Source organism: Budorcas taxicolor, chromosome 6 (assembly GCF_023091745.1).
Source record: "Budorcas taxicolor isolate Tak-1 chromosome 6, Takin1.1, whole genome shotgun sequence".
Lineage (NCBI taxonomy): Eukaryota > Metazoa > Chordata > Mammalia > Artiodactyla > Bovidae > Budorcas > Budorcas taxicolor.
In genome coordinates, this window is record NC_068915.1 from 17,607,055 (window position 1) to 17,733,559 (window position 126,505).

At 43.0% G+C, this 126,505-nt stretch overlaps 3 protein-coding genes across 3 annotated transcripts; all 3 read right to left on the bottom strand.

Annotated features, from left to right (window-relative positions):
• Positions 1–2,498: 2,498 nt before the first annotated feature.
• Positions 2,499–46,523, bottom strand: HADH (hydroxyacyl-CoA dehydrogenase). The gene is made up of 8 exons (XM_052641705.1): positions 46,296–46,523; positions 24,989–25,117; positions 22,642–22,799; positions 17,695–17,821; positions 14,453–14,542; positions 9,752–9,824; positions 4,250–4,366; positions 2,499–3,294 (listed from the first exon to the last, which is right to left on the bottom strand). The coding sequence occupies exons 1-8, from the start codon at positions 46,425–46,427 to the stop codon at positions 3,176–3,178; spliced, it is 945 nt and encodes a 314-aa protein (XP_052497665.1). The 5' UTR covers positions 46,428–46,523; the 3' UTR covers positions 2,499–3,175.
• A 10,735-nt stretch (positions 46,524–57,258) lies between these two features.
• LOC128049700 (cytochrome P450 2U1) lies at positions 57,259–77,059 on the bottom strand. Its single transcript, XM_052642005.1, has 5 exons — positions 76,570–77,059; positions 64,350–64,985; positions 62,462–62,623; positions 60,465–60,632; positions 57,259–59,728 (listed from the first exon to the last, which is right to left on the bottom strand). Exons 1-5 carry the CDS (start codon positions 77,057–77,059, stop codon positions 59,553–59,555), a joined length of 1,632 nt encoding a protein of 543 aa, XP_052497965.1. The 3' UTR covers positions 57,259–59,552.
• Positions 77,060–91,714: 14,655 nt separating this feature from the next.
• Positions 91,715–112,449, bottom strand: SGMS2 (sphingomyelin synthase 2). The gene is made up of 5 exons (XM_052642171.1): positions 111,891–112,449; positions 108,250–108,367; positions 99,154–99,307; positions 93,771–93,937; positions 91,715–92,009 (listed from the first exon to the last, which is right to left on the bottom strand). The coding sequence occupies exons 1-5, from the start codon at positions 112,343–112,345 to the stop codon at positions 91,806–91,808; spliced, it is 1,098 nt and encodes a 365-aa protein (XP_052498131.1). The 5' UTR covers positions 112,346–112,449; the 3' UTR covers positions 91,715–91,805.
• Positions 112,450–126,505: the final 14,056 nt, after the last annotated feature.

Consider the following 126,505-nt stretch of genomic DNA (forward strand, 5'->3'; position numbering starts at 1 on the left):
TCCTGTCTTCTAAACCTCATCAGGTTTTCCCTTCCGGCACGTGCTCGCTCGCCTGAGAACAGGCTATGTGTTTCAGGCAGGCCCGAGACCTGGCCACCCAGCCCCACCGCAGCCCTGTCCATGTAAGGCCTGCTCTTCGCTCTGCCTTGCTTACCAGTGGCCTTCGCGTTGCTCCTGTTTGCATACCACCCCTGCCCTGATTTCCATCTCTGTTAGGAGCCTTTTTTCCAGGGTCTTAAATCATCCGCAGTCTATCAAACACAAAACATCTAATACCTAGGAGACAGCCGCCTCACCTGCTCGCTAGATGCTTCCTGCGAGTTTCTTTCCAGGTCAGTCGGAAAAGGTCCGCAGGCCACCCACTGCTTTGGGAAGCACTTCCAGAGCAGCTGCGGAAGTGCCACCATGGCTTCACTTCCACGGCTCTCTTTTACTAGACCCGTGGGACTGTTCCCAATCGTCAGCCCACTCCCCCAATGGTAAAAGTTCAGGCTCTCTGTAAGCCTGTAGGTTTGAGGTGAACTGTGGCTTCCTTTCAAATAGGGCGCAGAGGAGGGAGGTGGTCGCAATCCATCTTTTAAGCCTGGCGGAGAGCTCAACACCTAACATCCATCATCTAATTTCATCTCAGCCACCTCGTGGGACAGGACCCATCATTCTGCCCATTCTGCCAGCTCTCTCCAGAAGACAAGTAACCCCCCCAAGGTTAGGCTGCATAGGTAGAAGAGTGGAGCTTAGCACTAGATCCCCAAGTCTGTTTAATTCCAAAGTCCTTGGTGTTAATCATTTATACCAATTAATTCTGCAACAGCCATAGTTGGTCATTTTAAATAAAACATTAAATAGAATTAGATTTGTCTGTCTTTCAGGAGTTAAAATTTGTTCTGCCATAGAAATAAAAACTGTGATTATGAAATATTAAGAACAATTTACACAACCAAATGGGTTGAAAATGCAGCAATGCTTCCATTGTCCAAAGCATTTTTGATTAATATTTATGTACCATCAATGCCTGTTTACAGGAAAATTGGTTCCACAAAATTACAGCCACACCTTGTATTTTGGTAAGACTTAATTGGTTACTTAGATTGAAATGTTAAAGGGATTAAAATCAAAGTGGGTCAAGACAAAAGCTTGTTTCAAAGTGTGAAAAGTGTAATTTGCAAACTATGGAAGTGTAACTAGTGTATGTTGTTTAGGTGGTGACTATACAGTATCTGGTCCTGATCTGAGAGCAGAGGACCTGACTGACCACAAAGACCCTTCTCCCCTCGCAGCCCTTGGCAGGCAGTAGCTGTGCTCACCTGAGAAAGCAGACACTGGAGCACGGGGCTGAGAAAGCCACTCTCCACTCGGGTGTGTAAGAAGATGTTCAAAATTCTTTCCCAGACCCAGACATGACACATGCAAGAGGATTTTCGTAATAACAAAATATTCAGAGGCTAAGAGCACACGGAGAAACCTCAGCCAGGGAAAGGTGGCTGCAACCCTCCACCCTCACTCCAGGCAGGCTGACGGCCACATCACTGAGTTTGCTCTTTCCTGGAATCCAGTGGTCAAGAGTGAGCCCTGCCATTTCCAGGATGAGGGCCCACATCCTGTGGGCAGTCCAGTCAGAGAATGAGAAGGAAAGGAAGCCCCTCCTAAGCCTGGGGCTCCTGTCAAAGGTCAGGAGCCAGCCTGAGTGTGCAGGGGGCTGTCAGACCACAGGGTAACCTTAAGTAATGGAAATGGTGATGGTGTCACAGGTGCTTCCTTTTTTTCGTTAGGAAATATAAGAATAACCTACAAGTTTCCTAAACCAGGTTCTGTGTGTGGTAGAAATGTATGCATATGGTTATTTTTCCATTATGCTCTAGTTAGATTCAAGTAAAAAAATTTAATAAGCTCCCCTTTATCCATCATGAAATGGGTGGAGGACAATCTTAACCATGAGCACCGTGACCATGAATTCCAAACAAGGATGCCCATTTAGGCACAGTACTGAAAGAAGTCTGGATTTGAAATTTTCAAATTTTCTATGTTATATTTTATCGAAACCTAGTTCTAATCCTGACTCTGTCACAAAACTTCTGGTCACCTTGAGCACATCTCATCAGCTCTCTGTTAAAGAGGCCACTGGACCTCAGGGTTTCTGATGTCTTTCCAGCCTCAAAATTCTATCTTGGAAGACACTTTCTCAAGCCAATGATTAAAAGAAGCTTATGTTACACTGTTTCTTTTTGTTGGCAAAGAAGAAACAGATGTTCCCTGAAAACTGGTTTTTGTGCCTTTATTACTGCTTTCCTGGTAAGAAATCTGGAGTGACAGCTACAGGCAGGCTGTACATAAACACCTTCTCCGGCCACTCCTCCCTCACCATTACCACTCAAAAAAGTGACTACAGGCCAAAGACAGCACAGCTTCCACCTAAATTACCAGCCTTTACTTTTATAACCATTTAAACAAATTATGATTTTAAATTATACATTGTTTATTTCAATTCAAATTTTCACAGATTAAAAAAAACTGCATTTTATTAGAGTCAATTTGCAGCAATGATTTCTCATGGGAAAAAAAAAGAGAGACAGACAATAATCATTCAGATTTCAGATGTGAACAAAACATCTTCCTGCACTTGGAGATCTTCCCACTAATCCAGCAGCAACATCTCAATGATGAGTTGAATCAAGACATGATACCTGACATCATGCCCAAAGGAGGGTAAGGCTTGAGGCTGCAGGCAGTAGATAACCCAGTAAACGCAAGAGGCAGGTGCTGCCTCGCAGCCCTCCACAGACACAACAGTGTGTCAGTGGCTGCAGACTTTCCCGTGTGGTAACAATGGACACAGGATGCTCTCGTTACAAGTAAACGAATTCAGGTTCTGGTAACTGTCCATGAAAACAACAGGTTCAAAAGAAATGTCTGCTCCAAGGCACCAGGGTGTAAAGCTTTTTAGAAGATACGCAGAAATGAACAGACTAAAAAAGGGAAAGGGAATTAGTTTCTCAATGGAGAAATCTGCTATTACTCTAACTCTTGTAAATGATTACTTCAGATAGATTACAATCAAAACGTACATCGAACAGATTGTGCTGTGGCAGGAACATCTGACCAAAGACCATTCCCGCGGGCACTTGGGGAGCTGCTGGTATGTGCTTATGGGGCCTCGTCCTCCAGCCAGAGAAGCTGCTCACTTGTATTTGTAAAATCCTTCTCCAGACTTCTTGCCAAACTTTTTCTCTGCTACCAGCTTATCCAGGGATGGGCAGGGCTGAAACAGGGGGTTCTTTGAGTCCATTTCATGCCAACCTATTGAGAGAAGGAGAAAGAGCTTAGGATGAAGTGCTGGGTTTATCTTACATCTTGGCATTCCCAGGGTGAGCATGTTGGCCGGAGTTGCATGAGTGAGGCCCATGGGCCTCTCCCACGTCAGAGCAGGAACCCTTCTCCCCACGCTCTGCCTCCAGACTCGCAGAGGCAGAGGGAAGGCTGAACATGAGCCTCAAAGTAGGGCTGCACCACTGGGCCATGTCTCGCTTGAGGCCCAGCTCTCCCATGGCCCTTCTGTTCATCCAGTCCCTTCATGGAAATAGCTGATGCCAAAGGTGATCTGGTTAATCTGTTAATCTGGTGCCTGGACACCAGTGACACAGTGAAACGACTTCAGGCATGTTAAAAATCTGAAGTTGCTGCTACTGGTATTTTATATCCTCATAAAGTTCTTGCTTCCACTAGAACCTCCCCTTGCTCCTTCCTATAGGTATTCTTCGTACAGCTTGGTACTATGAGCTACATTCAACTTTAGTAGCCACTACAGTAAAATGAATACACATTTTAAAATGGTTCTGCATCTTGAATGCAGTGGTTACACAGATCAGCATACCTGACAGAATGACTGTGTACCAACGCCAATTTCCTGGCTCTGCTATTGTACTGCGGCTGCTATATGACATGCAACCCTGAGAGGAGACTAGGTAAAGGGGTGCACAGGCCCTGTCTGTGCTGTATTTCACTGAATGCGGGACTTGCTATGAATTTATAATTCTTTCAAAACAAAAGATGTTTTAAAAAGTTGCCTTATGAGACTAAGCAGCTACATTTTCCCTTCAGTCATGTTACTTGAATCTTTCAGCTGGCGGGACAGGACTTTGGAAGGTCTACCAAGGCTTCTTATCTATTTACATAGGCATTTAATTTAATTCACTGCTGAAAGAGACTACCTCAACTCAACTCAAGACAGACAACAGAGAATTCCAATTCTTACCATCCAGGATGAACTTCGTAGTATCCAGCCCAACATAATCGAGAAGCTCAAACGGACCCATGGGGTACCCGGCACCCAGCTTCATAGCCGTGTCGATGTCCTCCTTGGATGCTTCACCTAAGCAGCAGAGGGCAGCACTGAGCCACCACCACCCTTCCCATGGCCACCCTGTCAGTGCTTAGTCCCTGAATTACTAGTGTTCTACGTATCACGCACATTCAAGACAGTTCTGGAGTCAGGATTTCCGGCTTGGGTAAGATTTTTCTAAGAGGTCACAAGATTTTCAAAGCTACTACATGAAGCTACTCTGTGAGGTAAATTCTCAAGCACTACCATTCTGTTCGTGGAGAGAGAAGGCCCCAGAGGCTGGGAAACATTAGTTACTTTCTAATGGACTGGGATTCTCCTTCTCTGGAATAACTTACTAAAAATCCTTTGAAGCTACAGCATGTTTGTGATTGATAAAGGGACTTATTTTTAAAAAAGGAAACAATGAAGCTATATGTTTTTCTATGTACTGTATGTATGATTTTCTTTTTTACCTTTCTTGGTTTTGTAAATAATGAGTCATTCCTTTGAAATCCCATGCATATAAACTCTTCAGTCAAGATTATGTTTAAAAAAAAGCCCAAACCTGATTTAGAACTGCCACTCAAGTTTGAAAGTGTGTTGAGGAAACTAAGACAAGAACCAAAGTGCTTTTTCCGTGGAATATTATCCTTCACATAATGTCTGTGGACCAGAGGTCTTTGTAGAGAGCAACCTGTCCCCTTTCTCCAAAATCAGGAACACAACTAGCCTGTAACAAGTGTCTATGTAGAATTTTGTTCCAAAGCATAAAGAAATGGTCAGTTAAAACAAAGCTAAATTTAAAAAGTGATTAAAAAACTTAGAGAGGACGTCACAACCTAAATATTTCAGATATTTTAGGCATGAGGAACAAGAACTACTTAAACATGCATAAAGGTTCTATTTTTAAAAGCATATGAAGTACTAAAATAATGCCAAAGGATTTCAAGGTGGTTCAAGATGATTAAAATACCAACCAATTATTTCTCCTGGGTGACTTTATTGGTACTCCTCTGATTAGTCAACCAGAGGTTCCTGAGAATGATTTGAGTTTCAGGTCAGAAGAGAGCAGAAATGATCACACAGACATTAGCCTTATCAGGCAGCCTCACTCTTTCATTCAACTTCTGTTTAATATCTGTTATGTATCAGGCACCAGAGACCTGGAGTGAAACAAGACAAGCACTGCAGTGTTCATAATCTAATGGGAGGATTCAGATGTGCAAACCAAAACTTTCATCTAACAAGTGCTGAAGATTCAGGAAGATTCACATGGCTATGTGGGCAAAGATGGAGAGGTTTACTCACAATGCTATGACTTCACCAAAACCACCACCCAGGCAGGGTCCTGATGGTCCTGAAGAGAATCCCCAGGGAAGAGCGGGCAGGGAAGGGCATTCCAGGCAGCAAGAACAGCAGGTGCAAAGCAGGAATGAGAAAGCACATGGCAGCTGATAAGAGTCTGCTGAGAGGATTTCATTAGGCTCCCAGGCTTCTGCGGTGCAGAGGCCAAGTGCTGAAGCAAGCCTAGCATGCTCCTGAGGCTTGCTCCTGCTGCTCCTTGCACTGGGATCCTGTCAACATCTGCAGACCTCTGCTCAGGTGTCAGAGCATCAGACTCCCCTCCTCTCTGCACACAACCTAAGAACTATCAGGACTCCAGGCCAGGACTCCTGCCACCCCCTAGACTGCATATTTACCTTTCTCAAGGATTACTGGTCATAACCTGACATGTTATCTATTGGTTCACTCGCTATAGGCTGTCTCCCCTTATTAGAATATCAGCTTCCCGTGGGTAGAAATCTCACAGCATAATGGTTCCAACTTACCTTAAAGCCATTTAATCAAATCAATATTCAGGAGAGACAATAAACCCTAGAGTCAAGACTGTTATCCTAGATTCAGAGACTCACTTGACTATTTCTAAAAAATAATATGAAGACATAGCACATCATGGGAAAAAAGTCTGAACAGTTTTACAAAGTCAGCACAATTCTAAAAACTCTGTTCTGAGTAAGAGAGTAAAAGGCGGGGGGCGGGGGAAGAGAGAGAAATATATAATAGAGACTAGAATGCCAAGTGGGAGTTAAACATGGTATCATGCTATAGATCATGGATTCCTAATCTTTGGTCAAGCACTTAAAACCTGATACCTTCTCCAAAGAAAATGTGCATACACACGAAATTCTGCATCAACCTTAGAGGGTTGAAAGCCGCCCGCCCCCCCCCCCCCCCCCCCCATCCCCTAAATCTCAACAACAAAGAAGAGCATCCTCAGTGAACTCCAGCTCTTCTACAGGCCTGGGAACTGCAGACCTGCCAGGAATAAGCTTCTTCTGCTGACTCATCAGCACCACCTACCAACCATTCTTGGCAAAACAACAAACCATGGTCACGGGCAACAGGATCAGAATCAGCGCAGCCACCATTCCTTTATCCATCAACAGCTACCTAAAGCCTGGCTTACACACACACTTTGGAAGTATGAAGATGAGGACCCAAACACTGAAAACGGAGCACAGCAGGAGAAGAAAGATGTGTGCCACGCAGCAGGCACGTGCCCTGAAGCAGAAGCAAAGCACAGAGTTAGGACAACGACAAAGATTACATCCAGCTCGGAGCGAGCACTGGGGACGGCCCAGTGGGGCCTTGAGAGAAGGTGGGAGTAAGGTGTGAGGCGAGACAAGACAGCAGAGGGTGAGGAGAAAGGCGGCTCCCTGGCAAGGACACTTATCCGGTAGGCTCCGACGGAACCACTGAACGTGTCCCGAGCACGGCAGGGACACTCTGAGCAGGATGTCACACGGTGACTGGGGAACAGGCTCGTGACACTCCCAGGCGTCACCCAAGAAAAGCTAACCATGCAGCGCAGCACGCTGCCAGAGCTGACTCTGACCTGTCAGTGGCGTCCGATAGCAGGTGCTGTCTGCTGCAGCCACCAGCCTGCTCAGGTCTACAGAGAGGGCCCTGGCCCCAGGGACGAGATTATTGTGGGAATGCCGACAGCACCAGGCGTGAAGACAGAGGCTGCAAGGCACTGGGGAGGAAGGCCTGACCCGGAAGCAAGGAGGCTCACGGCCGGTGAGCATGGGGAGGGGCAGCGGCGTGCCCGAGACCCCACGGACGGTTGGCAGAGGCACTGCTAAGGGCCTGTGGACTCTGAAAGCTGTTCAGCTGTCCAGGAGGCCCGAGTGGACAGTGATGGAGCGGATTCTCTGCTCTAACACCCCACACATCCTTCCGATGACCCCCTACCGCTCAAAGCAGCACTCCACCCCCCTGTCTCAGAGGCATGCTCACCTCAGGTATATCAAGTATTTGTTATGTGCCCCAAAGTCACAATGAAACCCTACTGCCTAAATACAGTGGTGTAACGAGGTGGGACCTTGTAGGGATTGGAAGAGTCACGGGGCTGGAGCTCGCAGAGCTCCTCCCAGAGTCACAGGAGAGCTGGCTTCCTCGCTCCGCTCTCTGCCATGTGAGGACACGAGAAGTCAGTGGTCTGCAGCCAGAGGAGGGCTCTCACCAGACACTTGATCGTGCTGGCATCCTAGACTTGGACTACTGTCTCCAGAAACGTGAGAAATAAACTGTGGTCATTTATATGCCAGCCAGTCTATATCGCTGTTTTTTTTAAGAGCACATAAGCTGACCAAAATAATGTCATACAGAGAAGTTCTCCACCATGAGTTTGGAAAGGGGTGGGCTAAGCTGCCTTCATGGTCCAACTCTGCTGCCGTGCAGAAACGGAATGCACTGTCCCCTCACCCTTCTGGACAACACAATATTGAGAGCAGTTTAGAAAAGACACAAGGTAAGTGTGAATCCCTTGTTGCCTGAGGAGCCACACTAAAGGCAGGCTGACTGGCAGAGGGAGATGAGATGACAGGTGGGGAGTCAAGTGACAAATGAACAGACATGGCAGGTGAAGGAGGATAATCCAAAACACTTTCAGATTTCAAAGTAGAATGGAGGTAGCTCAGTCGGTCACTCCAAGCAGGGGAATGCAGATGGGATGGCAGGCGGGCATGTGAGCACGCTTGCCGCTGGCAGAACCCTGAGGTGGCAGAAGGGACACAGTAAGAAGCCTGAGGCTGAGGAGTCCAGACCCCAGTGTGGCTTTCCAGGAAATAGCACCCACCCACTCATAATACTCAGCACCTTCAGGACACTGAAGCAGCACCAAGGGCAAAGTAAGAGCACTTCCCCTGTGGGGTCAGATCCCCTGCCCAATTTCATCTCCCAGGTGGCTAGTGATGCTGAAGGTCAAAGGCACTCCATCTGTACAGAAAAGGACCACTGCTGATGGGAGGAAAGCGGAAGACAAAAAAGTGACTTTCAACTTACAGCCAGACATGCAGTTCAGGTGAAAATATATCAAAACTGACAGTATGTGTCAGTGAGAAGAACACCATTAAGAGGTGGATCACCCATATGCTATATTCTAAAACATTACATTACCAAGAAAACCCCTGTCTTTCAAAGTAGGGCAAAACGCTTCATGCTGTCTTTGAGGTGTAATTAGATGTATTTGTTGATAGAGAAACACAGAAGTGTTGGTTTGATCTAGAAGCAAGAGCGAGGCAAATGCCTCCATAGAACACAGAGAAAAGTTTTAATATTTAAAGCAGATTTTGAGGAAGCAAATATGCTTTCATCTCTCTGGAAGAGCTGGTATAAATGTTTTGTTTCAAAAATGACATTCTCAGGAGCAAGCATTTGTGAATGAAGTAACTGAAAACAATTACAGTTGCTTTTCATTCAGTCCTATTAAGGCCTATTTGCCTTTGAAGCAGAGATGAAACAATTACCTTTCCATAAATGCCTTAGGGAAGGTAGGCAGGAAGATACATGACATTTTCTAACCTTGGATCATGTCCCAAGTCTATTTCTACAACAGGGAAAATCATTCTTTGCCAATCTACCAGTATTGAAGAAAAACCATTTTAGACCATTCTTAAGGTTAAAAAAAAAAATGCATCATAACATCATTCAGTAAGGACGGACACCACTGTCAGAAACATTCCTTGTCACATTACTATCTTGTTACTAATTTCCCATCTCCTGTCACAATTTTACAACCTTAGGGAATTTTAAAGGTTCCCTAGCCCAGTGATTTTTATATTGCTGTCATCGTTTTAAGCAATAAACCTCTTAGCCAGAGACCCAGGATATAAACCCACGTTGGCCTATGACTGCTCTGGCTGAGACTGTAGCTGGAGGTGGCTGAGTGGGAAGTCCCCAAAGTCACCCCAGAAGCCTCCAAGGGAATCGAGGGGGTCCTGGGAACACAGTGACAAAGGCACCGGGCTCAGGGTGAGGCTGATTCACAGGAGTCCGCCAACAGAAGCTCCTCCCCTGCTCCACAGGGCCCAGCCCTTCCCACAGGAGCCCTACAGGCCTGCTGCTCCTGGCCCGGGCGGGGACAGCTACCTCGCTCACACAGCCTGACTGCTTCCATGAGGTACGGCACCAGAAGACGGTTCACGATAAACCCAGGCGTGTCCTGTCAGAGCAGAGAGAAAAACAGACAACAAGTGAATTTCTGTGAACTTTATCTTTACGTAAAGTCACCAGCTCACTCCTTCTCACCCTGGATTATCACACACATTTATCAAGCTATACATTTTCAGTGTTTCAAAGCGCCAAGACAGCCTCGCTTCTATGCCACATGACAATTTAACCAACTATTACAGTAACCAGAAGCCCCTACTGCACGGGTCCTGAGAGGAGTAAAGGCAGAGCCAGGGGTTCACTAGAAAGAGCACAGCTGTGGGAGTGGGCAGATCTGGGCTCAGGTTCGAACACTCTTTGACCTTGCATCATTCTGAAACTCAGTTTCATCATCTGTGAAATGGGAGCAGTAATTTCTACCTCACTAGTTGTGAAGATAAATGAAAGCACATACAATGCTGCGCATAGAGCATTATTATGCTCCCCTCAAACAGCAGACCCTTTACTCCTCTCCTCTCCTGCATTTCTTAATGAGTCTAGAAAAATCACACTCCCTCCTGAACGCACCTCAGGAACGCAACTTCCCAGCTGTTGAGGATTTCCTCAGGCTCTTTCCTATGTGCACTCCGGCGCTGGGCACAGGACTCTGGAGCTGGGGACAGGGCCCGGGACAAACTAGCAGGTCCCAACAGACCGAGGGCCTCTCCCAGCTCACCGACCGAGACTCCTCCCCGGAAGACCCCTTTCTTGTTTCCCTCCTCACTCCAACACTTATCCGTCTCTCCTGGAGGGATGGCGGGAATGCGGATTCTGTCTGCTGAGCTCTCCTGGGAGCCTGTGGGGCAGGCTCGCTTGGCAACTTTTCGGTGGTTTTTAATGGGAAGTTGATTTCCACTAGGTAAACAGAGTCCCCCTCTTTTAACAGAAGGCTGTGACCCTCCCTCAGGAAAAAACCCTCACCCTGGCCCTGGCTGTGAGTCCCGTTTCAAGCACACACTGGGCACTCCATAAACATCTGAACAGAGGTGCCCAGGCTCCTGTGTCACTCTACTCACCTGCCTGCATACTGCAGCCACAGGGCCGTTCCTCCTTTCACGCTGGACCACCTGAGACCACCCCTAACCTACCTCCCAGGACACAGAGATGCACAAAAGAGCTATCTGCCTAACCAAGACTATATTCATATATTATGCTGATTTATTAATAATAACCAGGGCAAACCTGTTTTTTAACTTCAAAAAGTTTACTGCAGAAATTCAGGACAAGGTAGGGTACCTGACTACAGGAGGCCACACCATACACAAGGTTAGAAATCAGAAAGTAGCCTGGGAAAAATATTTTCTCCAATATATGGAGTGTTCATATTCTGTTACAAGGCTGCTCTGGTGGCTCAGTGATAGAGAATCTGCCTGCCAATGCAGGAGACATGGGTTCAGTCCCTGGGTTGGAAGATCCCCTGGAGAAGGAAACAGCAGCCCACTCCAGTATTCCTGCCTAGGAAACCCCATGGACAGAGAAACCTTGTAGGCTACAGTCCACGGGGTTGCAAAATAGTCAGACACAGCTTAGTGCCTAAACAACAAAAAATCGAAGAAACATTCAGTAAAACAAAATAGCACGTTATCAGTAAGGTTACTGGCAAGGGGCTTTTTCCCCATTATGATATTCAATGCTGTTGAAGATACAGAGATACTCTCATAACACTGGAATGTAAAGAGACGCGGCCTTATGATAAAGCAATTTAACTTCACGTACTCATACACCTTACATTTTTCATATACCTTTACTTATTTGTTAAACACACTTTATTTACTGTACTTATTGTAGAGCAGGAATTGTTTGTCCTAAGAACTTTACAAATAGTCATTCACTTATCCCTCACAGTAACCCTGTGAGGTAAGTTCTATTGTTGCCTCTGTGTGAGGGAGAGGATACCGAGGCACAGGGAGGTGACGAGACACGCCCAAGGTTACACGTCCAGTAAGGGCCAAAGCCAGGATGTGAGCCCAGGCAGGCTGCTTTGCCTGTGAAGTCTTCCTATGAAGAAAGATACAGTTTAGGCACACTGATGGCATTCTTCTCTGTTGAGTGTTACTAAGCTACAATCCTGGAGGCCAAATCCACGTCTATGTGTGAATCAAGTTTCAGCGGAGCAGACGCACATCGCTCCTTGCAGGTATGGCCCATGCTGCTTTCCTGTTACAGAGCCCAGCAGTCGCAGCAGAGTTTGCACACCCTAGAACACTACTATCTGGCCCCTGACAGGAAAGTCTGCTGACGTTTGTTCTATGTGATTTCCTCTAGTATCTGGATGCCACACCAAGGGCCTGAATAACTGACCCTGAGAGCGAGTCAGGGTCTAAAAGTCTCCCTGAATGCCCAAGGTAGCACCTAAAAGAAGAGTCCTGCAATGACGTAGCAAGACCAATTTCATGAGACCACAGTTCCCAGACCTGCCCCTGCCATGGCTATCCCGACGGAAACATGGATCATCGCTCTCATGAATTAATGACTTTGCTGCTAAAGACCACCCCTGGCTCGTTCCTGTGCTCTCACTTCACATCTAGCTTTTCATCTTCTGCACACTCATGTCTTTTCTCACACAATGGCTACTTTTTGCCACAAACAAAGCAAAAACTGGTAACAAAGTACAACCATACCCTCTGGTTATTAATGTGATATATATTTTTTTAATCCAGAAGATTTAAAACCATAAAACTAAGCCAACAAAAAATGAGTGTTAAAAAATGAGATTCCCTAATATAACACTGCTAAGTCACATCAGTCGTGTCCGACTCTGTGTGACCCCATAGACGGCAGCCCACCAGGCTCCCATCCCTGGGATTCTCCAGGCGAGAACACTGGAGTGGGTTGCCATTTCTTTCTCCAATGCATGAAAGTGAAGAGTGAAAGTGAAGTCGCTCAGTCGTGTCTGACTCTTCATGACCCCATGGACTGCAGCCCACCAGGCTCCTCCACCCATGGGATTTTCCAGGCAAGAGTACTGGAGTGGGTTGCCATTGCCTTCTCCTAATATAACACTACAGTCCTGGAATTCAGGGGACTGGCCTATTTAAGTCTGCTCTCTTTGGCTACTGGGGTCCATGTTGACAGATGACTTATTCAGATGATTCATAAACAACTGGAGTTTTCATGGATTAATTCAATACTGTGAGTTCAAACTTGAGACTATTTTGGAAAGTAAAAGTATGCTATGAGAAGAACCACAATGATATTTAAAAGATTACAGTCAACTAGCTATTCCACACCTGGGTATATACCTGAAAAAACCAAAAACACTAATTCAAAAAGATATGTGCGCCCCACTGTTCATTGCCAAGAAATGAAAACAACCCAAGTGCCCATCAACAGACAACTGGCTTAAGGAGACATGGCATATATACAATGGAATACTACTCAGCCATAGAAAAAAGAATGAAATCCTGCCATCTGCAGCAACAGGGATGGACCTGGAGACTATTGTGCTAAGTAAAATAAGTCAGACAGAGAAAGACAACTCCTGTACATCACTTACATGTGGAATCTAAAAAATACAACAAACTAACGAACAGAACAAAAGAGCAGACTCACAGACATAGAGACCAAATTAGCTGAACTGCAAGGAGATCCAACCAGCCCATCCTAAAGGAGATCAGCCCTGGGTGTTCACTGGAAGGAATGATGCTGAAGCTGAAACTCCACTACTTTGGCCACCTCATGCGAAGAGCTGACTCATTGGAAAAGACTCTGATGCTGGGAGGGATTGGGGGCAGGAGGAGAAGGGGACGACAGAGGATGAGATGGCTGGATGGCATCACTGACTCAATGGACATGAGTCTGGGTGAACTCTGGGAGTTGGTGATGGACAGGGAGGCCTGGCGTGCTGCGATTCATGGGGTCGCAAAGAGTCTGAACTGAACTGATGGGGTGGGGGTGGGGTATGGACAATATAGGGGTGAGAGTGGGAGATACAAACTGACAGATGTTAAGACAGGTCAAGGATGTATTATTTTACAACATGGGGAATACAGCCAATATTTTGTAATAATTGTAAATGCAAAGTAACCTTTAAAAATTACATAAAAAAATAAAAACTTTAAAAGTGTAAAAAAATTAAATTATGGTCAAAAAGATAAATGACATATTTACAAATAACTGGGCTTTCCGGTGGCTCAGTCAATAAAGAATCCGCCTGCAATGCAGGAGACCGCCTGAAAAGTAGGAGACACAACCCCCTCCAGTATTCTTGCCTGGGAAGTCCCATGGACGGAGGAGCCTGGCAGACCACAGCTCATGGAATCACAAGGGTCGGACACGACAGTGACTAAACCACCAACCACCACAGAAATCTGTAAGGGCACCTTGGGACACAGTCGTCCTTACAGAAACACTACCAAGTCATGCAGAAGTGCCACTCCTAAACTTGGGGGAAACTAAACAAGAACCACAGCAAATGCAGAGACTGAAGGTAATCGGAGCAAAGCAGGTGAGAGCACCAGGGATAATCTTACGTACAGTCACCAGGACTCCTTGCTAGATGCAGCTTGCCCTTTACAGCCTGCAGGGCGACCTGCCGGAAGAGCTCTCCTCTCCCACATCAGCCTACAGCAGAAGAATCCCTCCTGGCGTAAGTCAGAGTCCCAGAAAAATCACCCCTTCCCCGGGCCACCCATACACTACCTTGCAAGCAACAGGATGCTTCCCCAGGGCTCTGCTGAAGTCTACCAGAGATTCAAACGTCTTCTGGCTGGTCATTGGTGTTTTAATGACCTGGAAATGCAAAGCAGAGAAGAATTATAACCATAAAATCAGCAAACAATTTCAATAGAACAGTTCAAGGAAACATTGAGAAAAAACGGCCACACAGGTGACAAAAATTTTAGTTTCATAAAAGAAGGATCTCAAGCCAGAAACAAAATATCCACTTCAAGACACTGGACTATCACAGAACACACAAAATCAAGGCTAAAAAAACTGATATAAATGTGTGCACATGTGTGTAGGAAGTTTTACAGACTTTGTCACTGAGACTTGGGTTCAAACCCCAATCACACCACTTACCAGCTCTGTGACTCTGGGAATGTTTCTAGAAATTGAAATAACATTGAAATCACTCTACCTACCCTCAAGGAGCTGAGGTGAGGATGGAATTAGATTAGGAAGTAAAGCATTAAAGGCAGCTCCGAGGAAATGCTCAGTAAATGCTGGCTCTTTTTAGGGTTTTACTCGCCACTGGTAATGAGTTCCGGGAAGTAACTGGAAGTCTACTAGAGTACAATGCTTGCCTTTAACACACTCTGCATGAAGACGTACCTTCTCTTAGTCCAAAGATGAACAGAAGGAGCCCCAGGAAAACTGAGTGATGCGCCCAGGCCACCAAGCTCCTGTGGACTCTGAGGGGGCCCTGTAACCCCCTATTACTCCACCCTCTCCCACACAGATGCCCCAAAGGCCAACAGCTTCCTCTGCCTCAGAACAGGCTCATCCCAGAGGGAGGCCTTCATACCCAGCAAACGCACGCCTATGGCTGGGGCGTGCCACCTGCCCGAACCCCGGGAAGGCCTAGGCCACCCCCCGACCCTCTCTGTGAGGTGCACGGCAAGAGCACGCCTGCTGCCCCGCTCACAGTGGGCTGCAGGGCTCGACAGGGGTCGGCACCGGGCACACCTGGCAGTCAGCTCACAGGAAAGAGCTCGCCTGTCAGGAATTAGATTTCAGCAAATGAAGAGACCAGATGAATTTATATAAGTTAAATATATAATTTAAATGCCAGTTAAAGGATTTCAATGAGAGTCAAAGCCAACAGGCTTGGCTTCTACAGCAGACCCTTTATGTAAGCTCAGGTGAGTCAAATCAACCCCTGGTGCCTCACCTTTCACATAGGAAATAGGGATGACGATATCTGACACATCCTCTCTCTTCTAAGAGGGCTGTGTGGGGTAATGAGATAGTGTCTGTGCAGGATGGAAAGCGCTATATAAATGAAGGGACTCATCAGCATTATCATTCATGCTTTAATGTGGTCACAGCTTGGGATGTGCTGGTATGCTATGGCACGAAGGGAAGCTAATGAGGGAAAACAGACAAAAGGCGCCATTAAGAGGGGGTTGAGGATGGCATGATACTGCTCTGCAGGCACCACAAATCAAACAGCAACCTGAGGATTATTCAAGAGGAAGCGGAAACATCACCTCCATCAGGACCAAATAGACTGGGCTGTGACAAGGGCTGCGAGTCAGGGAGTTTTAAAAATAATTTGGTGACTTAAAGGAGTCAACAGTGAAGAGTTTTGTTTTGTTTTTAACAGGACGAATGCATATTTATTCACTCATCCAACAGACAACGTGCTGCAGATATTCTGTTCTGACACAGGGTCTGAACAATTACACATATACACATCTGAATGTGCCCAGTCCCAGGTAAAGGAAAGGAGCCACTCAGCTTACAGTCCATTTTGGTGTTTACCACCAGGGACATACACTCGAATGCTCAAGTTAAAGAATGAAAGGTGCATAAAGAAGAGCAATTTTAGAAAACATTTTCTAGAAAATGTTAACATTTGTCAAACATTAACTGTTAATAATCAATGTACCCTATTTCCAAAGACACATATGGACATTATCAGGTAAATGCAGTTGAAAACAGTGTTAGAGTTGGAATATGTCCTTATCTTCAAAACATGTACGTACATGATATAGTGACGGAAAACGTGGAAAATTGCATTTCACTCCCTCGCTCTTTCCTGCACTAGGAAAAACGCCTTCTTCTATTCCCTGTGCCCCTTTAGTCCCTCAGCTTCTTCAAACACAGCCTTAGAGACTGGCAGTAAATTAGAAGAAGCCAAGAAGCAGTGATAGCGGAAGAGAGAACTCCTATCCTAGGATGGTTCAGAGTAGGCCCTGGAAGAAAACTGTCAGGAAATTTAGTCATCCTTAAACTAGATGCCAATGCTTACAGAGGGGAGGGGCTGAGCATCAGGAGGTGGCAGAAACAAGGGGACGCCGGAGGGAAGGGGGCCTGGAGAAGGCAGCAGTGGAAGACCACATCTCCACTCTCCCCCAGGGAGCCCTGGCTAGTCTCCGGAGGTCTGCCTGGATCCTCAGCCCCCACACTTCACACGGCAGTAACTCTTCAACCTCAGTACAAATGCTATTTAACAGAAGCTGCTCCTCAGACCCTGTAATTAGCCCCCCTATAAAAGGCAAGTTGCCGCATTTCAGTGCAAATTATCTACTGTGACTCCACCTCCCTTGTACCTGAGTCTCGAGTAAGCAAGCGGTGGCAGCAGCCCAACAGCCCTCCCTGGCCACCTCCCTCCACCTTCCGGGGCTGAGGTCAGGAGGTTCAAGGCTATGAGGAGCCACTTTATAGCTCTGGTCACAACACAGAGGAGCTGTGCCTCCTGTGGGACAGTACAAAGGCCCTGTCACTGGAGCTGACACCAGTGTGACCCACCAACAGTGGACAGTGTAATACAGCAGCTCCGGGAGGACACCAGGCTTCTAATAAAATTCCCCATCCAGCCTGGACAAGACATCATGAATGTGTGTGGTTCTCCCCTCCGTGGGCTCATCAAGCCAGTGGTCTTCAGTACCACCTTCCCAATCTGATGTTTCTCTCTGCACTGCTCATCAGCTTACAAACAGTAAGTGATATTCCACACAGGTAACAGCCCTCCTGTACACCACTGGTCGAAAGAGAGGTCTGCAGAGAAATAAAGCCCAGGGGCCTTCCTAGATATTAGGTACTGTTTCTTCCTTTGGCTCTGAAAGGAGACTGGCTAGAGAAACCCAAGCACAAGCACAACCAACCTCCCACTAAAATCCGTGGAGTGCAACCCCCGGGGGCAGGGCAGGTGCCACTCAGAAGCAGGGCTGAGAGCAGGCAGAGCAAGCCCGCGTGCACAAGCAGACCCCACTGACCTCCACAAGCTTCATCAAAGGCACTGGGTTGAAGAAATGGAGCCCAGCGAATCGGTCTTGTCTGGTGGTGGAATTGGCTAGGCTTGTGATCTGCAAAGAGGAAGTGTTGCTGGCAAAGATTGTGTGTCTGTGGAGAGAAAGACATTGGAGTGTTGGAATGAGTCCCATCTTTGGAAACAGTCAGGGAAAAGACACAACTTCATTAACATTAGGCTGAAATCAAGTGACCTGCTTCATTTAAATTCTGAAATTTTAAATTAAAAAGTTACTTGCTCCAAAAGTCTGCTTAGTCTTTGCTAATCCTTCCTCAATTTTAGGCAACAAAATTTCTCCTGGCTACTTGCATTATTTAGTTTACATGGCACGTGAAGAACATAAGGGGGCAATAACGTCAGTCACAAGATGAAACTGCACGTGAGCAAACACTGAGGAAAGACAGGATGCATCACAGACACTCAAAATAAACAAAAACCTGTGAAGAAACACCTGACTCCTCTGTGAGAAACATCTGACATGAACGAAAACCATCTCCCCTCAAATGAAAAGCTTTACTTTCCCACTGATTGGGAATTAAAATGAAAACAGAAGGAAGCCAACATGGTCCAAAAGAAGTTTTAAGGTCACACTGGTAGGTTTGGGGAAGGAAGGATACATGTGGACACATGATAAACACAGTTCAACGCATTCTCATTGTAGTGAAAGTGTCAGTCACTTGGTCGTGTCCAACTCTTTGCAACCCTGTAGAATGCAGCCCACCAGGCTCCTCTGTCCATGGGATTCTCCAGGCAAGAATACTGGAGTGGGTTTCCACTCCAACCATTTCCTTCTCCAGGGGATCTTCCCGACCCAGGGATCAAACCCAGGTCTCCTGAATTACAGGAAGAGTTTTTACCATCTGAGCCACCAGGGAAGCCCTATTCTTATTATAAAATCTCCTTAAAAAGCAGTACCATCTTCTTTTGTGTATATAAGATATTGTTAATTTTAAAAACTCCATACTGATTTCAACAAAATTTAATTTTTAAAGACCTCAGTAAAGTGGGGTGCCAAAGGCATGACAGGCAAATCTTTAGAGATGGGCACGACTTATCAGCTTTCTTACAGCACCACCTTGTGGGTAAATATACACGAAATGGCCCAACTCTACTAATAACAACCACCACAAGGGCTTGGCCACAGCACAGGAAGGGCAGTGGTCCCTTACGAAGATTAGGGTGTTCCTGCTTGCCCAAAAGGCAGTACTGTAATCTGTCTGAAATCAGGAGCGAGTGGGAGGGGAGAAGAAGGGAAGGGAGAAGAAACCAGTAATCTGGGAAGAGCAGAGAAGAGTGAGGTGAAAGCAGCTGGTGTGCTGGTGGTGTACACTGGTACAGCCATGCGATGGAATACTACTCAGCCACTAAAAAAGGAGAAAATCATGCCATCTGCAGCTACGTGGATGGACCTAGAGATTATCACACTGAGTGAAGTCAGTCAAAGACAACCATCACGTGGCATCACTTCCATGTGGAACCTAAGCTAGACGCAAATGAACTAATCTATGAAACTAACAGAATCATGGACAGAGAGCGCAGACCAGTGGTTGTCAAGGGGCAGGGGTTTGGGAGAGGGACAGAATGGGAGCTTGGGGTTAGAGATGTGAGATTCTATACAGAGGATGGATAAACAGCACGGTGCCACGGTACAGCACAGAGCACTATACTTAGTACCCTAGGATAAACCATACTGGAAGAGAATGCATGTGTAACTGAGTCACTGAGCTGTACAGCAGAAATCAAACACTGTAAATGAACTACGCTGCTGCTTCTTAGTTGCTTCAGTCATGCCAACTGTGCAACCCTATGGAATGCCAGGCTCCTATGCCCATGGGGATGCTCCTGGCAAGAATACTAGAGTGTGTTGCCATGCCCTCTTCCAGGGGATCTTCCCAACCCAGGGATCAAACCCGGGTCTTCTGCAATGCAGGCAGATTCTTTACCACTGAGCTGGTACACTTCAATTTTAAAACACTGGCCAATTTCATGAGTAGGATTCCACTGTATGTATGTATCACATCTTCCTTATCCTTTCCTCTGTCAATGGATATTCAGGTTGCTTCCATGTCTTGGCTATTGTAAATAGTGCTGCAATGAACACTGAGGTGCATGTATCTTTTGAATTATGGTTTGCTCCAGATATATGCCCAGGAGTGGAATTGCTGGATCATATGGTAGCTCTATTTTTAGTTATTTAAGGAACCTCCAAACTGTTCTAGAATTCTCCTGCCAATGTAGGAGAAACAGGAGATGGGGGTTCGATTCCTGGGTTGAGATGATCCCCTGGAGGAGGAAATGGCAACACACTCCAGCATGCTTGCTGGGAGAATCCCATGGACAGAGGAGCCTGGTGGCTACAGCCCATGGGGCTGCAAAAAGTCAGACACGACTGAAGGGACAGAGCATGTGTACTGTTCTCCATAGTGGCTATACCTGTTTACATTCCTAGAACAGCGCAAGAGGGTTCCCTCTTCTCCACATTCTCTCCAGCACTGACTGTGCAGATTTTTTGACGATGGCCATTCTGACTAGTGATACCTCACTGTAGTTTTAATTTGCATTTCTCTAATAATTAGTGATGCTGAGCAGCTTTTCATGCGCCTTTTGGCCATGTGTATCTTTTTCTGAGAAACGTCTGTTTAGATCTTTTGCCTATTTTCTCACTGGGTTGAATGGTTTTTTGATATTGGGCTTCATGAGTTGTCGTCCCTCGTAGCTCAGTCGGTAAAGAATCTTCCTGCAGTATAGGAGACCTGGGTTCGATCCCTGGGTCGGGAAGATCCCCTGGAGAAGGAAATGGCAACCCACTCCAGTATCCTTGCCTGGAAAATCTCCTGGACAGAACAGGAGCCTGGTGGGCTGCAGTCCATGGGGTCGCAAAGAGTCGGGCATGACTGAGCGACTAACACTTACTTACTTCATGAGCTGTCTGTATACTTTGGATGGCCAACATTTCACAGGGCTTCCCTGGTGGCTCAGATGGTAAAGAACCTGCCTGCAATGCAGGAGATCTGAGTTTGATCCCGGGATCAGGAAAATCCCCTAGAGAAGGAAATGGCAACCCACTCCAGTATCCTTGCCTGGAAAATCTCCTGGACACAGCAGGAGCCTGGTGGGCTGCAGTCCATGGGGTCACAAAGTGTTGGACACGATAACATCTTATGGAAGTACTTTTTCCTCATTCTGAGGGTTGTCTTTTCATTTTGTTTATGCTTTCCTTTGCAATGCAAAACATTTTACATTTAATTAGGTCCTGTTTGTTTATTTTTGTTTTTATTTTCATTACTCTAGGAGGTGGGTCAAAAAAGATCTTGCTGTGATTTATAGATCAACAGAATAGGACAGAAAGCCCAGAGAAAAACCTATGCACCAACGGTCACTTAATTTATGACCGAGGAGGCAAAAATATACAGTGGAGAAAAGACAGTCTCTTCAATAAGTGGTGCTGGGGAAACTGGATAGCTACATGTAAAAGAATAAAATTAGAACGCTGTATGCAAAAATAAACTAAAAATGGATTAAAGACCTAAATGTAAGGCCAGATACAATAAAACTCTTAGAGGAAAACAGGGGCATAACACTCTCCTACATAAACAGCACTTCACTTTTAAAGCACAGAACAGTGGCCTTTCTCAACAACTTCCAAGTTGGCCAATTTAAAGGCCAGGCAAAGGGGCTTCTCCTTAAAAAAAAAAAAAAAAAAAAAAAAAAAAAAAACCTTTTTAGCCAACATTCCTAACCAAGACAGTCTGGTTTCTGTCACATGGTGTGACAGCCCCTAAGAGAAGTGAAGTTGCTCAGTCATGTGTGACTCTTTGTGATCCCATGGACTGTAGTCCTACCAGGCTCCTCCATCTGAGGAATTTTCCAGGCAAGGGACTGGAGCGGGTTGCCGTTTCCTTCTCCAGGGGATCTTCCCAACCCAGGGATCGAACCCAGGTCTCCTGCATTACAGGTAGACGCTTTACCCTCTGAGCCACCAGGGAAGCCTGTAAAATACGTGAGCATGCTGATCAGCTGAATGACGCACAGGGGACAGAAAGACAGGCCTCTCCTCTTTGTCAGGGTCACCAGACCACACTGCCCTAAGGGCTGTCAGGCCAGCAAGTATCTCTCTTTAGCCACTGCTCGCTGGTGGCTGCCTAAGAATTCCTGTTGTCACATAATCTTAATCTTTGAGTCCCAATCAAGACGGGTGATGCCTCTCCAAGCAAACCACAAGATGAGCATGAATGAACACGTCAGGGGTCAACATCGCCAGGAGCCACAGGCAGAACTAGCGCTGCACACGTGCGTGGCTCGCTGATGCCACACAGACAGTCCTGAGCCAGGGGCCCTGCGTCTGACCTGCACGAGGCTAGCTCTCCTCGCCCACCCTTTGCCAGGAAGCTGGGTAACAACTCTGTGCTCCTTAAAGGACCCCAATTGTTTTGACTTAACTCACAGAAGGCTCAAAGCAGGACGACCCTGGAAAACCATGGGAACAGAAGGCATTCCCTTCAATTACATTATCTGTTGGTTTCATCCAAAAGAGGGGACACACCAAATTGCTCTGAGGTTGCTTAGCAGACGTCTAGGGACGTGACCGAGTGCCTCCACCCTCTGGCCTGGGAGGGGCCATGACGCAGACGCTGCAAGAGACCAAGACCTGCCCCTGGACGGACCCTTCAATTCACGTAGGAAAAACTCTACCCTCCTCTGGGGACAAGGACCAGATTCAGGGCAGCCCACACCTCAGGAAGCAAACTGGGGGTGGAGGATGGAGAACAAAGGAAACAGTGTTGGCTCTTCTGGAAACAGCTATAGAGTAATAAAAGAAGTCTTAGTGTCAGGAGACTCCTTCCCAGGAGGAAAGCCCAAGCGCCAGGAAGGGAGCCCCCAGCACCAACGAGGTCTCCCAGAGATCACGTACTCGGCGGCAAACTTGTCCAGCCTCTTGAACAGCTCGTTCTTCACCTGCAGATTCTCTACGATGGCCTCCACCACCAAGTCTGTGCTGTGCACCACGGACGCTGCATCCGTGCTGGTGGATATGCTGCTCAGGGTCTTCGCCACAAACTCATCAGCACCCTAATGCCGCGGGGGAAGGAGAAGAGAATGGTCACTGGGCTCGCTGGAAAATGCTTGATGCGCTGCAGAGCGGGGAGCAGGAGGGCGAGGACAGGACAGGACACCCCAAGCAACCTGAACGTGCTCTGGAATCCTGAGAAATAAACTCTCTACGTCTCTTCTTAGGGTAGATGGCATCTCAATGTGCTTCTGGACCCTAGGGCAAGAATCAGCCTGTAAACAATCCCAAGTGCTGGTCAGCACACTGTGGTGTGTCAGGCATAACCCTTAGCCGGCTCTGCTCAGGTTACTGCTTGTTCACAGCATTGGTATTGGCCTGTTCTATCTGCTCCATGTCAACAAACAGCTGTGTACTGTTCCACGACAGCACAGGCTTGAAGCCTGTGATCTGTCTTCCAGAAAAGGGTAAAAGTGGCTCTCAGCCCCACCCACGAGTCTGAGAGGTGGTGCTGACTATTCCCCTCCAGCAGGAGGCAGGGAAGAGCTGCCAGACTCAGCAGTTGTTTATCAACTAATAATCACCCATCATGTGCAGGCAACTGGTGGTTCAAGAGCACATGCCAGACACAGCCTCTGCCCTAGAAGAGCGTACAGTCCTGTCTTTTCCTCATTTGTACCTGCAGGTTTCCACAAACAGATCTCAATCAGGGCAAAGACAGGTGGTCCCCTTATTAGCTGCCATTTTACTTCAAGATATAATTTGCCCATGAGGATTCAAAGCAGTCCAGCAAAGGCATCCAAAATCATCAAGGAATAAACAATTCTCAGAGCTGTTCAAATGGTATGTGGCAGCCTGGGTGGCAGGGGAGTTTAGGGGAAAGTAGATACATGTATATGTGTGGTGGAGTCCCTTTGCTGGCCACCACAAACTATCACAACATTGTTAATCGGCTATATTCCAATATAAGATAAAAAGTTTAAAAAAACTATCAGAGCTGATGAATAGAAACGTCATGCAAGATGATAGCTGATTTTAAATTTCTTTTGGCTGCATTTTAACACATGAAAACAGGTAAAACTTAGTTTTATTTAAGCCTAAGATATCTAAGCTACTATCATTCCAACATGTAGTCAATATAGAGATGTCTTGTGTTCTTTCTCTACTCAGTCTTTGAAATCTGATGTCTGTTTTACAATGCACCTCAGTTTGGACTAGCCACAGTTAAAGTGCTCAGCAGCCACTCGTAGCCAGTGGCGACTGTCCTTATCAGCGGAGAGCTAGATGAATACAGTTTATGTCAACTCAGCAAGCGGAAGCTGACCCTTCAAGCATGTCCCTGGCAGAGGTGGGAAACGCCAGGAGACCAGACTCCTGAGGAGTGACCGGTCAGGAGCGAAGCATCTTGAGAACAGATGCCACCTTTTTACCCTCAAGGTGGGGCCCAGAGCCTCGGCCCAAAGAGGGACAACTGGCAGAAGTGTGCACAGTAAACAAGTAAGAATGCAGGTTATTTGGATCCAACCACTCTGTCCTTGCTTCCCCTCGGCCTTCTTCAATCCCACCTGACCAGACTCTTGTCATAACATGCTCCTCTCTATCGCGACCAGTGAGGAGAGTTTAACCTGCTGTGATACATACTGCTCAGATTTCTTTAGGGAGAACATAAAATGATCTCCTCTCCTGCTCCTCTGATTTTTAAAAGGTGACTAGATTTTAAGAAGATGCAAACCCAAATCACAATGAGATACCACTTCATACCTCCTATGATGGCTGTTACAAAAATAACACTAATAATTGTAGGCCAGGATGTGGAGAAATTGGAACCTCTGTACGTTACTTGTAGGCATGTAAAATGGTCCAGCCATTGAGGAAGACAGTTGGGTGGCTCCCCGGCAAAGCTAAACCTAGGATTGCTATATGCCCCAGTGACTGCACTGCTAGGTATATACGTGAAAGAAGTGAAAAGAGGGACTTGAACAGACAGCACACTCACGGTCACTACAGCACCATTCACAATAGTGAAAAGGCGAAAAGAACCAATAGTACGGCTATTTACTTCTCCTGCTCTGTTATCAGTCCCCGTGGACTATTCAGTGATTATGTTATTATACTGGCCTAAAGTTAGGCCTGTTTTATTGGCCTCAAGTTTCAATTCAAACATTTAAAAAGCAAGCAAAGGCCAGAACCCCCTCACAAATGTGAAGTGGTCAGAGAACCGGTCTTGAAGATAATGATGACAAGAAATCACCTTGGGGTTTTCTGCAAACTTCTTCTTGGCCACTTTCCGAAGACTTTCCTCAATTCCCTTTCTAGATTTTGCCAGGATGTCCTCTGTTTGGTCCACCAACACTACTGTGTGGCCAGTTGCTGCAGCAACCTAGAAAAAAACAAATTAAAAAAAAAGGCAAGAAAACATAAAATTTAAAAAAAATTAGTAGATAGGAATTCTCTGTGGTCCAGTGGTTAGGACTCGGCACTCTCACAGCTAGGGCCTGGGTTCAGTTCCTAGTTGGGGAACGAAGATCCTGCAAGCTGCTCAGCGCAGCCAAAACGAACAAATAAAACCCAAGAGAGTTTCATATTCTACATGAACTCTAGCACTATTCTACTCAAAATACCACATAAACATGATAATAAGTCAACAGTAATTAAACACACACACTTCTTCTCAGGCACTGCTTTAAATCCTTAACATAGATGACAACAATTCTCAAAACAACCTTACAAGAAGATCCAGAGATGGGCCCACAGTCACACAACAGGTGTCTGGAAACGGGCATGTGGAGAGGGCTCGTGCTCCACGCACCTAAACTGTCGGCACAATGTGGCGCACACTCACACCTGCTTTCCTTCCCAGTGTCTGAAATCCTGGCACTGGCCAGGCAGAGGGTACCTGTGTGGCCAGCCCCAATAAAAATTCTTGGCTCTGCGTCTCTAAGGAGCACCCCTGGTAGACATCTCACAGGACCTGTCGTAACTTGCTGCTGGAGGAATTAAGTGTGTCCTGTGCGGCATCAGCAGGAGAGGACTCAAGAAGCTGGCCCCTGGTTTCCTCCAGACCGTGGCCCATGTGACTTTCCCCTTTGCTGATTCTGTTCCGTGCCCTTTTGCTGTAATAAATTATAGCCATGATGATGACTATATGCCGGTCCTGGGCTTCCCTGGTGGCTCAGATGTTAAGGAATCTGTCTGCAATGTGGGAGACCCTGTGTTAGGAAGATTCCCTGGAGAAGAAAATGGCAACCCACTCTAGCATTCTGGAGAATTCCATGGACAGAGGAGCCTGGGAGGCGACAGTCCATGGGGTCACAAACAGGCAGACAGGACTGAGCAACTAACACTGAGAGAGGTGAGATGAGAAAGTCACGAAATCTGGAGCAGGGGGGCGAATTTGGTGGGGAACCCTAACACAGAAAATAAGAAAACAGATCTCAGATTTCAGATGCATCTAATGATGAAACTGAACTGCTCAGAGAGAGGCACCCCTGAGGAGCAACAGCTGAAGGGAGGTATGATGACTACCGGTGGGGTACTTTGTCCAAAAGGGGGCAAGCAGAGGTGCTGGCTCGGGGACCTTCCATTTTTGTCTCAGCTCCTCCGTGTGGCAGTCCCTCTGGAATAACACAACTGATTTTCACCTTCCTCTTAACCTCTGACCTAGCTCATCCTTTGAACAGGACAAACGGGATTCCTCAGATTCCTCCCTGCCCAGTCCCAGTAGCTCTCCCTCACTTCCACTTCTAGCATCACTCAGCCTTTTTTTGCCCTCAGGGCTTGGGGAGGAAAATTCAAGCACCTTTGGAATCAGAGAAAAAGCTGAAGGCAACAGAAACAAAGAAAGACAGCAGAGGTACTTCGCTGGTGGTTCAGCGGCTAGGACTCTGTGCTTCCACTGCAGGAGGCATATGTTCGTACCCAGGTTCAGGAACTAAGATCTCAGAAGCTGCAGCGAGTGGCCAAAGAAATAAAAAGAGAAAGTTAAAGCAGTGTCCTTTTGTTTTGAAACTTTAAAATCCTACTGAGAAAACACGGGAGGAAAAAAAACACTCAACAATACAAAGCTCCGTATGTCAGATGTCAAAGAAAATAAAAGCCGCACGGTGAAGAACTCCATCAGGAATCAGGTCTCAGAAGGCTGGGTACACCTTCTGTACCCAGAAGGAGGAGTACACCTGGAAGATGCCATTCTCCCAAAGAGTAAGGCATTAGCCTTAAAGAGGTGGAGGGGAGCCAGTGAGGGAGGGGGGATCGCGCCATCTCCCTAGAAAGCCACGTGCAGAGTTACTGTAATCGTGTGTGACTGTGACAGTCACAGGGCATCTTTGGTTATGTTGCAGATAAGCTATAACGCCATCCCCTTAAGATTACCTTTTTAAAAAACTGCAAACAGAACTAATCCAAGAGATGAAGCAACCCTCAAAACTTCAAGTGAACCAAGACAGACTTACAAGAACACTAAAATTCAACTGGGAAAATACGTGGCCAAGAAGTATTTTCAGCCTAAATGAGGACTTATCCAAAGTCCTCTGATAAACAAGCCCAGCTCCCCCACCCCCACTCCCGCCCATAAGGAGACACTGGGCAATTCAGTCATTGCTTTTCTTCATCCCGCGTCTGCATGGGCACCCTGCAGATGGTACAGTATGCAGACACCAACCAAAACCAGCTACTAAATCAAAGCCCTCTAGGCAATGTTCTAGAAGAACAAACAAACTGCACATGTCAAATGATCCATGTCAAAGCTACTGTGTGTACAAAATGTCTGTTTACTTTCCCATATCAACCAGAATATACAGGAGTGCAAGGAGGGGCCAAGTCTCACAAAGGTAGCAGACAGACCTTCCCAGTGTGTCACTGATCACATCCTCACTCTGCAAAACGTCCCTCAGCCCCACAGCGCCTCACTGGTCTTTACAGAGGCTGCTCTTGTAGGAACTTAGCTTAACTGTTTTCCCTAACTCACTTGCCTCAAACATTTTCTACAATTTTGGGATCTTCAAAATGCCTAGACTAGTATTTCTGGTCTAGTGAGAAAGCAATAATTGTATACTCTAAATGGTTATCTCTTTAAATACTTTCTACTTCAGCTTTCCTTATCTTGGTTTACTCATAAAGCTTCAATAAAATACAAAGGAAATTTTATGGTATTGCTATTCCATAGGCAGAAAAAGATATTCTAGTTTAAACTCAAAGTAGACATGGCTAGTGGGGAATTTCCTGGCAGTCCAGCAGTTAGGATTTTGGGCAGATTTCACGGCCATGGCCTTTGTTCAAACCCTAGTCAGGGAACAGAGATCTCACAGGCTGCATGACATGGCCAAACAAACTACAACAACAACAACAACACCCTACCCAAAGGGGACACAATGAAGACTGAATGGAGAAAATATAGGTGAAAAGATACACTTAAATTCTTGAAATATTATCAATTTTATGATGAAGTTCTTGGTTGCATAGCAATAACCTACCATTTCAGCACAACTTCAAGTAATTTCAATGAAAGCAGTATTTTCATTCTACCCACCTGTAGACAGCAACTCAATCCAACCTAAAGAACTTCCCTTAGAATCATTTGTTTGCAGACATACCCGAGAGCCACAAGGTTGGCAGCATCTTGAGGGTAACTTCCTGTCCTATTCATCTTCACAAACCCAGTGCCTGGTCCATGGTGGTGAGAGGGTAACAGGCAGGAAGACCAAGGGTCTCCAAACAGAGGAAACAGGCTGTAAGTGTCAGACATTTTTTTTCCTCTCTTAAGCGGTAGGAGGAAACAAACAAGTGTTAGATTTTTTTCCCCTTCTCTACACAAATTTAAAAAGAGGTTTCTTTTAAAATTCTGTGTTGTCATGACAACACATGGTTCCACCTGCACTTAACTTTTCTCAAGCCTTGAGCTAACCAAAGCGTTTTTCCTATGGAAATATTTGTCTTCAGCTACATTAATGAACTATGTATCTATATTGCCTAACGGCCCCAGACAACTCACCTTGTGCCAGTGTTATGCCAAAATGCATGTTGTGGGTGAGGGGCTTGGTGCCAGTCTCTGAGTTGTGAGACGTTTCCTTTCTCCAATTAGCAGACTGCTGCTGCTGCTGCTGCTGCTGCTGCTAAGTCGCTTTAGTCTCAGTTGTGTCCGACTCCTAGCGACCCCATGGACTGCAGCCTACCAGGCTCCCCCGTCCGTGGGATTCTCCAGGCAAGAGTACTGGAGTGGGTTGCCATTGCCTTCTCTAGCAGACTGCTAGTAGCTATATAACATCCGGCTAAAGACTGGCAGGGGGGCACTTTTTCTGCCCCCTTCTGGTGTCTATGTCAGAAGCTTTCTCTATCTCTTTTATACTTTAATAAACTTTATTACACAGAAGCTCTGAGCAATCAAGCCTCGTCACTGGCCCCAGATAGAATTCTTCTCCTCCAGAGGCCAAGAATCCCAGCGTCTTTCATGGCTCAACAACAACCTTTCAGTGGGCACTCAATGCATATTTGCTGAAAAGTAAATGAACAAACCAACCACAGGTAGCCCACTGCCTGGTATGTATCAGATACCTGACAACATTTCCACGGGATGAGTCCAATGTTCTGATTTTATTCATCTCCTCCAAGTGGGGCTGGTGTTCCTCCCTACTGTTGTGGGCTATCAAGACAGAGTGAGGATGCAGGCAGCCTGTCGCTTGTCCCCATGCAATCCATGTCAGACCTGAAAGGTGCATGACTGCCTCCCAGACTGGCTCAATAAGCAGATGCAACCTTAAGCATGGCCAGTAGTTAGATCTTCGCTCATAGCTTCGGCTACATGCTGGTATGAAGGCTAAAGCCAGAAAAAACATAACAAGAAGTGCTGTGTTTTTCTTGGAAGCCAAGTAATTGTACTGGGATACACAAACAATCTGGACAGGGGAAAGTCTTCAAATAGTTTGGGTGAAAAAAATGCAGATGATTACAGAACGCTTTACACCAAATGACCAAGGGCCACACAAAAACTTTGGCTTCTCTGAGGTGAGCACTCTTGCCCCACCACCCCAACACCTGAGCTCCCCTGGGGTAGCAGCATGCTGGGCACAGCTCTGCATTCATTCCCGTCACTACTGCTGCCTCCTCCCGACTCAACCACCATGCAGGGCCTGTTCCAGGCCCCGGGATAAGGTGATGAACAAAACAAATCCCCTGCTCTCAGAGAGCTTTCACTCCTCATAAATTATCCTATTTGGTCTTTATAATTATCCTATTTGGTCTTTATCCTATTTGGTCTTTATAATTATCCTATTTAGCCTTTGGGGGAGGCACTGTAACAGTAAGCGAACAAAGCCTGGACGTGAGGGGCTTTGAAGCTAGGCCTGCCTGTATCCCGAGCTCACATGCTGGCTGTTGACCCTGCACGGCATGGCTGGGTCCGAGGGGAGCAGTCTGAAACAGCTCTGAACTGGGCTAGAGTCAGACTCTGGAGCCTACCAACTGTGAGACAGAAAAATTCCTTAACTCTCAAAGGCTGTCTCCTCATGTAAAATTGGAGCAGAAGAGTTGTTGAGAGGATCAAAAGAGTTAATACATGTTGAGAGGATTAAAACAGTTAACACAGTAGAACTGTTGAGAGGATTAAGAGTTAAAGAACATGTGATATGCTAGGCACCCAGAACAGTGCCCAGGATATCACAACAGCTTAACGATTTTATTCTAGGCAGGCCCATTCTTCCTTCTGTAAGGGTCCAAGGCTTAATAACAGATCCAGGTACTGCCTCTAAAGGAAAATATTTTACTTTGCCTTTGAAATTATATCTTTTGATCTCACGACTTGACCCCTTTCTGGTTTTCATTTTCAGGTTTTCCTTTCTGTGTCCCTAATAGGTTAGGAACCCTCTTCATTTAAAAAGAACGTTTAAAAAGCAGGGGGAACACCCACAAACTTCCTTAGCCACCTGAAGCTGACCTTTGCTTCACTACAGAAGTCCTTTAATCGCGGGGGGACACAGCTGTCTACGGAGCACCAGCTCTGCTGAATGCAGGAACACATCGAATGTCTTGCAAGTGTTAAAGCCAATGCCTGTTCTTTGGCCTCATCTACTTTTCCACAGCCCTACACACTGCCAGCTAAGCCTTCCTTTTTGAAGTTCTCCGATTTGTTATCTCTGTTCCTTTTAGCCATATTAATTCTCTCAATCTTCTCAAAGTTATCTTTCAAGGTTCTGCCTTCAGTATTCTTCTCCTGTGTCTTTACATCTTTTCTTTCTGGAACCTTAACCATTCTCATAACTCCAGCTAGGCATGACACCAGCACATTCTGTCCTAAGCTAGTCTATGCCACGTGCGTTATGCTAGGTCGCTTCAGTCGTGTCCGACTCTGTGACCCCATGGACCGCAGCCCGCAAGGCTCCACTATCCATGGGATTCTCCAGGCAAGCATACTGAAGTGGGCTACCAGGCCCTCCTCCAGGGGATCTTCCCGACCCAGGGATAGAACCTGTGTCTCTTATGTCTCCTACATTGGCAGGAGGGTTCGTCACCACTGAGCCACCTGGGAATACCAGTCAATACCTTGTGACCCTAAAACCAGTTCTCCTGACCTCCATTAATGTTACCACTATCCTGAGGGTCACAAGAGTTGCTGGACAACACTTTTTTCTTAACCTCCGCCCTAATTACATCCAAAGAAGTTCTATTCATCATTTAAGGCCCATTTCAAAAGCTACCCTCCCCAAACGAATGTCCTTTTTCTTGTTTTAAACCTTAGAGGTAGACTTTCACTGCTGTTACTAGGCTGCTTGACACCAGTCAATGGTGCCATGCGGTCTCTGCTCTTGGATCTGACTCCCTTAGTGGTGACACTGATCTGGCCCTTAAGTCCCCTGCCACTCATCACCTGCACGTGGTCTTGTCCGGTAACTCACTGCTCAATACCGGGTGCCGAGAGCAGGGTGGCCAAAGCCTGGGCCTTCCCCCAGCCCCGTCACACTACTCCTTGGGCTGCTTCCCGGCTCCACAACCCCGCCCTGAGGTTCCCTCCCTCAAAAAGCACCCCCGCCTCACTGAGGCCAGCCCATAATCGAACAGAGAGGCCCTCTCTCCCTCCATGAACGCTCTCTCAACCTCTGGCACAGGTAGTCGCTCCTTTGTGCTCTACTGATGAACAGATACAGCAGGTCCTTCCTGCAGGACCCTAAATATAGGGAAAAAAACCAGTGTTCTGGGTGAGAGTCACAGCTACCAATGATCACTCAGTTATGTTAACAGCAGCCCAAACCCTAGGACATGAATATAAGAGAGAAATAAGAAACAAGTGGTTGTAAGCGATTTCAAGTTGTAAAAATCTCACGAATTTTAGAACAAAGGTCATAAACCAAGGACGATGTAGGAGAAATTCCAGATGTGAAAGATAAATCAGACATGGAAAAGTTAACTAACACCAGCTTTGGATGATGAACTCAAAATATTGAAGGACAGCTAGAGACCTTTGCAAAAGACCTGCCACATCGTCCACTTCTTCAGAATCCGAAGTAGCTGTTACCACAAAGCCCAACACAGGGTATTTCTGTCATACTCCGAACTTCAGTCCAACCAAAATTTCCAGTAAACGCAAATTTCATATACATACATGTAGTGCAGTTACATACATACGCCTTTTTTTAAATGCATACTTTTTAATGTCCCTTTTTCCTTACCTAAGAAGATATCCTATGTATCTGTAACATCATATTTTAAGTGTCTAAAGGCCGTATCTTAAGGTAAAGTATTTAACCCACTGAAACTTTCACCTGTCTCAGGTGACATCCCAGATACGGCAAGCAGGCCATCTGTGCCTTCATGACAGTTAGCTGCTCACACTTGCGCCTCCTGTGGACGGTGAGCAATCCCAGAGCAACAACCACACCTTACCTCTCACCCACCTCAATGTCTAGCACAAAGGTACACTTAATCTTCATGAAAAGAATGCGTGAACAATAGATCTAGTTTTTAAAAGCTTCAATTTGTGAACTATCTTAGGAATAAGTTCTCAAGAAATCATGACTGGTTTTGCTACTAGAAACTCGTTATAATATCTCTATTATTTTGGTGGGCAGATCAACCAATTTCTGGCACTGGTGGTGGAGATGCCAGGCAAAAGGGTAACTAGAGGGCAACTGCCGTGTAATATGACCACCTCTGTACTTTCAAAACTGGATTTATGCTTAATTTCCTCCAGCATGTCAATGTGTCCTGTACCATTTATCAAATGGGCTGTGCGCAAAGAGACACACAGACCCTGTGTGTGTCCATCTGTGAGGGACATGTGTGAGCCAGGGCAGGGATGTGGCAGACACACAACACAGGTTTCCCTCCAATGTAGCTTCCTTCTCTGTCACAGCAGGGAGAGGGTGAGAGGCACCTTAGTTTCTCAACTACTGCAAGGTCAGAGAGAGGGAAAATTACTTACTGTTCAGCTTTATTAGCTACAGATAATCGAGACCATCGATTACTAGAGCAGGAAAATCAGTGCAACTGCTTTCAGGCTTTTTAGCCCTGAAATTTTTCCTCCTAAGAAAGTATACAGAAGAGTAATACATACAGTACAGGTCAGGGGAGAGGGGTTTGGGAACCACCAAGGAACCGCTCTGAGCTCCTAACCCTAAAGTCCATCAGAGTGTAGTGTTAGAAACCTCTGGTCTGTAAAGTAATTAGCTTCCAACTAAAATTTAAAAAAAAAAAAAAAGCACCTCTGATCTATTCAGAGATGGCTATTATTTAAAAAAAAGAAACAAAAACAAAAAAACATAAAATAAGTGTTAGCGAAGATATGGAGAAACTGGAACTCCTGCACACTGCTGATGCAGTCCCTGTGGAATATGCTATTAGAGTTCCTCAAAACACTAAAAATAACTACCATATTATCCAGGAATTCCACTTCTGGATACATATCCAAAAGAACTCCAACACAGACCTAGAAGCAACACTCTAACACAGCTGCAGACCATGTTCATGGCAGCATCCCCAACAGCCAAAAGGTGGGAGCAGCCCAAGTGTCCACTGATGGATGAACGGGCAGACAAAATGTGCCACAGATATGCCATGGAATACGACTCCACGAAAAATATCCCGATGTAACATTATCCCTCAGAGAGGAAAGAAGTTCTGACACAAGCTACAACACAGTGAACCTTTAAGGTTTTTAGATGAAATAAAGCAGTCACAAAGGGACAAACACTGAGTGATTTCTCTCATACGAAGAATCTAGAACAGTCTGATTCATAGAGACTGAAAGTAGAAGGATGGCTGCCAGGGGCTGGGGGAGGGAGAGATGGGAAATTATCACGTAACGGGCATGTACTTAAATGCCACTGAACTGTACATTTTTATGTGCATATTTTCAGTTTTATTAGATAAATGCCAAAGCATTTCCCAAATAGTTACACTAATCTATTGACACATTCCCACCAACAGGAAATATGAACTTCCTGTTGCTCCATATCCTTACCAACACTTTATCAGATTTTTCAAATTTTTCCAAGCTGATGTGTGTGTATAGTATTTATTTGTAGTTTTATTTTATTTTAATTGTAGGCTAATTACTTTACAAAATTGTAGTGTTTTTTGCCATACACTGACATGACTCAGGCATGGGTGTACATGTGTCCCCCATCCTGAAACCCTCTCCCACCTCCCTCCCCAACCCATCCCTCTGGGTCAGCCCAGTGCACCAGCCCTGAGCACCCTGTTTCATGCCTTGAACCTGGACTGGCGATCCATTTCACATATGATACTATACATGCTTAAATGGTATTCTCTCAGATCATCCCATCCTCGCCTTCTCCCACAGAGTCCAATAGACTGTTCTATACATCTGTGTCTTTTTTGCTGTCTCGCATACAGGGTTATCGTTACCATCTTTCTAAATTCCATATATATATATATGTGTGTGTGTGTGTGTGTGTTAGTATACTGTATTGGTGTTTTTCTTTCTGGCTTACTTCACTCTGTATAATCGGCTCCAGTTTCATCCACCTCATTGGAACTGATTCAAATGTATTCTTTTTAATGGCTGAGTAATACTCCATTGTGTATCTGTACCACAGCTTTCTTATCCATTCATCTGTTGATGGGCATCTAGGTTGCTTCCATGTCCTGGCTATTATAAACAGTGCTGTGATGAACATTGGGATACACGTGTCTCTTTCAATTCTGGTTTCCTCAGTGTGTATGCCCAGCAGTGGGATTGTGGGTTATATGGCAGTTTGATTTCCAGATTTTTAAGGAATCTCCACACTGTTCTCCATAGTGGCTGTACTAGTTTGCATTCCCACCAACAGTGTATCCACAGCCTTTCCAGCATTGATTGCCTGTAGATTTTTGGATAGCAGCCATTCTGACTGGCGTGAGATGGTACCTCATTGTGGTTTTGATTTGCATTTCTCTGATAATGAGTGATGTTGAGCATCTTTTCACATGTTTGTTAGCCATCTGTATGTCTTCTTTGGAGAAAGGTCTGTTTAGTGAAGTGTACATTTTTAAAGTAAGTTTTACTTTATGTATTTTTTTGTTTTTACCACATACAACATACAAAAACCTTTAATCCAACACACCTTCATTTTACTGAGAAAAGCAGCAGCAACTAAAACAAAAATATTATTCACCTAAGATCACATATGTATCCAAAACATAATTCTGTAAAAGGTACTTTTGTCTAGAATACTAACTAAGCTTTTCAATGGCTCCTGGTGGTCACAAAATAAAAGCTCCTACACACGGCACACAAGGCCCTCCAGGAAAGGGACCCATCTCCTCTCCAGACACACTGCTCACTGTTGCCAGAGACCGCCGCAAGGCGTGTAGGTGCCTACAGCTGCTATCACCGCTCACCTCCAGGCCTCTGTACTGCCCAAGCCTTCTCCCCAACTTCCCTCATTAACTAAGCCCAAGTATCACTTCCAGATACTAAGCACTGCCACCCCCAAGATCCTCTGAGTCCCAAGCAAGGAGTCCCCCACGTTCCGGTAACACCCCTGCATTCCCCTACCACTGCACCCACCACAGTGTCATGATCGGCCATTTCACTGCCGTCTCCCCTACTCCTGCGCTTACTGCTTAGTCCCTCAGCTGAGTCTGACCTTTGTGACCCCATGGACTGCAGCCTGCCAGGCACCTGTGTCCATGGGGATTCTCTAGGCAGGAATACTGGAGTCGGCTGTCATTTCCTCCTCCAGGGGATCTTCCCAACCCAGGAATCGAACCCAGGTCTCCCACATTGAGGGCAGATTCTTTACTGTCTTGAGCCACCAGGGAAGCCCAAGAATCCTGGAGTGGATAGCCTATCCCTTCTCCAGGGAATCTTCCCAACACAGGAATCAAACCAAGGTCTCCTACATTGCAGGTGGATTCCTTTCCAGCTGAGCTACCAGGGAAGCTCCTCCTCCTGGATTCTGACTAAATGAGACCCACACCAAGACACTCTAGAACTAAAATGTCAAAAGTTAGAGACAAAGATTAACATTGTAAAATATTAAAAGCATCAGGAGAAAACCAACTTGCTACACATAAGGGAATCCCCAATAAGACCAACAGCAGAAACACTGTAGGCAAGAAGGGAGGGGCGCAATGTATTCAAAGTACTGGAAACAAAAACAAAAGTAGAAACTTCCAACCAAGAACATTCTCCCTGGCAAAGCTCAGAGTGAAGGAGTTCATCACTGCTGCTGCTGCTAAGTCACTTCAGTCGTGTCCGACTCTGTGTGACCCCAGAGATGGCAGTCCACCAGGCTCCCCCATCCCTGGGATCCTCCAGGCAAGAACACAGGAGTGGGTTGCCATTTCCTTCTCCAATGCATGAAAGTGAAAAGTCAAAGTGAAGTTGCTCAGTCATGTCTGACTCTTAGCAACCCCATGGACTGCAGCCTACCAGGCTCCCCCGTCCATGGGATTTTCCAGGCAAGAGTACTGGAGTGGGGTGCCATTGCCTTCTCCGAGTTCATCGCTACTAAATCTGTATTATAAGAAACGTTAATGGGACTTTAAGCTGAAAAGAAAGGGCACTAATTAGTAACAAGAACACATATGAAAGAATAAATCTCACTATGAAGGTAAACATATATAACAAAGGTAGTAAATTAATCATTTATAAAGCTAGTATGAATGTTAAAAGACAAAAAAGCAGTTAAAAAAAAAACATGATTACTATAATTAGTTAAGGGGTTGTTGTTGTTGTTCAGTCGCCCAATCGTATCCAACTCTGTGTGACCCCACGGACTGCAGCACGCCAGGCCTCTCTGTCCCTCGCCATCTCCCAGAGTTTGCCTGAGTTCATGTCCATTGCATCAGTGATGCCATCCAGCCATCTCATCCTCTGATGCCCTCTGCTCCTTCTGCCCTCAATTTTTCCCAGCACCAGGGACTTTTCCAATGAGTCAGCTGTTCACATCAGATGACCAAAATACTGGAGCTTCAGCTTCAGCTTCAGCATTAGTCCTTCCAACAAGTATTCAGGGTTGACTTCCCTTAAGGTTGACTGGCTTGATCTCCTTGCAGTCCAAGGGACTCTTAGGAGTCTTCTCCAGCACCACAGTTCAAAGGCATCAGTTCTTTAGTATTCTGCCTTCTTTACGGTCCAGCTCTCACAACCCTACGTGACCACTGGGAAGACCATAGCCTTGACTCTACGGACCTTTGTCGGCAGAGTAATGTGTCTGCTTTTCAACACACTGTCCAGGTTTGTCATCACTTTCCTGCCAAGAAGCGGCTGTTTTCTGATTTCATGGCTGCGGTCACCATCCGCAGTGATTTTAGAGCACAAGAAGAGGAAATTTGTCACTACCTCCACCTTTTCCCCTTCTATTTGCCATGAGGCAATGAGGTTGGATGTCATGATCTTAGCTTTTTTAATATTTAGCTTTAAGCTGGCTCTTTCACTCTCCTCCTTCACCCTCATCAACAGGCTCTTGAGTTCCTCTTCGCTTTCAGCCATTAGAGTGGGATCATCTGCATATCTGAGGCTGTTGATGTTTCTCAAGTCTATCATGATTCCAGTTTGTAACTCATCCAGTTCAGCATTTCTCATGATGTGCTCAGCATATAGGTTAAACAAACAGGTTCACAGCAGACAGCCCTGTCGTACTCCTTTCTCAATCTTGAACCAATACAGCCTTCTAACTGTTGCTTCTTGACCTGTGTACAGATTTCTCAGGAGACAGATAAGATGGGCTGGTATTCGCATGTCTTTAAGAGCTTTCTACAGTTTATTATGATCCACACAGTCAAAGGCTTCAGCACAGTTGATGAAACAGAGGTAGATGTTTTTCTGGAATTCCCTAGCTTTCTCTATGATCTCGCAAATGTTGGCAATTTGACCTCAGGTTCCTCTTCCTTTTCTAAACCCAGCATGGACATGTGGAAGTTCTTGGTTCACATAATGCTGAAGCCTAGCATGCAAGATTTTAAGCATGACCTTACTAGCATGAGAAATGAGTGCAACTGTCCAATGGTTAGCACATTCTTCAGTACTACCCTTCTTGGGAATTGGGATAAGAAAAGGTCCAGTCTTGTGGCCACTGCTAGGTCTTACAGATTTGCTGACATATTGAATGCAACACCTTGATGGCATCATTCTTTAGGGTTTTGAACAGTTCTACTGGAATAGAATAGTTAAGGGATACACAAGATTAAAAAAGTGTGAAATGTGACATCAAACACATAAACCAAGGAGGGTTATTAATGCTGAGCATCAGAATAGGGTCAAACTTAAGTTGTTATTAAATCAAATACAGACTGTTACACGTACAAGTTACTATATGTTAGCCTTATGGTAACCACAAAGAAAATTAAAATCAATGCAGGAAATTGAAGATATCTGAAATACATATAAGAATTCATAAACATTTCCTACAGATCAATTAGGGGAAAATGTACAACACAATAGTAAAATAGGAATGAAATCTAATAAGACATTATATAAGAATACATATGGCCAATAAACATATGAAAAGGGGTTCACCTCATTAGTAAACAGGAAATTCTAATAAAAACACAATGAAATATCACTAAACCCACTAGAATGACTCAAGGAACAAGAACATAATCCTGTAGAGCAAGGAGGACCTTCAAACCCTGAGGGCAGAACTCTAAACTGATATAACCACTTTGGAAAACTGTTCAGCATTATCTGTGGAAGTTGAATATATTCATATTTTGTAATCCAGCAATTTCACCCAAGAGAAACAAGCACATATGTGTGTCAAAAGTCAGGACCATGACTGTGGATAGCAACAGTGCTGTGAGGGTTGATTCCAGCAGGTCTAGAATTAGCCTGAGTAGTTCTGCTAAAGTTCTAGCATCACAATGATCCCTGGTCAAGGCATGAAACCTACTGCTTTACAGTGCTGCTTTGTAACATTAAGAAGTCTGGAGGTGGTTTGTATCAGCTTATCAATACTGTTGATAAGAGTGATATTGATGATTCACACCTGGTTTTTAAAATTACATTACTGAAGGTTCTTACTTAGAAAAGAATTTCACATGTCTTGGATGCAAGGAAACCAATCACACTCATTTTTCTCAAATTAATCAATGAATTATTCCCAACTTTCCAAGGAGATGGCAGTGGAAGAGTAGATCACAAAAATAAGCAATCTTTTTTCATTTCCCATAGATATATTTTCAATAAATAAGGAGGACTTTCCCTGGCACTTTAACTTGAGTACCAATAATCTGAATCAACCCATTGAAGACCCACTGAGGACTCTAGTTTTATACGATAGTGACTACAAGACCTTGAGGACAAGAAGTCTGCAAGGGGAAAAAAAATATATTTGAAGGCTGTGTCCTCAACTCCATGACTTCTCTAGCTTTGGTGGAAAGCAGGCTTAGCCAGAGAGAAATATTTTTGGACAAGGATGCTTCAGAGCTATAAAAATAGGCCCAGTAAATAGCACACTTGTCAAAAGGCCGAAGTACTCCAGTCACAGGGCCAAGGAAACATGCCAAGCAGAAGTGTGCTGGATTTCTATATTTTTGCAAACATACCACTAGATTTGAAGCCCCTTCTCTGAATTATTACTTGAGTTACCAATTTGTGAGAACTGCAGCAACTGGTCCAGTGAGGGGTTCCATGTGCCTTTACACTACAGGAGGGCTACATTTCAACATTACATTCTCTCTGAAAACCACCGAGTTTTATGTACCCTTTGCCACAACCAAATTCTGACTTCTCAATATCCAGAGGAAGTGTCCACCCAGAATAAGTACACTGAGTCACTGCTCCCCTGAGGCTGCTGCACCTCTGCATAAAGACCTGCCCTTGGGTTCTCAGGACATGATCCAGGGAGAAAAAAGTCATAAATCAGTTGCCTCTCCCAGAGCTGGCAAGTCTGGGTTCATGATTATCTCTGGTTATGCAATGCCTTAAACTCTGCCATCAATACCAGTTATGTTCACTTACTTCAACAATCAGAAAAAGGCATTCTGTTGAAGCGTTCCACCCCCACCACAGCTGGTTTATACTTAAAACTGTTAAGTTCATTGGTTGGCCTCTTTAACTTATATTTTTATACTTAAAAAACTATTTCTAAAAAGCCAAAGGAATGTGCCTCCGTTTTTAAGTGAGTCTGTTAAATACACAAGTTTTTAAAAATTCAATAAGCATCTGGGTTTGGTGATGGAGAGAAAGAATAACTTCTCTTCCTGGACTCTCCACTCCCATCTCCCACAAATTCTGGAAAGGAGATGGGATAGATGGACATATCCATGGCATCAACTAGCTCTCAATTATATTAAGAATCTCTGAAGGACATTGCCAGAATGCATACTTTCTGAGTAGAGAAGAGAGTGCAAATCCTAACTATTCTCTAGGAAGATTAATATGGCAATGGTTATTAGGAGGGTTTTTTCCTCTATTAGATTCTGCGGAAATTAACCAATTAAGATCCTTCCTCAACAATTCAGGTGTCAATCCTTGTTCTAGGAATTAGAAAGGAAAGAACAGGGGCAGGAGCACTCCTCAGAGCCTTCTGCAGAATGGTGGACATTCTGACAGCAACCCCATCTTCAGAGGCGGCCATAAGGTCAATAGTGGCAATCACAGAGGGAGGAAGCTCTCTGGGAAAGCTGGAGAGAACAAAGAAGTCATGCCAGGGGAGTCTGAGTCTATTATGGGCAGAAAGATGGTAGCAGAGGATGGAGGTGATCAGCTAAATCTGGAGCTGAAGAAAGGACAAGATGCTAACTGTTGACTCCAGACACACACAGACCCCCTTGCCCATGGAGGCCACACTTCTCCCCAAAGACAGCAGAGGCCAAAAGGTACATGTAGAACTGTGGTCATCTCAGCCACAGGAATCTCCAGCCAGCAGAACCATCAGCGAAAGACCTGAGTTCCAGCCTCAGCTCTGCCGCTGACCCTTGAGCCCAGGTGACAGCTCTGCTGGGATGATTATTATAATGGTCACAAGAAATGACAGAGACATTAAAGTACTTAAAACAGAAAAAAAGTGCACAAAACACACACACACACACACACACACACACACACACACATCTGTAGTGTTTTTTAAGTGCCAAGCTCAGATTTAAATGCTCTGTGAGTATGAACTTACTGTAATAACCAAATACGAGTAGAGAAAGCACTAAGGCTATCTCTCAACAACCCACACAATTAGCTTAAAATCTTTAGAATTGTTTGAACTTTCCCAAACTGACTATCAGATCTTAAAGCATTGCTAAAAGAATCTAAAATAAGAGAATCCTCACCAGATTAGAGCTGATGGGTCTACACCAAATAAAAGCAGCTAACAATTATTAAACAGCTTCCACTGAACACACTAGTACAGTTCTAAGCACTTAACTCATTTCCTCCCTTAGAACACTAAGACAAGTAACACTATTTGTTGATAAGGGAAGAAGCGGAGAGAGGTTAAGAGACTCGCTCGAGATTCCCACGGCCAGGAGAAGGGCTGGAACCCAACTCCAGCAGGCACCTTTCAGCCTGCTCACTTTCAATCACACTCAGCAGAAGCCATCCCACATTCAGCATAACCTGGAAGAAGATTCAGCACAGCGACCAGCAGCATTACCTGCCTGTGGTTCCAGGAGAGCTAGGCAGTGAGGTATGTGCCTAAGGCAGAACTCGGGAGAGGAAATGAAGTTAGAAACTCAAGAAAGGGGCAGATAATTGTGAGGTGCATCCAGGACACGGCAGAGAAAACCCAAAACCTGACTGAGGTACCATTTCTGCTTCACATGTCCAAATATATTCCACGGCATTCATTTTTCTGCCTGTCAGCCCTACCTCTGCTAGAGTATCCCCAGCCACACCCCAAGTCCAAAGACTAACATGCCAACAGAAGCTGATTTTACTGTCCCCAGTACATCATGGAGATCAGCCAAATTAAGCCCAATTAAGAACCCTGCGACAACACAGGAAGTGAGGGAAGAACTTCACGACAAACACAGCCCATGCGCCTGAGGACAAAGTCAACACCTGGGAATAAAACTACTCCCTCCATAAAGAAGTCTGAGTCCCAAAGGAGAGCTTACCACTTAATGATGGTTCCAAGCTCCTGAGATCTTAAAACTTCTTCTAGGCCCCTGCACTGCTTTCAAGCAAATTTCAACAGAGGCAAACTCACTGAGGCAACAGGGGAAAAGTAAAGCTAAATAACACAAAGCAATTCTGATCCTTCTTCTCTTCAGCATCAGAAAATTCAGAGTTGGGGGGTGCAGGAGAAAGAGATGGGTGAACCAATGCAGAGCCGACAGAGGAGACTTCAACCCACTTGAGTCCTCAGTAATACGTCAGGGAAACATCTATCTGTAGTTTAGAATACGGCTCCCACAACCCCATCCTGTTTTAACAGCCTAAGGAGTTCTCCCCAGAAAAAATATGCACTTTTACTCTTTAAGAGGGAGCAAAAAAAAAAGTCTTTGGGTGCGAACCCAGCTCCAACCCCCTTCAAGATGCCAATTCTCACTTCCTCAAAGTATGGCATACTAAAAGGAAGGTAAATCAGAAAGCCAAGAAGTCCACTCCTGAAATGTCATTCCCAGAAATCCCACTGGCTGCCCACCAGTAACTAAATGAAAGCCATAAACTCTCTGAGCTCCTTATAAGAAAAAAAGGCAATTCAGGAAGCAAAGCTTAAACTCATTCTACAAACTGAAGAAATGCACAGCTAATAACTTTCTTCCTTTTTTCCCTTCTTTACAAAGCAAAAAACAACCCATCCCCTACTCAAGGGTCAATACTGGTGGAAGTTTCTCTGCTGGCCTAAATATCCAGCTGAAGATAAATTGGCAATCAGACCCAAGTAAGAATAACGTGTGAACACACAAAACAAGTTAACCTTACTTAAATATTAACCATGAGTCAGTTGTGTGTGCTTTTTTTAAATTTAAAACAAGCAAAAAAAAAAAAATGACAGGCAAAGAACTCTTGGACAAAACAAATATACATATGGTCTGTGCTCTGATCAACTACATATTATTAAACACAGAACTCACTTGTCTTAAATTGCTTAATTGCTTGAGAAATGTGTCAGGCTCCCACAAAAATCCAGGGTTTTTTTTTTCATCCTACTCAACATGAACTGGAACACATGCCAAAAATGACAAAATTTTAAAGTATTAAAAATGTAAATAGAACTACACCTTAATTAAAATTTAAACTACTTCAGAAAGAGTTCTGGAGAATGAAGCTAAATGCAAATTAACGGCGTAATTTAGGTGTTACTTTGTGCTTATGCTTTTAAAGCTTTCCTGAAGAGGATAAAAAATGCCTTCCCTCTTTTCAGAGGTCCCTGAACAAACTGCATTGCCAACTGGCATTCACCTTGAAGATCAAGCAAGAAGGGACAGAATCACAACCAACACTCTCCATCTTAACGTCACAGTCCTACCACAGCAGCAAGATCAGAGATGGGAATGGTGTGAGAGGACAATGACAAAAGAACAAGGGCAACACCATAAAGGTAATAACCCCCAAGACAGCTAACATTCGAGTTCCTACTAAATGCCACCATGCTAAGTGCTTGATGTGTGCTAATCCACTTGATCCCTCCACTCTCCTAGGAGGCTGGTCCTACCTCAGAGGTTAGTAAAATAAGGCACAGAAGCACGTTTCCCATATCAGTACAGCCAGCGTGAGGCAGGCCAGCACAGGCCATCCCAGCTCCCCACAGTGAACTGAATACAATCTACAGTCAAGATGTAGCAACTAATAAGTCTACGGCACTAAATAAGCAAAAGAGATTTACCCAGTACCAAAAGCTGTAGGTCAAGGAGCATAAAGAATGAGGCAACACTGCCTCAAACAGCATGATCTAGGGTCAAGTGCAAAAACAGATCAAAGCCAACCAACTGGCAGAAAGTGGCACAGAGATATTCTTCAGGAAAGGATGATTCCCCTCTACAGGACTAAAACTGCCACCCACAGTGGCTGAGGCTCTTTTAAACCTTGTTATGTAAGGACAGAATTACTTAAATCTTTGGTCTTTATCAACTTCTTGAATGACAGTTCCATTATATTTCCATTCTGAGGGGTAAACAGCTTTTTTTTAAACACCTTAGGTTTCAAAAGGCACACCTCAGTCCAACTATGCAAGGATGTGATCCACAAGTCTGAACTGCATCAGTGTCAAGCTCCTTTCTCAGATGAAAGCTCCAACATCATACTTATAATCTTAGGTTCTACCTGTGTGCATTTTTGTACAACATAAGACTCTTTTTTGGCCAATAATGGATACAATATTCCAAGAACTGAGCAACTTGAATGTGTACAAAAGCTGAAATGTGCACAAAAACTTTCAACTTAGCTTCTAATCCTCTTCCACTGATGTCTTGAAGGGACCATCAACTATAGTTTCTAACCCATTTCCTGTATTGTTACTGGGAGCTTAAGGCTCTAATCGGAGAAAGTGATGGCACCCCACTCCAGTACTCTTGCCTGGAAAATCCCATGGATGGAAGAGCCTGGTAGGCTGCAGTCCATGGGGTCTTGAAGAGTCAGACACGACTGAGTGACTTCCCTTTCACTTTTCACTTTCATGCATTGGAGAAGGAAATGGCAACCCACCCCAGTGTTCTTGCCTGGAGAATCCCAGGGACGGCGGAGAGTGGCGGGCTGCCGTCTATGGGGTCACACAGAGTCGGACACGACTGACGCGACTTAGCAGCAGCAGCAAGGCTCTAATATTTTGCCACTAAGATGCTGTTTACAGGTTTTTAAGCAAACAGTATTTTATACCTGCCCACGATAAATCTCTCTTTCACGGAACAGGGAGATTTGGGTGGAGCAGGGATATACAAATGCACTCAACCTAAACTTTCTTTTGAGTATCATGTAGTATATAAAGTGTGGAACTTTCAAGGTTAAAGAAACTTACTCCTCCCACCTCACATTTAATAAAGATTCCAGAACCCAGCACCAGGCATGTACACAATAAATGCCTGAGGGTGATCTGAGAAGAAATAGGAGCGTCTCAGGGTAAAACATTAATGAAATACAGATTTCAGGAGAAACTGCTATCAAATTAATATGTTGCAAAAAACCTGCAGTGTAGGAAAGTTTAAGGTATATAGTAATAATAATAAAAAATTTTTCTGAAAAGGAAGCACAGAAAACAGATGCTGTGGCTAGAAAGAGACACTAAAAAAAAAAATTAAACTCTATTATAATCATAGCCACTTGAGCACTCCTTCAAGAAAAATTAGCTAAATGCCTCCCCGCCCACAATACAAGTAGGAAAGGGCTGAAATGCTGAGAATATTATCAGCTAAGCTATGAAAATCACGGCTACCTGATCCGATCTGGAAAATAACCGTTAAATATCAATAAGTAAAAATACAAGTATCACAGCTTGTGCGCGCGCGCGCCTGCTCAGTCGTGTCCGACTCTTTGTGACCCCATGGACTGCAGCCCGCCAGGGTCCTCCGTCCATGGGATTCTCCAGGCAAGAATCCTGGAGTGGGCTGCAACTTCCTCCTCCAGGGGATCTTCCCAACCCAGGACCTAGGTAATAACTGCACACCTGACCCTGAATCACAGCTCAGCTGGAACCGGGCAGAGTCCTGCAGATGCAGTGAGATTAGAGGCTTCTTCAGAGCCCTCACTCGCCCCCTCCCCCAGTCTCCCCAGCGCCAGAGGGCACTGGGTCAAAGACATCTCGTGCAGCTGTTAGTGAAGTCTCAGGGCCTCACAAGCTCCGATTAGGTAACTTTACAAAATGCTACAAAAGTGCTGACTACTATTTTTTTCAGCAAGCAAAGGACACACTCGGCGGGGAGAAAGAAGACCATTTAGGAGCAGAAAACTGCCCTGACTAACGACTGCAGAATAACTGATAAAACTAAAACTGATCGCAGTCCGGGTCTCCGGAAGCAAACCCCGAAACTGAGGCTCGGCCCAAACACACTAGACCTTTGGAGGAGTGAAGACCCACAGGCCCAGAAATTTCAAACTACACGGGGGAGGGTCGGGATGAAGACTCTCCGAGTCTCCCGTGGGCGCTGGCCTCGGGCCGGACCCTCCACTCCGTGTCACGGCGTGCAAGCGCCTTCCTGTCAGGACGGGCCGAGAAACGACCGGGCAGAGGTGCCCGCGGACGGCCCACCTGGGCAATGCCGGCGCCCATCAGCCCACCGCCGATGACCGTCACGTGCTTGACGAGGATTTTCTTCGCCGAGGCCGCGGCGGTGGAGGAGGAGGACATGGAGCGCACGAACTGCCTGGTTACGAAAGCCATGGTGCAGACGGCGAACGCAGCGACAGGCACAAGACCTGGCGGAGAAGCAACCTGCACGGAGCCCAAGAAACAGCAGCGACCCGACGTCAGGGGGCGGTGGCCCAGGCGCCCAGGAGCCCGCGCGCCCTGGGCGTCGCCGTGACGTCATCGACGGCGGGGCGTAGCCTCGTGGCCCGCTTTCCCCATTGGCCGAGGCCCCAGGGACGGCGTTCGAACGTCCAAGCGCGGCGTCCAAGCCCCATTGGGCTGGTTCGGGTAGCCGCCGGTCTCTGGAGAACCCGAGGACTTGAACTCAGTCACCGCCGCCAGGCCAGGCGCGGAGGGGCGGTTAGCGCTCGGGTACCGGCCCAGGGCAAGTGTTTACTCCGAGAAGCTACGGGCCCCTTGTAAGGGGAAGTCGTGGTGTTGCCTTGTTGCCTCCTCGCTGTTAGTCCTTGTGTATAACTTGGCGCCGAATAAATACGTGCTATTTGGCAGTGGTGATGGGGGAACCAAAAGTGAGCACCTTCCTTTCACGTCATTAAATAACCAAGTCTAGGGAATATTCTAACCCAGTGCGTATTGTTCCTGCTAAAAACGGAAGGAAATAAAGTGCTCACACCCAAAGCAGTGTCTACTGACAAATGAGTTTTAATGTAAAAATCAGGCCTACTAAGCAAAAGAGAGATCTAACCTTTAATTGCCCGTTTCAACTTTACATCTTTATCAATGCAGGGAACGAACGTGTGGACAGTTTAGTCAAAGAGCAACCTTTGTAGTGTAGCTGATAACAATAGGCCAATTTTCTCGTGTAATTTTTAGTTACTGTGCCTTAGTAGTACAGAATTTTTAAAATTTATTTTTAAATATTTTATAACGATTCGCCAACCCACCATCCAAAGTCAGCCTCTTCCTATTGGAAGTAACTTACATAGTGAATCCCTTGTTCACCATTCCTTTGCTTTCATCTCATTTCTAATTCTGTAAAAATATGGGAGAAGTGCTTGTGTTGAGCATTCCGTTAGGCTTGGGACATTTCTAAGGAGATCATTATTGGCTGAAGACACTGTCACATCTAAATAAAGTCTATTAAATGCCATAGTGTGTGTGTGGGGGGGGTGTGTGTGTGTGTGTGGGGGTGTGTGTGTGTGTATGTATGTGCATATGTTAGTTGCTCAGTCGTGTGGGAATCTTTGCGACCCTACTGACTAGCCTGCCAGACTCCTCTTGCAAAAACCAACAAGACTAGAATTGAAATGAGTAGATTACACAGAAAACCTAGTAACTTGAACAGATGAGTTTATTTATGAAGAAAGAAAGCATTCCAGGCACAGCCAGCAGCACATGTACGGGTAGAAATGTAAAAAAATATTGCCCACGAGGAAAGGATGAAGAATTAGATATGTTTAGGGGTGAAGCTAGGATGGTAGAATAGGAGGATGCACAGATGATTCTTTCAGTGGATTTTCGTTCTTATTTCAAAGTTGTGTCTAATGCTAAGCCAAACATATTATATTGTCATCACCACATATATTTTTTTAATGAGTTTGAATGCCAAGTCACTTCAGTTGTGTCCAACTCTTTGTGATCCTATGGACTGTAGCCCACCAGTCTCCTCTGTGGAATTCTCCAGGCAAGAATACTGGAGTGGGTTGCCATGCCCTCCTCCAGGGGATCTTCCCGACATGGATGGAATTCATGGATCTCATTAGTAGGCAGTTCGTTTACCACTAGCGCCACCTGGGAAGTGCTTTATTGTTTGTAATGTAAAACATAATGCCTGAGTAATTGATACGTTTTCAGATCTCTGAAATGGCAACCCACTCCAGTGTTGTTGCCTGGAGAATCCTAGGGACAGAGGAGCCGGGTGGGCTGCCTTCTATGGGGTCACACAGAGTCGGACACGACTGAAGCAACTTAGCAGCAGATTTCTGATTTCCTTTCCTCAGAAAAGAAAGAACAACCACTACAGTATTTTTTAGCAAATCTGAGGCCGTCTGTATTATGTGAAGAAAGGAGCACTGGAGTGAGCATCAGGAGTCCTGCTCAGTCCCTGGTGTGGAGTATGACCATCTGCAGACAACCTGGGCTTCAGGCACCTTTCCAGCTGTATCACACTCAGAGTCTGACTCTCATTTATGCTCTTCTGAACCAGGAAGGCCACACTGACCTCTATTCCTGCCCAGTCCTGATCAGATGACAGTTACAATAGAATCATTCTTCTTTTTGCCAGAACTGCAATTATTTTCCTAAGTGCAGCCTTGGGCTTCTGGGCACCTGGTAACAATTTCTCTGGTCCTTGACTTGTACGTTCACCCTGTTCTTGGGGTGGTGCTTCATTTCTCTCTGCAGGAAGAGCGGAATACTGGGAAGCATGGCCCTGGTCACCGATTAATTCAGAAACAGCAAAGGAAAGGGTATCCCTTTTTACAGGTAAGGAAACTGAGGCCCAGAGAGGTTCAGAAAGTTAACTGAAGTCACGCAGCTTAATGAATGGCACAGTAGAATTCAACCCCAAGACAGTCTGTTTTAAGGGCTCATGTTCTTGACCACTGTGTTTTTTGCCTTCCTTCATAGCAGCCCTAAGGTTACCACTGCTATCCAACTCCAAAGGTGAAGAAACTGAGGTTCTGAGTGATTAAGGCATTTGTTAAATGTCACTCAGCTTAATCATTGGCTAGGCTCGGATTTGAATCCATTCTAACGTCACTCCTTTCATAATTTCATACTCCTTAGAAAGAGCTGCTGCTGCTAGAGGGGAAAAAAATGGGGAAGTGGGCTCCAGTAACACATATGTATGTCTAGATTTGGAGCTTTAACTGTTATATTAATGTAATCATTAATGTTAAGCAGATTAATATTTTTAGACCTTCCTGCTAATTAGCTCCGGTACTGTAAATTTTGCACAGTGATTCCAGTATTTGCACCTGAACACTCTATACAGCCATGTGTTTTTTGCCATCCTGATTTCTAGCATGTGGGCTCACACTTCTCAAATGGAAACATCCATTAATAATTGTCTACTGATCACCTCTGCTTGGAAACCCCTCAGCTACTTCACTGTAACTTAACCAAATTTGAACCTATTATTTTTCTCCTCCCATGATGCTTTTTGCCTCCTCTTGCATTCATCATCTCAGTTCATGATGACCCTAGTCATCGATGAAGAGCGTTTCCCTTCCCCCTCACCACCATGTTGGTTGGTCAGATGTCATCAATTCTACCTCATTGATTCCATCCAGGATTCCTCCCTTTTGTCCCCCTCTGCGTTTATTCAAACTGTCTCCCAAGTATAGGCTGAGCCCATTCCTAACATGCCTTGATGAAACTAATGTCTCTTCCTCCCAGTTAATGTTTCACATTCTTCTCAGACTGATTTCTCAAGTTATAAACTGGATCACTGCACTCCCATCCTTTTAAAGACTTGACCCACAGGATAATGACCTAACTTCTCAAGTCCTGGTCCCAGTACTCTAAACTCACTCATTTCCTTCTTCAGTTCAGTTCAGTTCAGTCGCTCAGTCGTGTCCGACTCTTTGCGACCCCATGAATCACAGCACGCCAGGCCTCCCTGTCCATCACCAACTCCCTGAGTTCACTCAGAGTCACATCCATCGAGTCAGTGATGCCATCCAGCCATCTCATCCTCGGTCGTCCCCTTCTCTTCCTGCCCCCAATCCCTCCCAGCATCAAAGTCTTCTCCAATGAGTCAACTCTTCGCATGAGGTGGCCAAAGTACTGGAGTTTCAGCTTTAGCATCATTCTTTCCAAAGAAATCTCAGGGCTGATCTCCTTCAGAATGGACTGGTTGGATCTCCTTGCAGTCCAAGGGACTCTCAAGAGTCTTCTCCAACACCACAGTTCCAAAGCATCAATTCTTCGGCGCTCAGCCTTCTTCACAGTCCAACTCTCACATCCATACATGACTACTGGAAAAACCATAGCCTTGACTAGATGGACCTTAGTCAGCAAAGTAATGTCTCTGCTTTTGAATATGCTATCTAGGTTGGTCATAACTTTCCTTCCAAGGAGTAAGCGTCTTTTAATTTCATGGCTGCAGTCACCATCTGCAGTGATTTTGGAGCCCCCCAAAATAAAGTCTGACACTGTTTCCACTGTTTCTCCATCTGTTTCCCATGAAGTGATGGGACCAGATGCCATGATCTTCATTTTCTGAATGTTGAGCTTTAAGCCAACTTTTTCACTCTCCTCTTTTACTTTCATCAAGAGGCTTTTTAGTTCCTCTTCACTTTCTGCCATAAGGGTGGTGTCATCTGCATATCTGAGGTTATTGATATTTCTCCCAGCAATCTTGATTCCAGCTTGTGTTTCTTCCAGTCCAGCGTTTCTGATGATGTACTCTGCATATAAGTTAAATAAGTAAGCAGGGTGACAATATACAGCCTTGACGTACTCCTTTTCCTATTTGGAACCAGTCTGTTGTTCCATGTCCAGTTCTAACTGTTGCTTCCTGGCCTGCATACAGATTTCTCAAGAGGCAGGTTAGGTAGTCTGGTATTTCCATCTCTTTCAGGATTTCACAGTTTCTTGTGATCCACACAGTCAAAGGCTTTGGCATAGTCAATAAAGCAGAAATAGATGTTTTTCTGGAACTCACTTGCTTTTTCCATGATCCAGCGGATGTTGGCAATTTGATCTCTGGTTCCTCTCCCTTTTCTAAAACCAGCTTGAACAACAGGAAGTTCACGGTTCACATATTGCTGAAGCCTGGCTTGGAGAATTTTGAGCATTACTTTACTAGCGTGTGAGATGAGTGCAATTGTGTGGTAGTTTGAGCATTCTTTGGCATTGCCTTTCTTTGGGATTGGAATGAAAACTGACCTTTTCCAGTCCTGTGGCCACTGCTGAGTTTTCCAAATTTGCTGGCATATTGAGTGCAGCACTTTCACAGCATCATCTTTCAGGATTTGAAATAGCTCTACTGGAATTCCATCACCTCCACTAGCTTTGTTCGTAGTGATGCTTTCTAAGGCCCACTTGACTTCACATTCCAGGATGTCTGGCTCTAGATGAGTGATCACACCATCATGATTATCTGGGTCGTGAAGATCCTTTTTGTACAGTTCTTCTGTGTATTCTTCCCATCTCTTCTTAATATCTTCTGCTTGTTAGGTCCATACCATTTCTGTCCTTTATCAAGCTCATCTTTGCATGAAATATTCCCTTGGTATCTCTAATTTTCTTGAAGAGATCTCTAGTCTTTCCCATTCTGTTCTTTTCCTCTATTTCTTTGCATTGATCGCTGAAGAAGGCTTTCTTATCTCTTCCTGCTATTCTTTGAAACTCTGCATTCAGATGCTTATATCTTTCCTTTTCTCCTTGGCTTTTCGCTTCTCTTCTTTTCACAGCTATTTGTAAGGCTTCTCCAGACAGCCATTTTGCTTTTTTGTATTTATTTTCCATGAGGATGGTCTTGATCCCTGTCTCCTGTACAATGTCACGAACCTCATTCCATAGTTCATCAGGCACTCTGTCTATCAGATCTAGGCCCTTAAATCTATTTCTCACTTCCACTGTATAATCATAAGGGATTTGATTGAGGTCATACCTGAATGGTCTAGCGGTTTTCCCTGTTTTCTTCAATTTCAGTCTGAATTTGGTAATAAGGAGTTCATGATCTGAGCCACAGTCAGCGCCTTGTCTTGTTTTTGTTGACTGTATAGAGCTTCTCCATCTTTTGCTGCAAAGAATATAATTAATCTGATTTTGGTGTTGACCATCTGGTGATGTCCATGTGTAGAGTCTTCTCTTGTGTTGTTGGAAGAGGGTGTTTGCTATGACCAGTGCATTTTCTTGGCAAAACTCTATTAGTCTTTGCCTGCTTCATTCCGCATTCCAAGTCCAAATTTGCCTGTTACTCCAGGTGTTTCTTGACTTCCTACTTTTGCATTCCAGTCCCTTATAATGAAGAGGACATCTTTTTTGAGTTTTTAAATCCTAGCCACAAAGAACCAAGTTGATTTTTTAGCTTATAAATTGGAAACTATCTGATATAAATATACTAATATTTATAAATGAGTTGAAGGGTAAAATATATTTTGACTAACTATACTTCTGAGAGTTTCAGAGCCAGGTATTTATTTATTTATTATTTTATTGAAGGGGAGGAAGCAAGGGTAAAACAAGCATTTAACGAGTGCTTAATTTGCCAGGCTCTGTGTCAAGCATGTGATATGTATCTTCTCATCCACTCCCATTAGCCTAATGTTACTGTTTCATAATGTATATGTTTATTTATATTCATTCATTATATTCATATAATTATATATAATAATACATAATTATACTCATAATGTATATGTATATTTCATAATGTATATGTTTCTCATATGGGATGACTGAAGCCTAGAGCAGAAAATAACTTGCCTGATGTGTGATAGGGAGAGAGCATAGAGCCAGGTGTTGAGCCCCAGGCTACCAGAGTGCAAAGTTGTTGCTCATAACCAGTGTCCTAACCTACTTCATCATGATGGATATGTTACAGCAGAGTACTGCGGATGATTAGGTTTTCAAGCAGAGAACGTGTTATAAAGACATTTCAGACAGAAAAATGGATATATAGCCTGTAAAGGAATGAAGAATAGAGAGTGGTCTGGAAATACAATTAATGCAGGATGGATAACAAAAGCCCAGGGAACTTTTGGGTGAATGAAGATGAGATTGGAAAGGTAGGCAGCGGCCAGATCAGAGTGGATGTTTTTATGAGAATCATAATCACACTCATGTTCTTTTCAGTTTTTTTGTTTAGAAATAATTGAACTTATAGAAAAGTTGCAAGAATAGTGCAAAGAAACCCATATACCTCTTACCCATATTTACCTATTGCTAGTATTTTATCAAATTGCTTTATCGATTGTCTATATATTTATCTATAATTATTTATCTATTTACCTATTGCTAGTATTTTATCAAATTGCTTTATCAATTGTCTATATATTTATCTATAATTATTTATCTATAATTTATCTATATATTTGTCTATATATATAGGATGAATAACTTCTGAACCGTTTAAATGTAAATTACATACATCATGGTCCTTTATGATATTTCAATGCATGTTTCCTAGGGATAGGGGGATTCTCTTACATAATGATAGTAATCAACATTAGTAAATTTAATATTGATACAACATTTCTATCTATTTGGGCACCTGTAATCCAATTTAGTTAATTGATCCAGTAATGTCCTTTATAGTTTTTTTTTTCTTCTAGTACTTAATCCAGTCTAGAGTCACGTATGGCATGACTCTAGACTGTTTCTGTCTCTCTCCCTCTTTACAATAACAGCTTTATTGAAGTTTTAGTTAATTTGTTTTTATTTTTATGTTGAAGCACCGGCTTTCCCATAAACATGAGTTTGTATACAAGGAAAGGACCAAATATCCTTGGAAGATATCTTTCAAAAACTATAATAATCAACAACTCTCTACAAGTCTTTGCATTTCAGGTAGGAAGAGGATTGCTAAACAAACTCAGATTGGAAAAAAGCACAATGAGAACAAATGCTGCCAAGTGGGGTACAATGGGAGAAGAGAGTTTTCAGTGGTGGAACTTCCATCTTTAGTGTCATGTATTAGAAATGCCAAATTGGTATATTTGTCGTGGAAAATTTTCTTTTAAATGAGGCACAACCTAAAGAAAGAAAACTGAGTAGTAAATCTGAATAAGAAGGAACTATAAGATATAGGTCAGTTAGTAGTATTCTTTTCATTGTTGCATTAGTAATTTAACTTAAAACATGTCTGAGAAAAATAACTTCACCACAGTCTTCTGGTCTGTTTGACATTCTAAAATATTTTCTTGGGCTATTTGTCAGTATATTTGTGCTGTGCTGTGCTCAGTCATGTCTGGCTCTTTGCAACCCCATGGACTGTAGCCTGCTAGGCTCCTCTATCTGTGGAATTTCCCAGGCAAGGATACTGGAATAAGTTGCTATTTCCTTCTCCAGGGGATCTTCCTGACCCAGGGACTGGACCTGTGTCTCCTGCATTGGCAAGTGGATTCTTTACTGCTGCAGCACCTATACCCCTTGTCAATATTTCTTTGAAATAAAACTACAACTCGGGATGAGCCATCTTTGCAAGACATATTTTACATGATGAATATGCTCGTGTGATGCATCTGAGACTTGCTTCATAATAAATCAGTACAGAATGAGGCTGGTCGGAAGTGGGATAGTGTAGATGAAGCAAGATTTGACCTTAACTTCTGTATGAGTTTCAAAATGTCCATAACTTCTTTATGCTTGGAAAAGTCACTTCCCATTCCCATATCAGATATTTCAGGAACACATACAAATATATTATTTTTACTTGTTCGGCCTCTTGGGATGAATCTGGGTGTTTGGAAAAGAGGGAAGAGTTGTTTAATTTTCTAAGTAATTAACCAATTGCCCTTCCCAGGTTGCGCCAGTGGTAATGAATCCACCTGACAATGCAGCAAATGCAGAGATGCATGTTTGACCCCCTGGAAAAGGAAACAGCAACCCAGCCCAGTATTCTTGCCTGGAAAATTCCATGGACAGAGGAGCCTGGCAAGCTACAGTCCACGGGGTCACAAAGAGTGGACATGACTGAGCAGGCACACAGCAACAACTAATTGCCCAGCACTGTTTTTTAAAATATTCTGTTCTTTCATACTGTGACGCCAGAGGAGACTCTTGAAGAGTCCCTTGGATAGCAAAGAGATCAAACCAGTGAATCCTAAAGAAAATCAACCCTGATATTCATTGAAAGGACTGACACTGAACCTCCTATACTTTGGCCACCTGATGCAAAGAGCTGGCTCATTGGAAAAGACCCTGATACTAGGAAGGATTGAGGGCAGGAAGAGAAGGGGGCAACAAAGGATGAGATGGTTGGATGGCATCATCGATGCAATGTGCATGAATCTGAGCAAACTCCAGGAGATGGTGAAGGACAGGTAAGGCTGGTATGCTGCAGTCCATGAAGTTGCAAAGAGTTGGACACGACTGAGTGACTGAACAACCGCATGCTGCTACTTTTACACACAAGAGGATATGCTATTTTGTTTCATTGATTCGTCTGAATATTCTGGCTTTAGTACAAAACTGTTTAGTGATTCATTACTTTAAAAGTAGTATCCAGGGACTTCCTGGTGGTCCAGTGGCTAAGCCCCCACACTTCCAATGCAGTAGTTGCAGATTTCATCCCTGGTCAGGAAATTAGGATCCCGCATGCTGCACTATGCAGCCAAAATAAAAAGACAATGAAAAAAATAAAAAGAAAAAAAGGTAGTATCCACCAAGAAATAAATCCTTGTGTATAAGGTCAAACAATTTTGGACAAAAGTATCAAGATCATTAATTGGGGAAGACAGCCTTTTCAACAAATAGTGTTGGGAAAATTGTTATCCACATGCACGAAAGTTAGACGCTTACCTTATACCAAATACAAAAATCAATTCAAAATGGATCAAAGAGCTACACATAAAAGCTAAAACTATAAAACTCTTAGAAGAAAACGGGGAAAGCCTCATGACGTTGGATTTGGCAATGATTTATTGGATATGACACTGAAGACACAGGCAACTAAAGAAAAAATAGACTGACTGGGCTTCATCAAAATTGAAAACTTTTGCATCAATGGTCCTCTGGCCAGAGCTGGAAGAGATGATGGAAACTGAGGATTTTAATAAACAGGGTAACTGTAAATAACAAGGAGGTCTCTGGTGGAAATAAACTGGGTGATAAATCAGGAAGTATTTTATCAATTTATGGTATTATAACAAAAACACCATAGACTTGAGATTCTTACAAATTTTATTTCTTATGGTTCTGGAGGCTGTTGTTTAGTCGCTAAGTCGTGTCTGACTCTTTGGTGACACTGTGGCCCACCAGGGTCCTTGGTCCATGGGATTTCCCAGGCAAGAATGCTGGAGTGGGTTGCCATTTCCGTCTCTAGGGGATCTTCTGACCCAGGGATCAAGCCTGCATCTCCTACATTGATAGGCAGATTTCTTACCACTGAGCCACGAGGGAAGCCCTTCTGGAGGCCAGAAGTCCAAACTCAAGGCCTCTGCAGATTTGCTGTCTGTTAAGAGCCTGCTTCCTGGTTCATGGACGGCTGTCTCTGCATTGCATTCTCATGTGACAGAAGGGACCAGGCAGTTCTCGGGCTCTTATAAGGACCCTAATCATTCATGAGAGCTCCACTCTCGTGACATAATCACCTCCCAAAGATTCTACTTCCAAATACCATCACACTGGGGGTCAGATTTCAACTAATGAATTCTTGGCAAGGGACACAAACATTCAGTCTATAGCAAAGATTTCTCGGGAAAGGTCACTTTAGATTAGACTTTAGTGGAAGCTGTGCCTGAGGAGGTGACCTCTGAGCTGTAACCTGTAGGAGAAAGACTGGGCCATGGAAAAAGGCTGGCAGTGGGCTCATCTAGAGGAAAAATCCATAGGGTGGGGTATGTTAAAAACTCATCTTCCTGAGCTAAGAAGTGGAACTGAGACAAGCCCTTGATACTTTGCCACCATGGGCTTGTACAGATTCATCCATCCTTCAACTCATGCTGGATTTTGATGTGGGAAATAATAAACGTGGGCTTTAAGACAGCCCTGAGAGTAACTGTAAAAGAGAGCATATTTTAAAAGAATTATCCTCCTGCCTGGAGATCATGCTTATAAGTGGCCATCTCTCTCTTTCTGGAGGTCTGTTCCCTCTTCCACTTCCTAACTTGACATCTGGTAAAAGAGAATTTTGCTTAGCAACTCAAAACCCCCCAAAACCCAGAAGTGACACTTAGTTAAAATTAAAAGTTTAATAAAAACATCAAAAATTATGTTCATGATGAGGACTAAAAGCAGGTATCAGGCAGACTTATAAAACAAAGTAGTATTTTTTTTACACTTCAAGTAAATCATAAAAGTACAAAATCGTAAATCATCAACACATGGGAGGAAAGCACTAACAGTCTTTGCAGTGATTTGCCATTAACAGATGTTTTTAAAGTGCTACAGTTTAAGGCATTATGTTTTAAAGTTTAATAAACATCTTATTTCAACATACTCTCACAGAATAGTTTTTTTTCTCAAATTAGCTGCAAACTGTTCAGGGAATACTGAAAATGTATTTATAAATCGAGGAGTAATAAATTTGCTAATGCAAAGTTAATAGTGCAATTCCAAAGCATATGCAATTCCAAACGAGGAACAAACTGCCCTGCTCACTACGCAGGGTAATCCACACCATCCATCCAAGATCTGCACGACAAACTCTCCACTCACTCACAGTGCCTAGGCGTTTCATTCATTAAGTTTTCTATTTTAATTAACAAAAAATGCTCAAGGCACCTAAAGATTGGCCTGTATTCCATTTACCCATGTTGAAAATGCAGAGGCTGCTATGGGACCTAGTGGAGGAAGTACCAAGAAGTGGCACAGGAAGAACTCTCCTGTTATAAACTGGTAGGTGTGAAACAAACAGTGGTACTTCTTATTAATAACTACAGGAAGTCCTTAGCTTTTCTAAGCTTGAGCTTCATCAGCTACAAAATATCATCCTGTGACTGGACAGTCTGTAAGAATTACATAAATATCCAACCGAAGCATAAAGTATGGTGCCAGAATGAGGAAGGCTCAAAAAGGACAGCTGCTCATGTTATATCACGATTCCTTTTATATACGGAGAATACTGGGAGAATAAAGGAAAGGCCTGGCCACTTCTGGAGCACGTTCTCCATGGACAGGTCTGCTCTCCATTTTCTAGGACTGCTCAGACATTGATCATCCTGGCTTTGTGGCAGCAAAACCCCCATGATTGTAATAACTGAAAACACCCCCCCCCATATTTCCAAACACCTCCTGAAAGAGGGTGTTGCCTTTTTCGAGAACTGCTCTTTCAGAAGGAGCTTATTTATTAAGAAACAATTTAGTTATCTTAATAAGCAAAAGAATGCCTTCCTGTCTTTGCGAGTCTTCAAGGATGAGATATGTTAGGCCTACTGGCAGGAAGGAAGAACAGGAAAGGAATGTTCAGTACAGCTCGAATCCTTCCCTTATAAATCCCAGTATCAAAATTCCTGAGCTCACTCTTCAGGGCTCAAGTTACAAGCTAGAGCTACATCCTTGTGGATAAAGACAGCAGAAAGGAATCCTGCCATGAAGCCACTTCTTCATCCAGGCTTACTGTTCATGTAGTTGAAATAGAAGGCAGACATATACACTCAGACCATATCCATTCCTCAACATACTGAACAAGGGTTCTCTTCATCCTATGTCTACAAAGAGCAAAAACTAAAATCGTAAAAGGGTAATGATACCAAGTCCCCTAAAACGGACATAAGCTCTGTTCCAAGATAAGTTCAGTTCATTGTCTCTCAAGCCCACATCCTTCTCTGATGAAGTATTAAAGTCTGAACACCACTTTCAGGTTGCCATGGGTCTTAAACAGGTAGGTCTTCCTTCTCCCAGATTCGTTCTCCAGAACTTAACAGCATCTTAGTGATGTCAGAAAAGATATGAGGCATTTGACCACCGTTCAAGCCGAGATGAGTGTCTGCAGCAGCTCAGTGGTAAAGAGTCTGCCTGCAATGCAGGAGCCGCAGGAGACCCAGGTTTGATCCGTGGGTCTGGAAGATCCCCTGGAGAAGGGAATGGCGACCCATCCCAGTATTCTCGTCTGGGGAATCGCATGGACACAGGAGCCTGGGGGGCAGTCCATAGGATCACAGAGTTGGAGACAACTGAAGTGGCTTAGCACGCACACACACATGCCAAGATATAAGGCAGGTTTTGTGACCACTACCTTCCATGTGCAAAGACTGAGGCACTGAGAGATGAGATGAAATGCCCACTGGTGGAGCCCACTGGGCATAAAAATCCGTATCGCCTTCTTCCCCATCCACTACTTTGGTCGCAATCCCCCAAGTCACATGCATTATTGAAATGGCTGAAGTTTCCTGCAGAGGAACCACCCCCTCAAAAGGAAAAGTCCCACATGTTCAACCCTCTTTCCAGTCTCTCTCTGCTCTGAGCCCAGCCTAGATTTTCCAGCCTAGAGTTGCCAGATCCACTGTCAATTACAGAAGGAAGGATCTGTTTAGAAGGATGTGTATTTACATTTTCTGCACCATCTTTTCATGGAGATGTTCTTTACCTCTTTGAAATGATTATATTAAATGGATGTGGGGCTAAAGTTAGACCATATTTCCCAGTCAGGATTGGTTTTGAGTCCTTAGGCAAAACAAACGTGAAACTCTGCATCAGGCTCACGAACATCAGGAACAGCTCCATCTTTGCCAGCTGCTCTCCCATACACACTCGCTTCCCTAAAAATAAGACCAGAAAAAAGGGATTACAAGACCACCCCTTTTCCTACCTCAAAAGGGATACATTTATACAAAAACTCTAAATTGAGTGTTTTAAAGGCAGACACAGAGAGGTTTGAAATAAAATTGCCACATATACCCCAGGGTTTCCCACAGTCTATCAGAATTTTTACCAAGTTCACATTTTAGCTAACTCCTACTCCCAAAAATCTATGCTCATCCTAGATAGAAACTGGAGACGGATCCAACAAGGAGGGCTACCTCGTCTCCTCCATACCTACTTTTCTCTTTCCCTGCTCTTACCTGGAAGATTGAAGAGCAGAGACATCACTTGAGAATCTCTGGAGCATTCCTTTTCTATAGAAAGAAGCCTCCCTGCCCTCATTTAGGAACTTAAAAGAGTAACTGCTGAGATCAGAGATCCCACCCTCTCACCCATCGTTCAGGCAGGTTGAAAGCTGCTCTTAACTCTAATAGGTCTCTGGGACTTAAGCAATCACTTGGACAACTCAAAAAGGAAGATTTCTAGTCACATTTAATGATTTAAAATCAACTGCTTTCATTTTTTTAAATATGAAATGAACACAGTGGAAATGCATTATCTAAATTATTTCTCTCATATATTGGCTTGTCAAGAAAGACATATTTTTAAAACAATATCATGAAATAATAAAAGATTCTTCTGGTTCTACTTCTTTCTTAATTATACCATTAAGAAAATAAAAGTTTAACTGACCTATCCCGAAAGGAATAAACGTTTCTTTTTTAATAAGTTGTCCTTGATCATCCAGAAATCGATCAGGGTAGAAATCATTTGGTTTCTCCCAGATGGCTGGGTCTCTGTGTACGGACCATAGGTTGGGTAATATTATTGTGCCTTTAGGAATGGTATACCCTTGGAGCACTAAAACAGAACAAAACCACAGAATCATTCAACATGCTTTTACTAATAGCTCTCAGTAAACATCACTGTTTGAAAAAAAAAAAAAAAGAGCTAGTTATGTATCTAGGTTCTTAACCTGCTGAGAGTAAACTTTCAGGTCCTTTGAGGGCAGGGAAAAGACCTTATTAACTGTTATCGTCTCCACATGATCCCTGCTGCTGCTGCTGCTACTAAGTCGCTTCAGTCGTGTCCGACTCTGTGCAACCCCATAGACAAGAGCCCACCAGGCTCCGCCATCCCTGGGATTCTCCAGGCAAGAACACTGGAGTGGGCTGCCATTTCCTTCTCCAATGCATGAAAGTGAAAAGTCAAAGTGAAGTCGCTCAGTCGTGTCTGACTCTTTGCGGACCCCGTGGACTGCAGCCTACCAGGCTCCTCTGTCCATGGGATTTTCCAGGCAAGAGTACTGGAGTGGGGTGCCATTGCCTTCTCCGCCACATGATCCCTAGACCCAGCCTAAGACAGAGCACAGGAGCTGCTCTGATGCATATTGAGCTAATAAATTCAATCAAACCATTAAAAATTATAACTAACAGAAACATTAAAATAGAAATCATGTGGCATGTCAAGTAAACTGTCCCCAAAAATTATAAATTCCTCCCTGGTGGCTCAGTGGTAAAGAAGCCACCTGCCAATGCACGAGACACAGGTTCGATCCCTGGGTTGGGAAAATCCCCTGAAAGAGGGCATGGCAACCCACTCCTGTATTCTTGACTGGAGAATCCCATGGACAGAGGAGCCTGGCAGCCACGCTCCATGGGTTCACAAACAGTCGGACATAACAACTAAACTCAGATGGTAAAGAATCTGCCTGCAATGCAGGACACCTGTGTTTGATCCCTGGGTCGGGAATATCCCCTGGAGAAGGGAACAGTTACCCACTCCATTCTTGTCTGAAGAATTCCATGGACAGAGGAGCCTAGCAGGCTACAGTCCATGAGGTCGAAAGAGTCGGACATGACTGAGCAACTTTCACTTCACTTCAGACAACAGTAATTCTTATATATAATTTACAGCTCACAGAGTCTTTTATGTCCACACAACAATGCAATGAAGAAGGTAAACCAAAGGGATATAACAGGACGTCAGCACTGGCTCTTACCAGCTGACAAGATTATATGTACTTTAAACAACGCCCCAAAGATGCCGCACATACTCCGTATCTAATTTCCACCAAACTGTTGAGTGATCCAATATCATTTACAAGTGACTGCCTCCTACAATTGTCTTATAAGTAGATAAGCCCATTTCATCACAGGCTGTCTCCAGAGGACAACTCCTGGCTATGAAGGACATTTACAGTCTGAGTGCCTGTACATCACTGTAGGTGAGAGGCTGAAACATGTGCCCTCAGAATCAGGTGGGCTCTTCTAATTCTTTACCATTTGTGCTTCAGTTGCAGAATTGTTAAAAAACGATGCAGGGTAATTCCCAGTTGAACTCGTTAATTCCAAATTTAGGCTAGCTTTTCAGACCTCCAAGAACAGGAGGACAGAGAGGGACCTTTGTTAATTATTGTATCTGCCAATACAGCCACCTTAAAGGGCAGCAGAATTTGCCTGACCAGTGTACATGAGCATGCTTTGAAGGCTAGAGAGCCATTTACCAGACAGGCAGTGCTGGAACGCCAGCCAGCACAGCAAACAGGGACAGTGAGGCTGAAGCATCCCCTGGACATTTGACTATCCATGACCATGCCGACCCCCCACTGCACCCTCACCTCAGGCCCTCCGGGTGAAGGGGCTGGGTTCCCCTCAAGGGCATTCCAAGGAGGAAGGCTCTGGACTTGCCTGTTTTCTCTGAGGTCATGTGAGGGATGGAGAGCGGCACCACGGTGCTCAGCCTCTGCACCTCCATGATGGTGGCTTCTGTGTAGGGCATCCGCGCCTTGTCAGTGAGGGAGGGGGCGCGGTCAGCACCAATGACCCTTGCAATTTCTTCATGAACCTTTTCTAAAAAAAAAAAAAAAAAGGAAAGCAGAATCCAAAGGATAAGCCAGGAGAGACTGCCCTCCCATGTACACTTCCCATCACCACACCCGCACAGCTGGGAAGTCAGCAGTAGAAGCTGACTTAGCCTCCGTGAAGAGAAGCACCAGTCAGATATCCCAGTAGAGGCAGCTGGTCCCAGGGACTCTGTACCAGCCTGGGACTCTTAACGGAGCATGGCAGAGCAGACAGAGGGGCCAAGGGGAAGGTGCACTGGATTCAGGACCAGTCTGAATCACTCTCTCGTATCAACTTTGAACTGGCTCTCTAAGCTTTTACCTGTGACGACGTGTGACAGCTCAACATGACCCCCAGTGACCTCACCTCTTGGTGGTCACATCTTTGTGCCATCCCCTCCCACTTTATACCAAACTGGTCTCTGGGACCGACAGAATAGGGAGAAGTGACGGTATGACAATTCTGAGCTTGGCTAGTTGACCACCACGGCGTCTGTCTGGACCACCCACTCTCGGGTCATTCACTCTGGGAGAAGCTGGCAGCCAAGTCAAGGTCTGAAGGGCAAGGCCCGCCAGCAGTCATGTGGGTGAACCATCTTGCTAGAGGGTCCTAGTCAAGTCTACAGGTATTTGTTGCCCCGACCAACATCTTGATTATAATTTCATAAGAAATCCTATGCAGAACATCCAGATTAAGCTGCTCCAAATTCCTGATCCTCAGAAATTATATGACATAATGAACAGTTGTTCTTTTAAGATGCTAAATTTTGGGATAATTTGCTACTCATCAATAGTTAATGAACACAGGTAGGCAAAATCCCATCTATAGTAGGCAGACAATGATCCCCCAAGATGTCCACAATCCCTTAGAACCTGTGAATATGCTATCTTATATGGTAAAGGGACTTTGATTAAATGAAGGACCTTGAGCTGGGGAGATTATGCTGGATTTTCTCGGTGTGCCCAGACTAATTACATGGGTTTTAAAATTGGAGAACTTTTCCCAGTTGAGTTTAGAGTCAGAGGGAGATGTGACTATGAAAAAATGGCCAGAGAGATACAAGACTGCTGACTTCAAAATGGGAGCAAGGGGGCCACCAGCTGGAAATGGCAAGGAGATGGATTCTCCTCCAGAGTATCCAGCAAGGCACGCAGCCCTGCCAATGTCCTGATGTTAGTTAGCTCACTGAGACAGTGTCAGACTTCTAATGTACAGAACTCTAAGATAACAAATTTGTGTTAAGTCGCTAAGTGTGTGGTTATTTGTTGTAGGAGGAATGGAAAATGAATACACTTCTTCCCCCTGTCCTTCCACTGACATTCACTACCTACTGGTATAGATATGGTGGAACTAGCTCTGTGACCTTGTGAAAATCACAGAACTCTGGGCCTCTGGTCTCATTTTCAAAAAAGATGGATGGGTTCAGATGATTATGATACTCTTCAACTCTAAAAGAGTCCTCTCTAAAGTTCTTTCTTAATCCTAGATTTCACACAGAATCAGACCTGTAGAGATTTAACGCAGATGCATGCAAGCTGTGACCTTAGTGGCACTGTCTAGAATCTTGGAGTTTCACTGTTAACACCTTACCAATTCCCTATGAGATGCAAGCATTTCCATTTTGTTTTCCAGCCTGTTGCTTATTGATAGGAGCCACAGGATCACCAAGATTGTTGATCCTGATTTAAATATCCTGGTTTTGCCATGAATAAAGGAAACATCTGTTTATTACCTTGAATGTCGGGGTGCAGTGACATATACAGGAGGCACCAAAGCAAAGAGTTCGTTGTGGTATCAGTGCCAGCAATGAAGAGATCGCCAATGATATAAAATAAGTAATCTTCATCAAAACCACTACTGCTATTATTTTTCTTCTCCTCCTCCACATGGAGAAGATACATGTCGATGAAGTCCTGAGGGTTCTCTACATCCAAAGACTCTCGATGGTCTTTGATGATTTTTTTAAGGAAAATGGTTAAATCCTTTTCAATCTGTCTTAATTCCTTAAACGGTCCAAAAGGAAGGTAATAGAGCCAGGAGCATACGTTGACCAGGAGGAGCTGGGTGTTCAGACAAATTTCTAATGCTCGTGACATAAAATTAAGCATTTTCTTAAATTCACTATTGGTGTAATCAAAGCGCCGACCAAAGCACAAAGAGCAAATGATGTTAGAGACGGAGTTGTTGACGACGGGGAAAGGGTCGAAAGGGGCTTCTCCGTGCTTTTGCATTTCCTCTTTCACATATTTGAATTCCTCAATAATCTTGGGCTCCAAGCTAAGCTTTCCCAAGCCAAAATGACGAAGAGTTGAATGAGAGAACTTCCTCTGTTGTTTCCAGACTGGACCATAACGTGCAAATACAATCCCTGCAAAAGGAAACCAAGGAAAGAAGGTGAGAGACAGCAAAGCTTGATTTAATACTGAAGAGGACCAACCATGAAGTGGACTTGTATTTCTCAAGCCACTTGTGCAAAGCACATATATGTATAGATAAGGACCACCAGCCAAGAAGAATGACTGGCAAATTTTAGTTATCCAGATAGTGTATGTTTTTAATAACAAAAATCATATCTAATTTCATTAGAAAACTTTGCTAAAAAGCTTATTATAACTCCGGGTGAAATAAGAGAAAACAAGACTTGATTTCTAGAGTTACATGAATTTCAAAATCTTATTTTCTTAAAGTGAACCCAGACTTTGAAAATATCTCAAGCTAGGTACACCCATATTCTAAACATTATGAACAGAAGAAGAAGCACAGTAACAGAGTGCACAGGAGGGCAGGGACAATATCTGAGTTTGCTGCTGCTGCTAAGTCACTTCAGTCATGTCCAACTCTGCGCGACCCCATAGACAGCAGCCCACCAGGCTACCCCGTCCCCGAGATTCTCCAGGCAAGAACACTGGAGTGGGTTGCCATTTCCTTCTCCAATGCATCAAAGTAAAAAGTGAAAGTGAAGTCACTCAGTCATGTCCGACCCTCAAAGACCCCATGGACTGCAGCCCACCAGGCCCCTCTGTCCATGGGATTTTCCAGGCAAGAGTACTGGAGTGGGCTGCCATTGTCTTCTCCGAGTTTGCTCATCATTAAAATCCAAACTTCTGACACAGTGCTACATACAGAGGAGGAGCTTGTTAAATATTAGCTGAATAAATCAGTGACCCAACTGAATTAGAACAGTGCTCATCAAAGCTTGGATCAAAGAACTGGCAAGTAATCTAAAATGTCTGTTGTTGCAAACAGCCCTAATTTAAAAGCATCTGAACTCTAGGACATTCACAACCACATCTTATTTGATTCTCACTTAGGTCATACATCTTTCACCATCCTCTCAGATGTTGTATCAAATTGCTCTCAAATATTCCTTGCTTCCTGTCACTTATTTCATCCTCCTCTTTTCCATGGTGTGCTTTATTGTTTCAGCCAGTTCTCCTCCTTCCTTCCCATTTTTCATCTACTTCATTCCTGCTACCTTCAAGGACATGCTTTATTCACTTAACAAATATTTCTGAATGCCTACTATGTACCAGACACTGGGATGCTGTGAATACAGCTGAGAATGAAATAAAGACCTCTCTCAGTGGTTAAGCCTGTCTATGTAAAATGATTCTCAATAAAAAAACAGCCATATGGTCAAACATTCTGAATGATTTATCAGGTTCATTTTCCTGCATGGAAGCTTCCACACATCTGCTCAAATACGATATTCTTTCTAGGCCTTTTGTTTAGGTGTTTTATGACTTCCATTTGTCATCATCTACAAAATTTTTTTTTGGGGGGGTGCTTCCCAGGTGGTGCTAGTGGTAAAGAACCTGCCTGCCAGTGCAGAAGACATAATGAGACATGGGTTTGATCCCTGGGTCGGGAAGATCCCCTGCAGGAGGGCATGGCAACCCACTCCAATATTCTTGGCTGGAGAATCTCATGGACAGAGGGGCCTGCTGGGCTACAGTCCATGGGGTCAGAAAGAACTGAACACAAATGAAGTGTTGTAGCGCAGTGTAGAAATTTTTTGGACCCTCCTGTGTTGAACCCATTTCCCTGGAATCTATGTCTTTTTCTTCTTTCACTACTGTATTTTGTTGAAGCCTATCCTCTAGTAGTTTCCTGGGAAAGGATCCATCAGAGACAAATTTCTAAAGATTTTCAGCAAATGTATTAACTGTACCTTTCCCCCTCCATCAGAATTTTGAAAAGATTGCTAACAGTACATTGATGTGTCATAAAATTGCACACCTTCAATGTGACTAGGTACCGCCAAACTCCTCTCCACAGTGGAGAAGACCCCAAAAGTGTGCCTACCAGAAGTATATTAATGATCTCTTATCAAATCGTTGCCATCACTTGGCAGTTATCAACATTTTATTTTTGCCAATCATAGGGCTGAAATGTATCTCATCTGATTTTTATTTGCATGTCCCTGATTGTTACAGTGAGCTGGAACAGCTTCTCATATGGCTATTGCCCAAGTTTCCTATTCTGTGATTTGTACTTATAAACTGTGCAATTTTCTTCTTATATATTCTACATGCAAAGCAGATATTGTCTTCCATCATATGAACTGCTTTTTTCATGTTTTCATGCTACTACTTGATAAACAAGTTTTAAATATGAAGGTAGTTGCATTTACCAATCTTTTCTTGGTGGTTTATTCTGTGTATCTTATTTTAAAAATCTTTTCCTACCACAGGTTCATAAATACAACTATTTTCGTGTAAAATTAAAACATTTTGCTTTTTGACATTTAAGTCTCTATAGCCTACCTGGAGTTTATACTTATGTTAGGTATTCCTACTTGTTGTGAAGAAGGAACCCACTTTACCCCCTATTTTGATAATCTGTTATTCAAGCAGCATTAATGGAACAGCTTCTCCTTTCCCCTACTGATCTACATCACTTCCTCTGTCCCACATTTGCTGTATACAGGCAGCTCCATTTACAGGTTTTCTAGTCTGTTTTATTGTATATTGTTGCTGTTGTTTAGTTGCTAAGTTGTGTCCAACTCTTTGGGACCCCATGGACTGTAGCCCGCTAGGCTTCTCTGTCCATGGGATTCCCCAGGCAAGAATACTGGAGTGGATTGCCATTTCCTTCTCTAGGGGATCTTCCCAACCCAGTGGTCAAACCCACATTTCCTGCATGCAGGATTCTTTTAACACTGAGCCACCAGGGAAGCCCACTAATTTTCAGACCTTTATCCTAATAAAGGATAGTGAAGGCTCTAAAAGGGTTTCCCAGGTGGCGCAGTGTAAAGAATCTGCATGCCAATGCAGGAGACACTCCTGGGTTGGGAAGATCCCCTGGAGAGGGGAATGGCTACCCACTCCAGTATTCTTGCCTGGAGAATCCCGTGGACAGAGGAGCCTTGGGCTACAGTCCACGGTGTTGCAAGGAGTCCGACACTATTGAGAGACTAACACTTTCGCTTTTCAAGGCTCTACAGTTGCCTTTGAGATCCACCCTAGCTGCAGTCCACAGTATTGTTTGCATGTCTCTTCAATGCATTTGAAGTATAAAGTTCTTCTGTTATGATTCTCTTTTGCCACCTAGGTTAACTGGCTTATGCTGATTTTTTACATCGATGAGGCTAGCTTTTTAGTCTAGAATGTGATCAATTCTAATTAACCTCCAAATAAAGTAGGGAAGAATTTTTATATAAGCAATTATTAGGTATAAGGTCCTCTTTTTTTGAAATTAAAAAAAAAAACTTTTAATTTTATATTGGAGTATAGCCAATTAACAATGTTGTGATAATTTTAGGTGAACAGCCAAAGGGACTCAGCCATACATATACATGTATCCAATACAATTGAAATTTAGCATTGTAAAATTGTCATTTTGAAACTAAAGAAGAAACGGAAAAGACAGTGATTTTTGCATATTGTTACATGACCTTATTAAATCTTTTTTTCACATGAAGGACCAGAGCACTAAAAACTGATCCACTGCGGGTGATAAATACACTAAGCCTGCCACTGTAAAGTCCTTGCCAGCAAAGAAAGCCAGATAACTGTTAGACTCAAATCTTCTTTATCCTTAACAAATTTTTATCTGCCTGATCTCTCAACTATTCAAATACTTATGTTAAAATATTTTGCTCTAACAGTACTTGTCAATTTCTTTTTGCAATTATGTTTTTGTTATGTGTATATATGTATATATATAATATTTTAAGAATTAAAATATATAATTAAAATACACAAAAATTTTATATATCTCTGTATCTATGTTGTATATGCCAGACAACATTGTCAGCTACATTCAAATTTAGAAATATTTTATCTTCCTGGTTAAAAAAAAAGGGTTCCTTTTAACACCATGTAATGCCTTCCTTATTCTTTGTTTCTTTGGTTTGGGGGCTGTGCTGGGTCTTCGTTGCTGCGCTCCGGCTGTCTCTAGTTGCGGCAAGTGGGGGCTACTCTGCAGTTGCAGTGCACAGGCTCCTCACTGTGGCAGATTTTCATCTTGCAAGGCACAAGGTCATATCCCTCTGCCCTCACTCCTCTCCCTACTTCAAATCACTGGCTGACCAAGAGGTCACTAAAATCCAAAGTTCTTCAAGAGCATCTATTTTCTATTTTCTGCCGGGAGGGTGGTGGTGATAAGGAACTGGTCTAACTGTAGTTTATGCGCACTTCTAGCAAGTGCTGTTTCCAGCTCTCTGGCGCGTCCCTATCTCCTGTGATCACTGGTACTTCGGATTCCTTAGGAAGAATTGTACCACACTCCATTAGTATCTCCCCCTGTAGAAACTTAAGGGCGGTCACCCACCACTCTTTGAAGTCATCTGCCAATCCTGTCTCCATTCTTTGTCTTCAGGTGTTATAGGTACATTTCATCATGGATGGGGTAGGTGCTTCTGTGCAAAGTCCCTCTGGTGTAGTGTGTGATTTTCAAGACAAAGAAGGAATAAAACTTTATGAACTACTGCTGAAACTAGACTCTCTTGTTTACTAAAGCCCCATAAACTATTTTCTAGGGAACCACAGCTTAGTCACACTTCCTGTCTTTAACCATGCCTAAACCTTTCGCTGCCGTCAGCATTCAGAGGCTGCAATACTGGGCTCCCTTCTCTTTCCTTGGAAAGATATGGCCTCTCATTCTAACTTCAGGATTTTATCCTAATGTTAACTACCATCTAATTTAAGATGTCACGTATGACATCTCTGGTCTGTCCTATTTCTCAAGAGACTTTATTCTTTTGTTAGGTCCTCAGTCTGTGTCACCTACTTATCATCTTTCAAACTCTCACCTTTCAACTCATCTTTAAATCCATACATTTGGATTTTAGAAACATTTTATCTAGCAAAATGCCCTCTATTAGTTTTTCCAATATTTATGTAAAGTCCCCTATGTGTCAGCTACTAAGGGCATATGGATTTAAAAGACATAGTCACTGTTCTCAAGATGCTTTGTTTTTTTGAGGAACTGGATAAATCAACAACTCTAATACACTGTTTTATGCTGGACTCTACTGAGGTTGCATAGCATATTGAATGTTGTATGGTGGGTTGCACTAAAGTTGCATAATTGGTATGTATGGTATTGAATGTTGCATTGTTGGACTGTACAGGCTTGAATGCTGTATGTTGGACTATACTGAATGTTCCATTGTTGGGATACATTGTATTAAATGTTGTATGTTGGAGGTTATTGAGGTTTCAATGTAGACAGAGGAAAGAGCATCCTGTCAGCTGAGTGAAAGCAGTGACATCTGAGTGATACTTCATTTGTAAATAAGGATGTATATGAAGGCACATTTTAGAAAAATGAAGAACTTGGGGGAAGTTAAAAAGGGGCTGGATTATCTTCAGGGAAAAATTCAGGTTTAGATAAGGCGGGGAAAAGGAGGGAACTCTCTCAAGAGAGGCTGGTACTTGGGCGTTGGGTATTGACAACAACTTGACAGGTATGACGACTTGCCCAGTAGCTCAAATGGTAAAGAATCTGCCTCAAATGCAGGAGACCTGGGTTTGATCCCTGGGTCAGGAAGATCCCCTGGAGCAGGAAATGGCAACCCACTCCAGTATTCTTACCTGGAGAATTCCAGGGATAGAGGATCCTGGCAGGCTACAGTCCGTGGGGTTGCAAAAGTTGGACACGACTGAGTGACTAACACTTTCACTTTGACAGATATGAAGTGCAAGATCTAAGAGGTGTCCAAAGAGACAGTGTCTGAGAATGCCAGGGATGAGAGGAATGGACAGAATTAATGGCATCAGGGTTTCAAACCTTGTAAATACCATGGTTGGGAAGTCTTAGAGTCTTAGAGTGTTTGGAAGAGGTTCAGGCACATCTTCCAATTGTTGACACCTCCATTCTTTTTTTTTTTTTTTTTTTTTTTTTACATCTGTGGCTCAGAGGTTAAAGCATCTGCCTGCAGTGAGGGAGACCTGGGTTTGATCCCTGGGTCAGGAATATCCCCTGGAGAAGGAAATGGCAACCCACTCCAGTATTCTTGCCTGGGAAATCCCATGGACAGAGGAGCCTGGTGGCCTACAGTCCACAGGATCGCAAAGAGTCTGACACGACTGAGAGACTTCACACTATTCTTATGTATACAATGGTTGTCTACAAAGACTTCATCTCAAGGGGGGATAGAAAAACACTGAAAAATAAAAACAACCGCACAGCAAAATCAGGACTCCGGTTTGGAAACGACAAAACATACCCTCAATCTAGTTTGGCAAAAAGGCCAAGTAGGCTGTGGATGGAATCAAAAAGCAGAAAGAGCTGGGTGTCACCACATCAGAGAGGACTCAATGTCACAGAACTCCTCTCCGCACCCACTTTCACTTCTTTCTGCCTGCCCGACTTTCTTCTTTCTTACTGTGAACCAGCTTCTCCAAAAATCAGGAGCTACCCTGAGATGCCCATTCTCCCATTTTCACCACTAGAGAGAAAAGCCCTTCTAAAACCTTCTATTCTCTAGTTATAACCTGAAAAATGCTGGAGAAGGTCTCATGTGTTCATTAGTTTTGCCTTGAGGTTTTCAAACTATGCCATTCTGGTAAGTATAGTACTTCTTGGGTAGACTTGGCTCTGACTTAAAAAACTTTTTTTATTTGAAGTAGAGTTGATTTACAATATTATATTAATTTCAGGTATACAAAATTAGTTTCAGGTATACAAGATGATTCTGTATTTTTAAATTATACTCCATTTAACATTATTATAAATATTGGCTATATTCCTGCAATGTACAATATACCCTTGTAGCTTATTTATTTCATACCTAGAAGTTTGTACCTCTTAATCTGACTTTGTAGCTTTATTAACTATTCCTGCTCAGAACAGAATCAGATGGATCAACAGGTTTGATGGGCATAGCTAATGTAGAACATCTTTATGGCCTACCTAGCTGACTATAGCTTTTATGCTTAAAAGCAACATCAACTTGTCTAAGCACAATCATTTGAAAAACTCAAATAAATAACTTTCCTACATGCTAGAACTCGTTGACAATGTGCTAAGTGAACAATTTCCAGCACATGACTGTTCAAGAAACATTCCTTCTCTGCTAGTCTCACCAACTTCAGTAGCAAAATTCTTTAAAGACAATTTCTTGTAAGAAACATTTAATAACACTATTGGTCTCCAGTTCCTAATATCACCTTCTCTTATAGCCTACACATCCTCCTTCTGGACAATGTCACATTTTATAATGTTGCCGTTGGAAACGACACTGAAGGGAGTGAGCAGGGAGTGAGGAATGTCTGGGCACTCCTCAAATCTTGCTGAGTCTCTCAGCCTTTCACTCCTGTGGCCAATCTCCTTCAAGCTGACCATGCCATCCACTTCTAGATCTATGAAGTCAACCCAGAACTCATCTGCTCCTTTGTCCCTTGATGGGCATCTTGAGATAAATTTACCTTCTCCTGTTTTATTCTTCACCTTTGAAACAATTCCATTAAAAGATTCCTTGACTATCTACATTTTCCTGTGCAGATGGCCTATTGTTTATTCCAAGTAAAATCCATAAGCATTTCCCTTGTTACATATGGTTCTTGCTTTACCTTCTCCTGTCAATCACCTTCACTAGCAACAGAAATTTCTTCCAGCACATTTGCCCAACATACATCCACCAGAACACCAGAGCAGCATCGCCTCAGAAGTCCTAGCTGTGTCTTGGGGGAATTAATACTTTTAGGTCAGACACTGAAGCAGCAAATTATCCTGGGCACCCAAGACTTTCCCCATAAGGAGGGATCTAATAAAAAGCTGTGATCCAACTAATACTTAAAAACTGCCTTGTTATATATAACAACTACCTTATATATGTAATAATAACCACCTTATTATATGTAACTACCTTATGTATAATAAGTGCTTTACAATATATTTATGTATAATAACTGCCTTATTATATTACATATAATAATAACTGCCTTATTATATCTAATAGAGCAGTTTTTAAGTATTAGTTGGATCACAGCTTGTTATTAGATCCCTCCTTATTTAGGAAAGTCTTGAGAGCCCGGGATAATTTGGTGCTTCACTGAAAGTATTAATTCCTCCAAGAGGCAGAGCCTATTGTACGAAGGAAGTCAGAAGGAGAAAGACAAACATTGTATATTAATGCATGTGTATGGCACCTGGAAAGATAGTGCTGATGAGCCTGCCTGCAGAACAGCAGCAGAGTCACAGACACAGAGGACCGGCTTGTGGACACGGTGGGGGAGGGGGAGGGGACGCATGGCGAGAGCACACGGAAACACACACGCCACCATCTGCCAAACAGAGTTGGTGGGGATTTGCTGCTGACACACGGAGCTCAGCCCAGGGCTCCGTCAAAGTCTAGAGGGGTGGGACGATGGGGCAGATGGGAGGGAGCTCTAAGGGGGAGAGGACACATGTATACCTGCGACTGATTCACGATGATGTACAGCAGAAACCAGCACAGTATTCTAAAGCAATTATCTTCCAATTAAAAAAGAACTGCCTTATTATGGATTATTGGCCAAACTATACAGCCACCAAGAAGGACCTCAAAGAAGAAAATCCAATTCTTACCTTTAAAAAATCAGGAAGAAAAGACAGGCACGCAACAGAAGTGACAATACAATGTGGTAAGTACAACAATAGGTGCTTGGGTGCATGCATTCATTCATTTCTTGACTACCTATTCTGTGCCAATTAGTGGGGGTACAGTGGTTGAGATGACCTAAGTCTTTACCCTCACAGAGGTCACATTCTGGAGGAAGACGGGGTTGGTAATAGGCTAAATGCTTTCAAAATGTTTAATGAATGAGTTTAGTGAAATATAAATGAGATTAAGTTATGATATTGGACAGTGTCTAAACTAGAAGTGAAAGGTGACATTTGACCTAAGAGATGATAGTCAGCCAAGTAAAAAGTTATTCCAGGTCCAAGGATAACAAAACCCAGTAGCCAGAGGCAGTCACCAACTTGCCAGGAATCAGCTTAGTGTGTCCAGAGCAGACACTGTACTTGTAATGTACAAGCAGAGAGAATAGAAAAAGATAAACTCCAAAAGGCAAACAGACGCCAGATCCTTTAGGGCATATAGGTCAAGAACAGGGTCAGAAGCAATTGGTTTTAGTGGCAGAGTGACATGATTGGTTCTGATTCGTGTTTTTTTTTTAAAGAGATCCCTTTGATTGCCGTATATATGAATGATCGGAGCTGAAGCAAGCAGGCTAGTTAACAGGTTTCTGCAGTAAGAGATGAGAACTGATTGTAGCTTGGATAAGCTGGAGATGGGGAGAAGTGAATGCATACAGCACGTGGATGTATCTGCAGTAGGAACTGACAAGACTTACTGACTGACTGGAAGGGAATGGGATGAGAGTTTAAATGAAAACAGTGGTATCACAGGGAAAAGAGTAGCGCACCTCTGCCTGGGAGGGTAGAGAAATATGTCATAGAACATATCCTCAGAGAGGAGACATTGAAGCAGGTATGAGAAAACAGCGCACAAGTATTGGCGAGGATGTGGAGAACCTGGAGTGTGGGTCACTGCCGGTAGGAATGTAGGTCATTGCCGGTAGGAATGGAAAGTGGCGCAGCTGCTATGGAAAATGGTATGGCAGTTACTCAAAAATTAAACATAGAGTTACCTATGATCAAGCACTTCTGGATTTACACCCAAAAGAACTGATAGCAGCACTCTGAGTGGTTATTTGTAGATACACAGCAGCATTTTTCGCAACAGTCTAAAGACAGAAGTACCCAATAGTCCACCAAGGGGGAATGGATAAACAAAGTGCACTGCAAACGTTAAATGGAACAGCAGTCACTCTTAAAAAGGAAGAAAATTCTCACACATGCCACTAGATGGTTGAACCTTAAAACATGTATGAGGTGAAATATATCAGTCACAAAAGGATAAATACTGCACGATTCCACTTAAATAAATTACCTAGGATGGAAAATAGAATGGTGGTTGCCAGAGGTTAGAGGCTTTAATGTTCAGTGGGTGTTTAGTGTTTGTTTAATGGATGTAAAGTTCCAGTTTTGAAAGATGAAGAGAGTTCTGGAGATAGCGGTGATGGTTTCACAATGTTATTGACTTAATGCCGCTGAACTGTATGCTTAAAAATGATTAAGATGGTAAATTTTATGCTATCTGTACTTCACCACACAAAAAAAAAAAAAGAGAGAGAGAAGAAAAGCAGGCAGAAGTTCTCCAGGTGGCCATGAGATCAGAAGAGAATTCCAGGGAGAAGCAGCAGCCTGTGTGAAGGCGTGGAGAAGGTGAGCTATGGACTACGATGTGTGTAATTTTTCAGTAATACCAAAATTAATATTTTAAACATTAAAATATTAAGATCATCTTTACTATTCATTTAAAATCCTGATGCAAAAAATCTGGCTTAATCCGGGTGTAAAAAGCCTGAATCTCTTTATGCCACATTCCAAGAAGGGGAAGCAGTAGTTCATTTACTTAACGGTTACTGACTCCTACTTCCAGGTGGCACAATGTGAAGTATCTGCCTGCCAATGCAGGAGATGCAAGAGACAAGGTGTTCAACCCCTGGGTCAGGAGATTCTCTGGAGAAGGGAATGGCAACCCACTCCAGTATTCTTATCTGAAAAATTGCATGGACAGAGGAGCCTGGTGGACTATACAGTCCATGGGGTCGCAGAGTCAGACACGACTGAGCACACACACACTACACTACCACACCACTGCGTGCTAGGAAGGACAAGGAATTACTCTGTCCTTCTAGATGTCAGTCTAGTGGTGAAGACACAACTTTTGAGCCCAAGGTTATAAAATTCTGAAGCCTCGGTACTGATTACTGCAGCGAAGGAAAAGTACTTTTGCAATTAAACAGGTTCCAACAAGGGAGCCTAACTTACCCGGAGCAGAAGTGAGGGAAAAAACAAAACTGCCTGCAGGAAAGACATTGAAATTAACACCTGAGTTCAGGACAGGATTGGCACAGATGAAAAAATAGTCTGGGACCCGTGCCGGCCAATACAACAGAGGGAACACTGATAAACAAAGGGCAACTGTGATATCCGACTGCAGCAGATAAGATGTTTACTAACCCTTAAAACTGCCCAACTTAGACTTCCATAAGCAGGAATCAGAGAGGCTCTGAACCTGATGTATTAGGCTTGTCAATTGGCTCCTATCTTATCGGAAAATAATCACATTAAATTCTTGCACTCAGAAGGCCAACGGTGTAAATATCCCTCTCTCTTTTTAACCAGGCCAAAGTTTCTCGTCAGGAACACAGCCTGAAGAGTGAGGCCCTGTTCTGGGAAGGAGTGAATACTCCTGGGGCAGATGGAGCCTATCCCAGCTGGACCGACGGGAGCCAGGAGTGGGAGGCGCGCCTCCCTCCACCTCCGGCTTGCAGGTGTGAGGCGGGCCGGGTGCGCGGCCGCAGGGGCACAGAACCCACAGCCTCTGCGCACCTGCAGCCCCAGCCGCACGTTCACAAGGCCCGTGACCCCCGAGGCGCGGCCCAGCTCACCCTTTCCCTTGGTCATGATGGAGGTGAGCGGCACCCGCGGGCGGTCGCTGAAGACCTCGGCCTGCTGCACCAGCGCCTCCCGCACGCTGTGGAAGTCGTTGAGGACCACCACCAGGTAGTGGCCGATGAAGAAGCTAAAGATGTTGCCGTACACACGGCCCAGGTCGCTCAGGAGCAACTGCACGCCCTGGCCCGAGGCATTCATTCCTCCGTTTCTCGCCCGGCGATACGGCCAGCTCTTCCTTCGGAGAAAAGGCGGCAGCAGCACGAAGCCGAAGTTGCCCACCACGGGCCAGGGCGCGGGCCCGGGGGGGATGCCCCTCTCCGGGAGCCGCGACAGCCAGCTCCAGCCCAGCAGCGCGGCGAGGACGAGCAGCAGCAGCGCGCCGCCCGTGGGGTCCAGCCGCAGCAGCCCCGGGGGCGCGTGCAGGAGGCGCAGAGGCCAGGGCGCGTCCTCGGTGGGGGGCGGGGGAAGCCCGGGGGAGGCCATGGCCTGTGTGCCGGTGCCCGCAGTCCCGGGCTCTTGCCGCAGACCCGACGAGTCTCCCAGACACTGGTGCCGGGCCCCAGGGCCAACTCCCCTTGACGCCTAGGGGCGGGGAGAAGACGCGGATGCCACTCCGGATTGGCTGCGCCCACCGTCTCCGCCTGTCCCTCCAATCAGCGTCGCCCGAGCGGAAACGGGAACGCGCTCGCAACCGCGCCGTTGAGGTCTGCGGACCCGGCTGGGCTCGCGTCCTGAAAGCTGGTTGCTTAAGCCGGGTCGCGCCCGTCCGCTGGGTCGGACTTGGCAGTGACCTACCCCTGAGAAAAAGATGCTCGCGCGTATTTACGCTCTGATTGGTTATCAGACTTCCGGTGTCCATTGTCAGTTGCGTGCTTAAACCGTGCCAGGTCAATAGGCCGTTCATATGACTCAGCCTAAACATTAGCACTTTTACCCTGAGCTGGGAGAGAGGTCCTCGCCCCGTCTCCTGGAGCAAAAGGACAGGATTGCTGCTTTATCTAAGTCGGGATTCGGAGGAAGAAATGACCCTTTCCTCCACCCAGAAACAGCAGGGTGATGGAAATGCAATGTGTAGAATTTGTAGGTGTAGGTGACCAACGCTTCGGAAAGGAGGGGTGGGTAATAGTCGTGAGAGGCTGGGGGAGGGCGGATGATGGAGTAAAGCGCGTAGAACTTGCGGTTCAGTTCAGTTCAGTTCAGTCGCTCAGTCGTGTCCGACTCTTTGCGACCCCATGAACCGCAGCACGCCAGGCCTCGCTGTCCGTCACCAACTCCCGGAGTTCACTAGACGGTGGGAATATCTCTTTTGTGCGGAAAGTGAAAGCTCAGCGTGCGTTTCAGCGCGAGACCTAATCCAGAAATTTGCTTGGCGGGTTTAATTAGCTAACAATATAAAAAGCAAATTGGGCGAGGAGGGGTGACAGTATCGTTCTAGGTATGATAAACCAGAAATGCTGAGGTTGGCATATTAAGAATTGAGTAATGCTTTCCAAGTCTGTCTTTAATTTTCCATAATTATGGCTCCTCCTTTTTCTCTGACATTACACAAGATATAATTGCCTTGTTTTCCCAAGTAAGTCTCTTACTTCTGTGATGCAGATAGGAAGTATTATGGGCTGAATTGTGTTCACCTGAAATTCATGTATTGAAGTCCCAAGCCCGAGTACCTCAGAATGTGACTGTATTTGGAGACAGGGCCTTTAAAGAGGTAGAGTAAAATGAGGTCATATAAGTGGGCCCTAACCCAGTATGACTGCTGTCTGTTTAAGAAGAAGAGATTAGGACAGCAACAGACACAGAGGGAAGACCATGTGAAAACACAGGAGGAAGATGGCCGTCTACAAGACAGGGAGGAAGGACTCAGAAGAGATCAACCCTACCAACACCTTGATTCTTAGATTTCTAGCCTCCAGAAACTGAGGAAGTAAGTCTGTAGTACTGTGTTATGGCAGCCCTTGCAAACAAATTCAGAAAGGGAGACCTTGTTCATAATACATACTATGGATAAATTATTTAAACATGAAACATATAGCTCATCCAGTGCTTCTTAAGGATGAATTTTCCCAAATGATATTCAGGCCTTTCTTGTCAGAAAAAGGAATACTTTCTGCTTCATCCATCCTACTTTAAATAGAGGAATAATATAATAATCAGCAGCAGTAAAAGAAAGGAATACCAAAAGATCTTTGGGGTGGGGAGAGAGGGAAAGGAAGAGGAGAGGAGTATTAAGGGAAACATTTTAAAATGGAATCCCCAAAGATCATTTAAACCACTCACCTTCCCACTGGAATCCTTCTTGCTGGATTTCAGCCAGAATTGTTGGTAACAGTATATCCAAAATATCTAAGTACTATTATTTTGTTATCAAGAGTGGTGTTAAATCTTTAAAAGAGAGGTGTTAAATTACTCTATTTGTAAAACTACAAATGTCCAGCTGGCTTGTAATTCCCTGGGAGGTAAATGCTACACAGGATACTCATCCAGAGTCAGTGAGCATAAACAGAGAGAGCTTACGGCTTAAGAAGAGCTTGCAAAATGCTAATGAAAGGAAAAGTTGAAATACTAATTGTATTATTTAGTTGCACAACTCTACTAGCCATTTAAAAATTAATTCCTTCATTTCCTTTAAGTTCCTATGATTTGCTTCATATATACTCCTTCATACATACTTCCACATATAGTATACAGGTATTTCTGTGCGTGTTCTCTGAGCGTCCATTCGCCCTACAGGAAACTGGGTTAACCAATGTGCCTACATCACGCGTAAGGATTACCTGAAGTAATGAGCACAATGTCTAGCATTCAGTTTAGGCTCAATGAGTGCAAGCTGTAACGGTAATAATTATCTCTGGGTCCTGACTCTACAGGTTGGTGGTATTGCCTTCCTTTTTCACCTCTTGCAACTTTACCTGCCTTTTCCAAAATTAGATTGTGAGACTGGCCACTATACTTTGTTTTCTATATTCAGCCTTTCAGACTTGTATGATGAATAAATAAACTGGCCCATCTTCAGTATTACCCATATCATTCTTCTCTAGTTGAATGTATTATGATTTTCCTGGAGAGGAGATGAGGGGAGGGAGGACCCTGAAAAGTATTGGTAGAAGGCAGAATCTCAATAGTAACAAAATCCAATTCTCAAAAACGTTTTAAAGTAGGATCAGAACATATATTTTTGTTTAATGCCCAAACTGGTCCAGATGTCCTGCAACAGAAGAGGATGGGGATTAAGTTGCTCAGTTGTGTCTGACTCTTTGCAACCCCATGGACTGTAGCCCTCCAGGCTCCTCTGTCCATGGGATTCTCCAGGCAAGAATACTGGAGTGGGTTGCCATTGCTTCTCTAAGGGATCTTCCTGGTCCAGAGATCAAACCTGGGTCTCCTGCCTTGCAGGTGGATGCATTACCATCTGAGCCACCAGGGAAGCCCAAAATAGACTACTGCTCATAAATGGCACCCCACTCCAGTACTCTTGCCTGGTAAATCCCATGGACAGAGGAGCCTGGTGGGCTGCAGTCCATGGGGTCGCTAGCAGTCAGACACGACTGAGCGACTTTGCTTTCACTTTTCACTTTTATACACTGGAGAAGGAAATGACAACCCACTCCAGTGTTCTTGCCTGGAGAATCCCAGGGATAGAGGAGCGTGGTGGGCTGCCGTATGCGGGGTCGCACAGAGTCAGACACGACTGAAGTGACTTAGCAGCAGCAACAGCAGCACTCATCAGTAAAAAGGTATAAGTTATGATACACCCCACAGCATGATGATTCTAAAAAACCACTACTCTGAGTGAAAGAGCCAGGCATAAAAGTCTACATACTGAAAGAACTCATTTATAACAAGTTCTAGAAAGGCACACCTAACTCGTGGTGGTATAAATCAGGGCAGAGGGCAGGACTGACTGAGAAAGGGACATGAAACATTTTTCCAGGGGGTGACGTGGAAATGGTTTATGTCTTGATTGAAGTGTTGGTTACCATGGGCATACACATTTGTCAACTCTTTGTGACCCCATGAATGGCAGCATGCCAGGCCTCCCTGTCCATCACCAACTTCCAGAGTTCACCCAAACTCATGTGCATCGAGTCAGTGATGCCATCCAGCCATCTCATCCTCAGTCGTCCCCTTCTCCTCCTGCCCCCAATCCCTCCCAGCATCAGAGTCTTCTCCAATGAGTCAACTCTTCGCATGAGGTGGCCAAAGTAATGGAGTTTCAGCTTCAGCATCATTCCTTCCAAAGAAATCCCAGGGCTGATCTCCTTCAGAATGGACTGGTTGCATTTCCTTGCAGTCCAAGGGACTAGAAGGAGTCTTCTCCAACACCACAGTGCAAAAGCATCAATTCTTTGGTGCTCAGCTTTCTTCACAGTCCAACTCTCACATCCATACATGACCACTGGAAAAACCATAGCCTTGACTAGACAGACCTTTGTTGGCAAAGTAATGTGTCTCTGCTTTTGAATATGCTATCTAGGTTGGTCATAACTTTCCTTCCAAGTAGTAAGCGTCTTTTAATTTCTTGGCTGCAATCACCAAAATAAACATAACCTTGCTTTAATTAGCCTGGCCATATGGTTACATACTGGGGACTTTGATTTTTATGTAAGCCAAAGCAAGCTGGAATCCCTGTTCCTTTCTTCTCCCTCATTTACTTCCATTTATTTTGCAGAACTCAGCATGGAGTCTGCCTAGATCTAAATGGGCTGCGTGGACAAGTTGTTAACCTTTCTGACTTCTTCACTGTAAAATGAGGGAGCTTAATCCAAGGCTCTAAAATGCCTCCGGTCCCTAAGATTTGCCCTCTTAAGTAGATTGTCAGGACCTTGAACTTGGCCCTTGATTAAGAATATGTTTAGTTAATAAAATCTGAAAAAAAATAAAGTACATTCCCAAAGTCAAGTGTAAGCCCTTTGCCTCAACAAAGTATAGGGCTTTTGCTTCCTGATGGCAGTCAGCATGTTTTGGCTAATAATGAAGCCTCATCTCTAAGTCTCATGTAGAATCATGTTTTAGGAGGGACACAAGTGGGTAAAGAATCCACCTGCAATGTGGGAAACCTAGGTTCTATCCCTGGGTTGGGAAAATGCGCTGGAGAAGGGAATGGCTACCCACTCCAGTATTCTGGCCTGGAGAATTCCACGGACTATACAGCCCATGGGGTCGCAGAGAGTCGGACATGACTGAGCAACTTTCACTTGAAAGGTTACCTACTCTTTCCTTTAGCCAAGAACATACTCACAGCAGATCAGATATTTGAAAGTTGATAGCTTTACTCTGATTTTTAACATGGCAATACATAGTTTTGTAGAAAATTTGAAAATGCAAGAAACTGCGAAGGAAAAAATAATAATCTTTTTACTTTTTCCACCTAGGGTTAATTTATTATATTTCTGTATGTATCCTTCCAGTCTTTTAATTCACGTATCTATGATATTTTTAATCTTTATACATATGTATATGTGTCATTAACATTTTTCATGTTGCTCTCCCACAAATTATTTTTTAATTACTCTCTTCTAGCCCAGGGATTTTCCTGTCAAGGACCAAACAGAAAATATTTTTGGGTTTGTTGGCAATTTGGTCTCTGTCACAACTGTGCAGTTGTGCTGTGGGAGCTGGAAAGTAGCCATAGGCAATAAATAGATGGTCATGGCCATATTTCAGTAAAACCTGATTGAGAAAACAGGCAACCAGATGGACTTATTCTGAAGGCCATTATCTGCTGACTTCTGGACTTTAAAAAATCTTGTTCATTGTTTAGGAATATTTCAAAATTGATCTGACCCATAGCCTATTGTCAACACAAGCTATTTTCGATTTTTTTGCTATTATGAACAATAATGTGATATGTATACCTATGATTATTTCAGTTAAATACCAAGAAATAGAATTGGTACTAAGACCAAAGTACCAATAGAACAAAGTACATACACACACATACAATCGTGCACTTTGTCCTTTTACCCCTGAGAGATAATCTCTGTTAAAAGTGCGATGTATTCCTCTCAGATTACTTATATGCTTACATATTCCCCCTGCTGCCCCATAAATGGCATCACACTATGTTTTTGGTTTACTAATCTGCTCTTCTTATTTAACCCTGATGTTTTAATAGAATCATTTTGACTGTTCTGTAAAGGGGCAGAGATGAAACCAACACTACAGGTACGTCACAATGTTAGTCCAATTCTCTGTTAAGAAATACCTAGCTTATTTCCGATTTCTATTAAAATTATACTGGAATAAATACGGGGGGGGGGGGCTTGTTTTTATCTAGTGTGGTAAATGTGGGGAAGGTAGGTGGTGTGGGGACTTTAGAAACATAAGCTCCAACACTGGACATTGTTCTCAACTGAAATCCAAAAAGCTTGTACAGCATGACAAACATATGTATCTTGTATTAAGTAGAAAATTATTAAATTCTTGCAATTTAAAGATTCTAAAACTACTTCCAAAAAAATTTTAAAATTCCATGAAGTTTATTTTCTAATTCGACATTATTATATACGTCTAATATATAATAGATGTATATAATCAGGCAGTATCAACTGCTTTACTATACCTTACCTCCAATCTGCAACATGATGTTAGGTAGAAAAATATCATTCAACAAATACTTGCTGTGGTAAAAACTTAATTAGACACTGGGATGAATACTAAGACAATTCTTTCTCTGAAGGAACTTCAATTTGGTATATTAACAGGGCTTGTCTTTTAAGATCTTAAACCAGTGAGTGTATCTCACATTTTGACAATTTTTTTTGTATGTATCTTTTAGGGAGGAATTCAGATTCAGAGAAGTAAGGCAAAGCTTTCAGGAGATGAGACTTCTCCTGAACTTTTAGGACAAGCCAAGATCTGGATATACACGAATAATTTCAGAGCTAGAACTCCTGTACCTAAAAGATTTAACTGCATTTGGCTAACACTGAATGTGTGTCTTATTATGACCTCTTTCATTTCTTCCAGCAGTTCTGTGAGACAGGGACTGTTCCAACCCACAGATAAAGAAACCGAGGCACAGAGGCCAGGCAACTTGTTTCAGGCCTTCACCTAAGCCAGTCCTGGAAGAAGCGAGGTTCAAACCCAGAGAGCACAGGGCCACGTGTCCCCTGCCTTCTTCAGCAGACAGGTGACAGTCTGTCTGGGGAAGCACCTCACGGGGTTGGACTGGGCGCCGCAGCACAGCAGACCAGGATAACAGCAGCCTGACTAGGACAGAGGGGTTGCTCACTGAAGCAGCGGGAAAGTGCCTTGCATTCATCAACAGGCTCACAGATCGGAAGAGACGGGGCCCAAAGAGCTTCAGAGCTTATAAAAAGTGCACTTTGCTTTTAAAAAATGTTTTTGTGTAAAATCTAATGTCTTTGATTTTATACAAATTTGAAACCCAGATGTTATGGACTACATGTTTGTGTCCCCCTCCCCATCAAAAAAAAAAAAAACCCATCATGTTGAAATAAAACCTCTAGAGGACTACATTCAAAGGTGTGGTCTTTGGAAGGTTATTGGGTTTAGAGAAGGTCAGAGCAGGTAATGAAAGGAGGGTCCTTAAAAGAAGAGAAAGAGATCAGAGCTCTCTCTACGTGCCATGTCCCACATGAGAGGAAACAGGAAAAGACAGGCCTCACCAGAAACTGACCGTGCTGGCACCCTGGACTCCGACTTCCCGACCTCCAGAACCAGGAGACGTGTTTGTTGTTTAAGCTACCCAGTTTATGGTATTTTGTTAAAACAGCTTAAACACTAGGACATCAGGGAAATGTCTTTCCCCTGGTGTCAAATGTAAACATTCCCTTCAAACCATGGACTAGGAAATTGACCAGATGTAATACAAAGTATGTTCAAAAAGTATCCCTTCCTCCCTGCAAAAGCCCTGTGTGCCTGGGGACCCTGGGGTGTGTGCTCTGGGGCGAGTCTCCTTGCAGACCCAGGGCTCCTACCATCTGCCGGAGGCAGGTGTGTGATGAAAGGAGAGGGAAGATGCTATCACTGCACGTCGGTTACAGGGCATGGGGTTATAAAGAGGAGGAGAACACACAGATGAAAGGACTAGAGGTAACGTGGACACAGGACATCTGCAGAATGTGGGTCACGGCATCTTACAGAGCTCAAGGTCACGCACTCCTTAACTTTGCTCTCAACAACACAAAACTTGGTTGTCAAAAGATTTCTGCAAGAGGCCATTCTCCTTCATTCCTCCCATGTGGGGTGATTCGTCCATCCCATTGGTGCAATGGGAAAATTACGGGCTTTGGACAGTTGTGTGCCCATCAGCAGCTGTGTGCCCATCAGCAGCTGTGTGCCCATCAGCAGTTGTGTGCCCCGTTTATCTCTCTGAGTCAGAGTTCCTTCAAGTGTAAAAGGAGCATAATGAGATTCGCCTGGTGTTAAACAAGAGGACACCAACTTGCAGTGCCTGATCCATGCTAGCTTAAAGGAATTTAGGTAGAGAAAGAGATAACTTCTTGGAAACAAGAACTGAGGCAAAGTGTGCCCAGACACTTGGTCGGATGCAAGCACATGTGTTGGATAGATTTTTAGTACAGAGAACCAGTTCACACTAGGGCCAAACAATTCTATGGCTTCACTTTGGTCCCTTGGGGAGCCCAGAATCAACCCAGACTACTATGTGTCCCAAGACTCTGTTCCATTTCCTTTGCTGTCCTTTGAAAGCAGGTCAATGTATCTCTTCCTCCTTTTGATTTCCCCTCCAGACTAATCCCTGAGAGTCACATTGAGAGATAAAACCTTATGCACTCCCCAACCACCACGCCCCCAACCTGTGTAAGGCTAAGGTGCATGACAGTAATTATGTACTATTGGAGGAAATGGCAACACGCTCCAATATTCTGGCCTGGAGAATCCCATGGACAGAGGAGCCTGGTAGGCTATAGTCCATGGGATTGCAGAGGCGGACACAACTGAAGTGATTTAGCTTTAGCATCCTACAAGGGATACTTGTAATAACTTTGTTTTATTGTAAGCTCAAACCCAGAGATTCATTTGTTTTCAAGGCCATTTTGCACTAGAAGAGTTGACTTTTCTCCCCCTCTGAAATGTAGTAAATCCCAACTACAAGAAAAATCAGCAGCATTGGACAAAGAACTTGTTCCAAGGATCAGTTTCCCTCTCAACAAACGAATTGGCTGATAAGAGAATAAACTTCTCTAAAAACAAGCAACAACAACTACAAAAACAAAACCTCTGAACAGTGATGGTAGCCACAGTAATTATCAGAGGGAGGCAGAAAACCAGAGAAAACAAGATTCAGGTTCCAGCTGTAACACTTCTTAGCTCTTTGATCTCGCAAAACGAGGTCACCAACTCTTTCCTTGTCTACCTTGTGGGGTTTTGTAAAGATTCAAGAATGTATGCCAAGCATAAAAACTGTAAAGTAAGACACCTCATTCTACATCTGCCACATATAAATTAAATATGCTTTAGGCACACAGTAGTGCATAACCCACTATTCTAACATGCATTGTTACTCATTATTTGGTGAGTAATCTAGTATGCTTCTGACAGTCTTATATATTTCATTAGAAGAAAATGAAATGTAAGGACTTCTCTGGTGGTCCAGTGGTTGAGAATCCTCCTGCTCATGCAGGGGACATGGGTTCGATCCCTGGTCCAGGAAGATCCCACATGCTATGGGGCAACTGGGCCCATGGGCCACAACTGAGCCCTCACCCTAGAGCTCGTGCTCAGCAAGAGGAGAAGCCACACTGCAATCAGAGGCTTGGGTGCCACAACTAGAGAGTAGCCTCTGCTCTCTGCAGCCGCAGAAAGCCACGTGCAGCGACGAAGATCCAGTGCAGCCAAAAACTGAACAAAAAACATTTTTTTAAGGAAAGGGAAAAGTTAGGTGTCAAAGTTTGTCAAACATCACACTAGTTCCTTGTATCATGCATTCTCGATAAAAAAGGAAATCTTTGAGGCTCTGGCCAGCAAAATCAGCAAGCCAATATCTCAAACAGAAGGATGGAACAAGGTTTTCATCCACAACTGGGGTGGAGGTGACAGAGAGACTACTGTGATTTAGACTCACTCTATCATTTCCAGATAATCCAAAGAAACCTGAATTATCCAACAATTTCCTCTTTGAACCATATTATCTTACCTTTGTGCCCTCATCCTACTGAGGTCCTCTGAGGGTCATGCCTTCATCTTTTATCAGGGGGCCCAAAAACAACTGATAGCAAACCACTGTTTCAGTGACTACTGAAGTCTGGCTAAGGACATCACCTTGGGGCTCACTTTGTGAAAGAAGAGGATGATAATTTCTTTCAGAACTGAGCAACAGAAAGGACTCTGCTTTCCTTGAAGAATTAGTGATTTATCATTTTGTTATTTTTTACTCTGTGAACAATGAGAATCTGAATTATGATTTTGTTCCTCTGTGCACAATGAGAATCTGAATTATGGAGCAGGGACCTGATTTTATACCTCTCCATGAATGACCTTATACTGTTGTGAATTATTTCTCACCTTAAATCCAAGGGGAGGAAAATAACACACCCCAGTTGAATTAGTATCCTGTTATCAGCTTATTTAAAAAATAGTGCTTGAAGAAAATAACCCTCCTGTGGTTTTAATAGCTACTTAAAACTAAATAATTTTTTACAAACATTTAAAGAAAGCAATAATCTGTTTTAATTGAAGAAAACCATAATACTAATTTTGAAAAGACTGTTGATGTCATGGTGGTTTATTGGGTAAATACAAAGTATAGGCTCTTGCTTATTTTTTTTTTAAGCAAAGCCAAAGAGATTAGAAACCAAGTAGACACATTCTTTTTTTAGAATAGAAACATAAATTAGTTTTAACTAACAATTAGGCACTTAAAATGTAAATGTAAAATGGCATTTTGAAGTACAAACTATAGTTAACGTGCCCAAATTCCTCCTGAAATGTTTTTACAAACACAAAAGCACAAGCATGGAAAACATATTTCTAAACTAAGAGAATTTCCCCTCTTGAAAAAAAGAACCTGAATTCAAATCTGTATGACAGACCAATGATTAAGGTACCAGTGGGTAAGAGAAAAGAGTTTCTGAAATTTACATATTTAATTAAAACATAAGCATTTAATAAAACTATTACAGTAATATACAGTATATATCATAATGAAAAATATATGTCAGGAAAATAATGAATTCTAGACTTAGAATTTTACTTTACAACAAGGCACTTAACACATTGAAACAGTACAGTAAATTTCCGAAAGATGCAATTGGCTACCTCTCAAACCTTGTAATAATCTCTCTTTTGTGAATATAGTATAACATAACCATACATTTTGCAGCATTAATCATTGCATATAAGGTAAACTAAATAATGAATTCCAACTTGGCAATTAGATTAGCTTATAGCTTCTTCTTTTTCTTTTAAAGGACAGTTTTAAATAAATCCACAATAAACAGCTATTCTTATTCATGATTCATTCAGAACACAACATAGTTAGATTAATGAGTAATAAATCAGAACTTACAAGGTGTGTATCTGTATAAAAACTTATCTTTGGGTACCTTTTGATATGATTTTCAGGGTTTAGGTATTGAAGTCAAGAGCACTTCTTAATAGAAGAAATATTTTTAGCAAGTAAGTCAGAGGAGTTCAATTATTGCAACACAATGACATTAAAAAAGGACTCTATACATACAAATAGAAAAGCCTTCAACATATGGCATATTAATTATAATATGTCCGATTTAAACATGTAAACTCATTTATTAAGAATTCCTTCTCACACTTCCTTACACTACAGGAGTGAGTGTGTTAAGACTGGCTTACATTTGAAATCAGCTTTACAGCGCAAAATAAAGTCAACAATATAAAAGAATTTTAATAGAAATATTCAAAATATTCAAGGAATAAGATGTTAACTCTCAAAAAAGTAACTGCATGAATTCTAGCATGTAAAAAAAAAAAAACCACACACACACAAGAAAGATGACCAATTTGGTGTTTCAAGATAAACAAAGTATAGGAAGTTATAAAGGGAGACATTAATGATTGTGATAGTGAGAGGTAAAAATGGTCAGCAAATTTTCTTTGATCAGATGGACAAAAGATTAGAATTATAACCCCTGCGATCTAAGCACATTTTCCCTTTGGAAAAGGTTTTAAATGCCTTTAAAATAATTCCTTTTGAAAAAAATAATTACTTTTCATGATGCTTTCAGATTACTGGTAAAAATAATAATTTTAAAATGCCTTTAAAACCTTGGAAATACACTTGTGCCTAGTTTGTGTTCCAAGACCTATAACATATTTCCACAAGAGGGCACTGCTGTACAGCAGAGAACCTTATGTACTGTCATTCATCAACCAGCTCAGTCACAACCACCTCCCCACCTTCCTTCCATAGCAAAACTTGTTTCCCAAGATGCCAGGAAATTAAATACCAAATTCCAAATTACCTTGGGTGGAACTGAGTGGGTAAGCAGACTGTTTTCAGAGCTAATGCAGGAACTTAGAAAAAAAAAAAAAAAGAATCTGAAAGGAACTCATTTTCACTTGAAAGATTTTTTTAAAATGTGGCATCATTCATAGAAATTATATATTATAGAAATATTGCACCAAGGACTTAATCACAGAAAAAGCTTCAAACTGGAGCACTGGCGTACAAAAACAAGGATAATAGATAAGATCATATGTTGTTTCAAAAGGCAAGCTCATAATTATGTTCTTTTTTTCAGTCGAGGTATAATTGACATAAAACATTATATTAATTTTAGGTTTACAATGTAATGATTTATTTGTACATATTGTGAAATTATCACCACCGTAAGACTAATAATTGTTTAAGATTTATATCCCCAAGTGGCATATGGGGTTGAACCTCAAGTTTGGTTTCCTAAATGTAAATGGGTTTTGCTATTTCTCTTATTTTCCCATCTAGAAACTCTAATAGTCCCCTCTCCCCTTATTTTCATACCACATGCTTCCACAGCGTTTATTAAAGAGCAGTGGCATATACATGGGAACAGTGGTGTCCATACATGGGGTCATAGATGTTTTTAAAGTTCTTCAAAAGGTGATGGTATTTAAAAAAAACAAAAACTGGATTACTTGATTAAAATGCAAAGTTTATACTGTTTTCAAGGTTGTCCAATAATCAATACACCATGATTTTTAAAGCTTAAACACCTTTCCTTACTTAATTTGAAAAAGAGTGGGTTATACTAGATATAGCTGAATGAGGCTCTAAGGTATATCAGGTTGTTTTATTTAAATTCAAGGCTCAAGGAATATATCAGTGTTAGGAGAACAAAACTCAAGCTTCTGTGTCAGATACTTTTCCTCACAATTAGATAGGAAAAATTTAAAATCAGTATTTTCAAGTGGAATACATTGTCTTATCGCAAGCGTCAATATTTAACAAACGAAAATAAGTGAAAATTACGTAGAAGTATAGCTAAATACACCACGTAAGCTGTACATATGGTTCTTATTGACTTAATAATAAATACTGGAAAGACTTCTTGCATTTCAAAACCTGCCAAGGATGTATAGGGTTTCAATTCGTGTTTTAAATAAGTAAGTTAGTCCTTCTACTTTCTGATTCAACCTTTAGTGTTTCTCTTTTACAGAAAGAATCATACTGAAAACATACACAGAATTTTAGCACCAAAGGATGATGACCCTTCTGAACAGAATTGTTTTGTGCTTCTCTTAGACAAGTTCAAGTTCAATTTTGTGTACGAGTCAAGGCTGACTCATTGACAATGACAAACTTCGGGATGTTTTTCATTCTAAGTGGGGAGAAATCTTCACCATCAATATAAAGGTAACTGCCTCCTGCTACCCAGACTGACTTCTCCCCTGACTACTGTTGATGATTTTGTAACCTTAAATTTTTTTTCTATGATTACTAGAAGTTTAAAGAAATCAAGCCAAGAATTTTCCAAAAGATTCAACAGCATTAAACAATGCACTAAATCTGGCCGGATTTTTTTTCTTTAATCCATCTTTTTTTTTTTTTTAACATCACCTGAAAGAACCTCAGAAGAAGCTACCCCCCTTTACTGAGGAGCCATCACCATCTAACGCACCTATTCTAACTGCAGATTACAGTGCAGCACCGTGGTATAATTTCAGGGTCAAAGTAAAATCACTCAACTGTGGTATGTGTCCTTAGGACCAGTACATAAGAAACGAGTCTCTTGCTAAAAGGCAAGGATGAGATAAACTTTTGGACTCTATCTTGGTTTTTCCATAAAGCACAATGGAACTAGGAAGAAATGGTTTTCAATGACATGTGACCAGTTGGATTTCTGAGTTCCAATTCACGGCTCCATGACAGATCTCAGCCAGGGTGTGTGTGACCTGGGAGAAAAACACAGGCTTGTTCCCCACAGGGCAGGAGTGTCAGTTCACACACCTATGTATGCTCAGCCTGTGCTACACTGTTGACTGCCTTGGGGGGTACAGATGCGAATTTATATGTGGAGAACAGAAGCCCCCCTCATTCGCATACACAGCCCCATGTCTCCTGTATACCTGTCATAGGGATCTCAAAATGAAATATTTACACACATGTGAAATCTGCGGGGTGTCTCAAATACTTCTCTATTGACTTAGTTCACTTTTTAAGTTATAAAATTATCGGTTAAAAAAAAAATAAAGTGAAAGTGACACGTAGTACATTGGCTGGTAGCAGCAGCACATATTCCCAGACCTGACCCTGACCTCTCCTAAGGCAGGGCAGAAACAAAGTTCACCCAAAGTTCACTCACAACCCATGGCTAAGAAGCCTAATGCTAAAAACCACTCTCAGCATTTGGAGATTTTATTTACACAGTAGCTGTCTGTATCCAGATATCTTTATTTATTTAAAATTTTAACAAATTCTTTTGACCTTAGAGGAAAAAAAAAAAATCCTGAAAAAATTCTGAAGTAGAGAGCGTTCCTGGAGAAAGAATAAGGAAGGAGTAGCATGTTCTTTGGCACCTCTTTAACAAGCTCATTAGTAAAATCCCAGTTGGAGGGCTTGTCACCAATGAATGAAGAGCCGAAGGAGAATTCAACTTTCTCAGGATGAATTAAAAAAAAAAAAAAACAGTCAAAGGGTAATACTTCGTCCATCTTTCTAATCACTTGCACAAAACTTGGTCCGCTTCTTCCTTTAGTGATCAGTTTTCCTAAAATAAAAATCAAAACTATACCTTTGGTTACAGCAATAACTCTTTTGGTGTAAGAGCCAATGCCTCTGCTCTGCTCCTCAGGTAGATTTCTCATTATCTTCACCAATCTTCTGAACCCGTGAGTATTTCTTGCAAGATGATTTGAAGCAGCCAGGAGGCCAGGACAGAGGCCAGGAGAAGCAGCAAGGGATCGAGCCTTGTACGTTTTTCTCAAAAAAATAAAAGATGGGGAACCACCACGCTCGAGACAAGAAATTAGTCTGTGAAGACACCTTCAAGTTCTGTAAAAGGTAAAGAACAGGAAAACGAGACATATTTTTCACGATTTGCACCCTACATTGCTTCTGAATTAAACTGTCATTTGCTATAACTGAACAGGGAAACCAGCAGAATCTGAATCACAAGACAACAGTTGCCATTGCTCCTTTCTCCAACTCTGATAGGGCTTTCCAGGTGGCGCTAGTGATAAAGAACCCGCCTGCCAATGAAGGAGACATAAGAAACACAGGTTCAATCCCTGGGTTGGGAAGATCCCCTGGAGAAGGGCATGGCAAGCCACTCCAGTATTCTTGCCTGGAGAATCCCCATGGACAGAGGAGCCTGGCAGGCTACAGTCCATGCGGTCACAAAGAGGTGGACAAAACTGAAGCGACTTAGCACGCATGCATCAACTCTGACAAGACTCTGGCTCCACCCTTGAATCCCTCCCCTCTTTGTGGCTCAGGCAAATCTGCCTGTGATTCCAGGAAGAATGGAGACTCAGGAATGGATGTGAGAGATCTCCAGGAGGAAAAATCTTCAGGGTATGTGAGCGGTCAGATCTATGGCTCAAGGAAGGTGGAAGAGTGAAAGGAGAGCTCATAAGGTTGACAGTCTTTAAGGGGAAAGATGGAGATTTCGGTTCAGTGGCGTTAGTAGGTACCTAGATGGGACCGAAAGAAGGAAGATGTAAGTAGGAAACAGAGCCACAAGGACAAATGAAGTAATCCATAGAAAGGGCATTTATTAGTGGGCACAACACTGAGAACTGGAGTTAGATCCGTAGGGAATAGCATATTTCATTGTTCACAAATTCTCGCAACACTGTAAGCATCAGACAATATGGAAAATATGGTATTGGACAATAATCAGACTATCCCAAGATAAGTGGGCTTCGCTGGAGGCTCAAACAGTAAAGAATCTGCCTGCAAAGCAGGAGACCCAGGTTCAATCCCTGGGTTGGGAAGATTCCCTGGAGAAGGGAATGGCAACCCACTCCAGTATTCTTGCCTGGAGAATCCCATGGACAGAGGAGCCTGGCAGGCTACAGTCCATAGAATCGCAGAGTCAGACACGACTGAGTGACTAACACTTTCACTTTTTTTCTCACATCCCCAGATAAGTAAGTCATGGCACGCAGACTAACTCGATTGACACTAAGGACATACACTGAGGCTAGGAAGACACGGTGAAGGAATCATTCTGTCTTGAGACTAGAGGCAGAGAGCAGGAGATAGGCAAGGCTTCTCAGAAGAGATGACATCTGAGCCACCTCTTTCAGAATGAATGGGAAAAGAAAAAAAAGAACCCTGTGGGAACAAGAGGCAGCAGAAATAAGGAAGGAAGGATAAGAAGGGAAGTCAGAGAGCATAGTATCACTAAAAGATGCACAAAGTCCAGTTATTCATTACTTACTCATTTTTGCCTGACTTTAAAAGAGTTGGTGTCTTCCTCAAAATAAGTTCTCTGAGTGTCTCACCTAGCTGCACAACAAAGCTTCTACAGAGAAGGCTCCTAAATTTTTATTCAGTTTTAATTCTCCTATACGTTACCTGATGAGTAAAACACTGTGCTCTACAATTACACAGCATTTTACCCTTAAATGTCATTTCTATTTGTGACATTCTTTAAGAGGTAGTCATCCCTGTAAGTCAATTGATCTCAACCACACATTTAGGTGGCAACAGCAGTTATTCCCATTAAGCTACATGAACCCCCTGCTCTGTGAAAAGAGGCCCCCTGCCTTTAAAGAAATTATCCAAGGATAATTTCACCGCTCTCACCTTTTCATTGGCCATGGAATGGTACCACCAGAAGAGCCGAGTTGTGATGTAATAGGCAACGATCACGTCGACGGTATAGTGTTCGTGCGCGACCAGAATGCAGATGATCCCGGCAGCGCTCAACAGCCAGCAGATTAAGTGATACCACCAGAAGTGGCGAGGCGAATCTGGACAGCAGAAAAGCGAGAAGAGTTAAGAAGCATTCCCCTAGATGAACTGAACGATGACAGTCTGCCCTAAAGACCTGAGAAAAATCTTTCTAAGGCCGAGATGTCACCGGCGGAGAAAATGGATAACCCAAAGTTATGAGTCACTGTGAACCGCCCAGGATTTGCTCGGGTTGAGGGGGTGGGGGCAGGGGAGGCTGCTGGTAGCAGGTCTAATAGTCATTTCCCTGCGCAGGTTGGTAACACTGCTCTAGGTTTTGCTCACGCAAATAATAAGGAAGAGAACAGAAATATTTCACGTTAGGTTGAGATTGGCTCATACTGGCTCCCACAGGGACTCCGATGGAAAGAAAAAGGGCAGAGGTCAAAAGAAAAAGGTACTGTCTATGAAAATGAGGGATGAGAAAGCAAGAGTGATTTTAGTTCTTATACATAAACTTATTTTCATTCCTGCAGGGAGAGAAAAATGGCATTTGTGCCTAGCAATATTTTGATTCTCAGCAATTTTATGCTGTTATTGCCAATAGCAACTACAGGACAGTCCCTATGTAAAGCTTGGGTTTCCCAGGTGGCTCAGTGGTAAAGAATCCACCTGCAATGAAGAAGATGTGGGTTCGATCCCAGGGTTGGGAAAATACCCTGGAGAAGAACATGGCAACCCACTCCAGCATTCTTGCCTGGGAAATCTCATGGACAGAGGAGCCTGGTGGGTTACAGTCCATGGGGTTGCAAAAGTGTCAGACACGACTTAGGAACTAAACAACAACAGCAAAGTAAAAGCTTAGGGTTCTTGCCAATTCACTTATGGGTTTGAGCCTTACCTAGTGAGGCCACTATATTCATGACACTGATCAGCTTTAAGAGAGAACTAAAGCCCTTCACCGGAGAAGGCAATGGCACCCCACTCCAGTGCTCTTGCCTGGAAAATCCCATGGACGGAGGAGCCTGTAGGCTGCAGTCCATGGGGTTGTAAAGAGTCGGACATGACTGAGCGACTTCACTGTCACGCACTGGAGAAGGAAATGGCAACCCACTCCAGCATTCTTGCCTGGAGAATCCCAGGGACGGTGGAGCCTGGTGGGCTGCCGTCTATGGGGTCGCACAGAGTCGGACACGACTGAAGCGACTTAGCAGCAGCAGCAGCAGCAGCAGCAGTAAGGCCCTTCACAGGTTAAACATGATCCTGCACCAACCTTCCCACACAGGCGGTAATGACACAGGTATAAATGCAAACAGCACTCATTTCTAATAAGTCTTCTTCTCTTGAATAACTGTTTTGTTCCCCTCTTTTAAAGCTTTATTAGCTCTCAAAGATAATAATGTAATACTGAAATTTATTTCATATTTAACTGTGATTATTTGTATAGTGATATTTACTTTTCAGAACGTTACATGACACATCAAATCAGGCATGGTTCAAGTAAAAAATAAAATAGCTAGTGCTCTTTAGGTCCAACGTGGAACAGTAAGATGATAAACCTGTATTTGTATTTGAAAGTCTGATTTCCTACTTCTGAATGTACAACTCATTAATTCTTACTTGCTTCATCCTGCCACTAGGTTCCAGCCAATAGCTCATGGAATCCAAGGATTTTATAGCTGGGAGAAGCCTTACTTCCATAATGTGGGAGGCCAGATCCAGTCCCCATAACTGTTCTGTTAGGCTCTGAATGTTAAAAACTGAAGTAACATTCAGAAATCTGGAGCTTTCACTAAATATGATTCTCCAGCACCACAGCCCTTACCCTTGCCTGAAATCCCACACCAGTCTTGCTTCCTTCCCATCCTCACGGGTCACCTGCTGTTTACTTTAAAAGTTCAAAATGCTTCAGCAAACCTTGTGTATTGGTTTATCCACAAGAGGGGCTTCCCTGGTGGCTTAGATGGTAAAGAATCTGCCTGCCGATGCAGGAGACCCTGGTTCTGTCCCTGGGTCAGGAAGATCGCATGGAGGAGGAAATGGCAACCCACTCCAGTATTCTTGCCCGCAAAATCCCACAGACAGAGGAGCCTGGTGGGCTACAGTCCATGGGGTTGCAAAGAGTTGGACATGACTGAGCGATTAACAGTTATGCACAAGAAGCAAAGCTGAAGCAGGTGGGGAGTAAAGAGGTGGCCCGAATGATCAATTTACTACTCACAGAATTGAAAATCAGGCTTTAGGAATATCTAGACACCCTAGCACTGCTCTCCCATAAAAATATATTCCCTATTAGCTACTACATTGGAACCACTGCTCATTAATTGAGAACACTGGTGGACCCAAATAGAAGATTTAATATAAACTATTTTGAAACAGAAATGGCAAAATGGCAATCCTCTCTGCTCTCTCATTCTATTGCCAGGGATAACCTTGAGCTGAGAGATGATGACACAATTCTTAATAAACTCCACTGTCTGTGTGGGATCCGATCCCTGCCTGTCAGTGGCTATCAGAGATAATGGACTCAGTGTAGTAGCAAGGTGAAAAAGAAAGAGGAAGAAAAAGTTTTCTCAACTAGTAAGACATTTGGTACTAAGAGCTAGGTGGGTTTCTCCAGGCCAACTTTATAGGGAAGGAACCTAGGTCCCGATGATAATCCACCAATGACAACGGAATGTCAAACAAGGAGTGTCCAAAACGATCAAAAGTCAGGAAAGCAAAAATATACAAATAATGCATCTAACTCTAGCAGCGGAATCTCTAAAGAAACCACTGGAACCACTGCTTACTCATAACAACAACACATGGTATAATTTAGAAGCTGTTTCCCCTAATTGCATAGGAAGCGGACCTAAACACGGGATACTTGGCTTACGTACAGAACGGATCCTAAAGCTGGGTTCATATCCAGTATTACAGATTTGCCCTTTTGTTTCTCAACAAAGCTTAGAGAAAGCAGAATGTAATTCTTTCCTTGCTATATGTAAACTTACACAAGTTTTAAGATCCCAAGCCCAAACCATACCTGGGGAAGGAAACATGTCTACGTATTGCACTTGCTTTTATTAAAGTAGAGAAATAATTATGCAGTTGCCCTATTGCACGAAGGTAAAGGAACAACAATAAGCCAACATCCAGGCTATTTCTGAGCAATTCTACCAGACCAGACACTTGGGTTTCCAAAAATTCTAAGCAGAGCCAAGAAACTGAGAGTGGCACTGCTGAAGTCAGCCTCCAATGACTAACTGTGGACTGTGGCTAATTCACTCACTTTCCTTATGCTTAAGTTTCCTCTGAAAAAATGGGGGAAACCAGTGCGTCCCTCCTGGGGTGGCTGCAGGGATTAAATAAGCTAATCTGTACCGAGGGCTCAGAATAGTGCCCAGCACAGAGGAAGTATTCTGTCTACTCGTTGTTATTGGTAACGTCCCCTTGTCTTCAGTTATCAAACTGGCCCTCTGTTTCCTGGGGTATTCTCTCTTCATTACCTGGTTTTCCACCCACAGTGGCTTCACTCTCAACTTGTAACATCTCCCTGCCATCATCCTCGTCTTCTATAAGCTTTTATGATGTAACAGATTAGAGGGAAGATTCTACCACCCAAACGAACCTCTCAACTGGAGAGTGATTGACCTTACACGGAGATGGGACCTTTCCAGAGCAGAAGCTGGAGTGAGAACCACACACAACATAAATCGCTCTGCCCACCACCCAGAACCAACAACTAGGTATTAGAAATTTCAGAAGACTGAAGTTGAAGGAGATACTGGTGCCCACACAGAACTAGGTTCCTATCTTCCACCACTTCCCCAACAATGTAAGAACATAAATATGAGGGGAAAGGTGCCCAAGGCCTCTGCCTTCAAGGCAGACAGTGTGACAAAGGCCGAACACTTAATAGACTGTTCACCCTGCTCGAGGCTTGTATATAGCATTTAGAAAGAAAACAATTCAGAAGATATACAGTTGCCATCAAAAAACAAAAAGACTTCATCTACTACAGAGACTCTCATCTCTTTGTCATAATGCCCTCAAAGCAGAATTAAAAGCTATATATATCCCAGGCAATCTAAGGGCAAGAATTCACCTCTGCTCCACTGGAAGAGAAACCATGATGGGTCTAAACCTGTTTGGATTGATGACGGTTAAAAGAGGAAGGAAGAGAACTGAGCAAAGGGGACAGAAGGGAGGTCTCCTTCCCCTGCTTTCTGCCCAAAGACCCTTATGATATGCTTTGCAAGTGAACGGAATTGAGATAAGACTCCAAAAGAACACTGGCATGGAGATGGGGTATCTTGCAATTGAAGATGAAGGGTAATACTGACCAGCTTTGAGATAATGGGCCCAACTACACAAAGCCTCAGAAATCTACAAGGGGATGTGCTGGCAGCTAAAATTAAATACAGTCCCCACCCCTCTTTCCAATGAACAAGATATTATTCTAGGCCCCCTCCCCACGAAGTTATTGGAATACACAAGAACTTTGTATAATGAGAATTAAGTATATAAATATGGGAAGATATTTCACATTCTCATCTCCATGTTGTTTTTTAAGATAAGAAGAAAATGGTCAGAATTGGCAAAATGTTTCATGAATATGCCTATTAAAGCATAGAAAGCTACTGGAAGTGACGAAATTAGAATAAAGTCGGACAAGGAAAAGTTACAAAAGAGGAAAACGTTAAGCAAAGCATTGGGGATGATGAAATGAATCCGTAAAATGGAAATTTCACTCAAAAGTCCTTTCCATTGGGCTCTGGAGCACACTGATTCTTTCTGCAATAAACTTAACGATTCCTCTTAATTCCAACATTAAAATAGCCTTTCATACCTTGGTAGCACTAGTGGTAAAGAATCCACCTGTCAAAACAGGAGACTGTAAGAGACTCTGGCTTGATCCCAAGGTTAGGAAGAGCCCCTGGAGTAGGAAATGGCAAAGCCCCTCCAGTATTCTTGCCTGGAAAATCCCAGAGACAGAGGAGTCTGGCGAGCTACAGTCCATAGGGTTGCAAAGTCAGACACAACTCAAGTGACTTAGCATGCACACACCTTAAGAAGTACTATCCGAGGAGGGAGACATTTTGGAGGCATGCTGAATGTTAGCAAGAAGCCAGGGCTAGGATTTAACCCTTTAGTGTTCATGACTGGTTGCAATGATTTTTAATACACACACACACACACCCTCCTCCTTCCATGGCTCTTAATTTCAACAGAATAAGGGCTCATCAGTTTCAGGGCCTAGGGATTCCAGTCACTGCAACAATCAACAAAGCAGGAATGAGTTATCACTTACATTCTTTGATGAACAAGTAAGTAAGTGTCAGCACAACTGTGTGGCCGCTGAAGAGGAAGTCCCCACACAAGATGTGCGATCCCGTGATGGACAATCCACCGCCAGAGATCAGCCGTAGAATCCGCTGTACTTTGGCCTGAGAGTCTCCGTTGAGCTGAATGACACAAGAAGATCAGGAAGAAAATTCACAAGCTGATAAATCAAGTGTTAGCCTAATTTATGTGACATTTACAAAGGTCATCAGTTGTGATTTTTTTCCCTTTTAAGTCAAAAAGAATCCAAGGGGGAAGCTCCTCAAACTGGGTTTTATTCATTGCATTGGCCAGTTTTAGTGACATGTTCTAAATTATTCAGTATGTTACTAATAATATGTCTTGGTGGTGGTGTGTCCTTGGGCAAAGCTTTTAAAAATATTAATAACCAATGACTTCACCACAGTTATGCACTGAAAAGATCAAAGCTCCTCTCTTTCCTCTTTGCAGGGGAAGTCGGGGTTTCAGATAGTTAATATTTGATTCGGCTGCCCTCCACATTACTAATACTCTACAGGGTATTCTTACCTTGTGTTAAGTGGGCAGCCTAGAGGGTGCATATAGTTGTATTAATGTCTGATCCAAATATCTGCAGTTTAAAAGAGCTGCAATTTGTTAAATAATTTAAATAGGTTTGAAAATGATGGATTAGGGATGTACTGGTTGCTTTAAAGGGAGTGGCTTGATCAAGGAAAACATCCTCAGAGCAAAAATCTGTGTGCCGTGGCAGGGGGTGAGCGAAGGGCTCCCCTGGGCGAGGTGGAGAAGCCCCGAGAAGCGTCCATGATGACGCAGGGACAATGGAGGGCTAGAGCAGGAGTGTGATACAACAGTCAGAGGTTTATAACCCATTCAAGCTGAGGCACACAGATCTCCCTTACATGTAGAATCGACTACAAAATGCAACAAACTAGTGACTATAACAAAGAAGGAAGCAGACCGACAGCTATACAGAACAAACTAGTGGTTACCAATGAGAAGACAGAGCCGCGGAGAGAGGCGACACAGGGGTGGGAAGGCGGGAGTACAAACTGCTGGGTCTAAGAAATGGAGATGCACCGTGGACACAGCCATCGTCAATCCAGAGGCTTAGACCCATCACGGTTTATCTTCCAGTGGAGCACAAGAGTCCATTGACTCTTGCCCCCAGATTGCCCAGGGTTACAGGTTTTACGGACAGACTTGTGGACACCGCGGGCATGGAGAGGATAGGGTGAATTGAGAAAGTAGAGAGAAGCTGCTACATAACACAGGGAAAGCAGCCTGGTGCTCTGTGATGATCTAGAGGGGTGGGACGAGAGAGGGGAGGGAGGTTCAAGACGGAGGGGGTTCATGTATAATTTTGACGGGTTCCCATTGTTGTATGGCAGAAATCAATATAACATTGTAAAGCAATTATCCTCCAATTAAAAAAAAAAGTCTCAAAAAACAAAAAGTCTCAAGGATGTATTGTACAACACAGGGAATACAACCAATATTTCATAATAACTGTAAGTGGAGAGTAACCTTTAAAAATTGTACTAAAAAACAACAACAACAAAACCCAAACCTTAGGTATACGGGAAGGAATAGTGGACTGAGCGGGAATACATGAGAAATTGGAATACTGAAATGCTGGGCCACCGGGTGGAAGACTTCGGATCAGCCTAATATCATGTGAGTAGGTTTAGAAAATCAAAGAATGATACTCAGAAATAAAACGAAGTAAGAGGAGACATGAGAAGAGAAATACAGAAAGACCGTCAACGACTATTCGCTTGGGGCCTGGGCACACAGCTATGTGACACGCTGCTTTTCACACTCAGTGACGATCCTTCTAGGCACTGGGCCCTGAGACGTAGCAAGGCCGATCACGGTGGTGGTTCAAGTCTTTGGCAGTGTAGACAGGTAGTGTCTGGTCCAAGCAGACGTGCAGTTGTGAAAGAGGGTGAGATGTGTACAGATGGGTAAGAAGACAGTCCAGTCTCCAAAGCAGGTGGAAACCCATCCTGTTCAGTACCATAGGAACTGGGGCAGGGATCTTTGTCTAAAAATTTTCCAGTGAAAAGTATCTTATGGATCTGGAAACATGTCTGGTATTCAGATGACCCCTGTAAAAAGGCAAACACACTATGCTGGGGTGATAGTTAAGTGTAGGGCTCTGTAGCACAAGATGATGGGAAACAGGATTAGAGGTCAAGGGAAGAAACTGGAGGTTTCAAGGAAACTTAACCTCCTTCCAAAGTTGGCTCAGGACAAGCCCAGGAGGCTAACCCGAGAGAATATACAGGTTTCATTGAGTTGAGAGTCCTTAAAACAAACATGTTAAGTAATAGGTGACCCTGCCTTGAAAAGATAGATCTAGAAGGCAGTAAAGGATCCGCAGGGGATTCCCAGGGCGTGCTAGTGGTAAAGAACCTGCCTGCCAGTGCAGGAGACATGAGAGACACAGGTTCAATCCCTGGGTGGGGAAGATCCGCTGGTGAAGGGCATGACAACCCACTCCAGTATTCTTGCCTGGAGAATCCCATGGACAGAGGAGCCTGCTAGGCTCCAGTCCATGGGGTCACAAAGAGTCGGACATGACTGAATTACTAACGCTTTCACTACTTTCTCGCTTTTCAAAGGATGCATACCCGGGGAAGAGGACTGTTGACAGAATTGCAGGACTCCCCGCAGACCACATGAAATGCTTGAAAGCCCTTGATGTGCAGGATAGAATCTAGCATGCGCTTTATCAGATCTGAGGTGGACCTTCAGGAATTTCTGGTTGTGTGGTTGGTACAAACTGTCAACACTGAGATCAAATAAAAAGGTATGTACACTCCAGCCGACCATTGTGTTCTGTTTTAAGAACACATTATTCTTCACTTCAAAACCATAATAATTTTTTTTTTAATCCACTCACCCACCCCAACTCAATGCTTGGATTTTCTAAGTGCAAAAACACTTAATCCAAAGGTATAACCAAACCAGGAGTGAAAATACTACCGCCACCCATTCTCTCCGCCCCCCTCCCTTCCAGCGGTATTCAGGTATGGAAATTTGCAATAACATTTCACAGGATAGAGGAAGGGCTCTCTTCTGCTCCTTCTGTACTTTCTCGGTTCTTAATCTCTCAATCCTGTCACTGCTATTTTAGACATCAGAACACGCTCAGCATAAATGCCAAGTAGAACTTCAAGAAAGGAAGTTTAAAAAGAGGGTGGAAAGAAAACTGGGGAAGGGACGGGTAACAGAGTTGAGATTAATGGATTATTTCCTGTGTGTGCGCATCCTCAGTCGCTTCAGTCGTGTTCGACTCTCTGCGACCCCATGGCCTGTAGCCCGCCAGGCTCCTCTGTCCGTGGGATTCTCCAGGCAAGAATACTGGAGTCAGTAGCCATTCCCTCCTCCAGGGGATCTTCCCAACCCAGGGATCGAACCTAGGTCTCCTGCAGGGAAGCCCTAGATCTGTTCTATTTCACTGGGACCTCCATCATACACCACTTAAAATTCTAGTTCCTCTTAATTTCCTCATTTTTTATACCATTCCATGCTATTTCTGAATGTAGAGCTGAAGATATAAAAAAGCAGAAAGAGAAGCATTGATCATAATAGCCAAAACAGAGCTCAGTGTTCTCAAGGGTTCCTCCAACTGTGACCTTCACATACCATTTCCCCCCAAAATAACTTAGGTACAAAAGAGATCAACTTGGCTGCTGCCAAACCAGAAACCTTCCCATCCATACATTCCCTTCAATTTAGAAAAGAAGAGGTCCTCTGCACCTCTACAGCAAAGATGAGAGGGCAGCTTTCTCAGGAAAAGCAAAGTAGCTGTGCCAGCCGAATATTTCCTGTGGAAAAAGGGATTTGAAAACCTAAAGCATTTCATGCGAGTCCTAATAACTAGGCCAACATCCATCTAAACACAACTGTCGGAACTCAGATGTTGTGCCTGCAAACCAAAGCTTGGGTGGGTGGGATGGAGCAAATCATAACCTAAGGACTTCAACCCTAGGATGGAGAAGGAAGGAGGGCAACCAGAAAACTGCAAGTCAACGATTCTACCGAGGGCCTTTCACTGCAACGGCTTCTGTGACCACACCCAGTGCGTAATGAGTGACGTCAGGCATCAGTGGCCGGTCAGACAGCCTTCCAGAGCAAGTGGTTTCAGCACACAGAGTTCTGTCATTGCTCTCAGTCACTAAGGGCATTCTGTAGAGTCAGCAGCAGAGGAGACAGGTATATTATCTAACAGTTTTGCAACCACAAATCTAAGGAGCGCTGAAGCCGGAGGCTGGACCACATTTAAAATGCAATTCTGCTCCCTGTTCTGTCAAACCACGTCCTCTCTAGTCAAACAAACTGATGTGTGTTTGCTTTACTGAGCCACAATCTAGGCACCCAAAGCCTGCTGATGCTTCAGAAAGAGGTTCTGGGTCTTGACAACTGAACACAGGGGCTGATTAGCAAGGATGTCCCTAGAGCTTCCTTGTGAGTCTTTGCATCTCAGTTATTCAGCAGTAACATTTGCTCTTGTGGCTTCTGAAAATTGTATGTTTTCCATAGAAGATAATCTCTAATTTACATCTTTCTATAATCATAGCAATTCATTCCTGTAAATCACACCTTTTACTAGGATGGGCTTGCCTTCTCTCCTGTGGCCATTTCCTCATTTAACCCACCACAATAACCCCTTAGAAGTATTTATTATGCCTCTGAACTTCTCCCATGCCTTAAATTAGTTTCACTAAAAATCAGCCAATGTTTAAATTCAATATGTACACTGTTTTAATTACACACACTTTCTGCCTTGATGGCTTTAGAAAATTAGAGCTTCTCAAACCACACCTATATTTGGTGAAGGAGACTGTTGACTTCTTTAGAACAACTCTATTTTTTCCCTCCACCTTGGACATCTGCTTAGCGTTCAGTAAAAAATGTTAGGCTTTACTCCCTTGCCCAGAAAGCACATGATTTGCACGTTTCCTTTTTTATAAACCAGGGCACACTGGAGTCTAAGATGATTAACAGCTCTCTTGAGAAATGATTCTACCTGGAGAAACTATAAATCCTGCTTACAATAGTCTCAGTATCCATTCTCACACTCTGTCTCAGGAAATGGGTGAATTTAATTCAGATGACCATTATATCTACTACTGTGGGCAAGAATCCTGCAGAAGAAATGGAGCTGCCCTCTTAGTGAACAGACGAGTCCACAATGAAGTACTTGGGTACAGTCTCAAAAATAACAGAATGATCTCCAATCACTTCCAAGGCAAATCATTTAACGTAACAGTAATCCAAGTCTGTGCCCCAACCACTGAGGTCAAAGAAGCTAAAGCTGAATGGTTCTATGAAGACCTACAAGAACTCCTAGCACTAACACCAAAATAATATATGTCCTTTTCATCATAGGGGACTGGAATGCAGAAGTAGAAAGTAAAGAGATACTTGGAGTAACAAGCAAGTTTGGCCTTGGAGTACGAAATGAAGCAGGGCAAAGGCTAACAGAGTTCTGTCAAGAGAATAACACACTAGTCATAACAAACACCTTTGTCCAACAACACAAGAGACAACTCTCCACATGGACATCACCAGATGGTAAATATAGATATCAGACTGATTATATTCTTTGCAGCCAAAGATGGAGAAGCTCTACACAGCCAGCAAAAACAAGACCTAGAGCTGACTGTGGCTCAGATCATCGGTTCCTTACTGCAAAATTCAGAGTTAAATGGAAGAAAGTAGGGAAAACCACTAGGCCATTCAGGTAGGACTTAAATCAAATCCCTTGTGATTATACAGTGGAAGTGAGAAATAGATTCGAGGGATTAGATCTAGTAGAGAATGCCTGAAGAACTATGGACAGACGTTTGTAACACTGTATAGGAGGCGGAGACCAAAACTATCCCAGAGAAAAAGAAATATAAGAAGGTGAAGTGGTTGTCTGAGGAGAATTTTAAAATAGCTGAGGAAAGAAGAGAAGCAAAAGGTAAATGGAGAAAGGGAAAGACATACCCAACTGAATGCAAAGTTCCAGAGAATAGCAAGGAGAGATAAGAAGGCTTTTTTCAACGAAAAATGCAAAGAAATAGAGGAAAACAATAGAATGGGAAAGACTAGAGATCTCTTTATGAAAACTGGAGATAACAAGGAACATTTAATGCAAGGGTAGGCACAATAAAGGACAGAAATGGTAAGGACCTAACATAAGCAGAAGAGATTAAGAAAAGGTGGCAAGAATACACAGAGGAACTATACAAAAAACATCTTAATGACCCAGATAACCACAGTGGTGTGATTCACTCACCTAGAGCCAAACATCCTGGAGCGTGAAGTCAAGTGGGCCTTAGGAAGCATTACGATGAACAAAGCTAGTGGACATGATGGAATTCCATCTGAGCTATTTAAAATACTAAAAGATGATGCTGTTAAAGTGCTGCACTCAATATGTCAGCAAATCTGGAAAACTGAGCGGTGGCACAGTACTGGGAAAGGTCAGTTTTCATGCCAATCTCGAAGAAAGGCAATGGCAAAGTGTTCAAACTACCATACAATCGCACTCATTCCACACACCAGCAATGTAATGGTAAAAATCCTCCAAGCTAGGCTTCAGCAGTACGTGAACCAAGAACTTCCAGAAATGCAAGCTGGGTTTAGAAAGAACAGGCAGAGGAACCAGAGATCAAATTGCCAACATCTGTTTGATCACGGAGAAAGCCAGGGAATTCCAGAAAAAATCCACTTGTGCTTCATTGACTACGATAAAGCTTTTGACTGTGTGGATCAAAACAAACTGTGGAAAATTCTTAAAGATATGGAAATACCAGACCACCTTACCTATCTTATCTGTTTCCTGAGAAACCTGTATGATGATCAAGAAGCAACAGTTAGAACTGGACATGAAACAATGGACAGCTTCAAAATTGGGAAAGGAGTATGTCAGGCTGTATATTGTCACCCTACTTATTTAACTTATATGCAAAGCACATTATGTGAAATGCCAGGCTGGATGAATCACAAGCTAGAATCAAGATTGCTGGGAGAAATATCAACAACCTCAGATACGCAGATGATAACAGTCTAATGGCAGAAAGTGAAGAGGGATTAAAGAGCCTCTTGCTGAGGGTGAAAGAAGAGAATGAAAAAGCTGCCTTAAAACTCAACATTCAAAAAACTAAGACCATGGCATCTGGTCCCATCACTTCATGGCAAATAGAAGCAGAAAAAGTGGAAGCAGTGACAGATTTTACTTTCTTGGGCTCCAAAATCACTGCAGACAGTGACTATGGCAATGAAATTAAAACACACCTGCTCCTTGGAAGGAAAGTTGTTACAAACAAGGAGATCAGCCCTGGGATTTCTTTGGAAGGTATGATGCTAAAGCTGAAACTCCAGTACTTTGGCCACCTCATGCGAAGAGTTGACTCATTGGAGAAGACTCTGATGCTGGGAGGGATTGGGGGCAGGAGAACAAGGGGACTGAACTGAGTGTATTAAAAATCAGAGACATCACGTTGTCGACAAAGGTCTATATAGTCAAAACTATGGTTGTTTTAGTAGTCAGGTACAGATGTGAGAATTAGACCATAAAGAAGGCTGAGTGGGAAAGAATGGCTGCTTTTGAACTGTGGTGTTGGAGAAGACTCTGGAGATTCTTTTGGGCTGTAAACAAATCAAACCAGTCAATCCTAAAGGAAATCAACTCTGGATATTCATTGGAAGGACTGATGCTAAAGCTCCAATACTTTGGCCACTTGATGTGAAGAGCTGACTCATTGGAAAAGACCCTGATGCTGGGAAAGACTGAAGGCAGGAGGAGAAGCAGGTGACAGAGGATGAGATGGTTGGATGGCATCACCGACTCGATGGACATGAGTTTGAGCAAGCTCTGGGAGATGGTGAAGGACAGGGAAGCCTGGAGTGCTGCAGTCCATGGGGCCGCAAAGAGGTAGATACGCCTTAGCAAATGAAAAACAACAACAATCTGAGCAAAAGGCCACTCTGTCTTTCCAGTTACTAAAACCCCTGAGTTCATCCTTGATTTCTTTCTCTTAAACCCATGTCCAACTTATTAGTATATCCTGTCTGCTCTACCTTCAAAATATATCCCAAATGGAATGACTTCTCCTCACTATCACAGTCACCACCAAGGTTCAAGTTCCTACAATGGGCTAAAGGTCCCGTGAAATATGTGGCTGCATCATCTCAACTTTTCACAACTCTGCTCAGCCACACAGGTCTCCCTGCTTTTCTGGAATGCACCATGACGGTCATTTCCTTGTCCTGGAGTTCTCACCCCATCCACACGGCTCACTCCCTAAGCCTGGTTGGCTGAAAGCTTTCTTACTGAAGACGTTTTCCTGACCACTCTGTAAAATAGTGTTGTGTTTCAGCTGCTCAGTCATGTCTGACTCTTTGCGATCCTATGGACTGCAGCCCACCAGGCTCCTCTGACCATGGGATTTCCCAGGCAAGAATGCTGGAGTGAGGGCCCATTTCCTTCTCCCCGGGATCTTCCCAACCCAGGGATGGCACCTACGTCTCCTGCATCAGCTGGCCGATTCTATACCACTGGGCCATGGGGGAAGCCTATATAAAATAGTTCCTACCCTCATAGTCCCTTTCACCCTTACTCAGCTTTATTTATTTTACTCACCCTTACTCCAACTGACAGCTATTTGACCCACCACCATGTAACAAGTTATGACTTTATTTATTCATTGCCGTTCTTCCATAAGAATATACATTCTCAGAGGAGGAGAACTTCATTTTGGTCATTGCTATCATACAGTGCCTGGGATACAACAGGAACTTAATACTTCCAAAATGACTGGATGAATGAGAAAGTGAAAAGGCAAAAAAAGCAGAGTCCAAAATCTGGCAGTAACTTCCGGGTAGCAGAAAATAAAAGTTTTATGCACAAAGACATACATTTTATTACCACATTTTCATTTCTCCCCCACAAAATCTAAAGCAAAGCAGAAAATGTGCTAGATTTCAGTTAACACATATGAATGTGTCTAGGAGAACAAATAACAGACAGCAGGTGCTCAATCACTGCTTAACGTCCTCTAAAGGGTAATTCGGAGGGGCTTACCTTTGGAGCACACTGGAAATGCATTCCAGGCACCGGGAGGGTAGTGACATACATTGTGATACAGCGATATAGGTATAAAGTTCCAATGATAAAAAAGAATCTGCGCCCCACTATTGACCTAAGGGAAAAATAGGGATGGGAAAAAATAGGTTTACTGGGGCTTTCTGATCCTAAAGGCAATATAAAATAAGGTTTAACAGAATAAAAAAATATCTGCAGTTTTCTGAACTAAAGATTCACATACTGCAATCAATCTAGGTGGGTTGGGCCCCAAAGGTGTGATGAGTCGCTGGTGAGTTAAAGTAGTTTAAAGGTTAAATAACCACCACTCCTTAAAAAAGCACTCTTTGCCAGAGAATTCAATGAACCTCTCTATGTTGTTAGTCAACCCACTGCATTAATAAGCCCTCTCTCAGGAACACAGCACAGGTATAAGCGAGCCACAGCCACAGAGGAATTTAGTAATGAGCTAAGGTGATACTACATAATTGGGCACATAGGGAAATGGGACAACTCATTTAACCTAAGTTATATAAGCAAGGGTTATTTGGGGACCATCCAAAAATATTCTGACAACTTCGGCATGAACTATTTTGTCTATGACTATAGAGATTTTCAGAGAATTATATTTTGAAGACGGTCAAAGGGTCCTCGTGCATTTAAGGATATTAAAGAGTGAAGCTGTAAATTTCACCCTTATTTTATGCATTCTTGATGAAAAGAGGCAAAAAAAAAAAAAAAAGCCACAAGTCCTTTTCCCCTTTGTATGTTTTGGTGGAGACAGCTGTCTTGACTAACATTAGTCCTGTCCTTTGCCCTCTGAGTCCTTAGTCTGAGGCAGTGGTTCCTAGAAGCTGGCTCTGAGCACCCTGTCTCCGAAGGGAAAGGCTTTCCCTGTCTGCACCACTGCTTCATGGGTTCCTGAATGGGCATGGGAAGTTCTGAAGATGGGACTTCCCTAGTGGCCCAAGGGCTGACTCCTTGCTCCCAATGCAGGGGATCTGGGTTCGATCCCTGATCAGGGAACTAGATCCCACATGCTGCAACTAAAGCTCCTGCCTGCCACAAGTAAGACCCAGGACAGCCAAATAAATATTTTTTAGAAAATTAAAAAAAAAAAGTTCTGAAGATGGCCCTGCTGTGCAGTCAGAGATGGGTCTATAAACTCTGGGCTCTGAGAATTAAGACATGGGTGAGACCCACAAAGCCCTTAGAATTACTAGACGTAACTTTCCTAGTACATAAAATATATTACTCCAGGTCCCCCATTTTCAGAGCTCTCAAACTTCCCAAACCAGATCTTCCCAAAGATCTCTGGAAAAACAGACAGTTCCAGGCATGTGGCATATTTTAAGTTTTGTCTGAGACTGCAGTCTGCTGTGGATCAAGGTCTAATTCAGGTAACTGTTGGGACTTCTAATTTAAAGAATTATGTACAGATATAATTTTAGCTGTCTGTCTCCAAGAGCTATTTTAAGAAGATTCCAGGGTTTCTGGGATCAAAATATATAGAGAAAAACCACCTTGACTAGTTGATGAAAGCATTTATTTATTGCAAGGCATTTCTTTCAAAGGCTTACTATTCTAGCATTGCCTTTACTAGTACTAAAAAGGAACAGGTGATAAACATTGCTGACTGTCTCCATTTGGTTAAGTGAAAAACTATCCTCCCTTTGATTCAACCCCAGGCTCAAAAGGAGCGCTGAATTGTGCTCCATGCTGTTAGACACGGTGAAGTAATAAGCAGGAATTATTATGAGTCAATTATATTCACTCCAGTATTCACAGTTCAGCAGTACTCAGAACAGAAAATTAACTTAGAGGTGAAATATGCACTCTGCAGTCTTATTTAGTTTAAGAACTACTGCCAATTATTTTTTCCCCCATCGCTTTGAAGGTGCTCTTAAGTGAGAGAGTGAGAGTACAAGTAGAATTTTTTATTCAGCTGGAATGTGCAAAACAAGTTATAAAAATTACTCTACCAGTTACTAAAATGTTAGATCCAAATCTACCTGAAAAAGGAAAATTAGTGCGATTTTCCCCAACAAGTTTTTGCTGGTGGACTGTGACCAAAACAGTGGATGCTATTAAAATGCATGGCTGGCTTGTGTGACTTCAAGTTTTGATGTGGTAGAACCAAAGATGGCCATGGAAAGGCAGGTTAACAACAATCCTCTGGATGAACATTCAAACACAGCAAAACGGTACTTCGGGCTGGAAGCCAGCTGCTAACCAGACCCTGGGACATTTCTATTTTCACGGACATATACGAATAAAACTTTGCTCTAAAATAAAAGAGAGCAAATACCTTTGGCCTGAGCAGTCTCTCTTATAGTGTGTCAATTCCAGACACTGAAAAGAAAAACGCTACAAGTTTTTTAGCTTTTAGCATGAAGCATCTCATAACCAACACCTTCTGTAAAAAGTTCTAAGACAATTGACAGCTATGTGATTCACTTATACATATTGAGAGAAATATTTTATTTACAAGAAAATGCTCAGGAATGACTTCAGTTTGTGGAACAAGTTTTCAAAACTGCAAACTTGATGTAGAACTCTTTAGCAAAGATAGATTGAACTCTTCAAATCTCAAAGCAACAACCAATTGAAAAAATAATACAGTATAAATTCTCTCTTCAAATAATGATCTTGTGGCATTAACACTGAAATCCTATTTGACTCTGAAGTGTATTGAATACATTAGCATATATTATATTTTTAAAAGCCTTGTTTGTGGGCAATGTTTTGACCAAATTTATATTTGTGACTTAATTACTAGAATCTTAGCAGAGAAAAACATCTGAATAATGGCTGAGAAGAAAAGAGGAACTGAGCCCCCCCCCCTTTTTTTTTAAATGGGCTAGCAGTCTGAATTCACAGGGAAACAGAAATAACCACTTCAGAGCTTTGTCCTATTTTTAAGTGTCTTCAAAGCAAAAGTACCTGGCTTACTACACTTCCTGATTTCTGCTATTCTAAACAGGGAAGACTGAAGCCAGTGAACTGGCTGCTCCTTTGTGATGGCATGAGGAAAACTAGAAGGCCTGTTTACTACAGGTATGTAAAACCCAAACTGCATGGACCCAGGTCTAAATGCAGTTTATTAAGCAAACTCTTGTGGTTGAATTGCTAATAGGCAAATGGAAAAGAAATGTAAAATCTGAGAACTCTTGAAGAGAGGCAAACCTCAAAGCCTGCTGTGATTGACTGTAGACCAATATAGTCATCACATTCTGAGTAACGGCCGACTACTTTCCCCACCTGTCAAGAGCCTGGAATAACACAAGCATGATGAAGTGAATGTATTCCTTTCCAAGCCTCTTAATGTACCATGCAAATACCATAGTGCCAAGTTGCTTGAAATCAGAACTGCACCTTAAATTTACAAGCTTTGAGTCATCCACCACAGCATTTCTGTACCTTCACACACACCTGCCACTTCCATACGGTTGCTCAATAAATGCTGATGGAATAATGACTGGATTTACTCAAGGTTGTAGATCTTTCTATCTCTTCATCAAGTGCCTGGATAAGACTGAAGTTATCAGATAAAACCAAGAAAGAGCATTTCGATCACACACCTACTCACTTAAATATAAACTCCCATGGCAAACCCCCAAAACATGTTAGACCTTACTTACTTGTATCTCAAAAACAGCCACTGGGTGATCCATAATCCAACTAATATAATCCCATTTATTTCTGATACAGAAAATGCCCATTTCACCCGATCTATGTAATCAAAAAACTTGTCTGGGAGTGGAGGGCTGAGTTCCTTGGGAGGGACCCTCTCGTGCACAACCGTGATCATGACGGTTGTCAGGACAAGGTTGAAAAGAGCGTACACGAAAGCAATGCCCGTTTTCCACCACTCGAGGGGAAACTTGTTCCTCGCTTCTGTGGGCATAGCAATTTGGATATAGTCCGGGTACTTTTTGGTGCCTTTCCGCAACCCGTTGGATAAGCTCTTAGGTTTGTTGTTGCCATTTCTGTTCTCTTCTTCGACAGGCTCAGGAGGTCTCGTGTAAGTGTCTGCAGGGTCATTGGTTCGATTTTCCATATGTTCCTCAAGTTTTGCTGTCTCTATGATATCCATTGTCCCCTGGTCTTCAGGTCAAAAAGGAGATGGTAAAGTTCTTGTTCTTTGCGGAAACTCGACTTTTTCTAATCCTTCTATTTCCAAGATCAACATGGACTCTTAAGACTGATCTTGTTTCCTAGTATAAAACATAGATGGTCTCCATCTCTCTAGTGTTCCTCCCGGGCCACCATCTGCTATACGTTTACCACTTTCAGGAAAGGACGCCAATTTTCTTTCCCCCAAAGATGTTACTATCCCACCTGGAAAAACAAAACAGAACTCTGTTCAGAAACCGTGCTTGTCCACTTGCCAACCATCCAATACAAAAACATTATCAAAATAAGGAAATAAATACCAAAGCCATTTGCTTTATAAATATATCGTCAGAACATAGTTAAAAGCTGCTGAGATGGAGTTTATTTATAAAACACTGAATTGTTTCATCTCGGAATTCTTCTCTTTTTGAGCTGATTTCAGTATAAATAGGAACATTCTAATAAACAATTCCTTTTCAATTTCTTTAAATAAAAGTCAGGACCCAGCATTGCAAACACTTCATCAGACAGTATCACTTGTTGCTAACCATGAAGTCATAATAAGCCAGAACCTCCCCAGAGATCATATCATTCCTTCCTAACACGGCATCTTCTCTATGAAGCTTAAAGAATAAAAAACTGTGATGAGTTGCTTACATGTATGGAGTAATTGTTACTCTGTGAATTTGTCGACTTTCTATGTTCATAGTAATCTTTAAGTGACTACTTTTCTGAACATATTCAAGATATTTTAAACGGTACTAACTCTGTTTATCCTTTTACAGTCAGAGATTCACACCATACAGAAGGAATGCTGACAGCCTACAAAATAACACAGTGAAAAGATACCAAAGCCTTCCTAGCTATGTCTCATTTAGGGAGCAAGTTATACTGGTTTCTGGAAGAAGAAAATAATTTACTACAACCAACATGGTGAATTAGTAACTGAGAACATTTCCATGCAGCCATCATAATTTCTGTCCGACAATAGAAGCGGGCACCCAGAGGACCAGCTCAGAGGACTTACCCACCAGGACACCAGGGACGAGAGGTGCGCTCTGCTTGAAGCTCCACAGGCCCCAAAGAGCAGAGACTCCTCTCCACAGCACAGAGCACCAGCACCACCTCTTTTATATGGGCCACAATACAGCTCCAGCTGTTCTCAATTTAGGAAAGCAGTATTTTCGTCCTGCTGTAGATCCCAGCCACCTGAAGAGGCTTCCAAACCTCGTAATTAGTCCCCTCACAGAGGACACTGCACAACTTAAGCACAAGCTTTTGCATTTTAAAGACCTCCCTTTCAGAGTGACCTCAGGGGGTGGAAATTGGGAGTAGGGAAAAAAAGTGATGACAGCCAAGCCTTTATTTAACAAAACAGCAAGGAAAGAAAGTTAAAACGGCACAGATGGTATGGACAGGCAGTATTTGTTGACAGCTGTGAATGGCAAACAGATCAACCAGAAATGTTTATTGTGCACCTAAATGTCCCAACACTGAGGGATATGTACAGACAAATAAAAAGAAGTTAAAAAAAAAAAAAACATGCCAACCAGAATGCCACCCAAAGAGCTCAAAGTCTAACTGAAGAGGCAGAACTGAAGTGATGAAGCTTTGAAGACTGACTGGCATATTGCAAGAAGGAGGAGGAGGTGGATGGCTAGATCAGAATGTAGCTCTGGTTGTGTCCCCAAAGACGTGTCCACAGAAAGGCGCTGTCCATTTCCGAGGAAGTGAAAGCAAGAGGAAAGTTAGCCTGGCAGGGCTAGGAGGATCGACATGGAGATCCGCTGAGAGCGAGTGCCCCTCACCTTTCTCCTGGCCCTGGGAAAAGCCTCCAGATACTAAGGCATCAGAGCAGCGTAAGAAAGGACCAGGGCCCCTCTCTGTAAAACAGGTCTAACAGAGACTCTCTGCAGTGCCCTGGCTCAGTGTTGTGGGAAGACTAGGTATAACGAAGAGGTGCCTCAGTAAGGTATTTTCCAAAACAAACCATCAACACCATGGACAACTACTTCTAATGGAGGTACCGAAGCACTAGGTCAGCCATCGCTTGCTTCTTTTTGCCAACTTCAGGCTACACCACTCATAGCATCTTGCCAAACTATCATCCAAATTCCATCCAACTTCACTACTCCACAACTGCTCTGAGTTTGATGTTTGTAGGGGAAAGAAGCTTGTAATTTTGAAACCCAGGTCCACTCTAGTAGACATACAGATGGTCTTTAAAAGGTAGCTACCTAATTCTGGAACATAGAATGTAGAACAGAAGAAAATAGTTGCCTTTTTTTTTTTTATTTTAAAGAGGAAGCATCCAGCTATCTACCTACTGGGACAAGTGTGAGAATGACTGAAATAATTAATCATAAAGAGCTTTGTGCTCCTGGGAGGAAGAGCACTCTGTGAGTACAAAGCCTGTTTATTGTCATTAGTGGCAGGATTGATGTTTTCCTTGGGGTTTCATTAAGAAGATTAAATATACAAAGCACATCATCATGTGTCAGCCAATCTTGGGACGCAGTGTTCATCATCACGATGATCATTACAACATATTCATTCCCACGGTGAGACTTTCCTACCAGCAAGTATCTGGAAAGTGACAAGAACCACAGCGGTTCCTTCTGAGACTGGCAACCCCATTAGGTCATTTGTTTAGGGTATACTCCGCCAGAGCACAAGCAGATGAGAAGCTTTCCAAGTCTTCTTCCATTGCAAAATACTGCAAGTTAGTCTAGATAATATTTTAAAAGTTTAAGATCCCTATAGACTAATCTTGCTTTTGAAGGCAAGTGCAAAACTCAGAAACTGTTAGTACAGTAACATCGCTTTGCTAGGGCTTTTTTTTTTTCTTTAAGAACAAAGTATGATTTACTCCAGAAATACAAGCTTGCAAATTAGGAAATGACTATAATTTGTATTTTACTAAATACAAAGAAATGTAACCCAAAAAGATATGATCATCTTGAGTGATGTTTAAAAGGCACTGATAAAATTCAGTATCCACTTGATTCGGGGGGGTAGAAAGCACTCAACAGTAGCTCTGCTCTTTCAATGCCAAAATCACAATTTTAGCTGTGTAATATGTGTTCTAATATCTAGCAGGAAAAAACATCCTATACTTTTCATCCCTAAGGGAACTTCAGGATCTGTCAAATTATAAGAAAATACACACTTTTGCTTATATGTTTTATTTTACCTCTATTATACCATAAAGGGTTTGATCTTACCATATTAAAATACATTAATCACTTTCTCTTAATAATCCCAATAGTATTTTTCAGTAGTAATTTGACAAAATGATTCTATGCTTCATCAAGGAGTAAAAATGGGAGCAGCAGAAGCTTTGTATCAGTAGATATTGCATTACACAACTAATATTGGGGCAATGGCACCCAGTTATTCTATTTCGGGAATTTATCCCAAGGAAATAAGGATGTACATAAAATATTTCCACAAGTATGCTTTCAATACATCTATAAGCAGAAATTGGAAACACTCTAATATCCAACAATAGGGAGTTAAATAAATTACAGCCATCATAATATACTTAACATACTGTATTTGGATACAGTAACTACCAAACTGTGAGACAAGTCTATAAATTCTATAGAAGAAGGATGCAGTATCGAATTAGGTACAGATTTAGATCTGGATAAGTGTAGAGGGCTTCCCTGGCTGTTCAGATGGTAATGAATCTGCCTATAACACAGGAGACCCCAGTTCGATTCCTAGGTTAGGAAGATCCCCTGGAGAAGGGATAGGCTACCTACTCCAGAATTACTGAGCTTCCCTGGTGGCTCAGATGGTAAAGAATCTGCCCGCAATGTGGAAGACCTGGGTTCAATCCCTGGGATGGGAAGATCCCCTGGAGGAGAGCATGGCAACCCACTTCAGTATTCTTGCCTCAGTAATTCCTATCAGAGGTTCAGTTCAGTTCAGTCGCTCAGTCGTGTCCGACTCTTTGCGACCCCATGAATCGCAGCACGCCAGGCCTCCCTGTCCATCACCAACTCCTGGAGACCACCCAGACTCACGTCCATCGAGTTAGTGATGCCATCCAGCCATCTCATCCTCTGACGTCCCCTTCTCCTCCTGCCCCCAATCCCTCCCAGCATCAGAGTCTTTTCCAATGAGTCAGCTCTTTGCATGAGGCGGCCAAAGTACTGGAATTTCAGCTTCAGCATCAGTCCTTCCAATGAACACCCAGGACTGATCTCCTTTAGGATGGACTGGTTGGATCTCCTTGCAGTCCAAGGGACTCTCAAGAGTCTTCTCCAACACCACAGTTCAAAAGCATCAATTCTTCAGTGCTCAGCCTTCTTCACAGTCCCACTCTCACATCCATACATGACCACAGGAAAAACCATAGCCTTGACTAGACGGACCTTTGTTGGCAAAGTAATCTCTCTGCTTTTCAATATGCTATCTAGGTTGGTCATAACTTATCTTCCAAGGAGTGAGCGTCTTTTAATCTCATGGTCTACCAAAGACGGAAAAGGAGCAATGTGACAGAGGTTCAAGGCTTGAAGAAAAGGCGCAAGTGTGAGGCTCATGACTCACTCCCAGTTCTGATCTGAGGCTCCCGGCCAGCACTCCACAGAGGAGACTAAGCACAGACATGCGCTCCAGTCAACAGGCCAAGAAGCACGTTGCTTGTTGAAGCTGTATGTTGACCTGGTTGTACATTTGGAGTGGTTAAAAAGATAAGATGTATTAAGGGTGTAAATACAGTTTAAAAGTTAAGGAAACTTATTGAAGTCTATATGTGGGTTGCAATGTTTAAAAAGATGTAATCTGTTGAAGATAGAGGTTAAACACTGACCAAAGAGAATGTGTTGCTAACATCCTCAAATTACAATTATGAATGAAAGAGACTTAGATGTTGCTTAAAGGCTTAAGAATAACAAGGTTTTGAAACAGAGTTGAATGATCAGTGGAAACAAAAGAGCGGATGAGTTTCTTAACAGACTACTAAAGCTTTACCAGCCCTTAAAAAAGAAAACCCAGGGGGCTTCCCTGGTGGTTCAGTGTAAAGAGGCTGCCTTCCAATATAGGAGACACAGATCCGATCCCTGATCCTGGAAGATCCCACATGCTGCAGAGCAACTAACGCCCTGCCCCACAGTTACTCAGCTTGTACTCTGGAGCCTGGGAGCTGCAGCTACTGAGCTCACATGGGCAACTACTAAAGCCTGTGCACCCTAGAGCCTGTACTCCACCAGAGAAGCCACCACAGTGAGAAGCCTGAACACAACAATTAGAGAGTAGCCCGTGCAGCAACCAAGACCTGGCATGGAAATCAATCAATCAATAAAATTTTAAAAAGAAAAAAAAAAAAACCCAATTGTCACCATAAAGCCATGAAAAAGTCAAGCTGTAGAATAAGACAAACACAATATAATAGTTTCCAAATATGTGTCAGGTACTGTGCTTTGGGCATTATATAATTAATCCTTAGAACAACACTAGGAAATATTTTTAAACATTTATTTATTTGGCTGTGTTGGGTCTTAGTTGCGGCACATAGCTCTCCCTCGCGTGACTTGGGATCTTTCAGCGTGGCACACGGACTCTCTAGTGATGGCAAGCAGCCTCAGGGGTTGAGGCACGTGGGCTCCAGCACGCACAGGGAGCATGCAGGCTTAGTTGCTCCAGGGCACGTGGGATCTTAGTTCCCCGACCAGAGATCGAACCTACCGAACCTACCCTGCATTGCAAGGCGGTTTTCTCAACCGCGGGACCACTAGGGCAATCCCAGGAAATATTTTAAAAAAAAAGAAATTGAGATCATGTGAAATGCTCGAGGTCAGACAGGGAGGAAGTGGCAGAGCTCAGATCTGAACCAAGAATTCGATCGATCTCAGGAGTCCCTGTTCTGTCACAGAGGTCAACAATATAGTCAGTGAAAAAGATCGAGACAATCAATTACAAGGTTTTTTTTTTAAGAAAGGAGAGAGGCATAAACACATAGGAAAGTCTCCAGATAATATAGGCATTTTAAAATCTTTATAATTTTGAAAAAATTAATAAAAACTTAGAAAAAAAATTTAATATATAAATCACCCCTCTTGAGGGGAGAGGGGAGGAGCATGTGAAGTATTTCCGTTATCCATATTTCCCTTTTAATTATAATTACTGTAGCAAACACACCACTATATTAAATTTATATTATAGATATATTGCTATGTTAACAGGATCCCAGCTGAGCTAAGAAATTTTACACCTATAAAAGTTTTTTCAGAGACCGACATCTTAGCTTTTCCTTACTAACATTCTTAGAGCTTAATTTACTTGTAAAAATCCTCCTGCCTAAAATGGATAGGCATTAGTTAGTATGATTACAGAACAAGGGTGCCTTATGAGTCATGGCATTCTATTTCAAAAATGCCCGTAAAATTTGCTAAATATTTTTACTAACAAGTTCTTGAAAACTGAAAAGAAGACCCACTATTTAATTTAAAAAAAAATGATCATGTATATTTGTGAAATACTTTCCCAACAAAAGTTACATGGAAAGGCATCCTTGCCAGACCCTTATAGGTCCCACATCTGTATAAGAGTACAGATTTAAATCAGGGAAACAGGCAGGCCTAGAAGGTAGCTTTGTGACACTATTCTGAGAATGAACTGGGAAAAAAGACTTAATTTAAAAGACAAGAATTAAAAAAGCAGCTACTATGATGATTGTAATTCTGAACTTGGGGAGAGTGATGCTTGGGTAGAGAACAAACATTTTGATTTCTGGTACTAATTTGCTATCCCACACTAAAATGCAGATGACACCACCCTTATGGCAGAAAGTGAAGAGGAACTAAAAAGCCTCTTGATGAAAGTGAAAGAGGAGAGCAAAAAAGTTGGCTTAAAGCTCAACATTCAGAAAACGAAGATCATGGCATCTGGTCCCATCACTTCATGGAAAATAGATGGGGAAACAGTGGAAACAGTGTCAGACTTTATTTTCGGGGGGCTCCAAAATCACTACATATAGTGATTGCAGCCATGAAATTAAAAGAGGCTTACTCCTTGGAAGAAAAGTTTTGACCAACCTAGATAGTATATTCAAAAGCAGAGACATTACTGTGCCGACTAAGGTCCATCTAGTCAAGGCTATGGTTTTTCCTGTGGTCATGTATGGATGTGAGAGTTGGACTGTGAAGAAGGCTGAGCGCCGAAGAATTGATGCTTTTGAAGTGTGGTGTTGGAGAAGACTCTTGAGAGCCCCTTGGACTGCAAGGAGATCCAACCAGTCCATTCTGAAGGAGATCAGCCCTGGGATTTCTTTGGAAGGAATGATGCTAAAGCTGAAACTCCAGTACTTTGGCCACCTCATGTGAAGAGTTGACTCATTGGAAAAGACTCTGATGCTAGGACAGATTGGGGGCAGGAGGAGAAGGGGACGTCAGAGGATGAGATGGCTGGATGGCATCACTGACTTGATGGACGTGAGTTTGAGTGAACTCCGGGAGTTGGTGATGGACAGGGAGGCCTGGTGTGCTGCGATTCATGGGGTCGCAAAGAGTCGGACACGACTGAGCGACTGAACTGAACTGAACTGAACTAAGATAGACTAGACAACTTTAGTTCTGTAACTAGTTGTTATAAGAGGAAGACTCAGCCTATCAATGGTGGTTGCTGGTGGGAATGGAGAGAGATTGCAAATAGGCTGCCATTTTCCTTTTGGGGCGATGCAAATGTTCTAAAATTTGATCATGATGGTGGCTGCTCAATTCTGTAAATTTACTAAAAATCATTCAATTATATGCTTAAAACACATACATTTTATAGAATGAAAGTCATAACTCAATTAAGCTTTACTCTTTTTTTAAAAAAAAAAAACCCATAGCCCATCAAGACACATAATTTCTAAAGAATTAGAAACCAAAGACTATGTTCTGCTCTGTTATTATATATTCCAGGCTCACTTATCCCTTTAAAGTGTTGTTATTTACCAGCTGAGCACTTCCTCAGCAGTGACTGCAATAACATACATTTTAAAGTTTTCTATAGACAGGATCAAGAACTAGCCAATAAAATACAAACTGTTTAACAAAATTTGTGTAAACTGTGCTCCAAAAATAAACTGGTAAGTAAATAAGATGAAGTGACAAAAAACAGATGTGTTTTCTAACAGAATTCATCAAACTTTACTATGAGTTGGATCTCAAGGGGGAAAAGTGAGGGTCTGTTTTCTCTCTCACTATTTAAAAAAAATTGGTCACTTTAACTAGCGAGGTAGTTTAATACTTGTTGAAATGAATATTTATTGACACAGAGCAAATATTAGCTGTGCAAATTTGAAAACAATAAATTTGGACTCGGAGCATTTCACAAGAAGTGATCATCTGGGGTCTGTCCACAGGGCAGAGCAGCACTCGGCCAGCAGTAACTGTTCCTGATGTCATTCAGTTTGATAGAATAAAGTACCTTCACTAAAATATGCTGTGCAAAGTGTTCCATAGGATGTTTTCAATCTTGTCTTCTATTTCTTGTCCATCTTTTTATTTATGGCTGGAGAATTCCAAAGATTAGATCCAATTCCAGGAGAGGAATCTTAGAGGTGGAGTCCCAGGGAAAGACAGTTTTAACAATCCCTGGTACATTGTAGAACATGTGGCAACAAGGAAAATGAATGAACAAATGCGTACATAAAGGAATGAGCAAGTAGATGGACAGACTAGATAAGTAATCAGACAGACAGATAAGACCCTGAAGATAGAAGACGGCTATAAAACAAGGTCCAAAGCTAGGGAATATTTCAAATAATCCTTTATGTTTCTTGGGGATATACTCTAAATCAGAGGTTCTCAGAGTTAAGGGGTAGAGTGGGGGAACACATGTTTTTCCCAAATACTGGATGATGTCTGCCCCAAGCCCCTTTCCCCACCTCCATTCCTGATACATCTAGGAGTTCAGAGAATTTCTGGAGGGTGAGGGTCAGTGGGCTTTCCAGGTGGGTTCTCCCTCATTTGCCTGTGTGTCTGCAGGGTTTAGAAGAAAGAACCAGGCAGGAAACTTCTGCTTCCCACCCCTTTATGTATTTACAGCCCGCATGATAAACCCAGGACCCTGGAGAATAAGAGGGCCGAAGTCTGGTATTTGTGGTAAAATGCTTACATCTACTGCAGCAGGCAAGCAAAAAACCTTCCTGATAATTTAAACAGACATTTGTACCTTTAACAACCTGAACTGTGATTCTATTAATTTCCGAGCAACCCCATCCAAGAGGTGTTTGGTCAGAGAATTCTTCCGCGCTAACTGGTACCACCTGTTCCCTGTTTAATGGTCAAACAAAAGTCGAAGGCACGGGCTTAGCAGAAACGCCCTGGGGGCTGTATGAGAAAGGTTAACGCTAACAGCCTAACTGAACAGCAGTGGTAATTATCTGCTGCTTCATCTCGAGCTTCCGTATATACCCCAAAGATTTACACACCTAGAAACTGATTCCCGTAGGTTTTAATAATTATTACTCTGTAGTAGGAGCCTGCACAGATTACCTACTCAAGTGTGAGGTTTCTAAAAATCATAAAAAAAAAATTCCACTTAATATTTTCAAAAGAGAGTGGAACTTACATTTTCTTCTAACCCTGGCTGGTCTAGGAGCAAAGCAGAAGCTGGGTCTAACAGCTTAACCTTATACTGTCTAAAACATATATTTTCTAAGCCATATTAGAGATCTCATTCTAAATGAATAAATAGATCACAAAGTCAACAGCAATTTCTTCGTCAGCATCAACAACAACAAACTTTCTAGATTTGGAAGCGTAGTCTCATACACTAGGAAAACTGTGAGAAGAAAAAAAAGAACAGTTTCTTCAAAATAATTTCATAACTCTTTCCTTTAATAAAGCTCCTTTACCACATGCCTTTCAGATTATTTTAAAATATACCTTTTGATTTCTCCCTTTACCATGTCGTGACCAAAGCTGGTGTCTGTTTTATACAATTTCAAAAAGTTTGCATAAAATAATTAACAGGCTATTTAAATGAGGATTAAAAAAACTGACATCTTGGAACTTTGCTTGATGTTTATGAATACATTAGAAGAAAGTCTCAGCACTCGGAGATTTAAGTGAAGTTATCTTTAAGCAAGAATCTATAGGAAGGAGTTAAATAATCCTGCTCTAGGGTGGAGGCAAAGGGGAGACTTTAGGACAAACGTTTAACCTGGGGCTGCGGTTAGCACATTTTATAGTTGTAAACAGAGGCAAATACCTAAGAACAGGAAGCTTACTCAATCCCCAGGGCTGCTGAAGGAACGGCACCTAGGTACACTTGAACACAATCTCCTTGTAGAGGTCTAAAGTCTAGAATCAGACATTTTAATATGCATTAAAATACAATGGGTTCCTTGTTACTATATTTCTGCTTAGTGCACTATGTCAACAAAACAAGAAATAGCTTGAAACAGCCTCAGAGACGAAGGGGAACACTTTCTGTTAGCAAGAATTAAAACACTGAAAAGTGAAGGAAAAGGGAGGTTCTAGAGTCTGCACCCTCAGCAGGTTAGTCCCATTTGCTTGCTGCATTTGGGGTGTGGTGTTCTCCAGGCTTTGGCAGAGGGCAAGGAGAGCAGGAGGGCCAGACAGCTCCTCAAGTCCTGCGCTGCAGCCCATCTGGCGTCCTCAAGGCAGAGCACAGTTTCATATAAGGGAAGGAAAAAGTAGGAGAGGAAAGCAGGCATGGAAGAGCCAAGAGAAGCCTGTATAAAGCCTCCGTTTCTCATTCTCTTATGCCAACCACAAAAAGGTTCTTTTGCATGACTGGCCGAATAAGCCACTGCTTTCAAATGGTATGAGGCTATAAAAAGGAATACTTTCTCCAAAGCCATTAAGGTCACTACACTTGGCTTCCAGAACTTAAACTACTATGTTGTATTTCAATAAATTATTTCTTGCTCAAAAGCACTTATTTGACCAATGTTTCCAACCTTGGCTTTGGTTTCTGCAAATAACTCCAACACAAAGAATGGCGCCCATGGAGAAAAAGGCAGCAAGAGTAACTTAAAAGATGGAAATCCTGAGTCTAACAATGCCACGTTTAACAAGTCTGAGGAATGCCAGTGAATGTTAGAATTGGGATTTGAAATAGATCTCTAAAATATTTATCTACTGAATTTTTACTTATCCTAATAAATTAAGGAAAAGAAGAGACTGTCACAAAATGTTTATTTCTTTCATTTTCACCAGAAAGTTTGCATATTAAAAAAAACTCACTTGAAGAAAATAAAAGAAATTTGGTTTATACATCACAGATTTAAATATTATTTTAGGAAATATTAGTAAATACTTGGATATTCAGAATAACTGCCAGCAGACATGGTCTGCTAAGGAAAACAAGGCTGTTCAGAGGTAAAAGTTGGAAAGTTGCAAAGTCTCATCAACAAATGTGTCTTCTGTTGCCTGTTCTACTAAATGTCCCCTGTATGGAGCTTGAATCCTCTACCACAAAGCATAGGTGGCTGTTGGTATGATAAAGACCATATCTGAGTGATTATCTACATACCATTGGTTTTGCAGTGACCCTTAACCCTTAGCCAACTGCCCGTTTCCCTTAAACAAAAATCCGGAACAGAATACACAGTTCTATTTTGTATTTCTCTTAGAAATACCATAACAAGAGAAATTTTGTTCTAATATACCCAAGCTATCCCTCCAGGAGGTAGTTAGAAAAAGAGAGAAAAGAGTTTGGAAAGAAAGATACAAGAAAATGAGTCAGAGTTTTTACAAGGAACCCTGAGAAGAGAAAGACAATACAGACAGGTATAGAAATCGGCGCTGACTCAAATGGCTTCTCGGGGCCCAGAGTATGTCCCATAAAAGGGCACTTACAGCTTGGGGAGTGCAGAGGGGCACTGGAGGTGAGTGAGCACCAGTCCTTTTCAGCAAAACCAGGAGAGCTCCAAGGAGTTGGACAGAAAACCAAAAAAGTGTGGTAGGGATGGGGGGGGTGAAGGGGGAGTTGACACTGTTAAACAGTAACATAACTTTGAAAGTAGGGGGACTATCTTTACTGAAACATTTCTATCTGCGCAACAGCAAAGAAAGATAAGTGAAAGTGTTAGTCGCTCAGTCGTGCTTGACTCTTTGCAACCCCACTGACTGTAGCCTGCCAGGCTCCTCTGTCCATGGAATTCTCCAGGCAAGAATACTGGAGGCTGTTGCCATGCGCTACGCCAGGGGATCTTCCCAACCCAGGGATTGAACCTGGGTCTCCTGCATTGCAGGCAGATTCTTTACCATCTGAGCCAACTGGGAGCGAGGGAGTGAAAGTCGCTCAGTCATGTCCGACTCTTTGCGACCCCATGGACTACACAGTCCAGGGGATTCTCCAGGCCAGAATACTGGAGTGGTAGCCTTTCCCTTCTCCAGGAGATCTTCCCAACCCAGGGATCAAACGCAGGTCTCCCACATTGCAGGTGGATTCTTTACCAACCGAGCCACAAGGAAAGCCCAAGCCACCTGGGAAGCCCCGAGCAATAGTAAATACAACCACAATTGAGTCAGCATATGAAACAATCAGATATTCTATTTAGCAGAAATGGTTAGTTATCATATGTAAATAAACAAAAATATTTCATTTAGCATGTATTTATATGATCTATATTATATCTATATCTGGCTGTATTATTCATTATAGATAGATTCACTACAAGTAACATGTAAAATCCTTTAATTACGATGATCTATTTAATCAAGGCTTTCACGAAGGGCCTTGGCTTTCATTTTTCTTTCTTTGCATATTAAATCGGCTTTTCATTTCCACAATCTTTGCAGTAAGGGCAGGTGATTTGATGAACCCAACCCCTGAAGTACACCCTCAAAACCCACTAGAAGAACTTGGAAAGAGATAAGAGAAACAGAATGATTTCTGCTGGTTTATCCATGCAGTGAGTGAAGAGTGGTCAGGAAAGGAAACAGAAGTAGAAGATAAAATTCTGCGGCTCCGTCTCATAGCCAGAGTTCATTTCCTTATTTTCTACACCTCCTCTGACAAATCCTAAGAAAAGAATTCCTGTGACTAAATGTCTCCCAATTACTAATAACAGAAACTTCCTACAGAATGTCTCACTGACAGATTAAACACACAAGCTTCTAGTCTATTGTAACCCATGGATAAGACCACTAGAAAGTTACCTTGAAACAAAGCCTATTAAAATGTAATTTAAGCTGTAATCAGAAAGAAGCATAAAAAATACAATAAGGATCATAAATTGTACAATTTTTATGAAAATTTCTCTATTCTTAAGCACATGAGTTTTAAAAATGATTATACTTCTTGACATATTAACTACTACTGAAAATTTATTTTGGAACAGTTTTAAATACAGAAAAAAACATTATCCAAAAATATATTTGGTTAAACATTAAAGCAATCTAAATGTCTGCAGCAGACATTTTGAAGGACCCAAGAAATACATTAAGGCTTCCCTGGTGGCTCAGACAGTAGAGTCTGTCTGCAGTGCGGGAGACTGGGTTCAATCCCTGGGTCGGGAAGATCCCGTGGAGAAGGTAATGCTAACCCACTCCAGTATTCTTGCCTGGAAAAACCGCTCCTCAGTCCATGGGATTGCAAAGTCAGACATGACTGAAATACATTATACTTTCTGTTTAAAAAATAGCAACATATTTTTATTTTCATAAAAATTTAAATGCATGACATTTTTAAAAAACAAGTTAATAAATACACCCTAAAGAAGGTAAGGTGTTAATGTTGGTTGTGGGATTTACAAATTATTTTCTTTTCCTCTGGTACTTGCCTACTTTCTCCAAATTTTCTGCGACAAAAGTATTTACCCATATATCTATTAATAGATACAACTGTATTCTCAGTTTATAAATATTATGCTTAAGATTTTAATGATGAGGAAAATACAATATGATTTCAGCAATCTAAAGATGCATGTTACATATATATTTTTAAAACTCTGAAGAAAATACACCATATATTGGTACTGCTTAATGAATTTAAGGGTGATTTTAACTTTTTTATTTTGGATTGTATTTTCTAATTTTCCATATTAATCATTGTTGGTTAGATAGCATCACTGACTCAATGGACATGAACTTGAGAAAACTCCAGGAGACAGTGAAGGAAGGAAGCCTGGAGTGCTTCAGTCCATGGGGTCGCAAAGAGCTGGACACAA

What these genes read in the sequence shown, in the direction of transcription:
- HADH (XM_052641705.1), bottom strand. Translation starts at nt 46,427, where the DNA reads ATGGCTTTCGTAACCAGGCAGTTCGTGCGCTCCATGTCCTCCTCCTCC. An exon ending in AGTCAGGCTGTGTGAGCGAG is followed by an intron (nt 4,367 to 9,751) that starts GTAGCTGTCCCC and finishes TCTGCTGCTTAG; the next exon opens with GTGAAGCATCCAAGGAGGAC. An exon ending in TACGAAGTTCATCCTGGATG is followed by an intron (nt 3,295 to 4,249) that starts GTAAGAATTGGA and finishes TTCTCTCAATAG; the next exon opens with GTTGGCATGAAATGGACTCA.
- SGMS2 (XM_052642171.1), bottom strand. Translation starts at nt 112,345, where the DNA reads ATGGATATCATAGAGACAGCAAAACTTGAGGAACATATGGAAAATCGA. An exon ending in ATTTCCAGTGTGCTCCAAAG is followed by an intron (nt 99,308 to 108,249) that starts GTAAGCCCCTCC and finishes TGTGTCATTCAG; the next exon opens with CTCAACGGAGACTCTCAGGC. An exon ending in ATTCCATGGCCAATGAAAAG is followed by an intron (nt 92,010 to 93,770) that starts GTGAGAGCGGTG and finishes TACCTTTTACAG; the next exon opens with AACTTGAAGGTGTCTTCACA.
- LOC128049700 (XM_052642005.1), bottom strand. Translation starts at nt 77,059, where the DNA reads ATGGCCTCCCCCGGGCTTCCCCCGCCCCCCACCGAGGACGCGCCCTGG. An exon ending in ACTGCACCCCGACATTCAAG is followed by an intron (nt 62,624 to 64,349) that starts GTAATAAACAGA and finishes TTTTTTTTTTAG; the next exon opens with AAAAGGTTCATGAAGAAATT. An exon ending in CATGACCTCAGAGAAAACAG is followed by an intron (nt 60,633 to 62,461) that starts GCAAGTCCAGAG and finishes GTTCTGTTTTAG; the next exon opens with TGCTCCAAGGGTATACCATT.